Consider the following 124,880-nt stretch of genomic DNA (forward strand, 5'->3'; position numbering starts at 1 on the left):
CAGAGTGAATGTGGCTGCGCTCCCAGCACACAGCACCAGGGAAAATGGGACAACATTGCTACAGTGAGACTTCCCCTGCCAAGACAAAGCTGAATTGGGTCTCATGGGCCTCCTGCCCCTTCAAACACACTGCAAATTCAGCACATCTCTTATATGCCTCAGTTTGCAATGTACCAGTGCCCAGAAACATAACTGCCATATGCCTGCAACCTTCTCAGCCTTGGTATTGGGTCAACAACTATTCAGAGGTTTCCAGCACTGCAGGAGCCTCGCAGAAGCCTGAGAAAGAGAGAAGGGCCCTGCATGGATCTCTCCTTTCTGTGCAGCATGTGGGCCATACTCCAGCACACACCCTGTGGGCAGAAATAATGACTGACAATCAAAAATAGCCTGTGAGCCTGATTCCTGAGCCCCTTTCAACCCTTTTTGGTTAGTAACTGGGCTTCAGAAATGCTTCAAGTATTTCATCTGGTGCTTCCAGAAAAAGGCATCTTTAAGTGTTTGCTCCAAACCTTTCTCATCAAAAGGTTTCAATAACAACAGGGCAAAGGAAGAGTGTTTTTAATCAATTCCTTCTGAAGGTACTGAAGGGAACAAAATATTCCAGGGAGAAAAGACATGAACTTTTCCTTATTACAAACCCAATTCTAAACCCTGTATTGTAGCTCACCCTATTCCCTATGTGTTTGGACTGCACAGTGTCCCCAGGCCTGAGCAACACCTCAGCCTTGCTTGCAGAGATCAAGTCAAAAGGGCCAAGAAAATATCCACGTTCCCAAAGGAGAATCACCTTTGGGCTCAGGAGCTCATTTAGGGACTTCAGATGGATCCCCAGAGAAAGGTATCACCCTCCTGAATTATGATTTTCATCCTGTTGGAGCAGGAATTATTTGCACTTTCAGAAGTTTTCGGACACTTGAGTGAAGCACTCAGCAGCCAGGCACAGCCCAGCAAGTCTGCAAGTGCTTCATGTGATGCCTAAGATTTTTATCTTTTACATGTTTTTCATATATTTGTAGCTTTGTAGATTGCTAAAGCATGGCTGTAGCTTCTAGTATTTTTCCTATCTTTCTTCGATACATTTAGGAACAATAATATAACGTTAAAAACCTAAATATTGTGTAGTCTTACTCCAAGAAGAAAACCAACTACAAGGACATTCTGTTTTCCAACCAGAATCTGGATCAGATATAATAAAAGAGGGGCAAAAGAAAGCTCTGGACTGCTTCCAGTGGGCACCCCAGGAATTATTACCTAACCAACTAACCTTTTAATTGGACAGTATATGATAATTATACTAATTGACTAACCTTATAAAAATTGTGGAATTACTGTACCACGTGTGATTTTTGCCATATCGTGTACTTGAAAGCTTTCAGGTAAAGGTTTCATGTACCTTTATCCGCCTCCACCCCTTCCCTTCACCCAAGTACTAATTATTGTTGAACTACTCCTTTAATATTTAATTGCTACCTTGACTCCCCTTTTCATCTCCTCCCTTCCCAGGTGCCTCTGAGCCTTGTGCAGGCTGGTCCTTCCTGTGTTTGTCCTCCCAATCAGGTGCACACCTTGACCCTCCGCACAAGAAAAGCCAGTCTTCCTGCTGAGCCCAGTTGGAATCCATGCAGCACCTGGGTGAAGTGGCACCGCTGAACCCCACGGAGAGTCTTCAGTCCAGTTCAGACCCTGGAGCCAAGGTTGGTCTCTGGAGTTTGCTTTTGAGTTCTCCTGGCAAAGGGAAATGAGATAGTTTGTTAGGCTTTAGTGGAGTTTGGCTGGGATGAGAGGCACCGAATCTGCCACTTTTTTCTTCAAAGTGGGTCACTGCCATTTGTGTAGCTCCAAAGCAGCCATACATGGAATAATTTTGACTTTTTGGAGTTCACAAAGGGTATGTGATCATGTCAAGAGTAAGCTGGCTCCTGGCTGCTCATTGGCAGCTTGTGAGCCCAGGCCACTGGGCTGTCCGTGTCCTCCTAGATCTGGGCTGAAGCCATGGGGAACCTCCCTGGGTCTCTGCTGATGACAGGGCAAACAAGTTACTGTCTTCAGCATTCCATGCTTTCCCCAAGGACTATATTTCCATAAAAGATGAAAAAACCTGCCTGACTGGCTGTCCCGGCCACTTTCCACAGCCTCACACCCTTCCAAGGCTGGGTCCTGTGTCCTACATCTGAAGGCTGGGTAGTGAACAAGGTCAGCAAACCTGTATTTGTCCCTGCTGAGTGTGTATGTAAGTGGGAAAAACAAAGTGGACAGATTTGCTTGTCATTTGCTCAGCCTATGGCCACTTCAGGGGTCTTACACTGGAACGACAAGTTTTCAGGAGCAGAAAATATTGGGAGAGTTGACAAGATCATGGGTTTTTCAAGGTGCCATTAAACATGAGTATGCACAGAATTCACCCACAGGACTTGAGGCAGGACCCTGCAGGCTGGGATGATGCACAGGGAAGGGGAAAAGAGGGAATGTCTTGTTCCAAATGGGAAAAGGGCTGCTCTTCACATCCTGAGATGTTTCTGTGCTGTGCCATGATTGGTATCCCTGTGGGAAGTACCAACAAGCAGCTATGATCCTTACTGCTTTTAAGCAGGACCAAGCTGCCATTACATCCTTTAACTATCTTTGGTAGTTTTAATTTTAATTGTATATTGATCCATTTAAAACCAAATGTCTCAGCTGCACTTTGATCCCCATGAGTCTTTCCAGCTAAAGCCTGTTTAAGGTTGCCTGGTCCCTCCTCCCAGTCTAGGAAATATGCTGACCTTTCTCCTGGCTGGAAGAAACACCTCAACCCCTTTTTTATCCTGCAGTGCAGCTGCTTGAAGGACCAGAGCTGGGAGAGGCAAGGGAGGCAAGAGGAGTTGCCTCATCGTGGGGAAGTTTGCTCTGTGTTTGGTAGGAAGTATGCCTCCAGGCCCCCAGGAACTCTTTGATACACTGTGTTCCCATCCCTCCCTCTATCCAAGGCCTGGAGAAAGATTGCTGGTTCAGCTCAGGAGCCTCGGGCAGCACATTGCTGCACACAGCCGTGCCTGGAGACTCGGCCCTGTGCCTTATCTGCAGTCCTGACACATAATATAAAAACAGCCTCCCACAGCAGCCAGACTTCAGCTCCTTCAGTGGGCTTTTGGCAGCTGCCTCCCAGATCCTCCCAGTAGTTCCCGAGTGCCATCTGTTGACTCGATAGCGGTCATGCAAAAAATGGAGAGGAGCCAGGATAAAGCTGGGTGAAGTGCACTTGGGAAAAGTGGCAGCATGGGACTGAGTGGTTCTGGAGGAGTTTCACAGAGTGCAAAAAGAAAAGGAGGGTTCTAAGACAAAGCAGTTCTTGCTGGTGGAAGGGCTGATGCAGGAATGCTTCTTGAGGCAGTCAGGTTTGCATTTTTTGAAGAATCAGATTATTTCCTTCAGTCTTTGTGTAAGGCAGAGAGACAGAGTCTTATCAATAAAATATGGGACAAAACTTTGTTCCAGCTGCTGAGTGCTGTCCTGGAGCAGGGAGACAGCAGACTCCTGACAGGGATGGTTCTTTGTGCCAAAACTGAAAGGCTTGCTGCACACAATTAGGGAAAGGGACTATTTCACTGTCACAAGCACAAAATGGAGAGGTCATTGCCCTGCTTTCCTTCCTTGGCCCCAGAAAGTTCTCCAGCAAACTTTGCCCCGAGTGGAGAGTGAGGACTCCAAGTAGGCAGCTGGAGGTTGTGCTAAAGGACAGTCAGCTGAGCCTCTGTGCAGCACAGCCACAGCAGGGCAATGCAGCAAAACCTACTTTATATCCTCCTGATTCCTCCAGGCTTTCCTGAAGGAAGCTGCTGTCCACCCCAGGGACTGCTCCTTCAGGGGCAGCCCGAGGTTAACAAGAGCTGACAGATCCACGAAGCAGAAACCAGAGCCAACCTGTGTACACTCCCATGTGCCCACTGTGCTGAGCAGTTTCAGAGATGGTACCAGCCAGAGCACAAGAGAGCCCAGTATTAGACCATCCCACCTATGAAAGGTCTTCTGGGATTTTAAAGAATGAAGACATGGACTCTAGGTGTGGTGTACAAATTGCTGAGTGAGTACTGAGGCTGGTTTCTCCAGAAACTGATCCTGTCCTTCGTGTTGCACATGGATGCAGGATACACTCGCTGTCTGAAGTACTCTGTCAAGCTGCTGCATGTTGGAATCACTGCCACCAATGGCTGGAGAGAGCAGGATTGGTGTCCTGCAGCCACCAAGGTGGGGGTATTGGTGTGAACAGGATTCGGTGTGTCCTGAAGTCCTGCAGGACTCCCAAAATGTCATGCATCCAGCACATCCTGCTCACTAGATCAGGAAACTAGGAACCTTCTCTGGCTCCTCTCCTTCCCAAGAGCAAACCTCTGGGCATTGGAATCCCTCGTGCCTGGATGATGGTCCAGAAGGATTGCCCATAGCTTGATTGCTCATAGCTCATAGCTTGAGCCCACAGACCTCATGGGCAGGCAGTGCCAGTTTTGGGATTGACATTGCACTTTAGAGAAAATCAGGAATTTTGACAGTTTTTTACTGGGGACAGCTGTGGTGTTACTGCAGCCCTTCCTGGCCACAGTGCTGTGAATAATTAAATGTACTTGTGTATTCATAACCCCAAAAATCTTGGCACATTTATAGGGTTCTGTTTTCTCCTCTGACTGTTCCAAGGCACAAGCAGGTCCCCAAACCAGCCTGTTTTGCCCCACTGCTGCAGCTGCAGATGCTGTTCCCTTGGCTGGGCCCTTTTGCCCCTGGGTTTCTGTGTCTGCAGTGTTCATTGAGGGTTCCCACTGATCTCAGATGAGGATGCAGAAGTAAGTGCTTGTCATTTGTGCCACTCAGACATGGTAAAGGGCAGCTGAGACATGTCAGCTCTTTGCATTGAGGTCAGGAGCAGCCGACACTGCCCTGGAGGGAAATGCAGCTCTCCAGCGACATCAGCAAAGGCAAAAGTATTTTAGGGATCTTCACCCCTGTTCATGGCACTGCTCATTGCTGGAAGAGCTTGGCCAGGAATGGCAGGGACATAGGATGCCATGGCTGTGAGGTCTGGAGAAGTCTGGAGGAACTCCTTGTGAGCATGGCCTCGATGATTTGAGCGTGACATGGGCAGCACCAGTTGCACGTGGTGTTCACCCTCCACTGCACACAAAACCCGGCCTTGGAGTCTGGGGTAATGGTTTCTGTTTTAACCTGAACCTCGGCATCAACATAGTGTGCAGTCTCCTTGAGGCCAGAGACATGACCACCACACAAAGAGGATAATGCGCCAGTGCTGGACAAAGTGTTTCCATGAACACTGACTCTCTGACTCAACCCAGTCTCTGGGTGACCTTGTCCCTGTGGCCACCAGCGAAAAATGGGATATCACTCCACTCTCCCAAGACAGGGTGCCAGCTTGGAAAACCAAGGCAGCGCCATCCCAAAGTTCCCATGTGTTCCCAGGCCAAGGTAAAGCTCCACATGACTCTGCATCTCCTGCACACCTGTGTCCACCACAAACCTCTTGACAAGCACTTGGGCTTTAGCAAAGCTCTTGTGTCTTTTTCCCAATTTTCTGCCCACAGCTGAGTCTTCATTTCCTTCATCAAGCCTGAATTCAGAAGGACTGCCTTAGCAATGGTTTCAATTTCCTTTCATCATTGAGTAGCTACTAATTAATATAGGTCAGTCTGTCCCTCCAAGAGCTTTTTACTAAGCTGTGCTTCCAGCTCCTTAGTGCCTTTTCCGTGATGTCCAACAGCCCAAGTCATGCCCAGAGAAGGAACCAGATTCTGAGTTCTGCAAAGCCTTTGGCAGGTTTCCCTTAAACCACTCCGGATTTCAGGTCAGACTTCTTGGATTTTGTGAGGTGTTCACCTGCTGAAAGGCCTTAGAGTGGACAGTGGGAAGCAGTGGACTAGCTTTGTTTTTTTAACATATGAATGTAGCAAGGCCCACATTAAGGTTGGGCTGTGCACCAGTCCTTGGGCAACAAAATATTCCCTGGTGTGCTTCCATCTCCTGTTCGCCTCACACTTGATCTGTGTCTCTGGGGATAGAGGGAGAGGGTAGCCAGTCTGTGCTGAGAGAGAATGTAGCACATGGCCAGGACACATGGCTGAGGTTTGTTCAGCCTGGAGGAGACTCATCAGGGTCCACAGCTCCTCACAAGGGGCAGCAGGGGGACAGCTCCAATCTCTGATCTCTGTGACCAGGAACAGAAGCCGAGGAAACAGCTGGAGCTGTGTCATGGGATGGTTAGACTGGATATCAGGAAAAGGTTCTTTCCCCCAGAGGGTGGTGGTCATAGCCCCAAAGCTGCCAGAGCTAAAGGAAGGTTTGAATAATGCTCCTGAACAATGCACCCTGAACAACAGGGTGGGATTATTGTGGTGTCTGGGTAGGGCCAGGAGTTGGGCTGAATGATCCTGTGGGTTCCTTCCAACTCAGGATAGTCTATGGTGAGGTAAGGGCTCATGTGCTGACCCAAGACGCAGCAGCTGAATGCTGTTCCCCTCAAAGCCCTGCTGCTACTTGTGACACTTCTGAGGGTTCTTTTGGCAGCTTTCAGACTGGGACTTACAGGAGTCCCTCTGCTTCAGCTATGTGTTTCCTGCTAGTCCTGCTGCCTGCTGGTGATGCCCACCCCACAGCACTCTTCTGTTCCTTCCTGAAAGAAAGGCCCACTTTAAAAGTGGGGAAATCATTCCCAGAGAATACTGAAATTAAACAGAAAAAGGCAAATCTGAGCCATGTTTTCCCATGCAGGCTCATGCACACACTCACACTCACAAGACATCCAGGACCCCAGATATTTCCCGGCCCCGCCAGGCGTGGAGCCAGCCATGCATAACAAACAACACGACCCCGTGAATGGCCACGCAGCGAAGCCAAGCTGTTTGCCTGATCCATCCGTCATTGTTCACCCGGCTTTTCCCACTTTGAACGAGGGTTTGTGGCATCAGGAAGTTAAAAGGAGTCAGGAGGGGGGGAAAGGGGGAGTGTTTCTTTTAAAAAGAGAGTGAGATTGGAGAGGAGGACACAGGCACTCCAAACCCTGTCTGTGCTTGGTATATTAGGCAGCCAGTGCTCTTGGCTGGGAGCCCAGACGAGGCTTTTGTAATCAAAACATGATCTTGTATGCTGTGCAACCAGTGCTGAGAAAGGCCGTCTGATGGCTCTCCTCTTTTAGCTCTGCTCTGGAATCCGCCGGGCTCCGCCGCCGATGTCCAACATGCACCGAGCTGTGAGTGCTGCCTGTGCGGGCCCTGGGAGGGGCGGGGGCGCTGGGGTCCCTCACCCCAAAAGGCCACGCAAGGACTTGCACTCGCTTCCTTCAGGGTGGCCTTTCGGTGGCTGTCGCTTTGTTTTCTTGCCTCGCCTGGCTGCCAGCAGGCACGGGGAGCAAACAAGGCGTACCGCACCGCGGGGAGGGAGGCGGGGGGCGGGGAGGGGGCGCATTTTGGGTGCCGGGGTTTACATCCCTCTCCGGGGCAGGTTGTGGTGGCTGGCTCAGGACATGGTGCCTCCCGGGAGGCAGATAACGAACAGAAACGCAGGCAGTGCTGGATGGTGCCTATGCTGGTGAGGGCTTCAGCTGCAGCTGTCAAGGAAGAGGATATTTCTTAAAAAGAGCGGATACATTTGCTTACGCAGAAGAGCGTTAGTACGGGCCGCTCCTGTCTCCTTTCCCTCCCCCCACCTCCTGCCTTTCACACTTTCCCAACCCTGCTTCTCCGAGGTCTCGCTGCAGAAGCAGGCGATCGTAGAACTGTGCGGGAAAACTGTGCACGCAGAGTCTGGAGCAAGGTGTCCCTCCAGCCCCCACGGAGCTGCGTAGTCAGTGTGTGTGCCACTTAGGAGAGGGGCTGTGACACAACGGGATGTCGTCATTAACTGAAGCCTGAAGCCGATAGCTTTCCATTTTCTCCTTTTGTGACATTTTAATTTGCAATAGAATGAGGCCTCTCGTTCCGTGGCTATGCTCTGCTCTTGGGGAGGCTTTGGGTTCAGCTGATTGCTGATTCAAAGCCATCGCACGTTTGTTCTGCCAAAGCCATTTATAACTCTCTGTCGCGGTGACATACGGGCACCTTGGCTCCCCGGAAGAGCTTTACTCTGGGGAGGGCATGGTGGAGCCACTTTCCATCCTGAGCATCAGCTTCAGCACGGGCTGGGGCAGCGCATTCATTCCAGAAATGGAGGAGAGGGCACGGCCCCCTGTTATCGGCTGTCTCGGGGCAGCAGCTGACGAGCAAACGCTGACTGGGCTGAAGTGTACAATGGGTGAGCCCCTGGGAGCTGAGCGTGGGCTCCACACGCTGCCCAGCGCCTCGGCCGTGGGGCCCGGGCGTGCGGGCGAGTGACTGCCTCTCGTCCACAGCTCCCAGCATTTGCTGAAACAGGTTGTGCAGAGAGAAACACCATGATGGCTTCATTAATAAAGGGGAGGAGAAGTGCTGAACACCAGCAAACTTTCCTTCTAGTGACTTGTTTCCAGCTGGAAATGGAAGGACCCCCTCCCCCCGGCACCAGCCGTCTTGCAGCGTAGACAAAATGCTGACAAATGGGCAGAGGGAGAACAGCCTGACAGGCCTTTTCCATTCTTTGCTTTGAAAAGAGAAGAGCATAAATACAACCTCTACAGGAATTTTTAAAATTTTCTCAAGCCGGCAGCTCTGCCAGTTCTCCTTCAAAAGAATCTGAAGATGAAAGGGGTGTGTTTGAGGGCATGCACCACTTTGATCCCACCCTCAGCAGCCAACACCCCAGAGAGCTCGGTAAACAGCGAACCTGCCAATTTAGTGCTCCCAGAACAGCTTCTGTTCAGGTAAACACCGAATTTGGCTTTAATCAGCCTTGCAAAATGCCCATGGAACTGTATCCACCCACAAAGGCAATCTGCTCACCTGTCACATACCCGATGATGGATGGCAAAGGAAAAGCCATTTGTTTTCCCACAGATCTTGACAAAATCCTATTGTCCAGCAGAAGAATGTGTGGAGGTGGTTTAAATATTCCTGTTGTCCCACCTGGACACAGGTGTGTGCCTGTGTCCCTGTGTCCTGGCAGAGCAGCCCTTGGCAGGTGCTGTTAGATCAGACACCCCTCACTAGGGACACCAGTGGAGATGGGTTGGCACAGGAGCTGCGGTCTGTGCCATGAGCAGGTTCTGCTGCCTTTCCCTCACTGGTGTCTGACACCCAGCACACCTCCTCCATGCCTGGGAACCCACAAAAGTGAGGGTCATGTACTGCATGCAGATAAGCAGGGTGTTAACTCTGACAGCCATCAAAGTGGGGCAGCAGTGCTTTGCTCAAACTACCTCATTGCTGAACAAAAATTGTAGGAAAAGAAAAGGTCAATTCTGTCAGGAAAAAAATCAGGGAGAAGTTGTGGGGAAAGATTCTTTTACTTCCCACGCTGTCGAGACAGAAGGAGCAGGTTTCATCCTGTTGGTATGATGACAGAGAAGATCTTTGCTCCTTCTGTTTCCAGGATGCTGCTGTGGATGATGCTGTGTTAAGGAAGAAGGAGCAGAAAGATGTTGAACTTGATAAGAAAATCTTGGCTTTGCGGAAAAAGAACGAAGCGCTGATACGAAGGTACCAGGTGAGTCTGCAGGCCCTTACCTTACTCAGCTCTGATTTGGGGTCCTCAACTCACAGTATAAAGAAGATTGTCAGCACAGTCAGAATGACTATGTTATATAGATACCATGTTTATATTGGAAACACTTGGAGCAGGTGGGCAGAGCTCTGCCTTTAGCTTTGCCTTTAGCTTAGCCTTTAACTATAATTCTCTAGTTGCTTTGGAGAACAGACACTGACACTTGTCTCACTGTGCAGCATGTCCTTGCCCAGTGCTGCCTTCCTCTGTCTGGATCCCATAACTGAGACACAAGTTGGTCCACTCCCTCTTAGGGGCGGAGGTGGGTCCATTTAGCAGAACTAAACAGGAAAATTAACAACATCCAGGTACAAGCTTGTGATATGGGGAGATATCTATGTTTCAGGAAATAGAAGAGGACAAAAAGCGAGCGGAACAGGAGGGAATGGCTGTTACTTCCAGGAGGCCCAAACAGGATGGACTCACTATTACCATCACCAAAGCTCACAATGTAAGTGGTACCTCTCCTTCACCACAGGCCAGCTCTCACTCCAGTCCTGCTGCTGCAAAGTGACATTTCTGAGAGAGACCATCACAACAAAGTTCTTTGAGGCACAGGAAATAGCTCCTAAGACCTGAAAAGTGTGGATGAATTCTGCAAAGGTGTGTGATCAGAGTGATTTTAGGTGCTGCACATGTTTCCAGCCGTGCCCAGCCACCTCTACTCATGAACAGAGATAACAGGCAGATGATTGGGTGTATGAACAGGCACAATCAGCCCTGGAGAGGTCCCAGATGTCAGCATCACTGCAAATATGTAGGCAGAGGGTATCAGGTGTAGGTGTGTGTGTGTGTGTGTGTCTCACTGGAGGCGTCTGGAGTGCCTCTGAGAATGCCATAGCCTAGGAAAACTTGTGGTCTCCTTAGGCTTTGGGAGTGAGCAAAGCAAGTGGCTGTGGGCCAGAGGCTGTGAGTCCCAGGTTTCCTTCCTAACTGGATCAAATCTGATAAGCTCTGTCCACCCATCCTGGCAGCATGGGGCTTGGAAAGCCAGTCCTGCCTTAACCCCTTGGTGAACTTATCTGCCAGAGCTCATGCAGAGCCTGCTGAGCCAGCCCACCCTGCTTTCAGCACTGCGGGTTGTTGGATCCGGGCCAGTGTGTTGCTGCCTTCCCACCCTGGCCACGGCCCTCGCCTCTCTCGGGGTGCGCTCCTGCACACATTTTTCTCTCATACAGGACCTGAAAGATGCAATTACCCAGACTGAACACTATGGACAAGATAGCTCAACTCTCTCGATGGTGAGCACCACCCTCAGCCATGCACTTGGCTTCCAAGGCCACCTCCAGCAGGACTTAGGCTTTCCCAAGCTAACTCAGTGTGCTGCAGAAAGAGATGAGGATGACATTTCTTTCCCATAACTCTGGCATTTTAGTCTGAAATGTCAGATTTGTAAGTGCAAAGGATTTTTCAGCCTTGCTGTCTTTGTGAGTTTTGCTGCTGAGCAGACAACAAGCCCCTTGTTCCCCAGGAATGTCACAACAGCGTGCTGGGCACAGAGCACTTCCTGGGGGCAAGGGCCGTCTGCTCTGTAGCTGCCTCCCCGCTTGTGTGCAGGTGTGTTTGGGGAAGGGAGTCACATCCCTGAGTCAAGCGCCTGGATTTGCTAATTGAAGTGGTTTGTTTTCCAGGACAAAAGAGTGGTGAGTGAGAAATGGGGAAGCCCCTGTCCTACAAGCCCTGGGTTTGGCATTGGCAGTGAGGAAGAGGAAGAGGAGGAAGCAGATCATATGTTCACATTCAGGATGGGGAAGAGGATGCAGCTGGCAGTTACCATGGACAACAAAGCAAAGGTGAGTGGGGAAGAGGATTGCTCTTACACTGCAGCCTCTTGACTTACAAAGAGGCTTCTGTTCTGCCTCTCACTTGAGCTTTCTGTCCAGTGTGCCACATCCAAAGGGAATAGTTCCCTTACTGTTCATTCCCTCTCATTTCACAACTTCAGCACAACCTCAGAGCTACCACATGCTTCCCCCTCTATATCTGATTCCTAGGAATCAGCCCTCAGACCTTGCTAACCCCCTCAGCAACACCCTCCACCCAGCTGTGTTTTGCCAGTTCCCTTTCTGAGGGATCAGTCACTTTATTGCCCTCCTGGGCCACTCTGGTGTTAAACTGTTGCTGTGCCTGGAAAGAAGGGGCTTGCTCAGACACACTGGTGTGACTGAATGAGGCACCACCATCCTTCCTGTGACCACTGCAAGGTCCCAGCACCAGAGCTCTTCAGCTGTGCAGAAAACCACTCACATCCAATCCTCAATAGCCTAAATCAGTCAAGCCAACTGGAAAGTTGTACAGACTGGAAAGAAGTCCAGGGATTTCCTTTGTTCCCCTGTTCTTTTTCCTGGCACACTTCAGATGAATATTTTTAACATGCCTCTACAATCTAAGGTATGCCTCAGACATGAGATGGGCACGTCTCACCTTACAGTGTCTCTGTAAGGAGAGTGGTGTAGTTGTGACTAATCTAAAGGGCTGGTGCCAGAGTCCCAGATCTCTGTCAGGCAGGGAATGACCCAGGACAAGCCCTATGGGGGGGAGGAGTTGCCTCTGCTAGGCACTGTGGCTGTGACCCTGCTCTCTGTCCCTGTTGGCTCTGCGTGGGTGCTCTCCTCATATGACATCTCTCACTCTGGGAGCTGGGGCACCAAGGACCAGGATTTCCCAATGTGGTACAGGCAGGCTGGGAGATCACCCAGACTCTTAAAAAGGAAATGAGGAAAAAAGACACATGTCAGCAGACACATTGAGCAGAATGTGCCTTCAGGTGAGGCAGCTTAGCCAAGCAAAATGGGGAGGGAGGGAGGAAGGGAAGAAAGAAGGGAAGGAGTGGTAAAGGGAGGAAGGGCAAAGGGTATTACACAGAAAATCTGGTGGTCTCCCAGCCTGGTCTAGCTACCACAGCTCTGTTAAATAGCTGTTTCCTGTATTTTCTCTGAGTCTTCCTTGCCATCTGCTCAATAAATGCAGGGTTTAAAGGCTTTGCCAACACACCAACCTTCACACTGTGCCTTTTAACATCCAGTGGCCCAGGGATGATGTTGCCTCCCTGTAATCCAGTGATACTCTTTGAGGCTTCAGTTGTGCTCGAGGTGTTTGGGCATAAGGTTCTTTGTCTTGGCTCTCATGAGGGACTTTCTCAGACAGCAAGTGATGAAGTCACCTTCAAATACCCTCCCAGTGCCAGATCTCCCTGGCAAGAGGTGTCTGTGACCCTGTAATGTGTCTAAAGGATGAGCCATCAACACCTAAACACTGAAGAGCTCTAGGGAATAGCTGTTGACTTAAGATGAATAAATGTTTGATGTACGACTTGTGGATTAATAGCTTGCTGTTGCCTTCTAAAATATCTCTGGGCTTACTTTCTTAATAAAAAAATTATGTTAACTAGAATGCCAAACACCTCATATCAGTGCTCTGGGTAGGGCAGAGCCAGGCCAGTCTTCAGTTCAGGCTCTAACCTCAGCAGTACAGCCTAGAATTACTGAACCCAAAAGCAGAGCTAAAAATCCTCAAGGGAATATGCAACAAGGTTCCCACCATGTCCGTCCATCTGAGGCTGACAGGACAGGCAGAGCAGGGACCACTCCTCTCCCCTGCATCAGGCTGACTCAAGAACTATCTCTGCTGAAACAGCAGAATCACACAGATGTGAAAGATGAATAAACAAAGAGACCGAGGTTCTACTGCTGGAAATACTCCAGTGTCTCCTAAAACATTTATCATGTGCTAGGAAGCTCGATGACTGAGAAGCCATAAAAAAGGTCATGCTGACAGAGGCTGTGCACAGCAAGGCTCCCTCCATGCTAACATCTGCACTCCTGGCAGAGCTGAGGGAAAATGAGGTTAATGTGAGGCTTCTTGGTATCACATGTCATGGCAAAGGCCCTGATTGCAAGTCTTCCCTAAAAATCAGAGGTCTGTGTGTGCTTTTGGTTTCTAAAAACAATTTTGTAGCAACAAAGAATTCCCAAGTTTCACTGAAGTTTCCTTGGAGATTTTGAATACCTTTTCAGTCAAGACTCCAGTAAATGTGAAAGCTCAAGGTGAAAAACAGAGTAATATGCACCATCCTTTAGAGAGGGAAGTTGCTGAGGTTCCTTCATCCTTGGTGAAGTTGAGCAGACTTCATATGGATGAAGAGAAAAGAAAAAGATCAGAAATAATGATGGAGATGACTTATTAAGTCTCTTGTTTCCTTGTAAGGCAAAAATGAAAAGGCATATGACTGACCTGAAAGATGATACTTTTAAATGAGAAAAAATATGTCTTTTTGTACAAAAGATGTGCTCATTTTGTGGAATTGATGGCTGAGGGCACTGGCAGGACAGCAGCCAGCAACAAATCATTAACAAAATAAGAATCAGATGTAAATCCTTGTAGTGAAGTCATGACACTGATACAGACAGCTGTAAATAATATCTGAGAGGAATAAACTGCCCTTGCTCAAGGAGTTTGTATATCAGTTTTCTTAAGTATTCCACTGCTGAATAAATAATTCCAGAAATATGAACACACAATGACTATGAAATGATGAATTATCTAGTGCTAATACACTTCAGAGGAATAACTGCTATGTGGACAGTGTTGGAGAGAAAGAACCCCACTGTTCCTCTTCTCTTCCACCTTCTAGGCTTATGCTCCAAGGTAGCCTCCCATTTTATTGGGATGTGTTGTGTGGGGAGGGGCCAACCTCACATTTGTTTCAAAGACACAGATACAAGCTTAAAATAAAACCATCCCTCAGTGTTCATGCTGCCGATTATCTGAGCAGGGGAAATCCCACCATGCCGATATTGTGCTCAGCTAAAGACACCTCTGTAATATGACAGATCCCTTAGAGTGGGGTGACAGCTTTATAAGCCAAGGGAACTGGCTGTTTGGCTCATTTTCTGTTCTGCCAGCCCAAAATCCTTTGCAGTTTGGGATGGCCACTCTCCTAGGAGGGCTAATGGAGGTGTCCTTAACTCAGCCTGTGCCTTCCAGGGCAAGAGGATCGTCAGCGAGAAACGCGCCGAGAGCTTCCCTGGCCCAGGCCGAGTGCCAGACCTGAGCGAGGAGGAGATGGACCATTTGGTGGCTTTCCGACGGGGAAGGAGGATGCAGATTGCCATCACCATGGATAACAAGGAAAAGGTAAGTACAGTGCTAGTGATTGGCCTCTAATCTATCCATGGCATCTACTTCTGCTGACATGAGGAGGGCCCAGCCACAGGATCTTGGGAGACACTGTATATTAATACTGCAGCTTATCTCCATATCTCTGCCTTGCATCCCTGTGAAAGAAGAAAACCACAATATTTTCCCTCCCTTGTGATCCTAGCTAAAAGCCTCCTGAACATACTGGGTTCATAAACCTGTGATGCTGCTTTGGAAGGATTGATGAAAGCACTGCCAGATACGGGGCATGAGTCTCACCTCCTCTCTTACCAGCTTCTCTTTGGAGTCACACAGCAGGCTGGGACAGGAGCAGTGTCCTCCTGACTCACTGCACGACTTAAATGTTAACAGAGCTGGGCAATACAATATCTGCTTCTGAACCACATCGTGCTGTGCCTGGCCATCACCTGCTGAGTGAGCTGGCTGAGCTTTGTTAATCTTTGAAACATATTTCAAATAGTTCTTTACAAATACCTTTCTCTTTACACACACAGAGGCATGTGCTATTTTCCTCTTTGGGAGTTTTCACAGATAAGGAAAAATGCTTGCAGCAAACAGGGTCAGCAAAGACTGTGTAGGAAAACAACACTGGGAGTAGCTACCAAACACACCCAGGAATGCTGGAAGACATCTTTAGCCCCTCTCTGGAACAGTGCCTACCATTTGCTGCTACTACCCATGCTCATCTTCAGCTTCTCCTCCTCCCCAGGCCTTACATAGGCTCCAAGAACCCAGGTGTTCCTTTCTTATGGCTGCCAAGCAGTGTTTTGAATGCTATAAACATCAAATGAGCTGCCTGATTGAGCCCCTGGTAACCCCAAAAGTTCCCATGACAGACATTGCTCCTTCAGTCTAGGCATCACCAACACTCCTGGATATAATGGGGTTGACCTGACCATGCTGTTCCTGCCCTTGGGGTTGTCAAATGTACTTCTGTAATGTGCCGGGCAAGTGTCTTTTGCTCTCTGCTGGGGCTGTTTAAACACTTGTTTCTGAGGTCATCAAGGTTGGGACTGTACTAGGAGAGAGCAGCAGGAGGAGTGCCTGGATGTTGGCTTTAGCTCCTGTGCCCTCTTCTAAGTGTATGGACTCTCCTGGAAGGTCATCTCTCATCTGGTTTCATTATGGAATATGAAATTTGAGCATCCATATATGTGTTCCTGGAAATGCCTTGCTCATACTGGCCTCAAAGCATGTGGATTCAGAGTGTGTGTGAGGGCAGGCCTAAGGCTGCACTGGCTAAAGCCATAGAATCATTGAAGCTTAGAATCCCAGACTGGTTCAGGCTTGTTCCCTGACAGCTCCATTTGCTGTTCCTGCATCAGGGGAAGTAGTGAATAGATCATTCCCTGGTCACTTCCCGAAGCACAAATGATTTTATCGACCTGTTTCACATTTCCCTTCAGCTATCTCATGTAGCTTAAGAGATTGCCCCTATTTAGACTTGTCTGCTGAGGACTGTTCTTTATTTCTGATCATTTTCATTGTCCCCATTTGTGCTTTTGTTATTTTTACCATATTCTTTCAGTACAAGCAGACCAGAACTGCACATGGTATTCCAGCTGCGGGCTCTCCAGGATGTACTCAGTGACATAACAATGTTCTGGCTTGTTCTCTATTCTTCTCCCAGCAAGTTTGCATTTTCTCTGCCTTTTTTTTCCCTAAATAATTGAGCTAACATTTTCAGAGAACTAGTCACAGTAACACCAAAATTTCATTTCTGACTGTTAATCATAGTTCAGGACTCATTACTCTGTGTGTGTATACAAGAAGGGACATTTTTCTCTGTGTGAGTTATTTTGTATTACTGATATTGAATTTCAGCTGTAATTTTATGATGCAGGCATTCAATGTCAAGAGATCTTTCGCAGCTCTTTCCGGGCAAATTACATTCTTTGCCCTGGATGATTTAGTATCATCAGCAAACTGTCATCCCTCTCTTCAGCTCCTTTTCCAGACCATTTATGAGCATGTTGAGCAGCACATGTTGCAGTGGCACACTCATGCTAATCTTCTGCCATGGAAACCACCATTTTCTTGCCACTTTTTCTTTTCTATCCTTTAATCAGTTATTAAAAAAGAAACTTCAGTTTCATCCTCAAATGGATCTGCTGGAGAGTCTGGTGGTGTGTCAGTCGTGTCAGCTGGGTAGCTGTGTTAGGACCTGAGCTGGGACCCCCAATTCAAGGATTAACTTTCAGTCTCTCATTAACCCTAGCATGGTTCATCCTTTGGACTTTTTTACCTCGTGCCCCAACTGGTTCCCTGCTCTTTTGGGGTTCCCACAAAGGCCTAGGAGAAAGAATCACATCCATCACTCCCCCTCCAGTAGCCTGGCCACTGTCAAATTTGCTTCCTCCTCTGTGCTCTTGTCAGATTTATCCTATTAAAGTATTTGATGGGTGTCCTCATTACCACACATTTTCTCTATTTTTATTCATGATGAAATTCAATAAAGAACAAACGAACAGACAAACAAAACAAAAACCCAAAGAGGAAAACGATTCCCATTCTTGCTGCCCATGGTACTTCTGGCTAACTCCACGCTGTCAGTCCCAGACTGCAACACATCTGGGGAAGGAGCTGCCAAAGAGGAAATGCAAGGGAAAAAAAGATGCTTTCATGATCTTCTTTTCTGTCACAGCCCTGGTGCCATAAGTAGAAAGACTCTTTCACTCTCTGTTAGCCCACAGGGCTGAAGGGAGCAAATTATCCTGTCTCCTTGCAGAGCCCATTGCTCTGCTGGTGCAGCTTCACAACCTCCAGGGCTGCTACTGGCTTGGAAGAGCCACATCTGGGACCCATCTCTGCCTGGCTGCCCCTAAACCTGCCTCAGGGCTCTCCTGCATGTAGGGCTGGAGACAATCCTTGATTTTTAGCCCTAAAAAGCCACTCCATGCTTTGGCAGTGTTTCAGGCTCATTAGTACATTAGAGCTGGGAGCCAGCAGCCCAGGACCAGTGGAGCACAATGGTTAATTAACAGGTTACAAATCATCTTTTAAATGGGCAGTTGATAGAGCTTCAGGGCTTTTAAATTGTCCTTTTATTAACAGAGTTTCCCAGGATGGTGTATCAGAAATGACTGTAATCAAGAGATACAAAAGCTGCTTTCAGGGGCTAACACAGAGGAGTTGGACTTGGTGCTTGCAAAGGAGAGTAACCAAACCTGGGGCAGGAGAAACACTTGCTTTTACATTGCAGATGGGAGGGGAAAATAGGCAGAGAGGGTGGCTGAAAAGTCTTTAGCTCCCTTCAGGCAGCACAATTAAGGAGGCAGATTTTTCAAAAGAGTTATAAAAAAATCCTCTCATGTACTAGTTTCAAAAATCCTGCCCAGTGGGGAATCTGAGCACTAGAAAAACAGCTTTAAGCTCCTACAAAAATCTCCTCATTTCTTCAAGAAGAAATGCCAGTTGTGGTGCTGACATGTGCCTGGAGAAGTGGGTACCAAAAGGTTTGTTTAACCCATCTGATAGTCCTTATTTTTGAAAAAGAAGCCATTGAACTAGTCCAGAGATGTGGAAGCCTGTCAAAGCTTCTGGAGAACTGCTAGTACAAACCAGTGCTTGGCTGGATAATGGCATCGGTATTGTCACCACTGCACAATGACATTAGCTGGGAATATGTGTGCCAGGGAGTCAGAAAGACCCAGTGTCAGAAGGCATTTGGGATCCCAGGGCTGGTTCAGAGCAGGATCTGCCCCACCCTGGGCCCCACCCTGGGCCATTCTGTACTGAGAAACTGAGAAATCTTGGCAGAAACCTCAGGATAAACAATCGTAATCTTCCTTGACTGCTTCAGGCTTTTGTATCCTCCTCCCGCTCTGCAGGAACAGTTACACTAGCAATGATAATGTCCATGTCATTTTTCTTAATTTTGGGGGCAGAGAGGAAGAAGGAAAAGAAAAAACATTTTGCTCCCTCTTGGCCTGGGTGTGTGGTAACAGGAACAGCAGCTCTGGGGCAGCAGGACAACGGGAATTCTGCTCCTGAGCCAGTGCAAGAGCCAAGCTGACTGTTCTCTGCACAGCTCAGACCTGCTGTCCTGGTACAAAAGAACTACATTTTTGTGGTCTTCTCCATTTTCCACAATGCCGTCTGAGGAGCAAAAATAGAAGCAGACTAAGGCAAAAGGCAGCTGGCTTGCAGTGAGGGTGTAAAAGGATGGAGGGTTGTGCAGTGTCTCTGTGACCCAGGTTTGTGGTGGGCACTGAGGAGCGAGCCCATTCCAAATGGGACAGACACTAGGATGCAGAGCTCCAGGAGAGCAAAGTTTCCAGATTTCCGCTGTTTAATCTCTCTGTAAATGCTCAGTTCGGGACTGCAAAGACTCATTCATCTCTCACTACAGGGTTCTTCAAACAGGACTGCCAAAGCAGGTGACTTTGAGTCCAGAGGGAGCATTTTTTTAGGTTATATAAGTTTTCATGGCAGCATTTTGAAATAAATCCCGTGTCATCTTTCACCCTATCCCCTTTTGCAACAGGCAGGGTATGGTGAGGGGCAGTTTCTCTGAGCACAAACCCCTCTGCATTTTTTCCCAAATCTTTGCTGAGAAATCCCGGGGCAATATAGCTAACATTTTCTTTATTATTTCCAAGGATCTGTTGGAACAAACCTCAGTCTGTACTGGAGCTACTAGTCAGACCAGTGAAGCTATCATGCACCAAATGCAGTGACAGTCCATGAACTATATGGCCACACTTCCCACCTGCCTCAGACTTAGCATGTGTGGGTAATCCCCCAAAAAATGTGTCCCTAGCATCATTCCATGGGGTACATGAGAATAAGCTGCAGCAGTATGAGTTGCCTTGGAAGACTGGGCAGAGCTGCAGGTATCAAGACTGATATCCTGAGTTTCCCTGTAAAACTAAAGCTGTGTGTGGTGAATGCACAGAATAAAAGTCCTGTTTCCAGCCTGGGCTGGACCTCACCATGCGGCCACTTTCTGGAAGGGCTGAGCTGGCAGTTCGTGCTGCCACGTTCCTCTTTGTGTTTCAGTTCTGCTTGGCACTGCAAAATGGCAGCAGGACAAGCTCAGCCCCCCACAGCCCCAGCCCTGTAGCTGTCCAACCAGGCAGGAAGCCTTTCCTAAAAGATCTTTATGCTCTGAAGACTGCTTTGTTAAGACCCACTGCAATCCCACTCTGGCCTCTGACATGGCGCTGTGTCTATTATTTGAACCCCTGGCTCGGCCCATGTGTGGTGTCTGTAGCTCACTAAGAAACAGATGCTGATTGTCACCTCCTGCCAGGCAGGGGAATATCAACACCAAAGCAGAGCTTGCCAGTCTGGTGGCAGCATGGGTAAACCCCATGGGAGCAGGGATGGGCCCTAGTAGAAGGATGCCATGTTTGCCAGGGACAAAATTCACTCCTAGTTTGACCATGCTGGGTTGTAGCTGCATGCCAGACAGGCTCACAGATCTTGTACAGTGGAATCCTAAAATGGCCCAAATCTGTAAAAGTACCTGAAACTTGGTCTGCCTTGGAAAGAATCAGGACCATGCAGGACACCACTCTGCTTCTAGCTTGGGAGAAGGAGGGACCTGTGGGAATGCTTTTCTCATGCACCCCTTGCTTTCTGACTGCTTTTTTTTCTACATCAGTTTGATTTGGGCCCCAGAAACAATCCTACCTCTTTTGCTGATCTTTTCTGAGAAATCCTTACATGTCCTGGTCGGCATAGGTTCAGGTCCTGCCAGGAATCCTTGCTTAATCCTTGAAATAATTCCTGTATCTATTCTCTTGCAGGCAGAAGAGCGGAGAACAGCAGAGAAGAGGAGATCAGACAGTGACAGAGGCCCAGAGAGTGAGCACAGCCGGAAGGTGAGTGGGCCCAGGTCCCTTTGTGGGGACCCTTGTCTTGGAAGAGGAAACCAGTAGAATGTGACTCCCCACCATATTCCTAAAGGAAGATGACCTTTGAGGTCTCTTCAGACCCAAACCATCCTGTAACTCTGCGAAGCAGCATTGTGCTCTGAGGTGGCTCCGACTGTTCATCGCTCTCATCATCCAAAACTTTGCTGAGCAGCTGACACACCTGGAGCAAGCAGCACTGAAAAGGTGACAGGGACCTACCTGCCTCCACACTTGTCGTGGCTGCTTAAGCCCTTCACACAGCCATAGGGATGTTAGGAAGGGTAACACGCTCAACCCTGTGGCAGCACAGCTTTGGCTAGTTCCTCTCCCGAAACCATTTCCTTGTGGATTGAAAAGCTCAGGCTGTATTAGTTACAGCTTCTCACTTCAGCAGGAGCTGAGTAGGATGGAGGTAAATTAAAGCACAGACCTTCCCACTGACTGTTTAATGCAAAGCCTGGAGACATGCTGGCTCCCTCGAGCCTGCAGATGCTTTAATTAATGGAGCACAAATAGAATAACCCCACCTCAGTGTGATTCATTAGGAGGACACATATGGGCTCTTAGACACTAATTTCAGCTGAGCCCCTCAAAGCAGGAAGGGGGAGCACAATAGCCTGTCGTCCAGCTAACCACAGCTACATATAACTGAGGTGAGGGACTGGCTCCTCCTGCTCCATGGGCCCCCAGCCACTTCTGCTTCTCCCCACAAGAGAGCAGGGGCATCCACCTCAGTCCTTCCTTCACTTTTGGCTTTATGGATGCAGCAGGATCCATCCTGGCAGGACCCACTGTGCCTTACTGTGGGGCTGGAAGCAGTGGGGAGCATTCCCAGGCTGTGCCCCAGCTGAGGGACAGTGCTTGCCCTGACTTTACCTTGTTGTGCCTTGTCTTTCTCTGGACTTCATCTCTCCCTCCTTGGGGACATGGTGTCAGGTCCCCAGCTCCTGCCAGCTCCTGCCAGCTCCAGCCAGAGGAATGGAGGAGCAATTGGTGCCATCCCAGCTCTGGCCTACGCAGATGGGTCACCTTGGTAACAGGGCTTTCAGTTCCTTCTTCCTGCTGCTTTTCTTACCCGCAGTGCAAGGCTGAGGAGTTAATTCCTCTTTGGGGAAGGTGTGAGGGTGGCTGGCATGGAAGGACACGTGTATGAGGTGATGAATTACCCGCTGGTAATTAGCACCCCAGGACTCAGCTCTGCACTAAGCTATTCCCTACACACTGTTGCTTGACAACACACCACAGCCTGCCGGCTCCTGCTTCCACCTCATCCATTAACCTGACAGCTGGGCTACTTCCCCCCCACATGCTCCATCAGCTTGAACTGTCTTTCCATTAAGTTTTAAATTTTTGAGTAGTGTCAGCCCTTAACCAGTCTGTCATGAGGAGCGATAAGCTAAGAGCAGCCTGACAGCAGTGAAGGTAAAGAGCTCCTTTGCTCTGGGAATGCTGCTGTCAGGCACAGGGTTGGCCCCAGCTCTGTGATTGTGGGCTCCTGTGGATGCCTGGTGGTCAGAGAAGGCTGGCTTCCTTCGTCTTCTCACTGTGAAGGATTTCACAGGCATAACTTTATGTGTCCCTAAGTCTTCAGGTTGGGGGACTTATCATTCAAACCCTGTTGAGAGATGTTGCAATCACTCCAGGAACTGACTCTATGCCATAAATAAACCTTAGCAAAGGTTTCTGCCTCAGTTTTCCCTTCTGTAGAGCCAAACTGCCACGGTGTATTTAGGCTTTGGGTAAAGCAGAGTCCTGGTGTACACACGCTTCTTCAGAGAAAAGAGCTGACCTTGTCCCAAGTTGTTTTCAATATTCCTGAGCATTTGTGGTGGTGACAATACAATGTACCCTGAACGCAGCTCTTTCAGGCAGTTTTATTAACCAGAAGCTCTTTTTCCTCCACCAGGATGGTGGGAAGCCAGTCCAGAAGAGCCCCGGAGACCTGGGTTTGCCCATGACTGGCCGGGAGCGCTCGGAGTACATCCGCTGGAAGAGGGAGCGAGACCAGATTGATCTGGAGCGCCTGGCTCGTCACAAGAATGCCAAGGGCGAGTGGCGACGGGCTTGGGATGTGGAGAAGTCAGAGCACATGTAGGTCCTCCTCTGTCCCAGGGTGCTTTGCCTGCAGCAGGCTTAAAGCCGGTGGTGGGATCTTGTGCAGATAATTATCAATTCCATGCTGTCATGTGCCTGATCAGATCCACACTGCTGCCTCTTCCTCCCCAGACCATGCCCATAGGTGGGATCTGGTATCAAAGCGATTCTCATGTTTTTTTCATGATACGAGCTCTCCTGAGAGGGGATACCATGTGCTGACAAAAATTGCCTGCCTTTGGTCCAACCAGGATGTGGACTGTAGGAGGAAGGGGAGCATGAACCAAGGCTCAGTTCTGCATCTGGAGGATCCTCTCCATTCCCACACAAACAAATCCAATGGCAGGAGGGTACAGGTGCTCTTCCAGAAATGTGGATGGACAAACTTGCATTACTAGGCCACAGGTTCTCTCACTGCCTCCCGCTTGTTTGTCCTTTTCAAGCATAGGAGAGCCCAACATGCCTAAATCCTCCCCACCCCATAAACTGAGCCTGTTTGGGCACTCCAGGGCAAGGGGGTCACTTCAAAAGGCCACCCGTGTCATACAGGGACAATGCTGAGAACAGCAATGTAGGACAGCTGGGAATGGGGCCGGATACGTCCCTGCCTTAATCACTGTCCCTCTGACTGTGCTGGTTCAGCTGGGTCACACCAGCTAGAGAGCTTTGGAGGATGACCTGGCACCTGTAGCAGGATAAGCTTCTGGTAGGGTGTGGAGTTAGGGACTCTGACAAAGCTTTGGTGATACAACAGTTTGTACAGGACAGGTTGGTGGGGCAATCCTTTGGCTGAGGAATGGAATCAAACACATCAATTTTCAGTACTGAGACCCCAATAATTAGGGGTGAATTTACTTAAGTGGGTGCTTAGTGTTGATGGCAAGACAGCCCTGAGCCCTACTATTTTTCCAAAAATCCATTTTTAAGAGAAAAGCCATAATATAAACCAAGCAGGACTAGAAGCCAACCAAATGGTCTGATTTGAGATGACAAATCCTGAAGCTACTTCAGATTGTGTTTGGAAGCTTGGGAAGCTGCATATGAGTGTAGTAGAGCTACATCTGTAGGATGCTCATAAAATTTAATATATACATATGGGTACTGATGTAAACGTTTTAGAGGTTCTTCTTTGGGGTAGAACTACCTCATAGCCTCAGTTAGCACATGCAGCTTCAGCTGCTGCTGAGAAACCTGCATAGGTTTGCCTGTGGGCAGGTGCAGAAGGGCCAAAGGCTGGAGCTTGCGTTGTGCCAAGGGCTCCTGCCCATGCTTTGCACACTGGAGGAGGATGGTCAGGTCTGACAATGCCTGTTTTTAACCTGCAGGTTTGAAGAGGACTTTGTTAAGGATGGGCAGCCAGCCTTGGATAATCCCAGCAATAAGAAAGGTTGGCAAGGGACACCTAGACTCTGTCCTGACGCTAGTGAACGCTGATCGTGCGCATCCCAGTGCCGCAGCCGCTGCCGTGGCTGTCAGCTGTGAAGCTCTGCTTTCCTGGGCAAACACCTCTGAGCTGGGGGCTCAGCCCTCCCTGCTGGGCAGAGGGCTCGGGGGATGGGATTTGAGCAGCTGGGTGCTAGAGCTTTGTATCTTTCCAGAGAGAGCAGTGGCTTGTATAACCTGGTACAACACAGTGTGGAGGCTCAGCCCTGCCTCCTTTCCCACACACTCATTTAAGAGGCAATCCTATTCCAGAGCACATCATCTCTGATCCCTATGGCACATGCTGGCTTCTTTACTAGCATAAGTCCATCCTGACTCCTGTTTCTCAGGAGATGGACTGGCAAAACAAAGCTTTCCCTCGTGACACCCTATTTGAACATCAGACTTTTTGCTGCCCGTCTGTTAGAGACTCTCACTCACTTTGGTGCATCCTTTCTTGTGTCCTTGCAGGGGGAAGGAATGCAAGGAAATTCCAGCACAGGTCCTTTCCTGCAGATGGGAGAGGTGAGTAAACTACAGGATTGTGTTATGTTACCCTATTAAATGCCAGCACCTCTGATATCCCTCAGGGAGAGTGTTCTCTCCAGACACTTGCAGATTTGGAGAGCCTTTTAGAGCATACCACATGGTGCTCTCATAGCTGTGTGCAGGGGAGAAGTCTTCCAAGAACAGCACAAGTAAGACTGTATCTAAGGAATAAAATTTAAAGTTAAAATTGGAATTTGGAATAAAAAAACCATACAAGAAACCCCCTAAGTTCTTGATTTGTCTTTATTACTTTAAAAAATACATGTGCAGTGTGCACGTAACTTCAAGGGCTTTCCACCTCAGAGGTCCTTTCCAAGGTTACCAGGGTGTTGGCCTGTTCAGTGGTCCATCTGCTGCTTCTGCCTGCTTTTCCATGGCATTTCCAACCTGTTTTCTAGGTGGAGGACACCATGGAGTGAATGTGAGCGACCCTGGTCAGAAAGCATTGTCTGCTGTGAGCAGCCGAGCCAAGGGGAAGGACAGATTGACAGGCAGAGCCAGAAGGTGAGGAATTGGCAGCACTGCCATGGCGTGCACATCCACATCTCACTGTCTGCCTAACTATGAAGAGGCAACCCGTGCCAGGGCCTCACCACCCTCACATGGAAGCATATCTCACCTAACACTGCCCTCTGTCAGTGGGAAGCCATTGGCCTTTGTAAACAGTCTCTCTGACTTCCAAGCTACTTCAAAGTAATTTTAGCCTTCAGTATCTGCCTCTGTGTCTGCTGTTGTGGAGACCTGAGACACTTGGGCACTGTCAAGCAAGCAGGACCAGACTCTGGCAGGCATCAGCACAAGCAAACTCTGTCTTCTTAGTCTTACTCAACTGTCTGTTCTGACAGTTGGAGTTTATGTGTTCATTACAATTAGAATTACAACAACCAGTTCATAAAGATTTAGTGGTCTCAAATGAGTGTCTCTGGATAGGCCTGACAAGGGGCTCAGACAAGGAATACGTAGCCCTGGAAGGAATCCCTATCTGGGTGTCAGGCAAAGGACACTGGCTTTGTAAGAATTTCAAGGCCTAAATTCTGATTACTTTTTCTTGACAGATGGGATGCAAAAGAAGGCGAGGACATATCTCTTCTGAAGGATGACCTTGATGGCCAGGTGAGTTCCTGAGTTGCAGGCTGGCAGCTGAGTTTTCTCAACACATACACTGTCAGGAAAACTGGAATCCCATACCTATTCCAGAGCTGGGAGACCTCTGGTTTTGGGTAACTGTACTTGTCACTAACACTCTTCACATGGCCAGGTGTGACAGCAGCTTCACTGCTTACACTGACCCTCTGTCAACACAATCACCTCACCTATTTCTGATCCCTGAACACTTCTCTACCCACATCCTTTTACATCCTTGTTCCTCAGGTTTTCAGTACCATCACAGGCAAGAAATACAATATACAGGTGTTTTAATAAGCTGAACTCAATATGTCCTTTGTTTCTCAGAGGAGCCTTGGTATGGACAGGCAGAAGAGCAGAGGTGATGAGGGGGTGGAAGAGAACTGCACAGCTGAGCTGGAGGAAAATGGGAAACAGCCAAGCCTCCAGGATCACGGGGCCTCCTCCTCACAGTGGAGTGGGAAGGTCCAGCCTGCCCAGAACGGCCAGAAGGAGGAGCAGAGGGGAATGAGGGGCTGCAGCACAGAGGTGTCTGTGTCCAGCACCGGAGACTCAGAGCCAGGGCCCAAGCCAAGCAAGGAAAGTGTTGGGGAAGATGCCAACGGGAAGCCTGGCACTGCTGACATCTCCCAGGAGAAGGAGAGCGCTGACAGCACTGCTTCACAGAGCAGCCTTCAGAGCAGTGTGCAAGGCAGCAGGCCTGGCAGCAAGGAGACCTTGTCACTGCCCGTGGGAGCTAGTGTAGATGGAGCTGGATTGGAGAAAGAGCTAGCTTTGGAACAGGAGTCCTCTGAGAACTCTGCCAACAGCCACGAAGGAAAGCTCGACACAGCAGCAGGAGACAGACTGGATGCAGAGCAAGGACAGCTGGTGAGTGAAGGAGGGGAAGAAGTGACCCAAACCACAGCTCTTGAGGGACAGGCACCTGCACTGAAAGGAAGTGAAGATGCTGAAGGCACCGAACACCACGAGCCTTCATCCCCAGGGAAAGCCAGCTCTGACAAGACTGTTGTGCCTGAGCAGGACACGGCAAAATCCCAGTCTGGGGAAGGGGACCAGCCTGAGGACTGCAAGGACAAGGACAGTGGGGACACTCACAACTAGCAGATTGCACTGGCTTGCCTGAGACATAAGGTGAGTCATCTCATTAATGCTCTCAGCCACAGTAAGGGCCACAACTCCATTTTCTGTGGTACAATGTGGCATCATACCAGATAACTGTTCAGAAGCGTTCATTAGCAGTGCTGTGGATCTCTAAGGTAATTAAATCTGTGAATCCCAATAGCCCGGCCTGGAGTGGGTGGGGAAGGAATGGAAAGTCAGACAAAAATTTGGACAGAAAACTGGGCTGCTGAAGTTGGTTGATAACACACATTAGTTAGGGCACATACTGACCTATTCCTGGGAAACTATGACCTTAGAAAGGTTGGGAGGAATAACCTCAGTGGGATGAGTTAATTTCTGTCTCTCGGGTGATCACAACTTGAGGTTTGTGTGGTCCTTCCCCAAAACACTTGCAAAGCCACAGGGGCCCACCTTGTGGGCAGAGCTTGGGAGAAGGTTGATTGTATGTGGGATTCTCTTCTCAGCAGAAGGTCAGTGAGTGATACACTTTGAATTACAGATGGTAACACTAATGTGCAGGGCAGTGTGTAAATACACAGGGTAAGATGATTCCTGGTGCAAAAGCCCACAAACCAAACAGAAGGGAGAGAGAACAGAGCTGGTTATGTAGCAATGCTCCAAGTTTTACACAAACAAACAATTTTCTTCCATCAAGGCAAACACAAAGCCAGGAGAAGGAACAAAGGATGAGAAGCACAAAGTTAAGGTAGAAATTAGGAGGAAGGGGAAAGGAAAGAGGGGCTCTTTGCAAGGTGCGTTTTTTCCAGGCAATGTTCCACAGAGCAGGACATCACACTAAACAAAGATGAAGGTTTCCAGAACACAATCCAGCTTGCCTAACACGGGAATGGCTCTCAGGATACTCCTGCCTCTCTCCTTCACAGAGTCAGCAGCTCTGTTCCATAAGTAGGCACTTGTGGCAATGAGCTGCTCAGAGCCAGGCAGGCAGATCCCCCCACCAAATGCCTCTCCCGGAGTCCAGAAGCTTTTCTGCAGACCCTACACAGCAATGTGTCCCCCGGTGTTGCTCAGTATTCCTCCCAGAGGTGCAAATGAGCTTAGGGATGAAGTGGCTAAGCTGCTAACAAAGACTTTCCCTATAATCCAATCCATACAAAAGGCAAGGGAAAGTGCAAGCGTCATAGTGATTTAAAATAGACAAAACATCAAGAACCAGCAGGAGCTGGTTCTATGTTTGAACTAAAATTCCTTCAAGTGAGGGAAATTAATTCCAACAGCATGTAGGAGAATGTTATGAAACACCTGGATAGACATAGTGAGAGATTACTGTCCAGCCACGCCTCTCCAATCTACCAAAATTCCCACCAAATTAGAGGATGAAAGAATTAATGACTGCTTTGCTCACTCAGGATAACTTTAATTAGACACGAACTAAGAGGAAACAATAAATTAGAGTAGTCCATTTTCATCTCAGCAATGGAGATTCCCATGGTTTGGTAATAGGGCTCTAAGTCCACTTCAGAGCTCAGCAGGTATTTGTAACAGCTGGAGACATCTGTACTTAGTGATAACGATGTGCTGGCCCCTTGCCCTGCTTGGGGGCTCTGTGGGGCCCATGTCCTGCTCACATTAAATGCAGATCTCACATTCCTTCCTGCACTACTGCAGCCCTGTGCATCCACCACGTGGGTTCCACAACTCCCCCTCCCAACATCTATTTATGGCACTAAAAATCTCCAGCACCTTCAAATCAGTGGGAGATGCTGTGCAGAGAGTGTGGTGGGGCTTTCATCCTTCGCTTCAAATAACAAGGAATAAATATTTACTCGAAGTGCAGGACTGGAATCCCTGGAGATTGTCCAACAAGTCCCAGAGAAGTAAACGATACACAAAAACCACAGAAGCTTTTCCCTGAATTCTCTTGAGAAAATTAATCTTAACATCTTTAGAGAAAATGCAGCTGGGGGTAGATTTCCAGAGCAGCTCCAGGGATCTGACCTTGCAGCACTGGCTGACGTAAACAGGAGTGGGGCAGGCAGGGCCTGAGTGCTGCAGGACGGAGGGGGTCAGCAGAGGTCAGCTCTGATGCAAACCAGCGCCCAAGGTTGGTGCAGGAAACAGCACAAGCACAAACCAGCACTTCCCAAAACAATTGTGGAGCTGCGGAAGAACAACCAGCCTCCTTGAGGTTCAGGAGACAGGAAGATACCATCTGCTGGTATGTTTGGGGAGTTGGCCCAGGATTGGCAGGGTCAAGGGCTTGCCTTGAATAGCACTGGCTTCCCTGGTCCTTCCTGCAGCCCACACCACCCTCTGGAGCCCATCATCACGCCATGGGCATTTTAAATTCCCAGAGCGACTCTGAGTACCACCTAAGTGGAGAGCTTAGTCTTTATGCAGAGTCAGGGAGTGGGGCTTGACATAATTGTCTCCATATCTCTGGAGTGATGGCACAACATGGGAGCACAGTGTTAACATTGGAAAACACAGGGATTCTGTGAGAATGGTGCAGGAGACTACACAGGGAAGGCTCCAGGGCTTTTGAGGGAATGTTGTTTAGTCTAGGAAAATGAAGGCAGAAAGCAGTGGAATTGTGATCTCTGTAGATATGTGGGCGGGGAACACCAGCAAAGGGGAAGAAACATCCAAGCCAGAACACAGTGCTGGGGCAGGGACCAACGTATTGGAGAAGCCCAGGAATAAATATGGGAAAATTATGAAAAGATGGCCACCAGTGAGAGCACTTTCGAAGCTCTCCATGGCTGAATCCTCAGGGCCATTTTCTGGAGCTTAACACGTTTAAGCACAACTCAGGGCTCTGATGGGCGAGCTGCTGATATTCCAAACACGGAATGGAGCTGCTCTGGTATCCCACAGTTGTTCCTGCTATCCCAGACCTTCATCAGCTATGTGCAGCTGAAGCTTCAGGGAATTCTGCACATCCCCCCATCATGTGGGGCCTAACCAGTAGGTGCCACAAGGACCTGCTGTTGGCTTGGCTGTGAAAGCCTGCTCAGTGACATCCCCCAGTCAGTGGTGATCTGCAACAGGCCTCTTCTGTGACACTGACACACAGAGGGAATCCTGCCACCACAGAATTCCCACTCTGCTGGCAGAGCCCAGGCAGCATACGGGGCATTGCTGCCCTGAGCCCCAGCTCACAGCCAGCCCACAGCTGCTCCATCTCCCACTGACCCTGGAGCTACATATGGGAAAGAGGATACAGTGGGAAATGTGAGAAAGGCTAATCACTCTGGCTAATTACCAAGAGAAGTAATGACTTTAAAGCCCACCAGTGTCTTGGCTGTAAAGACTCACTCATGCATGGGAAGAAGGTGCCTGTATTGAAAGGATAATACTGCAAAACAGGAAAAGGAATTGTCTCCCAGCACAGTCAGAGCCTTCTGAAAGCATCAGTGATCAAATAGAGCCACAATAGGGAGAACTTGTGCAGGAGTCAGCTCAGACTCATAAACCAGATTACTTTACAATATCTGGACCACCAAGTGTGACTGACAGTTTGCTTCTGGCCCTTCCCAGTCTCATTAAATCCCACTGTGCTGCCACAGCACTCAGCAGCCCCTGGCAGCAGGACACAGCCAGCCTTCACTGCTACATACAGACAGGAGAAGGAATTAAGTCTCCAGCAACAATCTCATGTCAGCTGTACACAGCATCAGTTATGTCAGCACTTCAGGTCTGATTTCAGTGCAGCGCCTTATTAAATATCTGTGGCTGTGTCTTTAGATGATTCCTTGAGAAGCTTCTTTTTTATGCAAGCCAAGCTTCCTGTGGCCTCTTCTGCCTTTGCAGGATTTCATCTTTTTTTTTTAATATCCCCCTCCCTGACCTTTCTTGGCAACGTGGGTGCTGAAATCTGCATCAGCAAAAGGCAGATCTATGGATTTAAACATGGATGCAGGAAAATACCAGCTCAGCAATTCTGAGCAGCACCCAAGCATCTGGCAACTAGAAAAGTGTGGTTGTCGAGATGGCCACGACACTCAGAGTGCTTCAACAAAACTTCAGAAGGTTTTAAGTATCAGCACCTTGTTGTCTAAAAGTTTCTCATGCCTTCTCTCTGTTGCAATCCTACGGTCAGCTCCACACAGCTCTGGCTCTTTCTCTCCTCCTTCTCTCTTTCTTCTCCAGTTCTGACTCACTCCTTCCTGTCCCTAGCACAGCCACCTAACCTTGTCTGTCCTATGAACAGCATCTTACCCTTTTCTGTCCCTTGCACGACCTCCTGTCCCTTCCTCCTCACAGCACAGCCAGCAGACTCCATCTGACTCCCTTACAGCTACCTCACTCTTTATCACACCCACAGCTGTGAGGGCAAGGCTGTTCCCCTCTTGGATAGTTAACACAGCTGCAATATATCAAGGGCAAGATTGCTTTCAGCACCATCTCCAGTTGTCTACCCACAATGTGTCCCCACAGAAAAGACTTAAAAGTCTGCCTTTCCCAATTAAAATCAGCATGGCTGGGTCTGGAAGCCACTCTAGGACAGCAGGCTCTCCTCATAGAATAGTTTTTCATCAGGAAAAGCTGATTCAGCCTCTGCCCTTGGGGTTCACAAGTGCTGCACATCCAGGCCAGGTTCACCAGGAAGGATCACAAAGCCCTACCAGGAATCAGCCTCTTCTCTTGGTGGATTGTTGTTACTGAGATATAAGGAAAGAGTAAAGTTGATGTATCCATCCTAGGGGAGGACTGAGAGTGTTTAATCCAGACTGGTAGAGTCAGCTTGTCCCTTGGGCTGCAGAGCCTCCACCGCTCCTGTCGGATTTGGCAGCAGGTATCTGGGTTATGCCCCAGTGGTGCCTCCCAAGCAGCCCCAGCTGTGCAGGAAGGGCAGGGTGGAACTCAGCAGACATTTTAATTTACAGCTCAGCAGTTCCCTGGAGACTGATAATCCTGTGGCTGTCTCTGCTCTTGTTTCACAGGATAACATGCTGGAGGCGGTGGAGGAGAAGAGGAGCAGAATCTTGTCCTCACTCTTTTACCTTCAATGAAATCAGCCTTCAGCACCTGCCCAGTGCCCTTCAGCACCATTCACAACATGTGGGGTCCCCATCACCACCCCCACCCTTAGTTCTGGCATACCCCTTCCCTATCCGTGTGTTAAAGGACAGGGAAGGGTGCACACACTCCCACCCTACAGAGAAAACACTATCACTTATCTATTTATTTGGCATATATTGCAGCTGCGTGGCAAGCCAAGGAAATGTCTACTGGATGCACTTTATTTTATTTAATGACTAATTCTTTTTAAACTTACGGCTTGGGTTTCTGGGCACATCCCCTGTTTTTTCCCCAAAGGCTGGAGGCACGTGCCAGGGGCTGTGCCAGCAAGTGGAACAGCAGGAAGAGGTGACTGGCAAAGCAGAGGGGTGAGGTGTTAGGGTGTAGTTCAGTAGGTGGGTGAAGAAGTTGTATTCAGAGCTCTTGTACTAGAGGTTTGCACGTGGTTGAAGTGTTGGCAGAGGTGTATGGTAGTGGCAGGGGCTGTGGGGCATGAGCAGGATGGATGGATTGATGGATGGAGCGCTTCTGACAAGCACAGATCAACCCCAGCACCTCCTCCTTGAAGAGCCTCCAGCTCTCCTCCCCTTTTAGAGGCTGAGGAGCTCATCAGGACAGTGCTTTGTGCCAAGGAAGGTGGCTGCTCGGGTGGCCAGGGGTGTGCATAACTCAGCAAACTCTGTGCCCCCTTCCCAAGTGTAACTGGGCATCCCTGCAGCACAGCAAGGAGGGGGAGAGCACAGTAATCTTCCTCCTCCACCACACTGCCCAAAGCAGTTGGCAGCAGGACCCAGGCCAGACTGGAGCTGGAGGTTCAAGACTTCATATCAAACATTTTCACCTTCCTGGCTGTGCCTTCCATAGCCTTGTGTTTGAATAAAAAAGCAGGAATCCTCTTTAAGCTGCCCTGCAGACCTTCTGACCTGGCCTTAAAGATACCTTTCAAATGGAAGATCTGGAGGAGCTTTACAAGCACAAATATGCAGGAATTTCAGCTGCCTGGCTTTCCAGTTACAGCAAGCTAGGACCCAGCTGGAATACAGCTAACAGTTAAGGAAAAGGCACAAGGAATAACACAATGTAATTTCTGACTAATGAATGACAGGGCAGAGTGGGCATCTCCCTTACTTCATGTTGCTGCTCTAAAATTTGATGCCAGAGTAAGAATCCCTGGGATAGGTATGTGTGGAGACTGCCTGGAATGTCCTGCAGGATGTTGGCTGACCAGGTTGGCAGACTGCCCTGGAGATCAGGTTGGCACGTGTGGACTGAAATACTCTATGCTGCTTTAATAAACTAATATTTGCACAGACAAACATTTGTTTTTCCACGTGACTTAGACCCGTGACACCTATCATGAAGCACAAGCCTGGGAATTTCCTCCCTGTGCCAAAGTCAGGAGACTTTACTGGCATCACACCAGGTATTATCAAGAAACAGAGCGTGCAGCTTTTGTTTTATCAGTAGAAACATCTCCACCCCACCAAAGCCCAGACTGGGTTTATTTGGACTTATCCAACAGATAAAACAACAGATAAATAGAAGATTGTAAAACTGCTCCAGGTCCTGGAGCTTCTCCATCACTGTTAAAGGCTGATTTTCCTTATCTGACTGGCTCAAAAACCTGCTTGTAATTGTTTAGTTTTTTAATTTGTTATTATATTGTACATCAGGTCTCTGACCTGCCTATTGGTCCAGCCAGACTGAGTCATTACCAGCATTTCTCAGGAACCAGCTTGTCTCATGGTCCATGGAACACAGAGTCTCAGCTCAAGAGCTGATATGCCCCAGGAGCAACTGGACACATGGCCAGGCAGGAATTTTACATTGCCCTGGTCCAGTACTGTGTTGAAGAGATAAAATACCTTACTGCCCTAGACTCCATTCTGAAAGAAAAACTGTCACTGGTCCTCCATTCCCTCCTTTTTTTTCCCCTTTCTTCCAAGTGACTTTGCAGGTAATGATGCCCAGGAAAGACCGAGTCTGATCCAGGCCCCAGGGTCGGGACTGGACAGGTTGTGCCTGTTCTAAGTGTATTTTTTCCTGCTCATTAACACTTTGCTCAATGCACTTTGTTTGGTGCCTGGGTTGTGGTTTTTCAGACAACTGTGGCTTAGCTGTTTCTTCTTTATGGTGAGAGAAAAAACTGAAAAGTTGACAAATCTGATGTAGAGGGATTATTTATATGAAATAAAAGCTGGAATGAGGAAAACCCTCCTGTTTCTTACCGTTTCTCAGTTTCACATGTAGAGATTTCCAAATTGAATCAGTAATCTCTGCTTTTTAGAGCAACAGCTCCAGTTCAGTGCACTGATTCCTTTGGGAAGCACTGAACTCCTGGGCTAGCTCAGCTTCCTTACCAAAAAAGCTCCCTGCAGCAATGCCAGGAAGATGAGGATCACTTTTTCACTGAGGCACCAGAGCCACCACCTCATCACCACTGTACTTTTCTTGCAAGCAAACATAAGGGCAGCTCACAGAGTTCAGTCACCTGCCTGCACAGAACCCATTCTTCCCAGGAGTGCCTGGTAGCTCAGGGATTTGATGGAAGTTGTCCCAGCTTTTCCAGACACAAGGGAAGAAGCAGCACTCCCAGGCACAATGCTTTTTCCTTCAAACCAAAGGATCAGCTGGCCACTAGACACTATTCTTCTCCAAAAATTTGCAATCAATTTCAACATAGCAACTCTGTAGCTAAAACTATCAGAAGTGATCCCGGACTAGTGAGTCAACTCTTGCGTAAAGAAGTTAGTTTAAAAAACTTCAAGCCAAGGACAAAAATACATTTGAATAAAGTTGGAGATACTTCTTTCCAAAGCAATTACTGAAGGAGGCAATAATACAAAATTGTGACAGCAGTTCAGCTCTCCATTCCTACCCCAACAAGTCCAGTACCTGCAGCAGGAGCATACACACAGGCCACTAATCAGTAAAGCCCAATACAGAGTCCTTAGATATAAAAATAACAGACTATTTCACTGGTTTTCCACAACAATCTCCCTCCAGATAAACTGGTTGCAAGTGGCAGAGGGCACTGGCACTTAGCCATCAATTTTGTATTTTAAGTGCATAATACAGTAATTAGTGCTTTTCCAGTCAATGAGAGGCCCAGAGCAGCAGCAGGATACAGCACTGCTGGGAAGTTCAGGACATTGCCTGCTGCCTTCCCTGGAAGGGCTGTACAGCAATAGCTCAGCCAGCTCCCAGGCTCTGCAGCAGGGGCTGATTCCTGCTCACACCATCCCAGTGCAGTGACACAGCACCTGGCCAGCTTTCCCAAAACTGCCTCTGAACACCAGTGGAACACCCACAAGCCAAGCTTTGCCTCCTTAGCTTCGTGCTCCAGCTCGGCTCTGACGGTTTCTTACGCCGTTCCCTGCTCCGTGTGCTCCAGCAGCTCCAGGACTCAGAGCTGGCCATTGGTAACACCCCCGTGAGCAGCCCACCAAGATCAGCTTTGACTTCTCTGAGGGAAATCCGCGATGCCCACAAGCGGCCACTGACTTTGTTATCATCACACCACACAAGTGCTTTTCAGCTACGCTCAGGGATTAAGTCAAGATTCCCTGTCAGAAATACTGCACAGGAATCTGGGATTAAGATGACGTGTATTGCATCAGATGAGCCTGCAAGAGAAGGCGCATGGGGAAAAGAGAGCTTTTAGAGATGGAAACGTGAGCCAGCTGCTGGAGCAGATTACATGCTCCAGTAACTCTTTTTCCTGCTATTTCCCTTCCTTCTGGTCCCTCTGCACGTGAGTTACACTAGCTGTTCTCCTTGGACAAACTGGGCTCATTGGGACTAGACTAGTGTGCACAGGCAGAGGGCAGGTATTAGATGTCTATCACAAAAGGAAAAGGCTTTAAGGTATTTCACTCACATTTGAGTATCTCCTTCATCCAGCTGACTTCAAGACATTTCCCTTCCTCACTGACGTGCACACAGGGAATATGGCACTGCTGGCAGGTGACACACAGGACAGCAGTTGTGTGAAGGGAATAACCCTCCCCAGCAATTCCAAGGATTCAACATCTTGAATCACAAGGTTACAGTCATTTCTGCCCCAGAAGCAACACACAACCCTGTGCCTTGTCTTGCCTGATACAATCACAGTAACTGAACCTGAATTTTTTTTTTTTTTTGAGGAGCAATGAAGGGAAAGGGTGAACTGGAGCTGAAGTAACACAACAGACTACACAACCATCTGCCTTTTAAACCTCAGCTTTACCCCAGACTGGTGACTGCACCATTTTAGGACACTAAAGCAATTCTGTTGAGATGCAGATGACTGTCTCAGTACGATAATGGCAACATAATGCAAAAAATTCCCAGTCCAAGTATCTATTGCAGCCAATCTACTTCCCAAGAAATCCCTAGTGCCCTGAATTTTAAGTTAGCTTACACCTAGAAACCAGTCCAGATGAGCCATTTTTGTTACTAGAGTGTTTGCAAAGTACATTTAGTCACTGATTTCTTCGACAGTCTGTCATGATGAGAATAAGAAACACAGCAACGAGCTCATCACAGGCTGGCAACAGCATCCAAACGGGAACACATCTGCCTCTGGAGGGCTATGATTCCTGCCTAGGAAAAGGATGGGGAAAAAATTGTAGCTAAAGAATATGGGTCCAGATGATTTGGAAACCAGGCTGCTGAAATTACCAAAGCTCCCTGGCCATTAGGCTGGCAGCCCACAACCCTTTTGCATCTTCCCCAGGCAGCTTCCCCTCCCTCTCACACTCAGTACAACCGAAGTGAAGCCCCAGGATGCTCCAAAGCCAGTTGTACAGAAATAGCAGCATTTCACTGAAATCTGTTTGTCAGCAGAGGAGAAGATGCAAAAACACAGTCTGGGAACTCACCAAGCCTGCACTTTTCTACAGGAATGCAGACAGCCACAACCATCCTCATACTGGCTCATCAACTATTTTTAGCACCAGAAGGGGAGGCAGCCATCAGTGAAGGGCCTGTTCCCTTTGATCCAGCGGATCTGAGCACTGTCTCTGTCCCAGAGATCCTTTGCTACCAAGACCACAAACCAGGTAAAGAGCTTTAGGTTGTTCCTGCTCCCGAGTACAAGGCGTCTCTCAGCGGTTACACGACAGGTTGGAAGAGGGCCACGCAGCCCATTTAATTCCATTCACTTCCTCTCCCCTCTGCACCACGCAGCCAGGCTCTATTAGTCTTCTGAGAGCAATTGTAGTTAAAGTGAAGGATGCCAGGAGGCCCTGGGCACTCAGTGCACATTGGATGCACTGTTCAGAGCCGCGAGAGTCACCAGCTCCAAGCTGCAGGCTAGCAGCAGAGAAATCCCAGCATCCCTGTCACTGCACGCAGCTTTATTTATCTCCAAAGGTTTTACAAGTTAAACACAAGCTCCTTCTCAGAGACACTTCCCAACTGGTTCTGCATTTAGCACCCGAGCCGAGGAGCAGACTAAACTCAACTGGCACCACAATGAGCCTGGTTTCTCTGTCACTCACTCCTCCTTTGGGGAGCTGCGAGAACTTTCCCCAGAACCAGAGGTGGATCCCAAGGCCAGCAAATGGCACTGCTGCCACCAGGACCCAGAACTGCTGTGGGCACGAGCAGCCCCATGGAAAGGGATCAACACGCTGCAGGCAGAACCACCAAAGGATCACAATGCCCCACTCACAGAACAGACATCCATGGGGCCAGGAGCCAGCACTGCTCCGGGACCCTCAGCCTTCCCCGTGTGGATGAACAGTGAGAGCAGAGAAGCAGCTCGGAAGGTGACAGCTGCGGGGCACCCATCTGCTGACACAGTGCTTCCAGATCTTCCACCTGCCCCGCAGGAGGGTGGTGGTGAGCCCATGATTTTGGCCAAAGTGACTAAGCGGGATCGTTTTGTCCTTCCCACCAGCTTTTTGTTCCCACAACACAAAGCCTTCCCTGCATGCTCCCTCGAAAACTGGAAAAGGAGGGTGAAAAGAAGATCACAAACCACTCTCCTTCCACCTCATTTCTCCTTGCAAGCCCTCTGCTCCTGGTTCTACCTTTCACAGATGTTATAAAGGCAATGCCCAGCTGATGATGCAGCCTTAACAAACCACCACAGTCCCAAACTCTGATTTTGATATGAAACAGCTCTTTTCAAGCAGCTAAGTGCCGTATTTATGGTACGTTTGTGATCTGCACAACTGAAATACGTACGCCACGTTACAGCACATTTGCATCCCTCAGCAGAAGGAATATGAACTGCTGTGATTCTTTCATAGGGATACAGCACAGCCTGGCAGCCTCACAGATTCAGCTGAATCCATCCATCTGGAAAGCAGCAGCTTCGAACAACATGGCTCTTATGGTTTCCTAGATTATATCCCACATCCCAGAGTCATTAAAGGCCATTTTTTCACCCTGCTCATCAAAGAATAGAATATTTCTGAGAACCACAGGGCAGTAAACCACGGAGCTGGGAGGAGAGCCTTCCCAGGACACACCAGGAGCTGCCTGGCCCAGACCTACCCTGGTTCCACATGCCCCGGAGGCGCGGGGACGGTCTGTAAGCGCTGCCAGCCCTCCAGGCAGCAGCACGAGGTTATTACAACCGCGCTGCAGCTCAGAGCCCACCAGCACCCACCGCCACAGCTCCAGCTGCTCTGCCAGCACACATCAGACCTTTCCAGCACCACTGCTTCGTTTCCACAATTAGCCACGTACAGAGGTTTCTCCAGCCTCACCTACGGAGACCAATGACAAATGAATCAACATCACATACCAGAGTCGCCCATTGCAGTGGCCAAATTTTTGTTACTCAGACCCCTTCCAGTTCAGCATTCCTCCTCCCACCACCGAAGAGAACATACTTCGTTACAGAGACTTTCATATTGGGAAAATATTTTAATATAGTAAACAAGTCAATTTACCTTCCACATATTTTAAATAAGTTTATGCTCATCGTTAAACAAAACTGTTTTTACTTCAACAATGGATTACAGCCTCTAAATTCGTATTGTTCCCAGCTGATCCTGTAAATAGCGAGGAATTTTGGACACCGATATCCTTGTATAGGTAACAGACTGGCATAAACAGCGCAGGAATTCAATGCGGGTTCAAAGGGAGAAGCTAGCCCTGGTGAGGAAGAAAACGAAGCCACAAAATTCCCTTTTGAGGAACAACCGGGGGGAAAAGAAGATACCGCAGTTCCACCGAGTCCAAAGGGGGCCGAGTCAGTCTCCAGGTCAGTCTCCGGTCAGGCTCCACGGGCGCTGCGCGGTGCCGCAGGGACGGGCGAGCCGTCGGTCTCCATCCTGGGCCGAGCCCCGCGGCCGCATCCCCGGCGGCGCGGCCTCCCGCGGCCCGCCCGGCTCAGGGGCTGCCGGCGCCGGGCCCGCTCCTGGCCGCGGGCGGGGGGGACGCGGCGGGCGGGGCGGTGGCGGCGGGCCCGGGGCCGGGGCCGGTGCGCGGCGGCGCGGGCGGAGGCCCCGCCGTGGGTCCGGCGGGCGCGGCGCGGAGCTGCGCGGGGGTGGCGGCGGCGCCGGGGCCGGGGCTGGAGGAGCCGCCGCTGCCGCGCACCGGCTGCCAGATGAGGCTGTAGTAGACGGCGAGCACGATGGCGGCCAGCGAGACGGAGAGCACGTAGGCCAGCACGGTGGCCAGGCGCACCCACTTCTTGTTGGTCTTGGCCGCCATGCGCGCCTTCTTGTCCCCAGTGTAAGTGGCGGGCTTGCCCCGCTCCGCGCCCGCCTCCTTCTCCTTCATGGGGGCCCGGCCCTTGGCCCGCTGCTCCACCGAGCCCTCCGTGCTGGCTCCGGCCCGGATCGGCCGCCGCCGCCGCTCAGGACATGCCGGTACCGCCCGCGCTGCCGCCGGTGCCGCTGCCCGCGCTGCCCCGCCGGGGGCGAGGGGCGGAGCGTAGGGGGCAACCCCGCCCTGGGGGTGGGAACGGCGGGAGGGGAGGGGAGGGCAGGGGGAGGGGCCGGGCCATCTTTAAAACGCGCCCCCTGGAACATGTGGGTCCCCCCCTCACCCCCCCCTCGCTTTCCCGGCCCGGCGTGGGGGGAGCCCCGTGAGCGGTGCCTCGGAGCCATGGGCAGCACCCGCCGAGCCGCAGGAAGGCTCTGGCACGGCCTCATGGAAGATGCCCAGCGCTGCAGCAGGTCAGGAGTCTCCTCTCTGCCCTGGCTTCCCGACGGAGTCACTTCTTGGTGTCTCCCTGATGCAGGTATGTGCTGCCTGCACCTCTGTCAGGCGGCGAGGGTGCCCGAGCCAAGCGGCAATTTTTAGAGGGAAAGGTTGCCTTAGTTTTGTCCAAACTGGGCTCTTCCCAAGCCCGTTATTGATACAATCTAAACCTCCTCCTCCTCAGGTATGGCTTTACCTTACTCCACAGGTGTTACTTCCCTACAAAATTGTTCTATTGTCTTGTTCAAAAGACAACTGAAATGCTGTTTTGGAGTATAAATTAGCTTTGTTTTCTTTATGGTGTAAGAAAATTACTTTTGAGAATGATGTAGTTGCGCCTTCTACAATCATTTTCTCCCTTCCTCCAATCTGAGGTTAGTCAGGTGCAATGTTTGTACCAGAAATCTCTTCTAAACCACGACTTCTAGCTCTGGAGGAGGCTACAGCATCTGGAGAACTGCCTATTACCCAAAGAGGCTTCCTCAAGAAGATATGCTATGGAATAATTGGAGTAGCTGGAAAATAACTGTAATTTTTGGAAAGGGAGGATTGTGTTGACCAAAAGCTCCAGGTCTGCTGTCTGTATATGGAGGGGGCCATTGCCATGGTGGTCTGTGTGCAGTGAGTGGGCAGAGCAGGGAGCTCCAGCAGCAAAAGGAGTGCCCAGGAGGGGCTGTGAAGCCCCTCAAGCATGCACTGTGTGGCTGAGTGTTCTTACACAGGCAAAGCAGTTTCAGGGACAAACCCTGCCTGTTTGGGCCTGGGAGGGATGGACTAGATGATTTTTCAAGGTCTGTTCCAACCCAAATGATTTTGAACTGCATGCTGTGGCCTCTTGCAGTATTTAATGTTCATTAAATCTTGGTGCATGTCTGGGAGATGTTAGACAGTTTGGGGACTTCTTTGTGTTCCCTGGGTCTCTCTTGTGCTGATGGGTTATTCCTGATTGTATTGGTTACCACCTATAATCTCCTTAAAGTCAAATGGCTCACACCTGAACAGAATTAGCTGATGGTTCCCAGCTGGCAAAGCTTTCCTGGGTTATAGAATTGCCTCTTCTGTGGTTTTCTAGAGCTTATATACACAAAATTGCTTGAGCTGTATGTGTTTAAGTTTAATTGTACACATGAATTTATAGCAATTCCTACAAAATGGATTTTCTAGTAATTTTTCAATGTGTTTTCTCTCAATCATGGGTTTGCTCCAGCTCCTTCTCCTTTTTTAGTTCAGCAGGTGAATGATGATGAGTTACTACCTCCCACAAGTCCCTTTCCTATGTTCTTGCTTAATTCCAGTTAAGAGGCAGAGGATTGACATGTACAGGGAATGCCTCTGGGGCTTAGTGAGGTCTTGACAGTTTCTGCCTGGTGCTTGTCAGGTTGAAGTACTGAGGCTTGAACAACAGGCCCTGAGCCAAAGCTGACCTCTCAATGAACCTTCCAACCAAATGTTAAATGTATCCACTCATATCAACCAATACCCTTAGCAATACCATAGATGTATCTGTTTGTTGTCAAAACATGTATTCACCTTTCCCTATTTAGGAACCAGATAATGCCAGACCTGCAGGGGACTTGTTGGAACATTCCTAGCAAATGAATGTATTGAGTGATGGGCTTGTGATGCCCTCAGCCCAACAGCTTCACCTCCCTGTTGCAAATATTTGACTCATTCATGCTGCAGCGGAGACTTGCCCTTCCTAAAACACACAATTCCATGGTGTTATTCTAGAAATTTGGTGTTCTTAAGGCTCTCTTCTCCCTACATACCCTCTGCTCTCGGAGCTTTGAGTAAGACAAGGCTCGTGTTCATTAAATGTGAAGTCTTGGCTTTTGCCAAAGTCAAGTGAAAACTTTTCATTTTATTGTGGACAAATAACTGGGTATGAGCTTCTCTCCAGGCAGCTGTGAGCAGGTCTGTGTCTTCTTTCCCAAATGGAACTCCTTGCTAACAACCACCTCTAAAGGAGCTGCAGTAATGGTGTTTGCTTTGTCCTTGGGGTTCTAGCAAAAACACCAAGCTGTGCTCTGAGTGAACTCCTGTGGTGCAAAACTGGAGCTCTGGGGTCTTGAAAAATCAGTGACTGTATCTTGACACCAGACACAGCTTGCAAATTATCCCTCTCTGGGATTCTTCCTAAAGAGCACAAAAGAGATCACTTGCTGGAGACAGAGTCGGGGGTATGTGATGCACTCAGGGATTCCTGCCAAGGAAGGAGAGCTGCAGAGCCCCTGAACAGCCTTCCTTCCACCACTACAGAAACTGCTCTGCAGGCTCCTGTTCTTTATAAGCTCCTTTAATTTTGACTTCTCACATCTGAGGGTCTACTAGAAAGCTCGAATTCTGCTGCTACCTGTTGCAGTGGGATGTTTGTTTGCTCTCCAAGGGCTGCCGAAGGATGTAGCTAAATGAACCTGTGTTATTGATTTCCCATGATCACAGTCAGTGAGTAGCATCCCAGTGCTGCAGGATAGGGAAGACTTAATTAAGAGAAAATTGCTGGCTTGAGAGAGATTCTCTCCATGCAGACCCTGCTTCTGAGAGTAGCAGAATACTGGATGGGATACCTGGGACATCTCTCTCAGCTGTGCAAAGGCCTTTGCAGGGAGGAGGAGAATGATGTAGAATGAGGCTGGGTATGAAACCAGAAACGAGAGCTTTGGGCTAGCATGTGGAGTTTGTGGGAGGGCCAGGGAAGACCATGGCTGACACCTGTTCAGTTTCATGAACCGAGCAGGCAAACAACTAAAGTAAGCTGGGCTGGTGGAGTGGGAAGGAAATGTTGATGAGCTTAAGAGCAGAATGGGGCTTCCTCCCCCACCATCCTCATTTCCTGTGCAGTGTTTTGTACTGGGGGTGTGAATGCAGGAGGAACTGGCTGCATCCACCTCCAGGTGTGGTACAAGTTGCTTTCCTGTTCTTGTTAACTCTGCTACTGACGTGTACCATGAGATGGGCATGTTGTTTGTGTGCCACTGCTCCCCATGTTCTTCCTTTCCTGTTAGTGACCTGCCTTGGAAAGTCTTGTTCTTTTCCTAGCAGTCAGGAATGGCATGGTTCAGCCAGCCCTGGGCAGCAGTGACCTGGCACTGCAGAGATGTATGGGATGTTTAAATATGGTGTGATTCTGCTTGCAGCACTCACTGCGGTGTTTGGAAATACGCTGAAAGCTGTCAGTGCTGTGAACACAACACACTGTGCCCAGTGAGCAGCTAATTATAGGCCTAAGCATGTCTTGGTGGTTGGACAGATACTTTCTTGGGGTTTGAGGTTTTATTTTTTTGCACAAGACCGCTGCTTTTATGGTTTTGTGGCATCTGTGGCCATACCTCTGTGGCATAGTCCTCTGCCCTCTGACTTTTTCAGATCAAGCTGAAGAGTCATGCTGAGAGCTGTCAGGAGTCCTTGGCCCTGTGGTTTCTGCTCGAAGTGGGACACATGATATGTCCTTGTACACACACTCAGCAGTTCTGCCCTACAAGGTGGTGAGAAAATATTGGCTTTGTGGTCTTAATGGTATCGTTAATCCCTTCCGGATTGCCAGTGCTCTGAGGGCAGAGCAGCCACAGGAGCAGTGGGATGGGCTGGCATTTACAGAGCTGGGAGTTCATTGCTGATGTGCAGTGTCACAGCTCTTCACTAGAGGACAGCATTACACATGGCAAAGTAATTATCCTACAACAATGCTGGGAGAGATTTCTTACGGATTTTTTTGTGTGCCAGGAGTAAGCTGGGGTGGAGGTTACAGAGCAATTTGTTGGAAGTCAGGAGCCATCCTGTCAGGGAGGTTTCACAGTGTGACTTAAATCAGTGTCTGCAAACCCTGTCTCCTAAACCTTGTCTGAAGGGTGATGCTGCCTGCCTTGCTGCTGCATGCACCTTGGAGGAGGTACAGGCTGCTGGATAGGTAGCACAGGGAGAGGAGGAAGAATATTAAACAAAAAAAGGGGAAATGTCTGCATATGAAAACTGCTCTAGCAAGCGGTGAGTTGCCTGGCGGCGAAGGTATGGGAGGAAAGCAGGAAGACAGAGGGATGTGGGATGAGCGTGCACTGGGTGATGGGCCTTACAGGAGAGAGAAAATAAAGGATGGTTTGAATACACAAATACTGTTCGAGTGCTGCTGTTCCTGCCTGCTCTGATGTCGGAGCTCTCTGCAGAGGGCAGGGCTGCTGCTCTGTCCTATCGTGGCTCCATCAGCCATCTCTGCATGCAAGGGACAGAGGCTCCCACAGAGCAAGGAGTGTGAAGTGGAAGATAAGGAGGCTGGGTTGGGCAAGAGGAAGGGAACTGCAGCTTTTGTGACAACCTTTGTGCAAGTGAGGGTTTGGCCCTGGCTGTTGGGCATCACGTGGCCTTGCAGGGCAGCCACCAACTTGGGCACTGCTCTTCATGCTGCTTATGTTCATTGGATCTTAATTATGATTTCATTATTTATGAATTAAGGTTTTATTCCTTAGGGGAATCTGACCTTGAGCAACATGTGAGTTAAGCTGTGGCAGGATTCTTGCTTACTTTGTTTATTGATGAGGCAGAGAAAGCTGATGAATATCCAGGTGTGAGAAGGACAGAAGCAGCCTCTCAGTGAGGCCCTGGCAGGAAGCAGACTTGGTTCACAAAGCTGTGATAACTGATAGTACCAGTCAAGCCATGGGCTCCAGTAGCTGTGACTGATCTCACCTGCCCTTGGCAGCACCAGGTGGTAAAGCTCATCCCACCTCTTACTGCTTTGCAGCTGTGACCTCCAGGGCCTTCCTGCAGTGCTGTCAGTGTTCCAGAGGGTGGGAGGACTGCAGCACCTCTGAGCAAGATTGATGCTTTCTATTCTCTCCACTGCTGCTCCCTAATTTAAAGGGAAGCAGCTCTGAAGCTGCTCTGGCCTGGCAGAAGAGATCAGGCAAGTGTAGAGAACTTTCACTCCTCACTACACCCTTTATCATCCTCTGTTTTTCTGCTTGGGAATAACCACTTTCCCTGAGTGTGGGATTTAGGTGACATTGGCTTGGCTGGGCCTGGAATATCCCACTAACCCTAAGGAAAGAGAGCCAACAGCCTTCCATTAGATAGCCAATTCCTGTAAGTGCAAGATTGATAAGTGCAGAAAAGGCCATGGTAGCTGGAAATGTGGACGCTCTCTTATTCCCAGAGTTTTGGCAGTTAAACCCTTTGAAAGACAAAGGATGTTGGGTTTGCTCAGGGTTCTCTTTTCCTGCAGCAGCAGGGAGCTCTGATTCCTGCCTTTACTGTTCTACAGCTGGAGCACTTGCTAGGGTTCCACGTAATCTCTCCTGCCTCATGCTGCTAACACCTGAGAATGCCCTTAGGATTCCTTCAGTGACCATTCCCCAGCTGTCCAGGCTGCTCTGAAGTGCCAGACTTGCCACATCAGGGCTGGGAAGAAAGGAGGGAACTAAACATGCAGCTGGCTTCCCTTGCACAGTGGGAGGGTTTGTTCCCCCCTTCTTAGAGAGTCTGTGCTACTTTTGCCAGCAGGTCATCCCTCTTGAGCAATGGCAACCTTGGCTTTGATAGGAGATGAGGATGACATCCCACCATGTGCCTGGGAATCCGCAGTAATCATAGCACAGTTATTTCCACTTGTAGTTAGTTGTGAGGCTCTGCCTCTGGCTAAAATTGATCTTGCCCATGTCAGGGGGGCAAAAGCCTTTTCATAAGTGCTCTCCAGGTTAGCCAGTGGAGTTCCTTTCCTCTGCTGCCCACATGGAATTCCTTTGTTCCAAGGTCAGGAGCAGAGACTTGTTTCGGCCCAGTTTGCCTTTAACCTGTTCTGCTTTTGGTCACTTCCCTGCTGCCTTGTCACTATAATCCCCACCTTGCCCACCTCTCCTGTTCTGTGTCCCTCGTATCTGCTGCAGAGCCAAGTGAATCTGCAGAATAGCGCAGTTCCTTGGGACTCTGGGAATGTTTTATTTCATCTGGGGAATTTCCAGCTGCCCTGCTGGTCTATCTCACTTTGAGGCTGACATTCAGAAGAGCCCATAAGAGAAAGGAAAACTGTTTAAGACTGGACAGTGCAGTGAGTGGCCCCAGAAATGGAATCTGTCCAGAGCAAGGAATGAGCTTGTTTCCTGGGACATCTGGCCTATTGCAAGAACGGGGCAGTCTACTTGTAGCCAGAGTTGTGCTGCTCCGTAACCACAGCTGCTGAAGCAGTTGGAGCAATTTTGGCAGTAGCTGCAAGAGAGCATTTAAGGAAGTTCAGTTGTTGCGGAAGTTCACCGAGCCGGGTGCCTCACTAGCACAGCTCCAAGGAGTGGATCCCTCCCGGAGGGACAGTGGGCGTTTGAGCCCACGAGCGCACCCGCCATCGGCAGCCTTCCTCCGGGTGACCTTGGGCGAGGCTCTGCTTGCCTGGGGAGCTGTTGATTTACAATGCAGATTCATCGCTCCTCGCCTGCCTGTCCCTGCCCCTCCTAAATTGGGCTGGGATATAAGAGGCTGTTTGCTCTCCGATGCCAACGGTGGCCATGGCAGAACGCCCTGCCACGTGAGAGGCAGAGATAGAGGAGAGGGGCCTAAGGAGAAGTGAACTGTGCAGCTGCTCTTGCTTCTGGTAGCTGAGGAGCACATCAGCAGGACCATGTCCGTGCTGAACCCCGTCCTGAAGCCCACGGAGGTGAAGGAGTACCTGTGCAAGGGCGACCGCTTCATCAAATGGGATGATGTGAGTACTGGGCTGTTCTTTCCCTGGGCTGTGCCTGTGGTGGCAGGGAGACACGGGTTGGGTCACAGTTTGTGGGGAGGCTGGGAGCCTGTGTGGTATCCCACCTGACAGCAGAGGTCTCTGGACGGGGAGAGGGAACTGGGAAGAACAGGAAAGCTAGGGACTAAAATTGAGGGTGTGTGTAAGGGGTTGGGGATGTGATTTCTACACCTCTTGTAGTGGAGGATGGAAACAAATGGAGTGAGTGTGTACTGGGTCTGTGTGTGCAGCCCCTGGTGTAGGACCCAAGGACCAGCCCTCAGGAAGGTGGTCACTGCTGGGAATCTCTGTGGGGTGAGATGCAAATGCTGCATTTGGACTTTCTGGAGGAGCATGAGGGGTAGGATTTACTCCAGAGCAAAGAGCACTCACTGCACTTTGCAGATAGAGATGAAATCAGGCTCCAAGTTGCTTCCTCTTATGGCCCTGTTGCCTGAGTGGATCGGGGGAGCCATGGCCTCCCACGCCTGCCTGGCCGCTGGGTCTGGGAATGACCCAACAGCAAAGGGCCTGTGCTCTAACAGGGCTGGAGCCTCAGGGTGCTGCAGCAAGCTGCTGCTCTCTCCAGCTCATTGTCCTCTTTACCTTCAAAACAGCTGCTTTGCAGTCACTGCCTTTCTGTGTAAGGGGAAGAAAGTGTAGGGCGGCAGCAGTAGTACATTGGAATGTAAGGGCTCCCCTCCTCACTTTCTGAGGAGACAAAGGAGTGCTTACCCCAGCACCTACAAACCTGAGCAGGAGGAGAGCAGCTATCCATCTGTGCTGAGTGGAGATGGACTGTCTGCTGTTGAACACAAATACTGATAAAAAAGGGAGAGCCCAGATTATGGTCATTCACAGGGATCTGGGGAGATAGTTCATGTGGTGTTGAAATGAGACGATCAGAAGGAGCTTGCAGGAGCAGTGCAGAAGGGATTAGCACTTCTGTGGGTGTGAAGCTGGGATAGAGTGTTAAGTCCCAAAGGAGTGTGGGGGGGAGTGGATCACCTGTGCACACCATCAGTGGGGTGGTCCAGAGGCACTGAGAATGACAGCAGTGTACTGTGCAGCTAGCAGGAAGGATGGATGTGAGGAATATGAGTTGGAATATGGCTGCCAGTTCTCTGTTAGCAGTACATAAACAGGAGGATGAGACGGGTACTGTTAAAAACACAGCCTTCCTCTTTCCTGTGGGCTCACTGCCTGCAGACTGCACTTTGGGCTTCTTAGAATTTGAAATCTGCTTTCTCAGAATAACAGTAGCCAAACTTGTATAAAATTGCTGATGACCTCGTGTCAGTCCTTGGGGACTACTCTCCCAGGAATTGGAAGCTGTTAAGTACTTCACTGGGTATTCCTGGGATAGGTTCCCCTGAAACCCAAGGTGAGTCAAGTTGGGCTTCCAAGACCCACCAAGTGTTTATTTCCTGCTATAGCTGTTGATTAGTGAGCTCAATTCCTGTCTGGATCTTTCCTTAAAGTTTATGTATATATTTGTAAACATTTCTAAGAAGTCGCCTCAACTAAATAGTTTACAGGCTTGATCTCCACCAATAAAGAAAGGCTTCTCCATGAGTGGGCTGTTTTGGTCACATTGCTCCATTGCACTGGGCTTTCCCAATCCGTGGTTAGAACAGGCTGCAGAGGATGATGGTGAGAGCTCCAGATTGCAGGATTGCTGCGCTTTAGAATTCATGAGTGTTGTTTTTGTATCTCTTTCAATTGATCTGTACTGTTGGTAACAGTTTTGGCTCCTTCCAGGACAAGTGAGGCAAAGGAGTTAAGGAAGATCAGATTGGCCTCTTACATCATTGTTCAGCTTGGACTGAACTAGGGCCTTCCAGCAAAAAAGCAAACCCACACTTTTTCTACAGAGCCCTCACCTTACCCAGCTTTGATAAGGCACTGTCTAGAGGAGAGAGCAATGGATCCCTGACAGGCAGGACTGTTCTGACCTGTCCCACAGAGTCAGTAGCAGGACCTTGGGCTAAGGAGCAGCTCTGCAGTGCTTTGTTCAGCATCCAGCAAGCTGGGGCCCCTAGGCAGACTGAAGAGGTGAAGTCTTACTACATGGGGTGGTAGCTGAGTTAAAGAACCAGCTGAGAACCCTGTGAGAACCCCAGGCAGGGCACAAGGCAGTAGCTGACCTCTTGAGCAGGGCAGATGGTGTGGGTTTGGCTCTGTGCTGCCTCTGAGTCCTCATACTAGAGTCAAAACTGTTCCTATCTCTGAAAGATTATAGATTACAGGATTTTAGCAGACAGTGCTTGGTTTTTGGCCCACAGAGTGAGAAGCAGACATTTTGGCTACCAGACCATCTTCTGTGGGATTGCCCGTTTCCTTTGCTGGCAGGAGCTGCCCCACTGGAGAGGCTGCCTGCACCCTCAGGCAGGCCTGGGCCTGCCCAGGAGCCTGGCAGCAGCTTCCTTGCAGCCTCTGCTTGCCCTCCAGAAAGCTGCTTTGTGGGAGATAAGGGTAATCTAGAACATGGCACAATACTCTGTGGTGGTACCATGGGGCCTGTTCTGCTCTCCTTGGCCACGTGTGCAGGGAGCCAGCCAAGAGCTCTGGGAACATGGACATGGTGCTGGGCAGGCTGGTGCTGGCACAGCAGGAGGGAAGACAGGAGGCAGTAAAAGGATCACATACAATGTGCTGTGCAATGAACAGTTAACTGTAAATATTGTATATGGAAATGGAAGTCCCTGAAAATACAGATACACTCTAGAGTAAAGTATGAGTTGAGTAACAGACTGAAGAATCTGAGGCCAAGAGACAAGTACAACTTCCAGATTTCATTTCTGGTTTCCTATTAGCAGTGATGTGTTTCAGCTTCCTGAATTGAATTTAGAGCCTTCCCAGAAATGGTTGTGTGGGGTTCAGGATCAGCCCCAAATGATTTCATTGGATTACAGCCTCTGGTGTGCATGTCTGCATAGCTGCTTCTTTTGATGGTCAGTGTAGAGACAGTCTGTGGAGTTTCAGAATCCCCATCTAAAACAACATATTGATGCATCCCTTCCTTGAAGCCTTCCTGACTAGGAGCCCAGATAATCTGCATGAACACCTGGATGAGAGATGCCATGGATGAAAGCTTTCTCTGCTTGGCCTGGGTTACTCCTGAGCTTATAGAATAAAGAAGGCCAAAGAAGACTTTTCAAATGAAACAATTAATTGAATCTCCAGATACTTTGTTCTCTCAGTTCTTGTGTAGAAAGCTCCAAGAGAGTTGTTCTTGTTAAATGCACAGGTTAGGTGAGACTCAGGATTCAGCTTCCAGGGCCTCACAGGTGTCACTGGAGATGTCCTAAAATCCTTGGGTTAGTTCTCATAAATCCCAGAGGGTATTCACCTGTCTGGGTCTGTATTAGAACTGGGAACCTTGTGTCCCAGGATGTTTTCTCCAAGTCACCCAAGGTGCCAACATTCTTTCTTTTGTTGTTTTTTTTTGTCAGGAAACATCAAATGCTTCTCCCGTGATTCTCCGAGTGGATCCCCAGGGCTTTTACGTGTACTGGACCTATCAGAGCACGGTAAGTGCTGAGGCTGCTCAGCTCAGGCTCCAACCAGCCAGGCCAGGTTTGTGTGAGATGACAACACTGTGAGTACTCAAGTCCTGCACTTGGGAGCAAACTGCCACACTCATTCCTCTTAGCAGGGATACCCCACCAAGGAGTGGGAGCTGCTCAGTGCCAGGTTGGTCTTCACAGCACCAGGAAAGTGCAAGAACTGAAGGTGTGAGTGTGGCCTTTCTGTGCCTTTCATGCTTTCACCTTTTTTGACTCCTGCAAAGTTCATTACCTGTCCTTCAAAGGACTTAATGGAGAACAGTTGTGCTAATATCCGTGTCATCCAGCAAGATACAGGATTCTCCTAACCTGTGCACTGGAGCCATTAACTGACTCATTGGAGTTTTAGACATTTTAATTAGACAGTAATGACCTTAGTGAGGTAGGGCCTACATGACGTCTGGAGAGCAAGTTGTGCTCAGGGTGGTGTTTGCAGGCTGCCAGAGCAAAGCACAAGATGCCAGCTGCTGGAGGAGAGGGAGAGACAACACATGGAGGAAAGAGAATTCAGTTCCTCACTGATGAGTAGCATCAAGTGATGGAGAGGGAGGTGGAAGGCTGGGCTTACTTCTGCTTTCCAGAGCAGGCTGTGGTTCAGCTCTACTTCCTCTGCCTGACCTACATGCCATGGCAGAGTCAGACCGTCCTGCACAGGCCCCGCATCTGGTGGGGTTGGGTCAGCTCTGCCTTTCCAGAGATTGTGCCCAGTGCCAGCTGGGCCCAGGCACTGCCTCAGCCACATCCCCTGAGAATAGTGTCACAGTGCTGGGCGCTGCCACACCCCTGGATGTCTCTGTCCCTCTTGTTCTGCTTTCAAGGTCCACTCGGGCAGTAGAATTTCTGCTCTAAAGGTTCCAGCAGGAAGAAGTGGAGCACAAAGTGAGGCAAGGGGAGCTGGTGTCACCATGAAAAGGGAGATACTTCATTGGGATACCTGGGAAAGGGGCTGGGGGAAGGAAGCATAGCTGCCACAAAGAAACCCAGACTGGAAGGGGTCTTGCATTCCTGGAAAATGCTGTTGATTAGCAGCTAAAGTAAACTGAACTGCTTTTGCACTATGGACTCAGAAAGGAGTGGGATTAGGAGTAAAATTACTTCCTGCCAAACAATAAAATGAGGATACAGCCAGAAGACATGGCATCCACATTGTCCTGTACTGTGATCTTGGAAAATAATACTATCTGCTGCAATGAGTATAATTTGTTCTCCAGACCCATGGTGAGAAGAAAAATTAGTAACAGAGGAAGGAAATGCAGGTTGGATATTAAAATAACAAACAAGACAGCAAGCCAGGAGTGAGGACGTGGAGAGGCTGCCTGGGGAAGGCTGTGCAGTGTCCTCTGTGGGAATGGCTTCCCTCCCTGCCTTATTCCTGCTGGGAGAGCTCTTCCACAGGGAAAGACACTAAGCCAAACCTGACTTACAACTTCTGGGGGCTCTGTCATGGTATGATTTCCTTCCTCCTTTGTCTTTCCTCATTTTCCTTGTCCTTTTTCTGTTGTAGGAAAGGGAAATTCTGGATATCACCAGCATCCGAGACACCCGAGCAGGGCGATTTGCCAAGACGCCCAAGGTGAGTCCACAGCTTCTTTCTGTCCAGTGTTTCCATGGAAAAGCAGGGCTGCCTGTGGTTTTGGTGGGCTCAGGCAGTTTGTCCTGGATTTCTGTAGGAAGAAGGTAGAGAGGATCTCATCTCCTTACATCACAGCTATGTAAATACAGAAAAGCCATCTTGACTCTTGTCCCTGACCTCCCTCCCACGGAGGGGCCCTCTGTGCACCCAAAAGCAGCACTCCCAGACTGCAGTAGATGGGCTCATTGGAAGGAATGTCAGAAAGCCAGGAAAACCAATTCCCCTTCCAAGTGCCCTGCTGCACTGGCAAGTCCTGCTGGAGACACTGATACTCCTGAACTGAGTCACCAGAGCTGCTCTTGTGTAAGGATGCACAGGGTACCCACAAACCTGGAGTTAAAATCCCATTCCAACAGTGTATGCTGGGTTCTTTCCCTTTAAAGGGAAGAAAATGCATATTCAGAAAAACTACTTTCTTTTTTGATTGATTGGTTAATTGGTTTTTAATTTTTTGGTTTTTGTTTGTTTTTCTCCCAAATATTTTTGCATTTGCACATGATCAGGGCTTTATTCTTGATTTCAGTTATAATTGAAGCTTCTTGCAGCCCTTGTTAGGATCTTGTTTCTGGGACTCTTTTTTTGTTTGTTTGTTTTTAACTTTTCCATGTATGGAAAAGCCAAGCAGAAAACTGCAGTAAAGCTCAAAGGTGGAAAAGGGACCAAAGAAGTAAAGCTGATGGGTCATGTGGTGACATAGGTGATTCTCTAAGGCAAAGGGGAAAGGTTTTGCAATATCTCCTGAGCCTCAAGCAGCCTTTTGCATAAGTTGTGTGGCTGTTTTCTCAATCTGCTCTGAAAATGTCTATTCAGAGCTCCCTAAGACCAGTATTTCTCAAAATACCACAATATGGTGGGTGCTAAAGGTACAGCAGAGCTCAAGAACAGTACCCATCTTCTTAAAAATCATATTTCCTTCAGAGAAACTGCCTTTCTCCTTAGAAATTCACTAGAATGGAACATACTACAGTTTTCAATGAGCCTAAAACTTTGTCAGCAACTTGTTTTGTGGGAATTGTTCTTAAAAAATGCGGTCAGAGGTCAGATTTTCATTTGAGAGAATTAAATATTTGGGGGTGTTTGAGTGGGTGCTGCCCTCCAGATGGGACACTCTAAGGAAGAGGCTGACTTAAAGGGGAAGTATGAGATACTCTTTTCTAGGGTGTGAAACTTAGAGACAAATAACCAAAAACCTGTTGGCAAAATGAATTGATTTTTAATATAGACGATAAATTGCTGGGGGAAGTACTGAGGCTGAATGTCCTGGTGGTAACAGGAGGCTGGAGAAACATGTCCTCGATTTTAGGAATTAGTTAAGGAAGACTAATTGGAGAGTACCAGGAGAAGGCAGTTTGCCAATGGTACAGAATTATTTGGGGTAATAAAATCAGACTGGTTTGTCGGAAGACCTTGAATTGCTGATTTACTGCATGATCTAATGAGTGATATATTTTATACAGATAAAAATCAGACAATGCACACAGAAAAAAAAATCCCTCATCCTTCTGTAATAACAGCCCCTCAGTTGACTGTTGCTACTCAGAAAACATCGTGGGTGTATGGTAAAATATCAATGTAATGTTCAGCAGTATTTGCCCTCTAAAAGTAAATTGTATGTTAGGAATTATAAGGAAATCATTAGGAAGTCATGATATTGTGTACACCCCAAACGGATCCATATTTATGTGCAGTTCTAGTGTGCTCTCAAATTAGGTGAGAACTGGAAAAGGTAAGGAAGAGCAGCAGGATTAACAAAGGAATGAAGAGACTGCTGGGGGCAGAGCGTCTGAGTAGGAAGGACTGTGCTCTGGCAGAAGGAGTAGGGTGAATGGGATGTGGAGTGCTGTAATATCAGGAGCTGAATGGAGAAGGGGAGCACAAAGCACTTACTCAGGGTTTGAATCACTTACTCAGGGTTTGAAGCAGTTAGTCAGGGTTTCTTGCAGTGCAGGATCTCCATATAAGGTGGAATTTTCCAGAGGTAGGAGTGGTACAAGCAGGAGGTGCTGCTGCTGCTGTCCCACCTCACATCACCATGCCATGGGTGATGCTTCCTGCAGAGTCATGGAAATATGAGTATAAAATGTCAGTGCAAGAAGGAAATGCCCTTAGAGGGTTATTAAATGTGAGATAATGCCTCTGGGTTAGGAAGCTGCTGAATCCTAGATTGCTGGGAGCTGCAGGAATGTGTCAATGAAGTGCCAGTGCATTTACCCTGTTCCAGTACTTTTCCCTAGGCACCTGGATGGAGCTGCTCTGTTCTCTGTTGTAATAGGCCAGGGATGGAGTTTTAGAGTCCTGGGAATTGGCTGTAGCTCATTTTTGAAGAACAATGAAGCAAAGGTCAAGCACTGACTGATTTATTAAGTATTCTCGGTGGGCAGAAGTGATGCACTTGATGACAACCTTTGCTGTGAAAATCCCAAGTGCTTTTTGAACTCTGCATTTTACAGGGACTGATTTGAAATAAGCCCCCTTATTATTTCAGGGAGTTTTCTGAAATTCTGTGATAACATGTAGTAAAATGCACTAGACTGGCTCCTTATCCATCTCTTCCTTGTGAATCCTGGGAGGTCTTGTGTGGGCACTGAAGGGTTCAACATCTCGTTGAACCAAGATGTGCCATCTGGGTCTGGAGAATTCTTAGTTACACGTAGCTCTGCTGTCCTTGATGCCTCTGGCTTAAAGCCCTCAGGGTCATGTTCATTTGGCTCTCCTGAGAGCAGAAGTTCACAAAGGAATGCAGAAAGCAGGGAAAAACTCTTCACATGCACCACCATGTCACCACCATGGGGCGGCTATGTCTGGGGCGTTGTTACAAAAGGCATTAATATAAAAAACTGGTGTGTTGAAGCAAATAAAAATCTGTTTTGAGGTGGAAGAATGGACATGGTGCTGTTTTGCCCTGTTACAAAATAGTGGCTTGGAATAGTTGTGGAATAGAACTGTTAGAATTAATACTGTAAATAACGTATTTACTTGTTTCACTGCCTGAGGGTGGGAAAGGAGTGAGCCATGGGCCTTATTTAGGACAAGGATTAGGACAAGGAGAGCGGGATCACAGCTGTAGGAAGAGCTGTGAATGGCACCAGCAATAAAAAGGAGCATCCTTTGCCCTTGCCTGCAAGCGATGCACCGGTCAATCTGCAGCTGTTCTGAGGCAAAGCTTGTGGCCTGGTTTTCCTGCTGGACTGTGACTGAAGGAATTCCGGAGGAAGGAGAGTGCTGTATGGCAAGCATCTGTACCACTTCTTTCCACAGCAAGGGGGTGTGCAGGTTTGGGCTGTGGCTCAAGGATGTAACCTGCCCTGAGTTTTCCAGTCCCATAGCACCCCTTGGGGCAGGGGGGGTGGGTCACTGTGGGTGTTGGGGCTTCCCTACTTTCAGTAACACTTTCCCACCAGCCGAGCAGGAGGTTTGGGGTTTTTCTTTGTAACCTCTACACATAGCGAGAATAATAAAACCAAAGCAGCCACGCGGAAAACCACTTGAGAAGACACCTTGCTGCCGTGTGCACTGCCAGCACAGGTCACAGCTGGGACCCCATCCGTGCCTAGGGATGGATAGGGAGCAGGCAGTGCCCAGCACAGCGTGAAAAGGGACTCATTAAGGGCTGCCAGCCACAGGAGCCACCTCCAAATGCAAACAGCCCTCTGCCTTCCCCAGCCCTCTTCTCACCACAGAGCAGAATCCTCCCTGGCCCCTCCCCTCCTGTGCAGGGCTCCTCTGCTCACCCGCCCGTGTGAGTTTTTTTGAGAGCGGCTTCGGGTTTCTGCCGTGACTTTTCTTCGCGGAATTTTTTTTTTTTCTTTTTTTTTTTTCTTTTTTTTTTTTTTTTTTTTTTAAGATGGGGCAGAGAGAACTTGGCGTGTGTTCAAGAGAATAATAAAGATAAGAATGAGCAGCGCCTTTGAACAGCAAGGAGACAAGATTAAAAAGCTATTGACTGTAGTTCAGCAGTGTGCCGATACAGATCAGGCTGTTATTTACAATCAGGTCTGTGTTTTCATTTCAGTAATGAGGAACAATAAGGGCTGCTCCATTTGTGGCGCTTTTTGTGGTTTCTAAGGCACCGAGACCCCGGAATGCTGACAGAGAATCCAATAATAATAAAGGCCAAAATACACAATGTTTTAGGCCAGACACAGGCTGTTGGCTGTGTCTTGGGGTTTGTTTAGATGTTTCAGGAGGCATTGGCTTTGAGACAGGCGTATTTTTTTAATAGAAACAAAAGTTGTACTTTCTGATTGTCATGATTATAAACCAGCTTCATCCTCTGTCCACATTCTGTTGGTGTTGGACCTGGAGATGCAGCTTGCACTGCACATGTACAGAGAGAAAATGATACTGAGGCATTTCACTCATGTTTTGAGACGATAAAGTTGAAGCCAGTGGGAATGTTCAGGAACTGTGCAGGACTATCACAGTGCCCTCGGAGCTGAGCCGTGGCTGTGAGCCACAGGCTGTAAACACTGTGGGTGGTCTGTGGTTCTGCTGCAGCACAGGGGATGAGCAGCTCTGGCACTGGGATTCAGCAACTTGTGAGCCCAGGATGGAGCTGAACTAAGTCTAATTCCAGCCCTCCAACTGGAGAGCAATCATATGGAGCCATATGGAGACACCAGTCTGTGAGTGCAAGAGAGAGGCAGGTACAAGCCTGTGTCTGGCAAAGGATTTATAAATGGTGGAGCAGGAGCTGAGCAAGGAAATGGGCACATGAGAGTGATGGCCTTTGCCATGATAGGCCCTCCTGCTTCTGCCATCATTGTGCAGTGAGCTCTGGGGCCACACACTCCTCTGTCCCTGGCAGTGTGTCCCTGCTGAATGGCAGAACACCATGGGCTATTCTGTGCCTGGAAATCTGAGCTGCTTCATTTTCCAGTTGCTTTAGGTAAGACACTGAGAGCTGAGAGTGCTTCACTGTGGATTTTTGTCTGCCTGTGTCCCTGAGATGCTCGGCACAGGGCGAGGCTGTCCCTCCCCATTCCACAGGGATTATCTGCAGCGTGGACCAGCAAGGCTAACGGGGACAGGAGTGTTACTTCTGCAGTCAAAGGCATCAGAAGTATCTTGGGGCTTCCTTTTTCTCTTCTGGCAACAAGACAAGACCTCTCTTCTCCAAAAGAGAAGATTTGTTGTCCTAGTGCCACAGGACAGGGCTCTGTCAGGGCACAGTGACACAGTAGGTCCTGATGTCAGTTGGCTCTGCCCCCTTTCAAGCAGAGAAAGGACCATCCCTCTCTGTCTTGTGTCCATCTCTGACTGCTTATATTTGCATGAGAATTTGCTTCTCTCTGGACTATGGATCTCTACAGCGAGAATTTTAGGGAAATCAAGAGGGTGGGACATGAAACACCAGCTGACTCCATGTTTCAGCCACTCTGCTAGTAGGTTGTTTTCTGTTTGTCTGTGTTTTTTTTTTTAAGGGGATTTGCTAAGAGTGTTTCCTTTCTGATTTGCATGGCTAATATGCGTGTCCTGCTTTTCATGCAGCGATTCCTATTTTTCCTTTATGGCGACCTGCAAGGTGACAGTGAGTAATCCCAGAGTGGAGCTGTGGCACAAGGTGCTAAAGGAGTGCAGGTTGTGAAAGAGCTGTGATGTGGCATCAGGTTCAGAGCTCCTACACACAGTCTCTGGCCCTCTCTCCACATCTTCACTGGGTGTTGGATGCATCACTGCCTGATAAGGGCAAAAGTGCTCAGCTTGCTGGGGGACGTGGCCTGGACAGAGGGGTCTGGAGAGAACCAGGTGACAAATGTCTGCTAGAGAGCAGCGTGTGGAGAAGGAAGGGCTGGGAGGAGCCCCGGATAACAAATACAGGAAATGAGTTCAGCACAACCACAAGTTCACAATTGTTTGGGCCTCCTCTCCTGTACAGCCCTGGAGCTGAACAAATGCTGGTGCTTTTGCAAGATGAAGTTTGGAGTTAAAATCCCAACACTTTGCCGCTGGCACTGGAAAGTTGAGCTCCAACAAGGAGTTGCCATGAGTGTGGGAAGGAGATGTGGGTGTTTGGTGGTGCTCAGTTCTGCAAAGGAAAATGGCTCACAAGGCAAGAAGGAGCCATTTTAGAAATTCCCTTGTAGAAAATAGGCAACTCATATTCCTTTCCCTTCCCTCCCTCCAAATGCTCTGGGATTAAACAGGTTTCAGAGCTACCCCCTTAGAGAGATGCAGTCAGATGATCCTGAGTTACAATCCAGACCATCCTGTTTTTTCTTAAAGATGCCTGTTTGCTACAGATGTGTCAAAATTGCAAATGCTCCAGAAATAAGGAAAATTGAAGTAAAAAAATGCTGCAGTTCCTCATAAAATGTGTATACAGCTGTGTGTGTGACATGATGCAGACTGAAACCTGAAGGTGCACTCAGATTCCAGCTCCAGTTTAACTTCCAAGTCTGACCTGCTCTAACAATCCCAGATGGTGGATTTTGCCCTGTTTCTAAAAGAGCAGGTGCTCTGACAGCTCCCTGTTTGCTTGGACAGGGATTTATCCTGCACTTCAGATAATGGATTGCTGTGCTTTATTCTAGGAATGGAAATTTTATCTTCCCATTATAAATAGCACCATCAGTAAAACTCTGGGATACCTTGGATACCTTGGCTTAGTGACACCATGCATAGGAATGCAGAAAATACTGAATAATTTAAAGGATTCTTTAAATACTTTCATATGGTGCTGCAATCCAAGTACCACTAATCGGATGAGCCTTACACTTAGCAAAACAAGTCTCTGGTGAGCCACTGCCGTAGGATACTGGAATTGCTATGGAAAAAACCACTACTAGCAACTGACTGCAAGAGAAAATGGGGCTTGGAGGGGAGGATCCCAACTCTGGGGTGACAGGGGGTCCCAAAAAACATCTTTCTTGTGGAAGAAGGTTACATGTAAGGGTGTCACACTCATACACTTTTTAGTGTGTGTGTTTTGATAAAATGAACTGGTTACACATTTCTGGCACAAGCAGGCCAAACTCTCCCCTGCTTGCTTGCAAGTCCAGCCTGAAGTTTCAGAAAAAAATTCTTTAAGAGCAGCTTTGACTTTTTCGGACATGTGCAGGGGTGTTATTTATGGTGGTTTGTCCCATGGAGGATCCAGTAATGCAGACTCCAGAATAAAGATTAAAAAAAGGAAAGCCAAGGAAAGGAAGATTACACTAAGCAATTTTGCAGCCTTTGAGATGCCTTCTGTGAATTTGGGCCAATGTGTGTATTGGCGTCTGGGTTTTTTGGGTAGTTTTCCCTCATTCTCCACTTCCTCCCATCTGTTCTGTTTCTTTTGCAGTCCCTGAAGCTCCGAGAGGTTTTTAACTTGGATTACCCTTACAGCACCTTCCTGCTGAAGACCCTGACAATTGTATCTGGCCCTGATATGGTTGACCTCACTTTCCATAACTTTGTGTCCTACAAGGAGAATATTTGCCAGGTATTGGGGCCTGAGGTCATGGAAGTACTGGGAACCACAAAGGATTGCGGCATTTTTTGGGGAGCAGGAAAGGAGAAGGAGAGACAGCATTACTGAGCTCTTTCAGCATTACTGAGAAGATTATAAACAAGCAGGTTTATGTTCCAGTCAGGTGCAGTATCTCCATAGCTCTAGAAGCTTCTGGCCGGCATGGAGAAGGACCAGTAGAAGACTGGTTATTGTTGTCTTTCATGTGTTTTGTATGGATGAATGGGCACCTGAGAAGTGGAAAGTGTTTATAGGCAGGAGGAAGGTGATAGAGTAAAGCCCAGAACTATCAGACAGGATAAGGGATAACCGTTTGAAACTGGAAGAGGGTAGATTTTGATTGGGTGTGAGAAGAATTCCTTCCTTGTGGGGGTGGGGGTCCCTGGCACAGGTTGCCCACAGAAGCTGTGGCTGTCTCATCCCTAGAAGTGTTCAAGGTCAGGTTGGATGGGGCTTGGAGCAGCCTGGGATAGTGGAAGGTTTCCCTGCCTGTGGAAGGATGTGGGACTGGATGGGCTTTAAGGTCCCTTCCAACCCAAACCATTCCAGGGTTCTGTGCCCTTTCCATGTTTGCTGTGTCCTTCTTGGAGCAGTTCAGTAGTGCCCAACTGCCTCTGCCCTGTTTGTTCCAGGACTGGGCTGATGATATTATGGCCATTGCCCGGAATCCCCTCACGTACAACGCTCCCCGCTACACCTTCCTAGAGAAAATGTAAGTCCTTTCTGAGAAACCTTTTTCTTTGAAACCTCCATGTCCTGCTCTTTCTGACGGTACTGGGGAAAAATAATAATTTTAAAAAATAATTAAAAAAAGAAATATATATATATATTACTTCTAAGTATCCAGGTCCCTTGGCAGCCTCCAGACCGAGGGCTGGCTCATGCCAAGGTTAAGCTGATGGTCTGCAGGACTCTGATTTTCAGTTAATTGTTAAATGGTTTTCCTTTCTTCTCACTTAGTAGGATCTCTTAAGATTCTACAAATGCATTTTTTGTTATCTTGTTGGTTTGTTTATTTTTTTTTTCCACAGTTTAGTGAAGCTGAAGTTGCAACTGAATGAAGAGGGAAAGATTCCTGTCCGGAAGTGAGTGCGAATATTTGTTTCATTGTGTGTTCAGTCAGACTACAGGCAGAGCTACTGGTGAGAGGATGGTTGCTCAGTGGCTTCAGCTGTCCACTCTCCCTGCACCTAAGAGGCAGAGAACTTTCCCTCTGTGTGCAGGCCATGGAAGTTCTCCTGCTTCACTTAGGTGACATATAATTTGAGTCTGGAAAGGGGATTGTGGCCTTCATCTACAGCAATAAATGGCTTAAATAGCCACAAATATCACTTCCTTGTTGTTTGGGCCAAAAAAAAATCAACAAAACAAAGCAACTTTGGTAAAGTTCTGATCACAGATAATTTTGCAAAAACTGAGCTGAAAGGTGGGTGAGGTGTTGGGATTGTTTCCCTTTCCTGTAAGGAGTTCTCTATTTGGAGAGCTCTTTGCTGGACTCGCCAGCTCACCTGCAGCAGGGCTCTCTTGCTTTTCTTGTCTCCTTTCTCCACTTGTGACCACTCCAGTCCTTTCCCACTTCCTCTGTCCCTCAGCCTTTGCTCTGGGATGTGCATGAGAGGGAAGCAGCTTCTGGGCTAGTGTTAGTGCTGGTTTAGGAGCAGAAAAGATTTGTCCTTCCCTGTCCCCAGCTTGGCCTTGTGCATCAGGTAGGGCTCCCATTAGAATGGGAAGCAAAGCCCAGCCTGTCCCTTCTCCCCTGCACTATGTGGCATGAATCTGGAATTGATTTTGTGCCATTCAGTGTCTTCCCAAGTCAGATCGCTCCAGGGCTGGTCCTGTGGTTCCTCTGTGCTGATTTAGCTCATAGAATGACAAAAGGCAGCACTGCCATGTTGAATTCCCTTTTGGGTCCATAAATTACCTTTCGTCTTAAGAATTAGGAGCTGCAGACAGTGCATTTGGGAAGTTCTGAACCACTCTGCTCTAGGTCTGTGCTGTGTTACAGTTTCACAAGAGGTGAGCACTAATCACCCCAAATAAACACAGGCCACAGGGTGTGTTGTAAGGCAGAACTGTGCTGGATTAGGGCTGTGCTGACTAAATGGGCTCCTGGAGGGCTGAGCTTTATTCAACACTAAACAATTTTTGTTATTTGTTTTCTAAACTACCAACCAGCAGGATTTCATTGTCAGAAACCAGAATATTAATCAAAGGGCTGTTAAAAATGTGTAGGTCTGTAATGCATAACACACTAGGGAAAAGTGCTTTGAATTAATCTTTAAAATGCAAGCAAGGTAGCGTTGCTGCAGAGCTTATTCCTCTGAAACAAGCTAGAAAAAAGTATCTGATACAGATGTACCTCTCCTCAGTGCCCATTTCTTGCAGAATGGTAAAAATGCAGACCATGAAACAGTCCAGATTAAGAATAAGGTTTATAAAAATACTCAGTATCTCCAAGTGCAGGTAAATGTAAAGCTTTCAAAACTCCTGAAAATTGTGAAAATTCCATGAGCATTTGCCTTTCCTTTAAATATGTAAATCCCTTTGGAATCATACCAAGGCTGCTGCAGTTTTGCCTTGCAAAGGGCAGGGTTTGCATGAGTGGCTCCAGCCCCTGCCAGGCACTCCCAACCTGGCAACACCGGGCACTCCTTGTTCCCCTGTCTGCTGTGAACACCTGCGATTCCAGGAGCTTAACAGAACTGAGGCTGGATTTATTTGTGGAGGAGACTACGGTGCTGTTGACAGGGATATTTTAAAAGGAAGGAAAGTTCAGTTGTTTTTATTTCTCCACAGTACCATAGAAGCACCTCCAAGAGGGACAGAAAAGGACAGGAGAGGGATTTCAAATGACAGTGCTCTTACAGAGTCCATAGCAGAAATACAGAACTGCTGCTCTAAATCAGCAGTCAAAAAATCATGTGTAGGTTTATCACACTTGGTCCCTCAGTTCCTCCCCTGGAGAAACACTGTCTGTTTATGTTGGTTCGTGCTTACAGTTGTTTTGCCTGTCTCCCTTGCTGTGCATTTGGAGTGTCCTGCAGTGCCTGCAGCTCCAGCCCCTCGACCTCTCTCCTGCTCCATGGTGATGTTTGTTTGCCTGTCTGGTTAGTATTTTTCAGATGTTCCCTGCAGACAAGAAGAGGGTGGAACAAGCATTAAGTGCTTGTCATCTGCCAAATGGCAAGGTAAGGGTTTATTTTGGGTATCCAGAAGTCTCATGAGCTTGAGAAGGATCTTTTTCCCTGCCCCGACTGGGGTGCCCTTGGCTGTGAAAAACCATCAGCTGAGATGCTTGTAGTTGTTTACCTTACCCTACCACTGCCAGGCCTGAACTCTGGCCTGCTGGCATCAGTTCTTACTGTCTTCCAGTAACACTTGTGACTCCAGCACCTGCACTGTGTGGCACAAGGAGCAGCAACACCCTGCCAGATGTTCTAGTCACTTACTGGGGTTGTTACAGCCAAGTGCTGAGCTGTGGGTGTTCATGACAGGTAAAAGCTGTCACAGGTTTGTGGTCCTGACACGGCTTCATTGCATTCTCAGAATGATGCCATCAACCCTGAGGACTTCCCTGAGACAGTGTACAAGACATTCCTCATGAATCTGTGTCCACGACCCGAGATTGATGAGATATTTACCTCACAGTAAGTTTCCCTCAAGCCACAGCCCAGAACTTGGTCTCTTGTGGCAAAAGATAGAGAGGAAGGAGGGGATTTAATGTTGTGTGGTTTGTCTGGCCTTAAGCCTTAGAAAGGCAGGATCCCAGATCACTTAATGCCTTTACTCACAGCCTGAATAAAATGGATGAGACCTCACTGTGCTACAGGACCCTGAAATATATGGGCCCAGAGGGAGGATCAACCTCTCCTATGTGAAAAGATTTCTGGGGTAATTCCAAGGCCTTACCTCTGCCCCTCTGTGATTCTCTCACTGCAGCCATCTAAAAGCAAAGCCCTACATGACCAAAGAGCACCTGGCAAAGTTCATCAACAAGAAGCAGCGCGACACCCGCCTCAATGACATCCTCTTCCCGCCAGCCAAACCTGAGCAGGTGCAGAGCCTGATAGAGAAGTATGAGCCCAGCGGGTTTAACATCCAGAGAGGTGAGTTTTGTTCAGCCCAAAGCACTTGCTATAGAGGTGGGATGAAAGAGCAGAAGATCTCATGCCCTCTGCCATCCTGCTTCCCAGGGGAGCAGTCAGCCTGATTCCCACAATTCCCTGTTGTTCTCACAATTCTCTCTCCACTTCCAAAGAGGTGGCAGAGCTGTTCTATTTGGCATCTAAGGGTTCATTAACAGCTGTGTTTGCCATGCAGGGCAGCTCTCTCCGGAGGGGATGGTCTGGTTCCTCTGTGGCCCCGAGAACAACCTGATAGTGCTGGACAAGCTGATGCTGTACCAGGACATGACCCAGCCGCTCTCACACTACTACATCAATTCCTCACACAACACCTATCTGACAGGTAGGGCAGTGCTGGGGCAGGCACGCCCGGGGGCCAGGCAGATGTGTGTGTGCCCTGCGGGCTTTGAGGGCTGGGCTGACTCTAAATGCAGTGTCGCCCTGCAACTGAAAACATCTCATCAGTCTGCTGCATCCACCTGCTGAAGGCTGGCAGAGATTCCTGTTGACCCTGTGTGTGCAGGAGCTGTCCCGTGTGGGTAGTTAACACTGAGGCTCTCTCCTGCAGCTGGGCAGTTTTCTGGGACGTCCTCTCCTGAAATGTACCGCCAGACGCTGCTGGCCGGCTGCCGCTGCGTGGAGCTGGACTGCTGGAAAGGCCGGCCCCCGGACGAGGAGCCCATCATCACCCACGGCTTCACCATGACAACTGAGATCCTCTTCAAGGTAGGGAAGAGCTTTCTCCATGGATGCTTTTCCCTTGCCTGCTTCTAGACTGATTGCTGAGGGAGCCAGATGGCTGAGGACAAAGTTGTTTGAGAGGAAAAGATTGATGGCGAGGTGACAAGGGAATGAGTGTGTGGGTAGAAGGAAAAGTGAACAGATAAGCACTAGGCTGGAATTTGTACGTTTTCGGAATGGGAGGAGTAGCAGAGAGGTTGACAGCTGGATGAAGATGGATGGATGAGGGAAATGTGAGAAGTCAGGCAGAAGCCATGGAGAGATGGCTGAGCAGAGGTGTGTGCGTACACAGGGCTGTATCACGGGATGGATGCGCAGAACATGGCATGAGGCTGGTGGATTTATAGATAGCAGCACATCAGAGGAGCAAACAGGCTTTTAGAAAACACACAGTTAAAATGAGTTTATCTTCTGGTCTGCAGCAGGTTTCTATGGCTGACAGCCTCAAGTGGAGGCTTTTGGAAGAAGAGGGTTCAATTCCTTCCTAATGACCTGAGTGTTGGAATGTGTTTTGTGGAGCAGCTGGCTTCCCTGAGGATTCAGCTCCCAGGCTTCAGAAGTACAGCACAAAGCCAGGCAGTACAGGGCATTTATCCACAGCTTGCAAGTTACAAATAAAGGCATCATACTGACTTTTTTTCTGCACTCCTTTACACAGCTGCTGCCAACAGGTAGAGATGCTTTAGATGGTTTTTTTCAGCTCTTTATTTTTCTTCTATATCTTCCCCCCAATTCCCACACTTCACTATTAATAAAATATTTATGTGTGAGGGAGGGAAAAAAAAACAACAAACAAAACCAGTCCTTAAGGTCAGAGGTATTGTCATCCTCAGACTCAGTAATTTCCAAAGCCCTGTGGTATCACTGCTGCTTTTTGCACAGCAGTTCACTGCAGATAGAACAGAAATAATGGCATTTGTAGCTGCTGTAATTGCAGAGTTCTGCTGAAGCCTGGGACCATTCCTCAAGGAAATTATAACCTGCTAACACAGCATGTGCTGGGTTTTGGTTTTACATAACACATAGTCCTTTCTTCCACTACAATTCCTGTGGCCTTTTAGTAGCATTGTCTGAGGCTTCTCCTCAGTGCCTTGAGGCTTCTATGACAGATTCCAAGTGGTCCATGGAGGAGCAGCTGTGGAGCCTCCCTTTGTGCTGAGGTCATGGCTGATCCAGGATTTGGGATGATTAGGGGACTGTAATTGCAAAGGAGCAAATGGCACTTCTTTACCAATTAGTAGGACCAGAAAGGAAAATAATGGAAAGTTTGTGGCAGTTTAACAGGGGCTTGGGGAAAACGTTATTATTTTTTCTTACATCATTAATGCTGAGAAGGTTTCCATGGTATTTGCATTTGAAATGTCAGCACAGCTGGTGACTGAACACTCCAGCTCTCTCTGCTGCCAGGCAAAAGGATTTATAAGCAGCAGAAATGATAGAAAATTGGGCAGGTTCAGAGGTAAGTATGGATAGAGTTTGCAGTGGTTTAATCTGGTGCTGCACACATCTTTTTGTGCCAGTTCAAGGTGCTTGGGACAGAGGTTTGTCCCTCTGGCCAGGTGCTCTCATGTGCAGTGATGTGTACACTGACCTGTGCAGCAAAACCAAACACTCACCTTCTTGCATCTTCAACTTCATTTTGGCACAAGCTGTTGAGTTTAGCTCAGCATGGATCTTCTGGAGCCAGAAATCTGGGCAGTTGTGAAAAAAATGGCATTTTTCACCTTCTTACTGAGGGAAGTTTAGTAACTTTAAAAGGAGCTCCTGAGAGACAATTTTGGAGTCCATTCAGTGGGAGGTCAGCTGTGTGTCTGTTATTAATGAGTGCTGAGCTTCTCTCTGACCATGGCCTCTCCTTCAGGATGCCATCGAGGCCATTGCAGAAAGTGCTTTCAAAACATCTCCATACCCTGTGATCCTGTCCTTCGAGAACCATGTGGACTCGTGAGTATTTGGTGGTTGGGAGAATTGTCTGCTGTGTCCGGAGCAGAAAATTACACAGGCAAGGGCTGCTGGGTTTTAAGCGAGTGCTGAGCTGAAGGGAAGTATTAATTGAGGTTTCTGAAGCACCTGAAGGTGGGTCAGAGCCGAAAGGTGAGCCTTAACCTGCAGAGTGGGGTGATCACCCTTGTGCAGCCTTTTACCTTGGGGTTGCAGAGTATGGACGTGGGAGTTGGCTTGGGAATGGGACCTTAACATCTGCATAACTGAGATGGTTTTCTGGGTAGAGGACAGGGATTTCGATCTTTTGTTCATGCTAAACTCTGGATTTGGGCATTTGCTTTCCTCTTCACTCCTGCCTGGTCTCTCTTAGGCCCAAGCAGCAGGCAAAGATGGCCGAGTACTGCCGAACCATTTTTGGAGACATGCTGCTGACAGAGCCACTGGAGAAATACCCGGTACGAGGGAGCTGGGGCAGGAGGACACTGGGGGAGGCCTTTCTGGAAAATTTGGTCACTCCTGGTGCTGGGAGGTGTCACAACAGACACAATGGACATGGATCCTGGTTCATAGGCATGGGTGGAAGACTGTCACAGAGGTCTTCTTGTTTAGCACTCTGTCACCTGAGGGTAGCCAGGAGGTACTGAGGGTACCAGGTGTGTTCTGTGCACAGCACTGGTCCACCTCTGTCTGCCAGCACTTGGGAACCAGGAGCAAAGGCCTCATCCTGCTTCTAGGCTGGAAATATTCCCTTCCAGACAGGGGCGGGCAGGCCAGTGTCACATGCTTGGAATAACTGAGGGAAGTCCCCATCTGCCTGACCACAGTCTTCATCTTACCTGTACAACAGGTATTTCTGTGGGCCCAGGGACACCTTTGGTGCCACAACTGCCCTGCCAGGGGACATGGTTTTAAACATCTGAGCAGGACCTGTGTTCTGCAGGGTGTGAGGCAGGTCCTTGGGGTGCACAGAGAAGGGACAGGTGAAGCACCTGGCCCAAGCATCTGCTTGAAAGCACTGACACCCAAAAAAGAGCTGGGAAGAAGCAGTGAGCCAGCAGCAGCTTCCCACTGTCCAGCCCTATGTCCAGGCAATAGGAACAGAGATATAAGGGGGGGAAACAGTTCAAGAGATCAGCTAAGCTATTAACAGCCCTTTGCTGTCTGTGCAGTCTGTCACATATCCTTGTCTTGAGCCACCTCCTCTGGGATCTTTTTTAAATCTGCTGCAGGCAGTGTTTAAATCTGACCTGAGTACTGATGAGGGACTGAAGATCTGGGATATAATGAGAGAAGTAGGTGGAATGGGAAGGCAGAGGTATGTGGATGCCTTCAGGCCATGTAGGGGTTTTTTAGCAGATTTTTTAGCAGGATGGGTGGTAGGCAGCGCGGCAGAACCAGAGAGGTGCAGAATGCTGGTCTGAAACACAGGTGAAATCTTAGGAAAAAATCTACATTAATCTAGTGGGATATGCTGGCAGACAGAGGAGATTAGGAGTGTAGTGGGTGAGAGATGTCTGTGCACTGGCAATTGGCCAGGGGGACGGGAGAGGTGAGTGTTTGAATTCTGTGATGAAGTTTATCTGTTGCAGCTGAAGCCTGGAGTTCCTCTGCCAAGTCCTAAGGATCTCTTAAGGAAAATCTTGATTAAAAACAAAAAGAACCAATCTATGACTGGGAAGAGGGAGAACTCTTTGAAGAAAGGGAGGAATGTGGAACCAGAAACCAATGAACAGCCAAGCTCTGTGGATGCTGAAGATACTGGTATGTCTGAAGGGAAAGGGGATTAATAAAAGTGATGGGCAAAGCCCTCTAATACACCCAATATGAGCTTGGGGCAAGACAGCACTAGTCATTAAATCAGTTATCTGAAGCAGCAACAGAAAACTGGAAAGGAAATTAAATATTCAGAATACCTTGAACACTTAGTCTAACCAAAAGAGACAATCATTTACAACCTGCCCATCATCCCTTAGTGATCCACTGATACACTCTGGTTTTTGGGTTGAGGGAAGGGGAATTTATTTCTACTTGTAGCTCTCTGATAACCACAAATTCACCATAGTCTAGTTCTTTCACCATGAGGGTCTTGGAGGTTCATGAAACCTTCAGCCCTCTCTGCTCCCTCCTCCTGTCACCTCTGTGGTAGAACAGTCCCTGTCATGGTAAGAACACATGAAGTCATGTGAGGACAAGGTGAGCACCACTGCAGAACACCTGGAAATGGACATTTATTCCCACAAATATGTTTGACTTTAGAGGGGAAACGGCCTAGTGATTGTTATTCCTGGGTGTGAGGGGAGCCTGCAGCAGGAATGGTTTGATCTCTTGGGTGTGCTGGTCCTCAATGTACCAGTTCATATTTGGATTTGGCCAATAAAATTGTAGGATTCTTCCCCTCAGTGTTCCAGCATTACTTGGTGGTGAGGTTTGGCAGAGCCCTCCACTGCCAGCAGCCTGCAGGGTCCTGTCTGTGTCCTCCTGATCCATACCACTGACAAGGGCCTGTGTGCTTAGTCTGGGCAGGTGATGTGGCTGAAGAGGAGCCAGAGGAGGAGGATGAACAGCTCAGAAACCTGGATGAAGAGGAAATCAAAAAGATGCAGTCAGATGAGGTACTTTTACTGTTAGTTCTTTTTGTTTTCTGTTTGGACTTCTGCTGACTTCCATTTTTCTCTGGGGCCTCACCCTATTGAAGAGAAATGAACCTGAAGTGCAAAGGGAAATGAACCTGTCAGAGGCTTTCCATCCCCCACACAAGACTTTTGCAGGAGAAACTGAAGAAGAGAAATTTTGTTGCAAGCATAAAGAATGTGGCAGTGGAGTTACTGCTGACTCTGCATGATTTGGAGATAACTGTTTGCCTTGGGGGTGTTGGAGAGGCTTAGCCTTGGTCTGAGAAGTTGTTACTGAAAGTGCTGCCGCTGCTGAAGGGGGAGGGAGGAGATAAAAAGTCTATTGAATAAAAGGTCTATTTTCCATTTCCATCTCCCTGGTATCCTTTGGGGAGAAGGAAAAACAATATCCACAGCTTGTCCCAGACTCCATGTTCTGAGGGGTCAGAGAGGTCCTGGGCTTTGTACATCCTTTCTGGAACCTCTCCATGTGCCTTGAGTCCATTTTTGCCCAGCTGCCTGAAGATTCTGTGCCTCTGCCCAACATGGAGCTGTAGGACTGGGAAGCCAGAGAAACTGGAGCACTCTGGTCAGGGCAGCCACCAGAGCTCTTTGACTCTGACTGGGAGGCCCTGGTCAGTTTGTTTCATCTCCAGGGAAGGTCTGTTCACCTGTTTCCTTTTGGATTGTTTTCTGCTCAGGGCACAGCTGGCCTGGAAGTGACGGCTTATGAGGAGATGTCCAGCCTGGTTAACTACATACAGCCCATCAAATTCAACTCCTTCGAGGTCTCTGCCAGTAAGTCAGGCTCAGTCCCTTTGGAATCTGGCACAATTTGTGCTTCCTGGCTCTGTCTGTCCCCCATGCAGAACAGGGACTGGGTGTGCCTCGCTCCTAAATGCAATCTCCTGTTTCTAGAGAAGAACCGGAGTTACGTCATCTCTTCCTTCACCGAGATGAAGGCTTGTGATCTACTGAGCAAGTTCCCCATGCAGTTTGTAGAGTATCCTTTTGGCAGCCCTTTTCCAGTGCCACTGGGTGCTTGGGGTGTGAGGGAGATTCTTGACAGGATGCATCCTGCTGTAGCCAATGTCAAGGCTGCCAGATGCTTGTCCTTAAGTGAAAAGTGTATGGATAAGGACCTGAGCCTCTCTGGGGTCTTGTCTGGAAGGTTCTGAGCATTTGGTAGCAGAACTCCAACAGTTTTTCTAGTGGGAATATGTGGGCTGGCCCCAGGGCACAAGAGGAGCATTGTTTCCTATAGAGCCTGTAGATACAACAAGTGGCAGATGAGCCGCATTTACCCCAAAGGCACCCGGATGGACTCCTCCAATTACCAGCCCCAGATGTTTTGGAATGTTGGCTGTCAGATGGTGGCACTCAACTTCCAGACCATGGGTGAGTGTCGGGGTGTGCTCCAGCCTCTGAGCTGGTGAGGTCAGTAGCTGCTGGTCTCTGGGTGCTCCTGGTTCCCCGTCTCTTCCTTTTCTGCCATCTCCCTGGTCGTTATTCCATGTGCCTTTTCCCAAAGTGCTGTTCTTCTCTGATTTGATCCTCCACAGACCAAGAGCACTTTTCCATGCCCAGCACAGACCTGGCACACATACGTGGCCTGCTGTCACCCTGTGTCCAGGCACTGTCCCTGGCTGTCCTGTTCCATGATGTCACACTGAATCATATCCATGAGGGCACCTGCAGCTCCCATCCCCCAGGTTGCTACCTCTACAAGGCAGAGGCAGAGCTCCATCTGGCCACAGCACTAACCTGTCTGTGCCATTATTTCCAGGATTTTGACCTGACCAGGGAGGAAGGGCCTTTCCTTGCTGCACAACCAGCATAAGAAGGAAAGAAAAGCCATGAGAGAAAGCTGTACTTTACCCTTCTTCCTTCCTCAGAGTGCTGTGTTATGTATAGACCATAGGAGACAAAAGGGAGCGAGTGCCAGGTTGGTTCTGAAGAGGATGACAGTGCAAGCAGGTGCAGCAACCACCAGGCAGTGTCCTCAGAAGTGTCAGACAGATGATGGACTCAGAGGAGGCCCAAAATGAAAGGGAGAAGGAGCAGAAGGGCTTAGGCAGCTACTTATTCCCACCCAAAAAGGAGCACTTTAAGGTGCTCTTAAAGCAGGTTTTAATTTAGTTCTGCCCATGACTTAAGGTGCAAGTGCAAGCAAACCACTTCCCTTCCTTACAACAGCTGCTATAATTTTTTTCCCTGTAGGGCGCTGAGAGGCTTAATTAGTTTTCAAGATGGATTTAGGAGCCGTGGGCTGGCAGGGGCTGGAAACTTCCAGCAGCTTTCAGCTCCCTTGTAGCACATGGACTGCCTGTTCCCCCAGCCCTGTCTCACTGTGTTGCTCTGCTCTCAGATGTCCCCATGCAGCAGAACATGGCCCTGTTTGAGTTCAACGGGCAATGTGGGTACCTGCTCAAGCACGAGTTCATGCGGCGCCCCGACAAGCAGTTTGACCCCTTCTCTGTGGACCGCATCGACGGGCTGGTGGCCACTACTGTCTCTGTCACGGCAAGTACAGCCTGGGGACCCTGTCCTGTGTCACCCAGGGGGACTCTCAGTGCCACATGAACCCGTGGAGTCTGGGGGGAAGCGTTACTGTGGCAACTCCCAGGCTTGTTGCTATTTTAAATTAATCATAATCACATGAAAATGGAAAAAGAGCATCTGTTGTGCAGAGGCAGCCAAGGCTGTGCTACTGGGGAGAGAGGAAGTGCTGAAGCAAGAAACAGGGGTGGAGGTAAAAGAAGAGCTGGAGCAGAAACGCCGTTTTGGGGTGGGATAGTGACTTTGGAGTGAAGGAATGGCTGGGTGCCTCTGTTTAATTCTTCCCAGCAGTTGCTAACTCTGTCTGTGTGGTTCACAGGTACTCTCTGGTCAGTTCCTCTCGGACCGCAGTGTAAAGACCTATGTGGAAGTGGAGCTCCTTGGGCTGCCAAGGGATGCCAAACGCAAACACAGAACCAAACTGACCTCCACGGCCAACTCCATTAACCCTGTGTGGAAAGAGGAGGCTTTTGTTTTCGAAAAGGTGAGAATATTTGATAGTAATTTAGACAGAGAATCCTTAAAGCTCCTGATGGCCATGAGCAATCCCTTAGAAGAGATGTCAGTGCCAGCAGAAGGGACTCCCCTCTGGAGACCTCAGGCCCGGCTTTGGACACTCTCAGGTAATATCCACACATCAATATCCAAAACAACTCTGCACCAATATTTCCCAGAACGGACAAGGGATAGCTGGGAATGGTTCTGGAAATAACAGACATCCAAAGTCTTCCCTCTGTGATGGCCTCTTCAGGCTGATCAGTTTGGAAAACTTCCAGCACCAGAAAGGAAGTGAATTTCTGTGGTTAAACTGTCAATGAGAAACAAACTAGAGCAGTAATGGGACTAGTTCTCAGTTGTGCCAGAACATGGAAAGCTGCCCTGTCTCTCCTCAGGAATTCAGTGATCACCAATCCAGCTGCAGGGCACAGGGAAGTTAAGTCAAGTACACATTTTACAATTCATCTATCAGACACAGTATGACGCTACAAGATATTTTCAGCCTACTTGGCTGAAATATCCTTCTTTTGCTCTGAGGCTTCACTCCTGGCAGAATAATTTTGAGTTCACTTTATGGCACAAGAATACAGGGAAGGAGGGAGTCAAAAGCCTCTATTAGTAAGGTTACCATGTTTGCTAAATTATCCATCCCAGATCATTCCATTCTCCAGTGTGTTTTTCCTGGAAGCAGTGGTTTGGAGGGCTTGTTGCCCTATTTTTGTCTTAGGTAACCTGTGATCCTGGGCAGGCCGAGAAGCCTGAGTTTGATGGAGTTTCTGGGCATTCAGCTATGATGTCTATGATAAACTGGGCCCGTAAATTACAAGATGCAGAAATAGGCAGTGCCATCCTGGAAGAGATGGAATTGTTTGGTTGGAAGGAGTAGGATGCTATCAGGAGTTAGAGGTGAGGACACTGGTGCCTTACTCTGATTTTCCCTTAGATCATGATGCCTGAGTTGGCGTCTCTCAAAATTGTGGCTTGGGAAGAAGGAGGGAAGTTCATTGGCCAGCGTATCATTCCCATCATCGCAATGCACCCAGGTAAAACAGTGGAAATGCCTTCAGCTTTTGTGCCCTTGAGACCTGTCCAGTGGGAGTTGTAAAAACAATACAAACAGCTGCATACTTTGCTCCTTAATCTCCATGCCCACAGGCAGTGGAACCTTCAAAATCCATCTTGTTAAAGCCTTGGCTTTATCCCATGATATACTCACCATGCTCTCCTGTAAAGAGGGCCTTGGGCTGCTGGAGCAGGCACAGGGAGGGACAGGATGCTGCCAGCTCAGCTCCCTCCCCTCTCTGCCCCAGGCTACCACCACGTGTGCCTGCGCAGCGAGAGCAACATGCCGCTCACCATGCCCGCCCTCTTCGTGTTCCTGGAGATCAAGGACTACGTGCCGGATGCTTGGGCAGGTAGGGAGCACTGGAATGTGCAGGGAGTGCTTCTGGCCTCCTCCAAACTCTGATTCAGAAGCATTTTTCCAGCCTGGGAAGTGCTTTCCTGCTGCGCCCTCAATTCTTTGTCAGGGTGGGACTTGAGCACATGCCAGCATCCTGTCATGGCCTCGCTGCCTTGGGAAGAGCATGGAGGCTCCCACTGCAGCTGTGCCTGGTTCCCACCTGAGGTGCCGTGCAGGTGTACCAGGCTCCAGTGTGGAATGGCTCAGCCCTACTCTTGTTCAGAGGCAGAGAGAGGTTTCCTTGAGGGAATAGGTGACATCTCTCAGGGGCTGCAGAGAACGGAGGTTTTAGGAGTGATGCCCTTCCCTGTTGGAAGGGAGGTTCTTGCTGGTACTGAGATATGGGGACCTTCCTTTGATAAGGGTCAGAGCTGGATGTGACAGAAGCCTCACCAGAGGGATTAACAGTCATGACCAAACCCAGGGTGTAACAGCATCAGCCACAGAAGCTCTTGTGAATACTTATCATGTTTGCTCTCTCTTCCCCTGTGTTCATAAAAATGAACCCTATTCACTGGGGAAATCCTGAGAAATTTGGTTTATCACATTTTTATTAGAAAATATGAGATTTATACAACACTGGGCTGGCAGACAGCTGTGCAGGTGAGAAAAGTCTTAACCTGGCCCTGGCTCTTGAGAGCAGAGTTCCCAAAATCACAGAGCTGCCCTGAACATCAGTTGTGAGCCATGGCCCTGGGCAGGGACTGAGGTGAAGGAGGTTCCTTTCCTCTCTCCCTTTTGCTGTCAGGAACACTTTGGTTACAAGCAGAGAACACAAACTATTCCTTCTTCACAGTGTCCTGTACTGGGCAGGGAGTATGAGTCCATGAGTTGTTTGCTATCCAGGCCAAGCCCTGCTCTCTCTTTCCAGATCTCACTATTGCCCTCTCCAACCCCATCAAGTTCTTCCACCGTCAGGACAAGTGCTCGGTGAAGCTCAAGGACACCTCAGGGGAGGTGAGTTTTTCCAGGCTTTGTTATCTAGAGCACCTTGCATGAATTCAGCCTGAAATAATGGAGTTTTCATTTACCTCTGATCTTTGTTTTAGAGGCCTGGCATGCAGACAAACCTCTCATTTGCAGAGACTAATGGGGTGGCAGACTCCACTGGGAAACCCAGCATTCCTCCCTCTAATGGGTCCACAGGTAAGTTTCCAAGTATTTAAGCATATTGGCAGCTTAATTAATTCTTCTGTACTGACACCAACATCTTTCACACGAGCTGTGTTCTCGTGAGCTCTCTTCTGTCCATTTCCAACCTGCACATCCAAGATGGGACATTAACAAGAACTTCTTTTGGGATTTCAGGAGCAGCAGTGTTCGCCAAGGATGAAGCTGTGTTAGAATTAATGCAGATGTCAGGTAATTCCTCATGCTGGTCACCTGGGCTGAGACCCTGCTTGTCATCTTACATTTCCAAATTAAAAAGACATGTCCCAAACCTGCCTGGTGGAGCCAGCACTAAAGACAAATCCCAGGAATCTTGGAGCTCAAGGACAGGTTTCCTTCAGCACACCTGCACTCCCTGTGCAACATATTGTTCACCTGCTTCCAGGTACCTGAATGCAGTGTGATGCCAAGTCCTGCAAACACGGGGCCTAGCTGTGCCTCAAAACTGAACTGAAGGCACAAGAGGAAACCAGTTTCACTCAGGATATGTTGGCAAATAATTGTTATGCATATTGCTTTTTTAGAAGTTATTCCTAAAGAAAAGTGTTTGCCAGAACAGAGTATGTACCTGGGGAGAGGTATCCCAAGGTGTGGAGCAGAGGGGGCTCTGCTTTGGATATAGTGATTGTGGGACATGTGTTGGAGCTGTATGCTCCAGTTTCCCCACTCAAAGTCTTAGGAAGGGGCTGGCCCTGTTCAGCTTTTTTATTTTGTGTTTCAGAGCCTGAGACAATCACCCTTGCTGAGTTGCAGCAGAAAAAGCGCTTCCTGAAGCTGCTGAAGAGGCAGGAGAAGGAGCTGAGGGAGCTGGAGCGGAAGGGAAGCAAACAGAGGGAGGAGCTGCTGCAGAAATACTCCCCACTCTTTTCGGAGCTGGCCTGCCCTGGGGGCAAGAAAAGGACAATACGCACAAGGAAAACACAGAAGAAGAGGTAACCACAGCCTGGGGATCACCTTCCCAAGCCAAAACAAGGATCCTCAGGGAAACACGGGCTCCCCCACTTCTCTGCAGGAGGATGGAGAGCAGTGCAGGCATCTGCATGTCCCTGGGTTGTTCCCACTGAGGGCAGTTGGGAAGGTTGGGATTGTGTTGGCAAGGCAAGAAGCAGCACAGTCCCTGATTCTGTTCTGCAGGAGTGTGACCCCAAGTGATGCTGGTACCAGTGCAAATCCTGTAAAAACGGTAGAGAGCATCGATTGCCACTTGCTTGTGGAGCTGAGGGGGAGGCTGGAGATGGAGCTTATCCACCTTGGGGAGGAGCACCACAGTCGGATCCGAAGGAAGAAAGACCAGCACGCTACCGAGGTGAGGGCTGCGAGTGTCACCTGAAAATATATCCTGGGACAGCCCAAAAAATCCCATGTTACTCACTAAAACTGAGCTTGGGAATGTAGGCCCAGAACACACCTGACACTTGCATTGTCAAGTCCATGCCAGGTAACTGAGAATGAAGACATGAAGCTTATTTGTTTAGAAACCCTAAAACTCCCACAGAAACATTTTTATACAGCTGATGTTTTTTAAAAAATGAGTAGCATTGTCCTGGGGCACATCAGGCTCCATCTGCTCCAGTTTTTCTGATGCCTTAGTGTGGAGTTAATGTGGTGTTTAGTGGTTTCACACCTTGCCAGGTGCCACCTCTCCAGGAGCCTGGGAGCTGGGGTGACGTGGAGGTGGGCTGAGGGTTCACCAGTGGCACCATCAGAGCCTGTTCTGCTGTTTGACTTGGTGGAAGTCAGAGTCCAGGTGAGGGGAGTCCTGCAGGCTGAGCTCAGCCAAGGCCAGAAGGAGCCACGGTGGTGCCTGGGGACATAGTGCAGGCCATGGGATGGTGGTACTAAATCCAGCATATGCTATCTATTCCAGTGAAAGGGGAGTGATTCCAGGCTTGGGAGGCCTTTTCCCATGAGTGTTTTCTGAAGGAATTTGCACTGATACATCTTAAATCGTCAGTTCCCTGGTGCGCCTTAGGCTTGACACACCTCTTACAAGCTGTGTGCAACCCTAAGGGGAAAATAACACTTGGGCACTGGCTTACTTGGGAATCAGGTTTCTTACCTGGGAGAGGAGCCAGGGATGAAGCCTTCCTGTCTCACAAGTGTCAGTCCACTGGCACAGTGGGGCCTGTGTGCACAGCTGAGCTCACTCCTGTGCCAGCATCTGCACCAAGCCTCAGGGATTCAGAATTTGCTGCTCCTGGGATTCAATGCGGGGAGGTGTACAGCTGACTTGGGTGCAATTGGATACAGATGGGGTGCAGTGTCTCATCCTGCTTTGTTCCCTTTTGGTCTTGTGTTCATGAAACAGCAAGTTGCCAGGATCCTGGAGCTGGCCAAGGAGGAGCAGGCAGCTGAGCTGCGGGTGCTGAGGGACACGTCGGAAAGGTAAATCACAAATAATGCCCGATTCTGCTCCAGGGCAGCACTTTCTGTTGGATCTCAAAGCTCTGCTTTGTAGCCAGGGAGTGAGGATGGGGAAGAGAAGATTTTCTTTTCCTTGCGTGAGAAATTGAGGCAGGAGGATGTGACATGGGATTTCACATGGTGGTACGGGGGAAGATGCCTCTTGTGATCCCCAGAACAGTGTTCCTGCCAGGAGGTACCAAGCAGGATACAGTGTTCCATCTGCAGTGAGCAGCCTTGGAGCCACTGATGGAGAAGGATAGGAAATAGCACTGCTGGCCCTTGGCTGCCACCTCTATCTCTTGCAGTCAGAACCTCACAATAATCCATGCCAGGGATTGATCCACTCCATCTTATAAGTGAATCGAGCTTCTTGGCTCCAGTATTTAAACAAACTGTCAGGATCAATTGACCAGTTTCTAGCTAGACATCTGTCCATTTGTTCTTGCAAGAACTTTGTCCTGAAGCTAAAATCCTCACTCATTCCTCCTTCCCATTAAATCCTGTCTCAGTCTTTAGTTGCAAATTCAGATGAAACTCCCTCTTTTTGTGTCCTGTCCCAAGCCAGAGTCTCTTTACTCAGCTACTCAGGCAAGTCTAAAGAAATAAGTGAGTAGCCAGGTAATGGTTTGCTTGACAGTAGGATGTCATTAGTACAGTCACATCTCCCTGGCTGGGAGAAGCTCCAGAAAGATTTCAAGATCTGGAGGAACAGGCAATGAAATGACTGTTCAGTTCGGCAGGAATAAATATAAAATAACCTGAATGGAAAACCCTGGCCATAGCCCAGCTGTGCACTGGTGTTGGCACTCAGGTAAGAGATCTTCAGCTGCTGTGGATGCTCTTCATTCCCAGCTCTGCAGTGGCCAAAATGGCAAACAGGATTTTGGGAATTGTGCAGGGAAACAAAAAAAATGACTGAGTCAGCCTTGTGCCGCTGGATCCATTTGTGTAGAGCTGTCCCCTTCTCAATGTGCCCTCTCAAACAAAAAAAAGTCTTTTTAAGAGCAAGAAGAACAGCCTTCTTCTGAGGAGGAATTTGTGCACAAAAAGGAATTAAATGGGACAGCTAGGAGAACAGATGTTTGAGGGAATGTGACAGGAATGTGTAAATCATGAATGGTCTGGACAAAGGAAGTGATTGGTCACTGCTTCTCATTGGAAAGAAGGGTGGGACATCCAGTGAATGTCTCAGGTGCCTGTGTCACATTGTGTATAAATTAAGTATCGTTTCTCACATGGCAAAGTGCTGTGAAATCCAAAAGTAGAGGTAAACTCCAAAGTATGAGTGACATCACAGAACATGATACATGCATAGATACTGGAGGATAGACTGGAAACTGGGAAGGTGGAGGAGGGAAAATTTGCTGTACACTTGTTCTTTCTTGTAGTTTCCTTTAGCACGTGGTGCCTCCACTGCTGGGCCAGGACACATCCTGGCTCAGGACTTAAAACACCCTTAAGACTCCAGGCCTCCTCCTGCAGAGTCTCCCACATTTGGTGTTTCTGGACAGTGGAGCACTCCAGAGGGCTGTGGATGGAGGACTGCTCTGCTGTCTGGGGCTGGTAACCAGGCCTGTGTCTCCTCTCTTCTCTCCACAGTAACATTAAAGACATTAAGAGGCGGATGGAGGCAAAGAGGGTGGAGCGGGTCCAGGCCGTGCTGAAGAATACCAGTGACAAGGCTGCTCAAGAGAGGTGCGGGAGTGGATGTTCCTGGGCTCTGTCCATGCAGGAGGCAGGGTCTCCTGCTGACTTAGAAACTGAAAAACTAGAATTTTGCATGCAGTTATTTGCCTTATGGCTCAGCCAAATTTAAGTGGTGTTTTATTTGTCCTTCCTAAAATTACAGCAGCTTCTCCCTGTGGCAGGACAGTGTGGGAATGTAACACACCTGTTGACCAGTATGGCACTGATCAGTACTGACAAATGGATTTTATGGAAGGAGAACTGCTGGATTTTACAGGGTCTTATAATTTTCTTTAAAGGTTGAAGAAAGAAATTAACAACTCCCACATTCAAGAAGTGGTGCAGACAGTCAAACGGGTGAGTCCTGGGGAGTCAGGCTGTCCCAGCAGCTCTGGGTTCTGCAGGGAGATGGCCGGGGCATTTGTTCCCAAACCCATGGCTCAGGAACAACAGGAAAGCCTGGCAGGAGGAAAGACACCTCAAGGACCCCAGCTCTGCCCTTTGAAGACCCGGTGCCAGACAAAGCTTAGGTCCATGTCTGTCCATTTGTCAGTGTCCCTCAGTGAGTGTTGACATTTGAGTCCGTATGTCCATCTGTGTCCGTGTGTGTGTCTGAGTGGCCATGTGTCCAGCTGTGTCTGTGTGTGTCCCTGCCCCTGCAAGTGTATGTATGTTTGTCTGTGTCTGTCCACACCTCTGTGTGTTGAGCCTGCGTGTCTGTGTGTGTCCACGTTTGTTTCTGTGTTCATGTCTATGTGCCTCTGTGCATCTGTCTGTGTGTCTATCCCTTTGATTGTGTTGTTCTGTCTGTGTCCCTGTGTCTCCCTATCTGTCTGGGTATCTGAGTGCATGTGTCTGTGAGTGCAGGTATCTGTATGCCCTTGTGTGTTTGCATGCCCATCTGTGTGTGAGTGTGTTCATGTGTGCATTTCTGTGTCTCCATATGTCCCTGTGTCAAAGATCCTTTGCGTCTGTGTGTGTCCACACATTTCTGTATCTGTGTGTGTATATATCCACATATGTTTGTTCCTCTATGTCTGTGCCCCTGTGCCTATCTTTGTGTCAGCCTTTGTCCTTCTGTCTATGTGTCCGTGAGAGTGTCTACATGTCACTCTATTCCTGTGTGCATGTCCATGGAGCTGTCCATGTGTCAGTGTCCCTGTGCATGAGCCCATGTCTTTGTGAACCTTTGTGTCTATGTTTGTCTGTCCTTCTGTCCAGGAGTGCCTTTGTGTGCCCATGTCCCTGAATGTGGCTGTGGCTGTGCTGGAGGGCAGGAGTGTGTGTGTTCCTGTGTATATCTGTGTGTCCATCAATGTTTGTGTTTCCATATGTGAGTCTGTATGTGTCTGGGTGTCCATCTGTCTGTATCCATAGGTGGGTGTGTCTGTCCATGTCTGTGTCTGTGGGTGTTTGTGTGTCTGTGTCCATCTCTATCCATGTCCTTCTCTGAGTGTGTGTCCATGTGTCTGTGCCTAGGTGAGTCTGTATATTTATCTGTGTCCAGGTCTGTGTGTGTCTGTCTGTGTTCTGTGGGATTCTGTGTGTCCATGTGTTTGTCTGAGTGTCTTGTCTGTGTCCATCTGTGTGCATCCATATGTATTTCTACGTGCCTGTCCCTGAGTATGTTCACCTCTGTCATTGTGTCCGTGTCTCTATGTGTGTCCTTGTGGTGGTCCATGTATATCTATTTGTCTGTCCATGTCTGTGACCATGTGTCTCTGCCTGCATCCTCATGTCCAGGTGTGTGTATGTCTGCGTGTCCCTGTGCCTAGAAACGTGTGTCTGTGTGTCTGCCTGTGTCTCTCTCCCTGCCTGTGTCCACTTGTATCGGTCTGCATCTGTGTGTTTGCCTGTGTCTGCGTGATTACATTTGTGTGTGGGTCCATGTGTCTATGCCTGTCTGTCTGTGTGCATCCCTGTGTTTCTGCATCCATGTCTGTCTTTGTGTGTCTGTGTCCATCTGTCTGCCTGTGTCAGTGTGTGTGTCTGTTTGCCTCTGTCCGTGTGTCTGTCTGTATCAAACCTTGTGTCCGTCCATTTGTCTGCAAATCTGTGTCCTTGTCTGTATATGTGTCTCAGTCCATGTCCAGGGTCCATGTATCCGCCTATGTTCATAGGTGTCTGTGTCAATGTTTCGTGTGTGCATCTGTGCCTGTGTCCATGTGTCTGGCCATGTCTGTGTGTCAGTATATCTGCCCGTGTCCATGTGTCTGTATCCATGTCTCTCTGCCTGTGTCCATTTCCATGGGTGTCCACAGGTGTGCATCTGTGTCCATTTCTCTGTGTCTGTGTCCCTGTCTATGCATCTACATCCCTGTCCAAGTGAGCATGTCTGTGTCCTTGTCCCTGTGTCTGCCAGTGTCTGTGTGTCTGCCTTTGTCTGTGTCCATGCCTGTGTCTGTCTACCTCTGTGTGTTTGCCTGTGTCCATGTGTATGTCCACGTATTTCTGTATGTCCATGTGTGTTTATTCATGCCTGTGACCATGTGCCTGTGTCCCTATCTGACACATACCCATTGTCAGTTTGTATGTCTGTGTCCATATCTATCCCCATGTCTGTGCATCCTTGTATCTATGCCTGTGTCCATCTTTCCCTGTGTCTCCATCTGTCTGCCTCTGTGTCTGTGTCCGTCCATATGTCCCTGCCAGTGTCTGTCTGCCTGTGTGCTTGTGTCTGCATCCGTGTCCTTGTGTGTATCCATGTGCATCTGTGCGTCTATGTGTCTGCATCCATGCCTCTGTCCGTGTCTGCCTGTGTCCTTGTGTCTCCAAGCCTGTGTTCTGTGTGTCTGTCCATGGCCTCTGTTCCCACATGTCTGTGTGTGTCAGTGTCCCCATGTGTGTCTTGTGGTCCACGTTTCTGCCTGTGTGCATAGGTCTGTGTGTCAGTCTGTCTGCATGTCTCTCATGTGTCTCTCTGTCCATGCACATGTCCGTATGTTCACATCCAGGGGTGTCTGTGTCCTTGTCCATGTATCTGCTTGTGTCCATGTCCGTGCACATCAGTGTGTCTGTATCCCTGCATGTGTCCATGTTTGCCCCTCTCTGTGTCCGTTTGTGTGTCTGTGTCCCTTTGTGTGCATCCACATCCGTGTATCCATGCCTGTGTCCCTGTTTTCTGCATCCGTATCCATCCCTGTTTGTCTGTCTCTGTCCCTGCTTGTGTCTAAGCATGTGTCCATGTCACTTCCTGTCTATGCACCTGTGTCCATATGCCTGTCTGTGTCCCTCTGTCTGGGTGTGTCCATGGGTGTTTGTGTCCCTCTCCGTCAGTGTCCTTGTGACAGTGTGTACATCTGTACCTGTGTCCCTGGGTGTCCATGTATCCCTGTGTCTGCGTGCCTGTATGTGTCCAGGTGTCTGTCCTTACACAAGTCTGTGTATCCATGTATCTCTGTGTGTGTGTCTCAGTATGTCTGTGTCCCTGTCCCTGTGTCCAACGTGCCTGTGTGCACTAAGCTACCAGGTTCTTGTGTCCCTGAATCCAGGCTGCTGCTCCAGGCCTGCTGGACTGAGCTTGGGCTGTCCAAGGCCCTTGCTTAGAAAACTGGAACCTGACAGGGGGTAATTTACTCTTTTTAAAGATAACAGAGAAGACTGGCAGGTTCCAGCAGAAACTGGAGGAGAAGCAGGCAGCAAGTCTCCAGTCCATCAAGGAGAGAGAAAGCCAGGTAAGGACAACAATATTTAGGGTCAGGGCTTTTCCTTGGCACAAGAAGTCCAAAACCCCAGAGAATCAATACTGCCACCCTCAGCCCACCCATTGCCAGGAGGTGAGAAAGTGGATGAGGGGGCCCACACAGACCCCAGAAGGACCAATGGCTCATCCCAGAGCTCCCAGTCTCTGCTTGACTCCAGTGTGTGGGAATGACCTGACTTCTTCATTTGCAGCTCCAGCAGCAGGTACAGGTGGAATATGAGGAGAAGTTGAGAACTCTGAACATGGAGGTTCAGGAGATGGTGAAGAACTACACCAAAGCCAGCTTTCCTGGAGAGCCACAGACTGAGAAGGAAGCAGCTCATAGCATTCCTGAGGGAGAACAAAGCTTTACAGACCAACTGGAAGCAAATATCCCAGTGGCAGAGGTGTCCAGGCTTACACTGGCAATGACTGAGCCCTTGGGAGCTGGAATGGATGTGGAGATAGAAGAGAGCATATTCTGAGATGAGTCCCTTCCTTACTATTCATTGCAAGAAGGTGTATGGTGAAGTAACGACCAGCTTCACAAACTACTGCCATCCCTTTCCTTCTGGGGAGCTCCTGAAATCCTTCAGGAATGTAACTACATTATCCCAGATATCTGGAAGCAGTCTGGAGAGCTCATCCTTCAGAGCACTTCACCCTCAGTCTTCCTCAGCCTGAACTCTCTGAGATATTTCAGCAGTGGGAAAGGCCTCTGCCTGCAGACCAGCTCCCTGATGGCATCACAGCAGCAGCTACAGGAATATTTACTTTGCATTCAGACCAGTTTTTAGAGTCAGTTCCCTCATCATTCTTCACATGCATCCCTTCACATCAGTCCAACTCCTCTTAACATCTTCCACACGGTTCAATGAAATAGCAATAAACAAACCAAACAAAAACGCCTAAACACTGATACAAAGAGACACCACAGGGAGGGATGGGGGTGGGAAGTGGGCTCAATCACAGCAAACCACACCAGGCTCTGTGTCCTACAGGAAAATAGTTACACCTGAAGCTGCATTAATAAGCAATTACAAATGCTGCTATAAAACAAACCAAACCCCAGGTCAAGCAGGTATGAGACAGCACATTCCAAACCTAACACCCAACAAAAGTCCACATCTCCCCTGTGGTGTCACCTGAGTACTGGAATTATGGATTGTACATTTCTGAGTTATTTATTTTCTAAAAAAAATTAAAACATTGCTGTTCTTAACCAACTGAGTCACTTGTTACTTAGCTGCAGTTAGTGTGTGTGTCTCAATGTCTGTGTCCAGGTGCATGTGTAGCTGTATCTGGGTGTCTATATATCCAGATGTGTGTGTCATCCATGTCTCAGGGTGGGACTGTTTGTCTGTGTCCATCTGTATTTATTTGTGCCTGAGTGTGTGTCTTTATAGCCATGCATCTCTGTGTCCATGTCTGTCTGTCCATGTCTGTGATCATGTGCCTCCATGTCTGTGTGTCCATGTTTCCCTGTCTGTTCACGTGTCTGTCGCTGTGTCTCTGCATCTGTGTGTTCTTGTCTCCATCACAGTGTCTGTGTCCACATATGTTTGTCCACCCCTGTGGCTGCATCCACATGTCTGTCGTCATGTGCCTGTGTATCTCTGTTCTATAAATGTGTCTGTATGTCCAGGTCCCTGGAGGTCCACAGAGGTTATTTTAAAGGAAAATGTGTCCCATCACTCCCTGGCCAGAGCCCAGACACCAATGTCAGACCCGAATGTGGGCACAGGGTGGCCCCTTCTCCACACCCTGCCAAAGTTCCGGGGATTGGGTTTTTCCCTCAAACCCTCTCTGGAAATGAATCCCACAGAATAAATCTGAGTCAGAGGGGCACCCATGGAAAGCCAGGACACAACAGCAGGACCAGGGTTTGCAGGGGTTTTCCTTCCTCCAGTCCACACCCTAAAGAAGACAACCTGCACAGTGGCAGGTAGGACATGCTGTGTCCCTCCATGCAGCATCTGACAGGACAAACACTCCAAGTCAGGTTGGCCAGGTTCAATCTCACAGGCTGCTCCTACCAACAGCACCAGCACAAGCTGTGACATTGGACAACACCACTAGTCTCCTCCCCTCCAGCCTGCCACAATTCCCAAATAGCTTCACTTTCCAGCCTGGAGATATCTCATTCCTGCCTTGCATCAACTGCTCCCCGGGAGCCCTCTGAGAGCCAGCAGAACCCATTGCTCTGCCCTTCTCAAGCTGAGCTCCTCTGCCCCTTCCCCATGCAGAGCACCAGTGCCCCAACAGCTCCAAACAGCACAAACCCAGAGGCCAAAGCAAGGCCTGACACAGCACCAGAGCAAAATGTGCTCTGCAGGGGGCTTGAGGCATGGGCATTTCAAAATTGACCAGAGCTCAGCTGGACTATGACACAGGGCTAAGCACTTTGGGATTCACAGCATTAATGTTCACTGATGTTTGAAACCTGAGCAAGGAAACCCACCACAACTTGTGCCCTTACAACCCCATCACAGTTTCTGCTCTGCAACCCAACAGTGGCACAGGAGATTGATGCCAAATTTCATGAAAAACAGGTGCAATCTTTCACACATTCTTCTCAGTGCTAAAAAACACCTTTTAAATGTACCTTCCAGAGTGTACAGAGAAGCATCACCATAAGCAAAGCCAGGGCTCCCATGAAGCACAGACCACACTCTGCATCACCCCCTTTCTCCCCAGAGTGAAGTTCCTCCGTGTCTCTGAGCCCATGTGTGCCACAGTGCCTCCAACACCTCCCTGTCTGCACAAAATGTGAGAAAGTTCTGCAAGATGGGAAACGGACAAATAAATAAATAAGTAATAGTGAATAAAGGCACCAAACCAAACGTTACTGTGCAAGGGTTCCCAAGCACACCTTGAACCTAGCCATCCCTCCAGCAGCACACCAGGGCTTGGTTACTCACAGACTCCAGAGGAGAGAGGCCATCTGATTTTCCAGCACTATTTCTTCCCACGGGATTCAGACATCCTTGAGGATTCCTTCCTGTGCAGTCCTGCCTGTGTTTTCACTTACCTGGTGAGCACAGGGCAATGTGATACTTGGCCTATCATCAGGCCATTACACACACAACTCCAATTCAATGGCAATGGAACAATAACATCTAGTCAGACACCAAACACCAGCAGATTTCGGTACAGTCTCTTATCCTTTCCAAATTTTCATCTTTTAAGTGGCATATTCTAGATCTCATTCTCTGGCCCAAAATATTTAAGTGAGGCCAACCTCTGTATTATATAATTAAAAATTAGATAATGGGAATGTCTGAAGCAGAGAAGGACTCCAACCCAGGAAGGGACATAAACAGGAGACACTGTTTAGGTAAAACGACCTCAATCCTTTTTACCTCCATAACAGAGATACTGCTGATGTGCCTAAAGGCACTCAGAGAAGTGGCTGCACAGTAACTATTCCATTTTAGAGACACTCTCCCTGCCCCACGTGTATCCCACATCTCAAAATTCTCCAAGATTATCTACATTATTACTTGTTATCCCCATTTATACCCAGGGCACAGCCAGCAGCTCCCCGCAGTCTGCAAGGGAAGGGTGGGGTTTGTCTCAAACAATGTCTCAAAGCAAACTCAATGTCAAATTCAGGAGCCTCATTTGAACCAGGGTCCTTCTGTTGCCACTAGCTAAAAACAGGGGCCTCTAGACAAAGACTTGTTCTGTTCCAAAATAAATGGGATAATAAGCTGCTGCATCCAACATCAGAGGCCCGTTGGAGGAAGACAGACACCATTATAGATAAACCAATGCAATTGGGATGTGACAGCACTGACAGACTCCTTGTTTGATTCAGCAAATTGTTCATATAAATACCATGTGCCATCTTCAAAGGCTTCCTGGATGCTGATTGCCAGGGCTATGCCAGCAAGGAAAAGACTCCATACCAGCAAAGCTGACAGGAAGGAAAATAAAAGGGAAGGATTCAGGGAAAATATGACACAGAACAGCAGCAAACCCTGAGACATGAGTGCACCCTTGTAGAAAAGGAAAGATGCTCAGAGAAATCATCTCCAAGCATAATTACCCAGCCATGAGTAGGCTCTGAGCTCATCAGAGAAGAGGCTACACCTTGTTGTCACCAAGCATACGTGAAATCCCAACCTGAACACTACTGCAATACAAATTCCAAACCTGCACTGTATCCTCATTCTCCTGCCTGGCTGCCTGGTTCCTGGGGAAGGAGCTGTTGGCCCTGGAGACAGAGCTTCAATCTTTCAGCTAATCTAGGTTTATCTTAGGATTTATGTTTGATTCCACACTCATCTAAGTAATGGAGCAGTTAATTGGTGCTGTGCCGTGCATGAACTGCAAAGAGAGAAACATAAGAAGCAGGAATTAAATTCTACACTGCACAGGAAGATGGATCCTTTCTGCATTCCTCACAAATATGGTAATGAGATTTTAAAATTTTATAAGATACTTGAATGAATTTTTTCCAGGGCCTTTCCTCACTGTGTTTAGTCAGACTTGGGCTGAAGTATAAAATAGTGTTAAATGCTAAACCTGTCATTCCTGCCTCCAATAAACCTTTGTTCCAGGACTCAGGATGCCGGCTCCTGCCTCAGTCTCCTCTTGTTTTAGAAGCCATATAGCCACAGAAAAGGGAAGTTAGAGCAGACTCCAAGGTTCACACTCACATCTCTGAACTACAGACACATTTTTAAGCATCTCAACACTGTAACAGGTTTATGAATAAATCAAGAACTACTTTAATTTAAAACACAAGTGCAAAGGATTCACAACTAAAGACAAGCAGGACTGTTTGTTTCAAATTATAAATCTTTTCCAAGCCCTGCTTTTTTTGCATTAAAAAAAAAAAACAATATATCTGGAATACAGAAACATTTTACATCAAAATTTTTCCAGTGCAGCTAAGGAGGAGCTTAATGAATTAATTTCAACCAACTCCATCAGCCCCAAACTTAGACATCCAGTCTACAGAAACTCCCTATGACCTCTCTGCCTGCCATGAGTGAGAGTGATTTTGTCCTTCAGCAGGTGTCTGAACCAAGGGGATGAATCACCTCTGGAGCTGTTCCCCCAGGGTGTTCCTCTCCCCATGGGCTACAGAGCCAACCTACGCGCTCTGCAGACTGGGTGCCCAGCCTTTGATGGCTGGCAGCAGTGCAGATGAATTCCAGCCCAAATTACTTCAAGTAATCAACTGTGGCTTCAATTTTGAAGCAGGATCTGTAGCTGGAGCAAATAGCAGAGGACAGAGATTATGAACAGCTTCTGAAGAAAATGCAGTTCTGAGGTCAGTTTCTGAGACAGCAGGACTGTCCTGAGAATAACTGAAAGTCCAAAACCTTGGTATTCATTGTTTCAAAACAAGATCCTAGTTCCACATGTATGAATATATTCTTGAGACCTCACAACAACACACACCATATCACTGTACAATGTTAATCCCGACCTAGAGTCCAATTACCTTGAGGATCTCACTGATCAGAGAAGTGCAGCATACAAAATACCTAAAACTATGTTAAAATAACTAAAAGAGCTGTTTAGACAACCAGAAACCTTCCAGGTGTAAAGGGCTGATGGGGAAGGGCAGACCAATAGCCAGACAGCAGCACACAAACACAAAAATCAACCCTGGGATATGCAGGATAGCTCAAATATTTCCATTTGGTCTCCTACAGCATCCCCAAAATGCTACCCAATAACTGCCCTAGGGCAGCATTTCTCAGCCTCTCCTTGGAGAAAGGACTGGCAAAACAAGGTGCCTAGGAACCAGACATGGGAACACGCTGTTCACATTCCAACCAGCGCACAAGGTGTTGCAAATGGTGAATTTTCAACCGTAAGATCCTGGTGGTAAGAGCACGTGGTCTTCATAGAGTCCACTTTGAGGCCCATATCCAAGGGTTTCCCCCTTCAAAAGTTTAAAATCATGAAATGGATTCAAGATTGACCACTAAATCATACATATTCTGCAGCAAAAGAGAAGCATGTTGATGCAAGAGAGCCACTTAGAAACAAATATATACATATCACATCTGTTCCCTAAGGAAGTGTGTGCAAGTTTCTAGGTCCATGTTTAACCAAAGGAAATTAAAATCATCTGCGAAAAGTTCTCAGAGGAAAAAAAAAAAGTCTTTGTGCATTGAGAGTTTAAAGGTGTCTGTGCCCCAAAGTGAGTCAGCTCATGGCTCCAGTGTACAATGAAGGAGACAAAGATCACATTTCTAAGTGGGAAATATCGTTCCAGCTCAGTAGTCAGCAGCCAGGGTGTGCAGAAACCCACAGACATTCAGATACACAACTTCAGACTCCACTTCCAAACGCCATCCTTCAGCAGCAGTGATCCGCAAGCCATGGAATACCCGCTTTATCCTTGAGACAGACCTGGTCTCACTTAGACCTAGCCTGTATTGATTGTCTTCAGCAAAGGAGAAGCCACAGGAGGCTGAGGATGCACGGACAGGATTCACATTTGTCCTCCAAAACAATCACTGGCAAGTTCCAAGCACCATTCCACAGGTCAAGACCGCCTGGGCTCTTAATTTTTTCTATATATATTTTTATAAACATTCCTTTTCCCTACAGTTTCCCCTCATATAAAGTCAGCAGGTGGAGGTGCGCTTCCTGTACTGTTGGATAAGGGGTACCAAGCACTCTGGAAGTCCTGTCTGGAGCAAAAAGGGGTGATCCAGAAGTTCTTGTGCCGTTGCTCTTTCCAATGGATCCCGTGTCAACATCCTTTCCAAGAAGTCTCTCAGAACTGGGGAGGTCTGTGAAAAAGCAACCAACCAAGTCAACCCGACAAAGAGACCAGGCACAGCTCATGCAACACCAGGCTGCCAAGGTGGGTGTGGTTAAAGGGATCCTGCACATTCCCAGTCTGTATCCCTGTTTTTCCAGCATTGTGACACGGGTCACATGCTTTTTATGCTATGGACATAACTTTCTGTCACTGCTAGGCACAGCATCTAGGCTGTTTTCTTTTGAATAGGATACAGACAATTAAGATAAGACTGCCTGCCACATCCTTCCATTTGGGTTAATTCCCATTTTGTTACTTAAACTTTCCCGGATTTCAGCTCAAAAACCCAGCAGGATTCCTGCTACCTGGGCACATCACTTGGGTGGGAAGAGGGCATCAATCCATTCTTTTACTGGTTACAGATTATGGAAAGGTAGTTAAACAGAGCTCTCCAATGGGTTCTGAGAGCCTGAAAAACCTTCATGCTAACGGTACAAGAAGATGAAGAAGCTACAAAACAAGTACCAAAAAGCTGAAAGTACCCAGGTTTATCCTTTGGAAGAGGTGTAAATGCCTGGGAGTAGCCACCTCCAATCACCACTTCAAGACCCTGCACATCTCTGGCTGCAATCCTGGTTTAATCCTCTGCATCTTAAAATAAACTAAAAAAAAAAATTTTGGCATACATTTATTTATTTTAATGTTAATTATTACATCCAGTTAGACTGGGGGCATTTTCCCAGCTCTGGTTCACTTAGTAGATCCTGAAATACTGTTCACAGAGATATTGCTCATCTCAGGAGCATTTTGGATGACTTTGCTTGGGATTGCTGCAGAAGGCATCACACAGCTCAGGACGAGTGCCAGGATCCAGCTGGTATCCCTATCAGTAAGTCTGCCCATGCTTTAGCAATGCAGCAGGATTATCCTAGGTGGCATCCCTTTAACCTGCTGCCCCCAGTACTGCAGTCACTGACCACAGTGAGCCATGAACTGGCACCAGAACAGAGGGCTGGGTCCACAGCTGGAGCTGCACTCCAGCAGGACACTGGGGAGAATGCTCACTGGCCTGTAAATTGGAGGTCTGCTGGAAGCCATTTTTCTTCCCAGTACAATGTGGAGCAGGGCAAGACCATAACCAGCTCTGGCTGTCATAGCCTGTGGCAGGCCCATGTCACCAAACAAGGTATGACCCAGAACCAGGATGGCTTTACATCGCCCAAGGAGAGCAAGCACCAGGTCCAGAATGTGACCGTGAAATTTTAATTAGTGTTGCAAAGGCAAAAAGGAAAGAACAGCTGTTGATGTTGGAGTGTGTGCTGTTAGTTCAGCAGTCTACTCTCTTAAATAATTCAGTTTTAGCAGCTGCAGATGCTCTGATTAATTGGAAAGGCTGGGTAGCTCAGGATGCTGCAGAAGCTGTTTGATCTCAGAGGCTGGGCATGGAATGAAAGGAAGACTGCTTTATGCAGGCACTGAAAGGTGATCACTATTTCTTATGCCACTTCTCATTTTTACTAAGGAACCATGGAGTCAAGTTCATCTTCTGAGCTGCTGCAGTGTTTCCACGAGTTTGGATCTGTCCTAAGCTCTCCTGCTCTGACCATAATGCAGCCTTTGTAGTCCTGAAGGAGGAAACTCCCAGGAGCAGGGATCCTCCTGTTCCCTTCCCTGGAAGATAAGCTACTCAATCAACATCAGCAAGCTGGGAATTGCTGGGTCCACCTGAAGCAGATCTGACCTGCATTCTCCATTTATGCCAAGGTGCCCTCACACTGCCAGGGCTGTTTCCCAAAGCAGCCACCAGCTGTCAGCAGCAGCTCACAGCCACTAAGACCCCGAGGCCAAAGCTGTTCCCCAAGAAACATGTCCTAGCAAGACCATTGCCACAGCCAGCTGTACTGGGAACAGCTGATACAGATGTTTGCCCACGATAACCATCATTCTTACAAGTGTTTGGCAGCATGCTCACCCTGTGGAAGTTTTTCAGTTTGGGAGGAGGGCTGTCACGGAGTCTCTTCATTGCCTGGACTGGAGAATCACTGAAGTAGGGGGGTTCTCCATCTACCATCTCTATCACCATGATCCCCAGAGACCAGATATCCACCTGTGGGAGACAATGTCACATCAATACACGTGCTCCAGAGGAGCAGGTCCTAATTTTGTTGCTTTCACAAAGACCACAACACACCTCACCCATGACAAATGGCACCAAGAAAGTGACGCCCTTAATGGTTTTGGGCTCCTTACAGGAGTTTAACAAAGCCAATCTTGCACCCAGGACTGAGCCATGCTGGTGTTGCAACATGTAAAGGTGTGCAAGTAACTGCTTGTACCACACCTGGTTGGCTGGTAAACAAAACTAGTCAGTCTGCTGCCACCTGCCCAGAACTCCAGAGCTCCCAGGTCTGCCTTCCCTGACACGAGCCTCTCAGAGCTCACATCTCCCCCTCTTCCTTTATGGAATTAATTGACTGATCCCTATCATGTCACAGGCTGCTCCTTGCTCACATCTGTCCACAGCAGCTACAAGTCTAGGCCAAGCTTTAGGTGTAAGAATAGAACAAGTTGATGCCTTGTTCCTAGAAGCAGAACAATCTGGTTTTCTACTGATTTAGGAAATATTGATGTCATCACCATCAAAGCTGTAGTCATAGGTGGGTTTATTTTCTAAATAGAGTCTAGAGACTTCCTAGAAAAGTCAATAGTTATTCTCCTGTGACAGTTGAGAATATTACTTGCTCTCCTGCTATTGAGGAGGCAGTCCCTTACCTCAGTGGTGTATGGTATCCTTGCAATGACTTCTGGAGCCATCCAATAAGGAGTACCTACCAGGGATTTTCTTTTAGGTACATCTTTACTGATCTGAGCACAGAAGCCAAAATCAGAAAGTTTGACCTGTACAAAGATAAAAGAAACCAACCTTAAAAATAAGCCTTAAACAACACAGAGGGAAACACTACAAAGATGACAAAGAGAGTAAGAGGATGACAGGAAAACAAGGGATGGGGAACAGAAAGGAAATAAGAGACAGAGGCTGCAGCAGCAGAAGACAGGAAACAATTTGTCTGAGGAAACACACCCTGCCATCCAATGTCAGAAGAATGGAATCGCTCTTGATGTCTCGGTGAATGACCCCCTGAGAGTGGAGATAGGACAGAGCCTGCAGCACTGACTCACACACTGTGGCAATCTGCTCCTCGTTCAGCCTGCAATTAGAGACAGGGGACTTAAATTGGGCAGAGCACAGTGCTCCTTCACAGGGGCTCAGGGGGTTAAAGCACAGACACTTTGGTTCCCTATGACAATTACCATCTCACCTCTACCATTCTTCCATGTTTGTTACCGAGGAAAACATTTTTTATTTGACGGTTGACAACTTTAAGTTTTCATAGGTTTAATACAGAGAAATTGCACTTTGAATTCTGTACCTAAATTCATTCTGCAAGATGCTTTTTCAAGCAGCTCTGACAGGCAGCAGCACTGCTTGATGCCAAGGTGTTGCAGTAACTGGTGAGACAGCTTTTTTTTAAGGCAAATACAGTAAAGATGGTATTCACAAGGCTTATTGTGCAACTGTATCCACAAAATATCCAAATGCATCATTTGATAGCGAATATAGGGATCCTTTAGGTGTTTCCTGCAAACACTTGGGGTATATTCACACCTTACTAAAGGTAGCACAGGGAAGACAAGGAAGACAGTACTGATTTCTACCACTGTTAGCACATGGAATATGAGCCCCAAGAACCCCCTCTTTAGAAATTGTTGCTGTTTAGAATAGCAATACAAAAACCTTCACAATCGAGTGAAAGTGCTGAAAATGAAAATTCTCTCCTGTACCTGGAGACAGTGACAGCTCTGCATGTTTACACCGAGCAATGCTAGAAGTAAATTATTTCAAAAAAAATAGCTGAAGTACACAATCTGAGTACTGTGGATTCTCACTCTGTCTCTAGCAGTTGTTCTGAACAACCCCCCAGTTGAGGAGAGAGAAATGAAACATCCTCAAATTTGGGTCTGCAACTGAGCCTAAGGAGAAGAGAGCACTCAGAAGGCAGAACTGTGCAATGAACCAGCACTTTCTAAACCCATAACAATTTCTACACCATCAGCTGAGAAATCTACACTTGTGCTGCTTATTTGGCATCCCATACCTTACACTACCAAACCAGGACAGCTAAAAGGTTGTAGCTGCACTGTGCCACACTGATGGCAACTAAATCTGAAGAGTACCAGGGGGCTACTTCTGTGTTTATAATTTAACCTGAAAAGGGAGAGGGATAAAGGCTACCTGTGGGACTTCCCAGCATAGAACCCAGTGTTTTTAGGAGCAGTGCTTTTCATTTAATAGCGCCTGAGCTGATCCACCTGAAAGCCCTGTGGTTCCACAAGATCACAAGAGGTGCACTTTCACCCTGTCACGTATGGAATTTGGTTTCAGTCAATTGACTGCATAGTGCAAAACAGATTACTGGAGGATTACCTCACTCCTGGAGATGTAAATCACTTATCCCCCTCAGCAAAAGTTTAATGACTGCAAAGATGGTATTTTCCTTCCTGGGAAAAACTGATTAAGGTTTGCAGCTTACTTCTGATAAATGTTATGGTTACAACAGATCCTGCTTCCATCATGAGGAAAAAAAAGCATTCATTAACAGGTTCAAAGGAAGCTTCTTAAAACAAATCTAGGCTGAGGTCTCACTGGTGGATATAAATACAGACCCTTCATAAACTTCTTCATCACTTTTTATCTGTAATTCAGTACCAGCCAAGAGCTTCAAGAGTTTCACTGGCCCTGTAAACTGTAAGTCAGCACTCCTCAGGATTAAATGCTGGCCTGCAGACCCTGAGCTGCCTCTGAACTCAGTTCTGGAAGGGCCTACCCAGGTGTCTCCAGGACATTCCTTCCAGGTGGGATTGTGGAGGCTGCAAAGGACAATGTGGCTCTTGATGCCTGTCAAAATTGTCCTTCCAAAACACAAAACCCAATAGAGCAAGTTACGTGCCTCAAACCCACCACAGGACCTAGGCCAAACACGTATGTGAACTAAAGATATACTATAATTTTTAAAAAACTGAATACAATCAGTGCTAGCAATATTGCCTAACTGTAATCCAATTAAGATCCTGAATCTTCCAAAAAGAAACTCTCATCCTACAGACTTTCTTGGTCAGTCTTTCCACTGGCATTCCCTGCCCCAGTTTCCAGCCTCACAGGAGGAGGGTGCTCCAGAGTCATGGGTAAGATACAATCACCATAACTGCATCATCAGAACACCTTCTGAGAGGGACCAGAGGCCATCTGAGAACAACTTCTTTGCCCTACAGAAATGCTTTGGGAACTGTTGACTATGAAGCAGTATAGATAAGGAAACAAATTTAAGGAGAGTGTCCAGTAGTTGCTATCTTTAGGCAATGAAATTTGGGAAGGAGTCCAGCTCTCAAGGCTCTGCTGCACTTCTCCAGAGGAGTTAGTGAGGTTGAGTTTGTGGGTAAGGTTGCACCACTGAAAACTATTTCTGCATGCTCTTTAATACTTATTCAATGAAGTTCCTGGCCAGGATTCAACAGATATAATAAACAATACTTTTCATGGGTACTGTATTTTACAGGGAAGGTCATCAAGGAGATGACTAGTGGGTATCAAAAGGGATCAGTACTTTAAATTAGTCTCTTCTTCATCAGAAGTATTATCACATATTCAGAATGGATAACAGTTATAAACCGTAGTAGTTTCAGGGCACTGAAAACACAAGATCTCTGAGGGAACCTATTTGTCTCAGAAATCCCCACTCAGCTGTTCTTGCTCTCCCATACTGAAGTCTGGGATTTTGTTTGTACCTGATCTGAGACACGATGTCTGTGAGGGCTCCTCCCTGCAGGAACTCCATCAGCACCCAGAGCTCCTCTCCCACAAGGTAGCTCTTGTACATCTCCACGACGTTGACGTGTTGATAGTCCCTCATTATCACCACCTGTAAAACCACAGTGGACAAGTGACCACCACAAAATCTCTCACCACACTTCATCTTTTCCAACCGAGTACACACAGAGCCCTGCAACTACAGTGCATAGCCTCCATCCCCCCAGCAATAGTTGTTCTTGGTACGAGCATAATGCTACTAAAAGGAAGATAATCCTGCTTTCTCCTTCCTTCTGCCACACTGATTGTTCCAATGTGGACAGTAGAATACCCCTGTCTTCAGCACTCTCACCTCATTGAAGAGGAGCTCCCGTCGCTGCTGCTTCCTCAGATCCATCATTTTCACAGCCACCTGGCGCCCTGAGTGCTTCTCCCGAGCGATGCACACGATTCCCGTGGAGCCTTCCCCAATCTTGATGTAATTCTCCAGCAATGCCCTGGGATCTCCCTGGTCCACAACCATCCTGAGGGCTGCTTTGAACTGCTCGTGAGTCACAACCACAGGGTCCTCGCTGGTTGGCTGCCCCTTCCCAGCAGAGTCCTGGGGCAGGTGGAGGTTGCTGGAACTGGTCTGGGTCTGCCGGTTCCTGGGGGACCCTGCCGGGGAGGGCCGGCCTGGTGGCACTGCCACGGCTTTCTCTGCTGTTGGGGACTTCTGGGGGGTTCCAGCTTCAGAGATCATCCTGGGGAACTCAGAGGCAGGTTGGTCTGGGGGGAGAGACTGGGCTTTGGTGGCAGGGCTGTGGGGGGAACCCCACTGCTGGGGCTTGAAGAAAGCATTAGGCTTCAAGAAGAATAAAGAGGAAAATGAGAGAGAAAAAAAAAAAAAGTGATGGTTGGATTAACAAGCAGAGAGATGAGGAATCAGTTCTGTGTCATCCCACTCTGCCCTAGCACACCCTGGAGCAGACTGGAGTCAAGAGCTTCAGGCTCTTGTCTCCAGGTCTGCCCAACACATGGCTTCGATGAAGCTCTCCTTAGATGCAGATCTTCAAGAATCCCTTAGGGAATGGGTGCTACACTTCTGTGGCCTCCAAACTGAGGCAGTTTAAAGGGAATATGCTTTTAAAAAACCACCAAGACACAAAACCCACAGAAAAAAAAAAACCCAGCTGCTAAAAAGCATTCCAACCTTACCACCAAAACTCAGGGGCAACCTGTGCTGCAGAGAATTTGAAAATCCTTTATCCCTCTGTGCCTCTGATCTTCCTTTGTATAAAAGGAAAGGGGATTCATGCCAAGGCTGTAAATCACTTTGATGTCTTGGCCTAATTCCCTTTGGGTAATTACACTCTGCCTACTGAAAACACTCTCTGCACTTTCCACTGGTACCTGCAGAGCATTCCTGTCGATCAGGCACAGAATTAGTTCTTCACTTTGGGAAAAGCACCAGGCACCAGGACAGCTGGAGGCAGCCAACATGAGACTCCAGCTACACAGAGCCACTTGCCACCTCGCTGGCTTCAAACTGACCTACAGTGATTTTGGATTAGCAATGCTCAAGGTTTTTCAAGACCTCCCACTCAAATGACAAGCAGGCCCAACCCTACTTAGTGTAGGAGATGTAGTAAGATCACTGCCTGTGGGAATGTGGCTTCGGGATATGCATTCCCATGCCAGGAAGGATAAATATTGTCACACTAATACTCACCCTGGAAATGCAGATTAATTAAAATTCAATAACATTTAGCAGGTGAGGTACAAAATAAATTACTTACCTACAAAATAAATTATTTACCTACATATGTATATGTAAAATATACACATTACATGCATATAAATATATGCAAAGTAATAGTAGATCTGTCAAAGAAGCAACTTCAGAAAGAGCAAACCCATCATTTGTATTACAGGGCAAAATAGAAACTTCAAAGCAAAAAAGCTTTTTCTCTCTCACAATTCAGAGAGAGATTATTAATAAAGTTAATAATATGGGCATGGGAACTGAAAACTGCCAATCGAGAATTTTTTACAAGAGCACTCATTTTCCCTGTCTGAGACAGGGAATAATTGTGTAGGATTTAATTCTATGCACTTTGGGTTTTAATCAAGGATTTTTGTCAAGAGCAGAATCTGCATAAGCCTCACACACAGAGAGGGCCTGGAAAACACAATTTAGCAGCATCAGGGCACAGCACAAACACAACTGCCTGTCAGGAGTTCCTTCCTCCCCATACATCAGCTCCACCCCTGCAGTCCTGTGCTGACATGCTCACAGCAACACAGAATTTATTTCCCAAATCTTGTTTTGTCTCAGGAGAGAGAAAAAAAAACGTTTTACATAACCCAGAGCATGCAGAAGGGCACACAACACGCATGCAAGCTCACACAGGTTTGCTTAACCACGTGTAAGTCCTATTTCCTATCCTGTAATCTGACAGTCCCCATGAACATGTTTTCTGTCTTGGGACATTCTGAGGTGTCGCTGGCTCTCCCACTCCTTCCTTTCATAATGAAGATGCACTCAAATTTCCAATGGTGCTTTTCAAGGCACCACCTTCCCATTTCAGTTAGCAACTCAGCCTGAGTATCTCCATTCCAGAGGTGGATGCTCCATCTCTGGAAGCATTCAAGACCAGGCTGGAACAGCCCGGTCTAGTGGAAGGTGTGGAACCACCTTCCGTGGCAGGGGGTGGAACCTGATGGACACCGAAGCCTCTACCAACCCAAACCAGTCTGGGATTCCATGATTCAGTTATATCCCTGCTCCCTTCATCTGCAATTACACATTTCTTACACATCATCAGCTCCATCAGAGCAGGAGACCCAGGTTTTCATCATCAGAGGCTGCTAAAAACATCTTAGATAACCAAATACCAGGGATGGCACAGACCCCTCACTGGAGTAGGGAGATAAATTAGTCTTCCAGGTCTTCCCTACTCCTCTCCTCTGACAAACAGCTGGAGTTCAAACACTCCCAAGCACATCCACTTGGCTGGTAACTTCTGGTCCTGCTCCTGGAAGTGCTGAGCACAGCACAGATACTCTGTCTGGGGAAAGACAGAAGTGGCCAGTACTAGGTTTTCATCATCAGAGAAAACCTAGTTTTTCTAGGGGACAGGCCTCAAAGCAGTGTAGATCAGCCCAGAGTAACTGAGACAGCAATAAGCACAGTTTGTGTTACACAAGGACTGCGTTCCTTCAAAATCCTCTCCCTTGGAAAGGAAACTCACTGTGCCCAAAGCCTTGAGCCTGGATCCTTATGCAAACTGCAAGAAGCTGGATTGGAGACATCCCATCCCTACAACACCCTTCAGAGCAGTCAGGTAGGTTTAGACACTGGGTCCTGTCATTGTCCTCCCAGTTCAGGCACTTCACAGCTGTTGGGAATCAATCTCACCCATCACCAGCTTTGAAGCCACCAGACAAGCCATGCAAATGGAAAAGAAGCCCAAAATGGAAAAGAAGCAAAGGCTGCATTTCCTATCAAGTACCAGGAACCAGAGATTTTCTCCAGTTTAACAAGAAATGAGTCATTCATTCAGGATGGCTTTCCTGGGGGAGCTGTAGCTATGAGCTGTCCCACCCTTTCCAAACTCCAACAGGCTGATTTCCTGTGTGACAGCACCGTGGGCGCTCATGCAAACCCTGTTGCTGTAGTGGCCTGGCAGATACAGCTATAACCAACACCACTCTCCCGAGGTAGTTCTGGTTTGCACAGGCAGAAGAATACAGTGCTAATGCAAATCGTGGCAATTTCTCAAATGGCAAAGGCTCTTTGGTGCCAGCAGAATGGCATTGCAGTTATGCCTTTACCTCACAGAAGGTAATGACTAAGACACCTCTTCCTTCCCAGCCCACGCTCCAGCAGCTCCGCCAAACCTTCTGCTGGAGATCTGGCTGCCATCCTGAGCTGTGCCTTGCAGCATCTCATGAAGCTCAGGCGGACCACACACTTCCCCTGCCCAGGACTATTTCGATTCCAACATTAATCATAACAAGAACAGATGGTTGCCCAATGTTTGCAATTAAATTGACTGCATATGTAACCTCTGGAACTGTAAAGTCAACACTGCAGTCCAGTGAATAACACCTACCTTGATCTGCAGGGGAGGGCCTGGCTTGTTCGAGGTGCTGGAGGAGGGGAACACGCTGCGCAAGAGCCTCCTCTTGAGGCTGTTCTCCCGTGATTTGGAGTTGGGGCTGCCCTCCCCCGAGGGCCGGGCGTTGGGCTGTCGCTGAAGCCAGCCCTCGTCCGGGCTCTTCATGGTCTCGCTCTCCCCCGGCACAGCGGACACGTGCTGCAGCCCAGAGATGCGTTGCAGGCAGCTGCCATCGGTGCCCTGGAACTCTGACGGCCCCAAGGACTGGGCTTTTGTCACCATCCCGTTGGGATGAGATTGCCCTTCCAGGCGGGATTTGTAATCCGGCCACATGGTCTGCCTCCGGGCCACCTTGGACCCACCATTGCAGTTGAGGTAGTTCCCATACTTGTCTGCCCAATCTCCTTCAGGACTCTGAAGGTACATGTCCGGGGGTCTCTCGTCTCCCAGGAGCCCAAGGGACTGGGCTCTCCTCCTGCTGGTGGGGCTCCTGCCTCTCAGAGTGTTCGAGCTGATGGCAGAAAGCTTCTGGATGTCATTGAGCAACCCAGAGATGTAGCCTTCCACTTCCACGGTGCTGCCCCGCACCACAGTCTGGGAAACACAGGGAAGGTGAGAAACAAGTCAGAGTTGTAAGAATCGAGGCTTAATTTATCTTGCCAAAGGTTAGATTGTGTACATATGGCCAAAGACAACTCAAGGAATTCAGGAAAAATTACCAATTTTTGTCTCTTTTTTCATTGTCCTTTACTGAGGGGAAAAAAGAGTCCTTGGGTTACATCCTGCTGTCAGAGCAGCCGTGCTGTCAGCCAGAACAGTCAATTCTGCTGTTGTGCTCACATTCTAAGACAATATTAGAGCAAAATTGGGATATTTCAACACTCCTGGCTTTCTTGTGCTAAAACCATGTGACACTACATCAGTAATGCACTCACCAAGCTCCTGAAATATTAGTTCTCAGAAGTTCCAGCATGCTGCAAGCTCCATTTACAAAACTCACCTTTGCTGTGCCAACACAAGGTTCATCTCTCCCTGAAGCACTCTTAATAGCATTGCAATCAGCGTCCCTCAGTCTGCTTCTCTACAATTTCTGCTAATACACCCCAGTCCTGACCAGTGCAGACCGTGCTGTTCCAACTCTGCCTCCCTGCTCTGCCAAGCTATTATAATTAAAAATGATGAACAAAGGGTCACAGCAGCTCACAACTGCCTTGTAAGCAAACGCTGAAGAACAAGGCTTCCATCCAAACAGGCACCAGCTCTGTACAAGTAGGACACTTGAAGCTGTTGGTATATTATGTAGTGTTCTACCTTGGTTTTTTTTTCTGGAACTGAAAAGCTTACAGAAGCTTTTCTAGTGCTGCAAACCAAAATGTTTTTCATTTCTCCACAGAAATTTGCAGCACAGGATCACTCCTACACTTTCATGAACCTCTGCCTGAGGAAAGTCCTTCCCTGGAGTGACAGCAATCTCCTGTTTGCTAACTGAGCTCCAGGGATCTTCTAAACATACTGAATTAATTACACTGAGACTAATACTTAGCTGGTGCAACACAGTAGCTCCAGTAATTTCAACAGAACACCACCACAGTGCACAAACGAGCACCTGGTTTGCTCAGCGTCTGAGAATGAAAGGCAGAACAGAAGATTTTTGTTCAACAAGGTGAAGAAAGGACAACTCAGCTCACTCCATGGCACACACACCAGCTTCAGCTGGAAATTCTGGTCTTCACTCCTACTCCCTCACCACACACACAGCCTTTCCTCCACAGCCCAGCTACTGCCATGGAACAATGTGCTGGGGACATGAACTTTATGTCCAAAATAGACAAAAGTCATTCCAGAAAGATGTGGGTATTCTCAAAATAAGAAGTCTCCAACAACACACTCTGGCTTCTCCAGAAAATCTACTGCATCCTCCTGGCTAAAACTCCCTAGAAGCAGTCTCAGGTCACACCCATGAAGTCAGACCTAGTCCCAGCAGACAGAGAAGATGGGAGTTAATCTTGCTTTGCTGCTGAGTTTAAGGACTGCATCAGATTAGTGAGGAAACATCCAAATTTGAGCCAAATCTATATGGAGTGCTCTTACGTAACTCATGCCTTACTGACCAAAACTGAGAAATCATAACAAGAAAAACACCTTTTTATAAGCCACACACAAGCCCAGGAACTACTCTGACAATTGAATCCAGGACTATATACGAGGGCTTGGCCAACTAGCACTTGGAAAAAAAAAAACAACCCAAAACCCCAACTGATTGGTATCATTGAACAGTAATTAATTCAAATGGAGTTTACCAGAAACAGTCAACTTTGTTATGCAGTCTATCAGAGTGTTTGCATTTGGAATTACTGGGAAAAAGAGTGTTAGTTTAAGATGATTCTTTAGTTTTTCAAGTCTGTTGGGTATTCTGTCCTTGTTCTCTTAAGGATTTGCACCTCCTTTCAGCTTTTACCACCCTTGGGTTTAGTAAGTCAGACATGAAAGTCCTGGCCAGCATTAGGCTCAGGGCAAACTCCAGGAAGTCTCTTCACACGTTTCTGTTTCAACAGTGATGCCTCAACATTATTTTTTGAGCATCCATTGCCTAATACTTGAGGAAACTTGGTTTGCTCTGGAAAGGCCATCAGTGCAGTGTCCAGAACCTCACTGAAGTCAAGATACAGGGGAGTGCTATCACTTCTCCCTGGCCCAAAGCCCCTCACCCTGTGATTAATGAAAATTGGGTTGCTTGATGTGATTATTTTCTTGATAAATCCATACTGGCTGCCAGCTATTACCCTGCTATCTCCTTGGAAGTGGCTGCAAATAGATTACTTGCTTATTTGTTCCAGTCTCTTTCTGGGGATAGAAATTATTCTGACTGATCTGCAATTCCTTGAATTTCATTAGGCCCAGCTGACTTGAAAATATGCAACTTCTTAGCTAAGTCTCATTTCTGTTCCTGTTCATTTCTTATTCTGGCCTGCATTCTCATTCCTTCATGCTCATGCTAATTGTCAGCCCACTGATCACACTTAATGAAGACCAGAGAAAAATCATTAAACACTTAGGAATTCTCAGTGTCATCTGTTAACTTTCTTCCAAAACCAGCAGTGAACAAATTCTTTCCTTCATCCTCCTCCTCCTCAGTGCACTCATGATGTGTCCTTAGTGCCCTTTATGTTCTTTGAGAATAACATCTCTTTTTGTGCCTTGGCCTTCCAGTTTTGCTCCTGCATGAATTTCTTTTCTTTTTGCCCTTTATAACTTGACCTAGTTTCCACCCTTCTGAGCAATCCTCCTGCAGTTTAAGCTCATTACAGAGCTCCTGATCTAACCAAGTTGGTCTCTTATTACACATTTTATCTCTTCTCTGGATTGCGCTCCTATCCTCTACTACATTTTGAACCTCAAAGCACATTCAGGACACCAGGAAATACCTTCTGCCTTTTTTTTTAACCTATTCTTCCTAAGCAAGTTATTCTTTTATAAACCAGCATTCTTCTCAAAGATCCTGGTGAGCCATTTCATTTGCAGGTTTGATTATGTACTGAAGCTTACATTAAATCAAATATAGTCCCCTTTTGTCCACATGTTTTAAGCACCTGTACACAAAAAGCAAAATATATTCATCAGATAGCCAAATCTTTTTTATATCCCTCCTAAAACTCAAGTATCAACATCTCTGTTTTACAATGCACCTTTCAGTTTTTAGGCCCCTGAAGGTTTGTTTTTTTTAACTGGGAACAAAAACTTCCCCCAAGCAAGCAAGACTTTATTTCTGTCACCATCACAATATTTCTGTCACCATCTTTCATTTCCTTTCCTGAGAGGTCACCACAAAGTTGCCTTTTCCCACAGCATGTTTCTGCTGTCACTTACAGAGTCTCCAGAAACTAGTACCAGCAACCATCTAAACCCACCCATCTACAGGAATCACTTGTTTTTCCTTACTGAAGGACATTGTCCCATTACTATGTCCCACTTTCCACTAAAATGCTGGTTTATCAACCATTTTAGCTCAGACCATAGTTTAGTCCTTATTGTCCCCATTTGTCCATGAACAGCAAAGCAGTGCTACACGGCTCTCTCTCCCACTTAGGCTTCCCTGGCAACTTAATTACCAGCCAAATTTGCTCACCCATGAGAATGACAAACCTGCTAAAACAGGTCTCTCAACAAATTCTTCTCTTGGCTTTCCTGTACAACAGCTGAATGCATCCTGGGTCCTGTCAGCTACCACAGGAGCTTTCACAGGTCTCTGTCACTGTGACAGGCAGCCAGCTGGTTATTTCAACAGTGACAGCAACAGGTCAGGGTCCTACTGTCCTTATTCCCGATGAAGTTACTATCACTTTGGGCTATCAAAGCCTGCTACCCACATATACCATATTCCATACATATACCACCCTTAGTCCCATTTATGGGGCACCAGAAACAGTGCCTCAATTTGGAGGCAACTCCTTGAGGAACAGGAAAGAACTGTCTCCCTCCCTCACCTTCATAGGCTGGAGCTGCATCCTTGTGATCCTCGAAGGGTCCACCACTGGCTTGGGGCGCCTCAGTGTGTCCAGAATATTCTGCCATTGAGGTGGCAGGCCCACAAATTTGCCCTCCTTTGGGTCAAAGGAGGTGTGGACACGGTGCTCAAAGTTCTGCGGGGCCGAGATCTCCGGGCGTTTCTTCTTCTTCTTACGGAACATGGTGCCTGAAGGGGAGAAGGCAACACCATCAGTGCCTGTCTAGGGCTGAAGTACCCAAGCAGTAAAATCAGATATCTAATCAGAATCTATCAATTCTACAGGTTAATTATGTTGTATTGAGAATATTTTCCAGTGAAAAGCACTTTTATCAGGAGTTGATCACCTGCTCTTACAGATGAGGCCCCAAGAGAGCAATGATTTTGCCAAAGGCCACCTTGCAGGTTCATGGCTCAGATGGGATTTCTAGTGACTTTTTTTTATTTCTACAAGTTCATATTGGCTGATAAAACGATTTATAAAGTAATCAAGAGACACATATTTATATTTTACCTGCTTGTACCTACATTAAATGGCTTTGGAGTCCAGCCAGTTAGACAGAATTGATTCCACTGCAAGCCTGAAATTTAAGATGGCTATGAACAGGGCTCAGGCTGTCTTCTCCCTGCTTACTCCAAGTAAGTAATACCCACTTGGTTCCCATTTAAAGACAGCAGAGCTGTTGCCAAAGGAAGAGCTGCCTGAGACTGACTCTGGATCTCAGTTTTTCTTGCTTAGACAGAGGACTCAGGAGGGAGAGAGGAGGTGGTAGGTGGAAATCAAACTCTGTCAGCAGGTAGCTGAAGAAGCTAAAATTAAAAACTAAGATTCTTTTCCCTTGGGGGCTGAGAGAGACAGCTTGTGTGAACAGCCAGTGCAAGTGCAACAAACCAGAAGCACCTAACACTGAAATATACCCAAACACAGAAGACTTCAAAATCTGAATTTCAAAATCTGAAAAAAAAAAAAAAAAAATACTTAGATAGAAAGCTAAGAGATTGGACCTTTCTGAAATCAGGAAGATATGAAGGAAAAGGAAGAACCAGAGTTCTCCATGCAGTCAAGAAGTGGGAAAGCTGGAGGACTCCAGTGGATTGACACAACCTCTTCACAAAAACCAGGGAAGACAGGGTGAGGTAGGGAGATTTTCTGTGGAGAGCCAGGTTTTTCACAGTGGGGAGTGGTGGGAGTGAGAGACAGGCATAAATCAAAACAGGAGTGGTCCCAACAACATAGAAGGAAAAGCTTTCCTGTGACCAGGAGAGTCCAACACTGGAGCAGCCTGCCCAGACAGGCTAGGCAGGCTCCATCCTCCAGGGTTTGTTCTCAAAGCCAAAGCCCTGAGTAATCCAGCCTGACCCTCCAAGCTGACCCTGCCTTGAGCTGGGGGGTTGGGCTGCACCTCTCAAGGCCCTTCTACCCTGAAACGTTCTATGACTATAGATGAAATGATATATTCATGAAAATATATATTCATGAAAAACTTGCACAGGTATTTTAAAGCAATTGACATCCACCAATAAATAAAAATAACAACATTTATATACTCTTCCATTTCCACAGACAATGTCACTACTGGCACTTGCATCTCAGTAACACTGCTCACAGCCATGAATGCCATCTCTTCCCTGACATCAAGCAGAGGATTTTTGCCACTTAATCTTCAACTTTGTAGCAGTCACTCTTCCCCTGTTCAGGACCTCAGCCTCCAACTATTTGTGCTGAATAAATATTTACAAGGGTCAGAGAGACAGACCGCATAGAGAGATAACCCGCTGCGGTGTAGACATGAACACACTTCTAGAGGACACCAGTCTCCAAAATCAGCACATCACAGTGAAATCTATGTCAAACATTTTCCAGGTTGTCCCACTCTAAACTTGTTTAAGGAGCAAAGTGCAGCCACCAGCTGAACAATGACTTTGCTCCCTGATGCTAGACTGGGGTCTTGAAAAGCCAATACACAGTGGCTTCCAGTTTGGTTACCGAGATTCTGCAGTGACAGGGATAGGAAGTGTTTGTGTGGCAGAGAAGGACCTTTGCTCCATCTAACCCCCAGTCACGCAATCCATCCCTGATGAAACACCAATTTCACACGCACTGCCCATTGTGACAGCCTACTAGAGATATCCCACAGGTGAAAAAGAAAACAAAAGGCTAGGAAACAAACAAACAAACAACTCCACCCAAACAAACAACAAACCCCAACCGAACAAAAAAGCACTTAGAAAACAGGCTGGAAGCAACTGCTCTGCCTAGAAGAGATTTTACAGCCAGAATAATCTTTGCTTAGAACAAACTCCAATGAAAACCCAAATACATCCTAATGGAGAGCTTATGAGAAGGGTGTCTGTGCTCCTAGTTTGTATTGCAGCTCCTCAAACACAGTGATTCATTCCTCAGGCCCCTTAGGTGGTGCTTATTAACTAATAACCAAGACTAAAGTCAGAGGGCAATTCTTTATGGGGGGAAAAAAAAAAGTGCAGACAATCCCAGAAAGAAAAGATACTCTAATAGCTCATGGTGTTAGTAGTGCTCAAACCAACAGCTGGAGCTGCTGAGGAGCTTGAAAGCCTCCAAGGAAAGCAGGGAGTATCTCTGTAGCATTACAGCAAGTGGTTCAGTTCTGAATCCCTGACTACATGTGAGTTATGATAGCTCCTTGATCCACCTTGACCCAGCCACAGCAATCCCAGTGATCTTACTGTTTCAACCAGTACCTCTTCTTCTGCTCCTACTCTCACAAGCTTCATAACGAGAGGATACCTAGGGCATAGCAGACAGTCTCAAGTTTGCTCTTTTAAGTGCTTCATGTGGCAAAGGGTCCTGTAAAACAGGGTATTGCAAATGCCACAATGATTAGCACCTGTAGTAGCATCGATGGTTTTCTGAACACAGCAGGTATTTCTCCATAAGGAGAATTATTCTGGCTTAAGTGCTTCAAAATGCAAAATTTTAAAGCCCAGGTGATATTTTGGCCCCAACCAGAAAGGTGGCTATATTTCACCATCTCAGTTTGCAGAAGCACAACACTACATTCGTATATTTACATAAAATCCCTATCCCTGACAATCAACACGTGGACTACACCTGGATCCCATAGCCAAAAGCATGCTTCCAAAACCCAGAAAGGAGCACCTACTGAGTTCATGGTCAGTTTTAAGTGACTGGTTGGCATGGTATCTACCTTATTGGCTTAAAACAAACAGCTTAAAAACAACAAAATGTAATCAGCTCCAAATACAACACACCCCTGAGCATCCAATAGCATTTGCTTTATATGGTCAGCATCAATCCCTGATTATAAAGAGATCAGACAGGTGGTTTAAAGGTAAACTGCATTAGGATCAAATGAAATACATACACTAAAAATAGTTATTTGAAATTCAATGAATTCTAATAATCTTGGTAGGTTTTGCATCTCATTGAGGAGGTCTGTATTTAACCAGTCTCCTTTCACTTTGTGGTTTTCATGCAAGACCTATTTACTTGTATCTCCAATACCCAGCTAAAGAATGTTTATTGTTAAATAAAACACATAAAACAGGCCTTTTCTAAGTCAGTGAGAAATTCATAAGAACATTTTAAGCATATAAGATTTTGTAAATCAAGCCAAACCTGTATTTAAACATAGACAGCATCCCTTTAATATAACAACACAAATACTCTGACACTGATTTTATAATAATCTACTAGACTTTAGTCTTTCATTCAGTGCTGACAACTGTACTGTAAGAAATGTCACAAACATAAATAATAAAAGTCACTACCACAAGACAAAAGCAGTCGGAGATTGAAATTCTCTCAGCGATCCATTCCTGCTGCCTGGGAAACCACGTTAGGTTTTTCAACTCCAGATATAGCTGTTCCTAGATGATACAGTTCCAAAAGCTGTCACATCTGCCAGTGAGCACGAGAAAAAAATCCCACAGCCAGCAGATCCAGAGCAGGGGGAGGGATCAACTGGGAAGGAGGGGCAAGAAGAGAGAGGGGTCAGCCTTAGATGAGAGGAAGGGGTGGGAAGATTAAGGATGGAAGGGGGATGAGAGTTAGTAGGGAGAAGAGGAATGGGTGAGAGACCCGCAGCCCGAGGAGGAGGGCACAGAAAAGAAGCAACATCACCCAGAGGAAAAAAAAAAAAAAAAAAAAAAAAAAAAGTAGATAAATGTTATCAGGAGTGGCTCGTTCCAACGCCCAGACAAAGGCAGCAGCGTGCACTGCCTTTTCACCCGACCTGCCTCCACCCTGCTCACGTCCAGCCACACGTTCCACTAGGACGCCGCGCCGCACGGACCCATGCTCATACCCTCCCTCACTCACACATGCACTTGATGATAGCACGGCAGCACAGAGCTACTTCAGTCTCACTTGTGCAGTTTCCAGTTAAAAATAAGCTCTCCCTCCCCCTCCTTGCTGCAGCGCTGAACTCGCTCATCAGCTCATTGCGTCGCTATCGCAGATCTGGACGCAGCTCCCTACATTCCTGCTGCCCCGGACGAGAGATAACGCTTGGTCCCTGGGCTCAAGAAAGCCATTCCCATCATTTCCAAGTCCTCCCACAGCTGATCTGCCAAACTGCTCTGGCCAGCTCCAAGAGGAGAGGGAGAGGAGGAGAACTCTTCCTACCGGACCTGAGGAACTGCAATATGCAGATTGAGTTTGCAGTAGGAAGATGAAGATCCCAGAGAACCTGCCAATTAAAAGGAAAAATGTATTTCCATACTCTGCTACTCAGGTCACTGTCATGTGCTGCATTTGAAATGGATTACAGGTTAACTAGGCCATTATCTATGCATGTCATATGCATGTGTTCACATAAATGTATGTGTGAATATGCACACATGGAATTTCACTGCATCCCATACCTTCTAAAATACTCATATTGGCCTTCCTGAGGTTTCCAACACTCTTATTATTTATAACAAGCCATAAATGATCACAGCAGTTTGCAAACAAAGGCAAATGACAGGTTAGGTCCCTGAAGAGCTGACAAGCCCAAATGTGACTTCACACAGCAAGGAATGGCAACAAGGGTCAGTGAAAGGGAAAAAGAAAAGCCAAACGGTCCAAAATCCAAAACGGGATTTAAGAGCACTGCCCTGACACCTTCCACATTTGTCTGCAATTCTAGTTTTAGAAATACTGGTTGAAGTACTTTTTTTTTCCTCCTAAAGGAAGAGTGGATATTTTTTTGCTGTGCTATCCCTTTCCTCATTTCAAGTCCTTTCCTTCTATTCCTTTCTCCCTCACCAGCCCCCCATGGCAAAGCTGCATGTTGGAGCAAAGCAACAGCACAGCAAACTGATGTGATGCTCTAAATCCTGCCCAAACACACATGAGAGCACAGATTAATATTACATTAGAAATAAGCTTAGAGAGAGACATATTTGTTATATTGGAGGGTTTATTTCTGAGGAATGAGAAGAGCAGCACAACTGGCTTGACATTTTTTGCCTGCCTCCACTGAGCAGGGTTTGAAGGCTTCTGAAGGCTACGGTGCTGCCTCTCTCTCCCCTGCTCCATTTCCTTGCTCATAAATTAGGACTAAAACCCAAAACCCAGTGAACGCCTATTTGCTCAGCTTGTTTGGGACGCTGCTGGGTTACATACTTTTAGATGTGTTTTAGCTATACCATACCAGATTCATTCTGGCACACATATAAAAGCACTTCCAAAGAAAAGACCTCTTGAACTTTCCAAAACCAGCACAGGCGTGTCCCAAATGCTAATGGGCTTTATCCTTTAACAAATAACAAAGTTTTCCATTATTTACGGTCCCCTAGAAATCCCAGTTGAAGTCACTAACTCATTGTGTCTGTCTCTGAAGTCAGGCCTCACCCTCTAGAGGTCTCATCTAAACACACGAAAGGTGAGGAAAGGGAATTATTATCCTCATTTGCAAATGAGACAGAAAAAAAAATTACTAGCCCTGTTTCTTCCCACCTATGTCTAGATTAGCAGATCTACAACATCTCCCAGCTATGTCTCCTGGCTGCTTTTTAACTTTCTATCAAGGCCAGATCCAGGCCAAACACACCCTGGCTTCCACAGAGAGAAAATATGGGTGCAGGGCCCCAGCAAAGGCCAAGACACGCTCTGACCACAGGTCTGATCTGGACACCAGCATGTAGGTCCAGAAGCCTTGACAGAACTCAACAGCAGAGACAGAAATCACACCCAAACCTCAGCTGCACTCCAGTGCCTTCCTTACAAGACCAGTCTTTCCCACCTGGGCTTGGTGTGTGAGAGGGCACAGCCACCAAACGCTGCTGCAGCACCAGGGAAGGTGGCTCACTCATCATGTCCTTGGCACACAGACCCAGCAGGACATGTGCTGCAGGTCACCAAGCTGAGACCAAAGCCACATCAACTCTAGCCCTTTTTCCCCACCTTTTATGTGATTCATGTGGCTTGTGTCCTGTTCTGGCTATTCCAAACCACGCTGTGCTACGCTTCTGACACTTACCTCACACCTACACCCCTCCCTGATCCCTGTCCAAAAAGCAGCTGCATCATTCCACATGGATTTCCTGACATTATTTTGTCATGAAGGATGCATCAGGTTTAAAAACAAATTGCTGTATTTTGCTGTTAATCCAAAGCACCACAGAGACTCAAGAGCTTGACAGATTCAGGGCTTCACTCTCCACTGTCTTCTGTGACAGATCCATTCAAAATCAGCATAAAAGTACTATCAAGATTAGAATAAGAACATTTAAGGTCCTGTCTCCAAAAATTCACATGAATAGCAATGTCTTACATATCAGACAAGAGGTTACATTGGGACAAGCCAAGGGGCCACATCTGGCATGTGGGGTCACATGGCAGGGGAAGGAGCCAAGGCATTGGGCTGCAACACTGGGCACCACATCCTGCGGCTCCATGTGAGCCCTGGAACTTGAGCGGGCTCTTGCACGGCTCACAGGTCCAGCTGCCTCTGGCACACGGGGTTACAGGAGGGAAGATGCAGCTCCGTGCTGCAATGGGCACAGCAGAGATTTTACTGTATTCAGGAAATCACAGAGTCAGGGAGCAGGGCAGAATTCTCATTAGCAGACCTGTCCCAGCAGAGGCAGTGGTGACCACCGTCCTGGATCACCATACTCACTCCAGCAGCAGAGCAAAGGGCTGACAGAGACACCCCAGCAGTTCCCCAGATCACCCAAGTCTAGAGATGCAAGAGTTAAACTTCCTTCCAGCCAGCACTAGACAATCTCAGCCCCTAGTTAAGCTCATCATGTTCTCCCAAAGAGAGATACAAATATATTTAATTGCTGTCAGCAGCCTGCAAGGCAGTTTGCTTGTGTTATCCCTGCAGGATAACTGATGGGAAAACTGCAGCCCAGGCAGTGCCCCCCAAAACATGGACAGACAGATTTGCTTAAACCCCACAACCTGCCTGACTCTCAGTGCCTTCCTGGCTCACTGCTGCCAACACTGAGATGCAAATTTAAATCACAACAGACAAGTCTTCTCCCAGGGAATATCGGTTATCCTGCTCTGTTTGCCACGACTGAGTGTTCACACAGCCCTCTGTATGTTAAAACCTGAGGTGCACTCCTAACATGAGATAAATGACTGCTATTGGATACAGCTACGTTCCGTTCATCAATTAATTACAAAATAATCTAATTACTAACACTACAAGTTAAATGGCTGAGCCCTAGGGAAAGTGTAATTTTCCTGAGATATTTTTGAGGGAAATAGCTTTCAGCTTTTAGTCTATGGGTACCCACCCTCCATTCCCACTGTTCTCTTTTGCCAGAGAAATGGAAGGTCAGTCTCAGAACAACAGTGTCATTGCTAAGACTGAATGGCAGTGCATTAGTCCTCGAACCACATGTTAATCCTGCAGCTTTAGAAACCATAATGAGGAATTCCTTAAAAACAAGACCTGTAGCAGCCAAGTGCTGATTTTGTGCTCTACTGCACTAAGTATATGCCATTATAACTCAAAGTCAGTGAGACTGGTACAGGAGCACTGCTGGTGCCACAGACAAGGAAGCTGCTCCCCAGTCCAGAACCCACCCTAATGAGGTGTCAGAATTTGCTGTGCTCTCTGCAGCCCTCAGTGCTGAGCAGCACAACTCCTGGTGAGCCTTCAGCTACTCCTGCTCACCTGTGCCCTGTCCAGGTACAGAGCTCATGTGGTGCTCTGAATAGGATAGAACTTCAGCAGGGTAACCCTGTGGGTACTCAAAAAACCCTCAAGTGTAATACAGAGCTCAGAGCCTGGCTGAGTGTTTTTACTTGCAGTTGGACTAAGCTAGTCCAAGTTGCTTTAAGCAATTTTGTTTAAAGCAATTTACACAAATATTTAACTCTTTTCTCTACTTGTGAATTTCCCTAAGCATATTACAGAAGTAGGTAAAAAGAGCTCTTTTTTCCTGATTGAAGGCAGGACAGCCAAACTTTAAAGAATTTCCTTAATTTCATTCCCCTTGGGAATGAAAACCATTTTGTGACCAAGCAAGGGTTGTTTCTCACTTTGCAAGCCTTGAGAGCAGGACCCAGGGTGGCCTTCCCAGGTACATCTATACTCACACCCATCTAGACAGAAACAACCCCTATACACAGAGCAGGCTTTCCATCTGGGAGCACAGTTACTAATCCAGCAAGCTATTTGCTGATAGCTCTTTGCACTATTTGATCAGCTTTGTTTCTAGATTCGTAAATCATTGTTCACATAGCGTGCAGGATGTACATACCAAGACAGCACTGAATGCTAAAAGCAATATAAAGCTTTACCATACCACCAGGAATGATACTTTTCCATGGGACAGGGCTGGAGAGAGCACAAGGCAGCAGTTTCCCTTACCCAGCAGCTGTGTTAGGGGCTGACTCAGATTGTACTCAAACAGAGAACTCAGAGAAGCAGACAAAGAATGGGCAAAGGTCTCTTACTCTCTGTACACCCCCCAGCCTCACCTGAGAGCTCACACTCACCAGATACAAATTGCTCTTCTGTTTTTTCAGTGCTCTGTCCCCAAATACATTAAAGCATTAATGTCCTGGCAAAGAAGAAAGCAAATATTAACAGACAAGACTGTTTTCTGTCACTGCAAATACCTGCCTGTATGCACTGATTACCTGACAAAAATAATTAAGTACAAATGCCCAATAAAACCGTATATTGTAACTTAAATAGGACGAGATTAGGCAGCTTTCAGCCAGTCAAAACACACACACCCAACCCCACACGAGTACTCCAGCATAGCTTCAGGAGGTGTTCTGAAAGGATCCTGGCCAGCACAGCCACCAGAAGGTTGGGAATACACATCGGAAGGATTTAACTAGACCTCTCTGTAAGGTATAGGAGGGTCCTTGCAGATACAAGATACTTGAGAGCAGATATTGCTCTGTCTCCTGTAAAGGCGATGAGTATGCATGTTCCTGACATGCTGTCTGCTCTCTCAAGCATCATCCAGAGTAATTTTTAACCCCTTCTTCACCCCAAGGTTTTAAGAGCATCACCCTGCGAGATTCAACAAGGCATTTTCTCTCCACATTCCCCATCCTCTTGAGTGTCAGTTGGCTGAACTGCCAGACCTCAGCCCCACATGTTGTCCCATCTCTTAAGACCCTGGAAAGTAAAAACCACAAGATCTTACTGGCAGTCCTGCTGCAACAATGCCGGTGGTGGACAGTTCCAAGGGAGAGGAGAAAGAAGGGTCTGGAGGTAAACTCTCCCACTGTCATGCAGCAAAGCCGATTGGAGGACGGTGTTGCTGGGCTATAGGAGTAAAGATGAAGCAAACTCCTTCCCAAAAGAATCCAGCTCCCAGTTTTTCTTCCCTTCCAGAAGCATCCCTTGAGAGAAAAAAACTGTATGACCCCCCGAACTATTGCACTCTCACTTCACCCCAGGCTGGCACTGCCAACACACGTGTGATCATTACGCTAATCCTTGGCAGTGGCACGGCTCAGCCCCGAAGGGAAGGGGTTAAGCCGAGGCAGCACCGCCACTGGGAAGTGGAGACTTAGTTTAAACTGACAAACCCAGTCCTCCGTAAACACAGGGAACAAATCCCACGAAACAGCGGCCATTAGGACGGTTGTTCCGGCTTTAAAGCAAGCAAGCAAGCAAGCAAATCAATGTTGATCCCCAAATCGGCAGGAGGGCGCTTACCCCTGACTCCTCATTGCTCCGTGTCCAGAGGTGAAGTGAGAATGTTCTGCCACCGGAATTCGCTGACACGTCGATAGACTTGAGAAAGAAAGACGGCAGGAGAAAGCGGGAGAAGAAAAAGGGGTGGAGGCAAGTCTGACATGTTTGTACAGTGTCTGGTTCACCTAAGCTGCCGAGTTTGATTTCAGGGTGTGGTAGCAGATGGGACACAGGAGCGCTCAGCGTGGAGAAGCCTCAGATTCCTGTTCCACGGAAAACGACAGATGCCAACAGCAGAGCCTCTTGGGACCATCTCACCTTCTTCTCACCGTCTCCTCTCTTGGTCCCTAGAGGGAATGAGAGAGAGAAAGAGCTCAGAGTTACACCTGGGCACCCCGATGTGCCAGGTCTCAGGCAAGAACCTTGGGGAGATCACCTCCCATTCCCCTCCGCCCACTTTCACACCCCACTTCACTGTGACTTATTAAAGCTCCACTCGTCAGCTCTTCTCTCTCGGCTCCACAGCCTCAGGGCCGGGAGCTGCTGAAGCTTCTAACAAGCCCGACATCTCCGCCTGTGTAGCCTGGCTGCAGATTTCAGGACCTGCCACCAATCCCTTGTCATTCCAGGAAGGAAAGCTTTGATAGCTTGCTTTATGGCTCGCTGTAGAAGAATTCACCCCATTTATTTGCATTGCAGATGAGCAGCACATGACCCGGTGCTTTTACTTTTCCCCTGTCCTCGCCATGAGTCAGTGCTGCAGATCTGGAGTCTGGGATCACCCTCTAATCCAGTTGCGCTGCCTGTGCCTCAGGGTTTACTGACTCCTGGAAACAAACTTTCCACAAGCAGCAGGATACCAGCTCCGGCAGTGCCGGCTGGGCTCGGTGACTGGGCCACCATCAGAGGACACTGGGGATTACAGCCTGGAGCGGTCAGAGTTCATGGCACCAAACCCATCAGCTGCCCTTGCTCCATTGCAAACAAAGAGGATTCTTGGCCTCTCCAAACCACTGACAATGCTGGCTTAACCCTCAGATATTTTTAGGTCCAAAGAGCAGAAATATAAACCATAAAAACCCACCCCCATGACTTTTTAGGTGGTTGTTTGGTTGTTTTGGTGTGGTTGTTTTTTTTTTTTTTTTTTACAGCATTGGTTTTGTTGAATCACCCTTAAATAAATGAGTGACAGGCTGCAAATAATCATTAGATGGTCATTATTATTGCTGGGAGTGGCTTGTCCTGCAGAGATAGGACTGCCCAGTGACCTTTTAGCCATGTTCCCCCATTCCCATTTTCCTCCCTAGTGGTTCATTCCAACTAAAAGAGCTGCAGTATCTTTGTACAAGCACCAGAGTCTCAGCTGTAATTGCAATTCATGAGCTCTACACTACTATCATGGAGAATGTACAGAACCAAGGTTCATAGAGAGAACCTTTTGGACCTGATGATCTGAGGTTCCAAATCCTCATTTCCCAACCTGCTAGTTAAGTTGTGGAAGGCTTCTTCCTGAACACACAGCCACTGCTTCTACATTACACTGCAGGTCCCTGCCTGCCACAGTGACCCAGGTTTCCTACCTGTTCCCTCCCCAGGGTATAGGAACTAGAGCTAGCCAGGTTCCTTTCAGTCTGGATTAGCTTCTCTCTCCTATGGGGCGGGCACCATACGCAGGTGTAATCAAAAGAAGGAAAGTTCCTTTTAATAGTAAAAAATCATAGTAAATAACAGAGAGGGACAGCATTCTTTCCCAAAGCACTGAAACTCACAAGGCAGAGTAGCGTGGTGGAGGATCAGAGATGAGGAAGCAGAGGGTAAACCTGGTAGGTGTGTATGGCAAACCATCCCTGTCATCTGTGCACCTGGGCTTTGCTGCTGTGCCAGGCAGCGAGGAGTCATTGCACAACCACGGCGTAGGGAGCGTCACGCACAAATGGCTTCTACAGTCTACAAGGAGTCATCCAGCCTTGGAGCTGGCTCCACATTTGCATGAGTATTGTATTTCCTGAGTTACATGCTAGCACAGTCTTCTAGAACAAGACTTGAGTTCGTTATAAATGGCAGATCCTGATTTTACTTGTCAAGGCATAAGGTTAGATGAAACCAAGGCAGTTCTGAGTCAGTGTGAACCTCTGCTGCCTACAATCTTAATGAAAAATTAGGACATTTTCCAGTCTTTATATTCACAAGTTTGGTCCCAGCAGTCCTGCACACTTTGAAGAAAAATTTCCCAGTAAAAGCGACACGTCTCTAATTTTCCCCTTCAGCAACTATCCCTTCATTATACATTTTACTGCTCCTTGTCTGCCTACTGCTCCCTTCTTGCCTAGAGAATTGCACAAGACAATATAAATAATTATACTGGCACATTTATATAAACATGCGATACACACCCCACTCCTCCTACGGCTGCTCTCTCAGGTCCTGTCAGTCCCCGGGACAGCCATTCCTGGCAGCAACAAGTGCTGCAGGGTACGTTGACTAAATGTCTGCATTGCAGCCTGCCTGATTTATCTTCCCAGCAAAGGCCGTTCCATATTCCTTGTCCCCTCCCCAGACACAAAGCAAAGCAAATTTTAGATCCAAAGTGCTGATCTCACCTTGTTCCTCACCCTGCCCAGCCACATCACTGTGCTAGGAGAGCTCCAGGATCTCACATCCTGCACTGCTGCTGCAATAGGTTCCATTAAATCCCATTTAATTGCCACTGGAGGAGGATTTTGTGATGAAAACCCCACTATTCAATGTTTTCACATTCCAATAGGCAACACTGGGGATTTTTAACTTAAAAAATAAAAGGTCAGAGACACCCAGGCCAACTGTACCATGTACAATGTCTGTCTTCTACCTCAGCCAGGAGAAACATACCTGCCCACCTGTCTGAAACTTGTAGGAACTGGGCAAACTGCTAAGGAAAATGGATCTGTATTCAACAGAGCTTCCAGGAAAAGCATAACACCAAAGCACAGAAAATCAGATCCATTCAGGAAATCCCAGTAAGAACTACAGCAATTCTACCTATGAAGTCAGGCTGTGGCTTAGGACCAGACTTTCCATCAAGTCTTCTCTGTGCTCAGGGATCAGATAGGAAGCAGAAATGCTCTTCCACACAGACGCTCTTCCTTCTCTATCATGGTTCTGTAAATCTAGAGAAGCTGGCCAGGGAAGTGAAAGAATACGCTTAAGGATTGGGACAAAAGGGTCACTAGGAGAAAGGGTGTGTTGCAAATTTGCACATCAGCACCAACCAGTGGGAGGAAGCACGAGATAGGAATCAACCATGGGAGTCTCATAATCAACAAATGACGTGAAGCCAGGACTGGAGATAAGGAGGGAGCAATCCAGAGGCAGTTTCACTTTAAATAAGTGCTTATAGTTAAGCCGCCTTTCCTCATGGGTATCCCATTCTGAGGTGGGCAGAACATTCCAGGAGAGCATTAACTTGGATAGCCAGCTCCAGGGTTTGGGTTATCCTCCTGCTTACTATGCATTACTGCCATTATCCAGGTAGTATCCCGAGAGCCAGCAGGACAAAGCCCTGCTTTGCACTCCAGCTGCATGAGCTCAAACCTTTATCCAAGGTTTGCAGTCTGAATGAACCAGGGGAGTTTTTTTCTGATTCAAAACAAAAAACAAACACTTGAGAGCTGAAGAACTGGAAGTTCGTCGAGCAAGTCCATTTCCTCTGCTAGAGCTCTGGGTGCTGTTGAAGATCTGGACACATCCCCACACTCCTATGTGGCAGGGCAGTGGGGAGCTCAGAGTCCCTCTTTACCCTGTGCCAAACAATGCAGACTGGGGCACATGGAAGAATGGAATTTGTCCTGCTTCAGGCTCGCATTGGGTTACAGCCGGGTTCTCCTGGGTCAAACAAGTCCTGTGGTGGAGCAAAGCATGGCCAGCAAGGAAACAGCACACGGACCTGCAAATTCTACCAAACTGAGAATGCCAGAGGCAAGAAGCACAGAATCATTAAGGTTGGAAAAGACCTCTAAGATCATCAAGTCCAACCTTTGACCCATCACCACCTGGTCAAGCAGACCAGAGGACCAAGTGCCACATCCAGTCCCTTCCTTGAACACCTCCCAGGATGGTGACTCCACCACTGCCTGGTGCAGTGCCCCAGTGCCTGACAACTGTTTCAGTGAAGAAAGCAGGTTAAACTTAGAGAGAGTAAGAAAACATCATACTCTCTGAAAATTTCAACTCCCACTCTGATGAGAAATTGAAGTTAAAGCTCAAGATCACCTGAACACAGCACATGCTATTTTGCTACTGGTTAAATTCCTGTGGCTTGGTAGACATTCTCTACAGATAATATCAATACAGCTTGGAACACAGCCACCTCACACTTCTTCCAGATCTTTTACTTGCAAAAATTCACAGAGTTATTTGGTTATAACAGAAGTAACGTCGTGGTCCTCCACACAAGTCTGTGCCACCCTATACAAAAGGTGCATCTTCTGCTTCCCACAAAAGTCACGATGATCAGTCCTGCAATGGCGACATCACAGCAGAAAGCCAACATTGCCTACAGATTCCCAGGTCACCTTGGGAAAGGCGTTCTGCACGCTGGTAAAATGACTGTGACAATGCTCAACTCCCCCAGAACAGAGGCGGCTTAATCTGTTGTTTTTCCAAGCATGCTGCGATCCTTAAGGATGCTATAGAAATGCAGATTGAAATCCCTCGCTGGCACCAGAGGAATACAGACCGCAGCCTCTGCTCTGAATAACTAGGTCAGTCAGCTATCGCTGAAGTATTAGCCAGAATCCAGCGAATTCCTAGTGGCTAAAATAGCGGCTGCAAAAGTCTAACACCATTTGCTGTCATTAGTCACTCTACCTCTGGGTACATTCAAACCCAACTCTCAAGAGCTTAGAATAATTTGAGGGTTGGAGCCTATGCTTGTCAAAATCCAGGCACGTGTCTCTGTGCAGCACAGGTTTCCCATCCCACTTGCAGCTTTGTGGAGGCAGGGAACAACTGTCCTCGCAGCCAACTCAGCCGTACCCTGAAAGCATTCAGGCCAGGAAAATCAGGGAGATGCACTGCTAATCCCGTGCCAGGGAATGGGCGTCACCTCCCAGCAGCAGCTTCCCTACAGCAAGTACAGGAGAGGGCTTTGACCTATGGTGGGTGAGTGGGTAACATTTAAGGGGCGAGGAAGCTGATAGAGACAGAGCAGCTATGCCTCTTTATGGAAGGAAAGAGGGGAAGGGCTGACAATTGCAATGGGAACAAGAACCCAAATTTTATTTCAACCCCCTCGAGCTGCTGAGGCTGGATCAAGCATTTGGTTTCCTCTCCCTGGAAATAGAAGGCAGTTAAAGGGTTAAACCTGGTTTGGGGGAGTTTTGGGTGGGGTGTTTTTAGTTGTGTTTTTGGTGGGTTTTTTTTTTTTTTTGTTTGTTTGTTTTCTTTTTTTGTTTGTTTGGTTGGTTGGTTGGTTTTGTTTGGTTTTTTGGGGGTTTTTTTGGGGGGCGGGGGGGGCGGTTCTTTTTACTATTATTTAATTTATTTTTCAAGCTGTGGTTGTCTCAGGAGCCTGGCCTACAGTTCAGCCACACAAAGTCATGCCACAACACAGCAGCCACAAGCTGCAATGCAGGAACTGGACCTTCTTGTTCTGCCACTGAGAGCAGCGTGTCACAATACTCTACCCTCGGTTTCCCTTATCTCCACAAGCAGTGAATGCTCTGGAGTCCACAGAAGGGGTTGCAAAGGATTAAATTATTATAGTTCCCACTCAGAGATTTATTGATATAGCACAGAAAAATGGTAGCTGAGACATCCTTGTCTTGCACTCTAACTGCTATGATGGAGGAACAAGTTAATTCCTACCTCTCCTAAGAGTGAGTTTTGGTCTTTCCTGATAGTTGATATAGAAGTCTCGTACTTTACTTATCCTCAGCCTTCATTTAGGCTGGAATTTTTAATAGCCTGAATACTGCCCAAGCCAGGAGGTGGTGCTGGTTTTTCTGAGGTACCAGTTTCAGCACAACACAGACTAGTGGGCAAACAGTAAAGTTCCAACTACCATTTGTCTCTACTAAAAACAAGTTTCCAAACTACCCAAAACATCTGTGCAACTGCTGAGGCTGTCAGATTCCCCAATAAGGAACTAAAGCATTCACACAGTCAGGCAATGCACATTAGAGAGGACTGGAACAAGCTGGCCATGTCTGGTACTGTAGGGACATTTTTCTACCACAGCCCTACCCTGCAATTAAGGGAGGCCAAACTGAGCACAGTCACAGCCTACCTGAGCACATGGACCTGCTGGCACTTGGCAGAGCAAATGCCCGTCCTTTGGAAGGAGTCTAGATCCTGCTGGCTGCTGAGAGAGGGAAACCATGGTGGAACAACTCAACCAGAATCCTCTTCAACGTGACACCAGAAACTAGTCCACTGATATACACCTGTGTGTGTATATATATCCAAAGATAAAAGAAAATTCCATCATCATCCTTAAAGAAGAAAAGAGCAACATAAGACATAGCCATTTAAGCTGCAAATAAGATGCAATGTTTCCTAATCTGCACATTTAGAGATTCTGAGGCTAGCATTGTAAAAATAACTGAAAAACTTCAATTAATCTTCTCTTTAATCACCATTCCTCAAACTACTAATTCAAAAAACCTCTTTTCTTGTTCATGTGCTTTCTGAGTTGACAAATAAATTCTGTAAATAAATGAATTTTTAAAAAATCATTCCAATACAAAATATAGTTAATTTAAAAAATAAAAGTTCATTAACTAGTTCATTTCCACATGTGACTTTTGGGGGAAATAAAAAAAGCGCTTGTTAACACTTAAAATGACCATTTTTTAATTTAGTTCTTCAGAATTTTAATGAAAACTGAAAGCCTGGATAACAGTTGTGCCCAAAGATGCCCTACAGAAATACTTGAGTATTTATCTGGAAAATTCCTTCATTTTCTTCTTTCCACAGTTAGCAGTCCCAGTCTAAGCACAGCCACAGATCACTGAAGATGATCCCAGACCATGGGTATAGAAGTAGCCAGAAAATTCAGGTGAACTCAAGTTCTAAGAGACTCTTTTAAAAACATGTCTTTAAATAAATAAAAGGTAATATTCCCTAAATAAGTTATTGGCTCAGCTTTATGTCACCCAGGCCGGTGTTTCAGGATGCTTTGGGAGAACATATTTAGAACTTGGAAGAGAACACAAAAGCCCAAAGAGCTTTGCAAATTTCTGCTTTGGGAGCAAGCAGAATTAGTATTTTTCCCTTTAACATCAAACAGTATTCTAGAAGAAAGAGGCAGAAATCAGGAGGTTTTCTAAGCAGCAGTCACAGACAGGAGCATCTTGTCTACTGACATCATCTCATGGTTGATGAGGTGGCACAACATTCTAAGCTATTTGTGCCATTAGTTAATACATGTAGGTTTCTAATGAAATAAACACAAGCAGGCATTTTTCCTTTTAGGGCCCAGTTATTCCATCCCAGCACTGGGTCTGCAGTCTGACTTTCCCCCTTTCCCTGCACACTCAGGAGCTCTGATGGTTGTGGATTGTGAGTGTCCCCAAAGTGCTGCTTGCTGCAGCATGACCAGCTCAGAGACTACTTGCCCAGAGAGACTTTTTCCCAAAGTCAGCTGTAACATCTGTTCTTCGGACGCAATCCAAAATCCCTTGAAACCAGAGCTTTTTCACTGACTCCCACAAGTGCTAGAAAGATTCTCATGCTAAGCTGGATGTTACAGGAAAGAAGTTAATTTCTAGCATTATTATATGCAGTGATGTACTTTCTTGGCCAAGGCCCAAAGTATTCATTATGAAGTGTAACACCCTGCTTAATTCTTCCAGAAGCCAATCATAAGGCTACTATGAATTTTAATGAGCACTGAATCAAGACCCAGATGGTTTTTTAAGCCAAATTATCCTGTTCTTGGTTATTTTAAGATCTGTGTAGTGCCTTCTGGCCACTACATGTTAACTCCTCTGTTTCTGGCCTAGATTAAGGACAGACTTGCACCTTTCTTCTGTCCCCTCTAAGCACAGCTCTCCAGCTGTGCTGTGAAGACCCTCAGCTGCTTCTGTGCCTTGAAAAGTCACAGATTTAGAAGACTCATAGGTTGACACAGGTAGGGTAAAAAGGCACTTGGCAGGGAAGACTCACAACACTTGGCAGGGAAGAAAGAATACTAGAAGGCCACCAATAAGGTAACACTACTCTGCAGACAGTCCTATTTAACCAGTTCTCAGGGACAAACAATTGAGCTCAGAGCCACCAAGTTGACATTATCAATTTATTGAGTCACTGTCTCTGCTGAAGTTGCTGAGTATATTTGCTTTCTAGTTTGCAATGCCATGTTTCACTTTAACAACTACACCATCTTGTCTCTACAGTCTCTCTATGCCATATCAGCAGGTCACCTGCCCCTGGCCAGGGCATGCTGCTGCAGTGCCTCAGCTGGGTCTACACCAAAAATGACACTGCTCAAAGCCACAGTTTGACTACATTGATTCTTCAGAGCAGGTTACAAATTACCTTCCACATCTATCACAAACCATCATCTTACTCTTTCCTTTGGCTAAACTTGGGGGTTCTGGGGGGGAGCTGTGGGTGGTTAGTTGGTTGTTTTCACAGATGTGACAAGAGGGGGAGGAAAGGAAAAAGAACACAAAAGAAAAAAGATTCTACTGCCTGCTTTCATGGTCCCCTAAGTATCCAGGATCTTCCCGCACTGCAACAGCAGTTCTCATTCCAGTGTCCCCAATGCCTCTATTCTTAATTAAATCCCCTTTATATACTAATAGAATCACAGAAATCACAGAATAGTTTGGGTTGGAAGAGACCTTAAAGATCATTCAGTTCCAACCCCCTTCCATGCGCAGGAAACCTTTCAATAGACCAGGCTCCTCCAAGCCCCATCCAGCCTCACTTGTATGGGTTTTTCTTTTTGTATCCTGGGATTATTTCCACCCTCTAACCCCCTCAAGCCTTGTCTGGTAAACAGAGGGATGTCACAGAAAAGCATGAAATGGAAAGAGTAACCAAAACTGAAGTGCAGCATTTTACAAGGCAGCTATGGAGAAGAAACAATGTTATGTCACTGGCTGTTACTCAGTCAAGAGTGGTTAATGAGTTGACGCTATTTAACCACCTCCTCAGAATGGGCATCACAGCTTGAGGAATGCACATAGAACTGTAGGATGATTGAAAATGAAGAGTGGGAGGGAAATAAGGAAGCAAAAGCTGGTTTAATGTGCTTTTTTGCCTTCAGTTGCATGACACATGGCACAGTTGTCCTAAGTCTGGGTGTGAAATATTTAATTTTAATTCACTGAAAACATCCTGACCGAGCAGCAGGAGTGACACACAGAACTTGCCATCATTTGCTAAAGCAGAGAAGGAGCTTGGTCTCTGTACTGAGATTGCCAAGTCCAGCAAGTACATCCAGCTCAGGAACTCAGACAGCTCTGCCTTTAGAAGTGGCCCGAGGAGTGTGTTCTTTAAGCAGCACCGGTCCCTTTGAACCACATTTGAACTTCCTAGCAGTGAAAAATCATTGTGCCCTACTCCTATTCCTCTGAGCAATTGCACACAGGCCCCTCTTATTACTACATTAGTGTAATTTTGTCTCCGACATTCCCCCTGAGAGGAATTACTCATGTCCTGCTATTATTTATTTTACTGCTAAGAGCCTGTGTTTTAGGAGTAGTTTTAATTAAATACCAATCCTCCTCCTCCTCAATTAGGATCACCTTTATCTAGGTTGCTGTGCTTTGCATTCTCCAGCAGCAACCCTTGTTTCGTCTATTTCTCCCTCCTTTCATGGTTCTCTCTGGAACTCAAGAAAGCCCTCTTTTACCACCAAATTGTATCAACCAAAATACAAGGTTTTACCAGATGTAAAGATCTATCCCATGGAAGATGACCTGACATTTAACACTAGTTATGCAGAATTCCAGTTTAAAATTATGTCAAGGAGCACTGCCAAAAGTGGCAGCAGCAGCTTCCACAACCTCCCAAGGCCACAGGCTGCTGTGCTGACCTGTCCACCAATCCGCAGCATGTGGCTACTACTGTCCCTTTCCAGTTTCACTGCTCCTCTGGGGCCTTGCTTGCACTTCCTTTGCTCCCTGCTACCCTCTTATGTTGTGGTTTTCTTTGGGAGTTTGAAGTGCGGCATGGCCACCCCCTGGGTAAACACCTCTTCAGTCTTTGCTGTCCCTGGATAATGAATCAGGTCACAATGTATTCCAGACTTGGGTACACAGGATTCTTGGAAGCTGCCCTAGCTTAATGACTTAAGAGTTATTCATTCATGCTCCCCAAGTGACAGAGGCAGAACTGATGACTCCTGACTGGGAAGTTGGCAGGAATATCCTCAACTATTTCTACAGAGTGGAATCAAGCTGCAGCAACTACATCCAAGTGCATGAGCTGATCCAGCGCCTGGCAGCGCCAGCTGCAGAGACAGCACAACATTACACAACCACTGCTGGCACCAAGGCTCTCCTGGCCACCAGCCCCTGCCTCAACACTGGGCACAGGTGCCCTTCCCCAGGCAACCTCACCCAGCCACTCTGCAGCCTGCCCAGAGCACAATTTCCCTCCAGCCACTGCTCGGTTCCCACCTTCCCTTGGGAAGAGACAACCAAGTATTTTGATTTCACTCTTCACAGACTTGACAAGGCTTTTTTCCAAAAGTTTACTGACTAGTTACTCCCCTAACTGATTACAGTTACTTCCCTAACCAGAAGGTGGTTTTGTTTTATAAGCACATATTACTCCTTTTCCAAGAGCAAAATGGAACTGCATTCAAGCATTAGCACCACTAGCGCGCAAAGAGAAAGCGTGGATGCTCTGCCCTGCACTTCCAGGCTCAGCAAGTGCCTTCCCTCCACGGCTCCAGCAGCTCTGCCAAATCCATACAGCTCTGCTGTACTCCCATCAAGGACTGTAATTTATACCCCACAACCTAAGCACACATTTCTCAGGCTGGAAGGTTCCCAGCTAGGAAAAAATTCAGTATAAGGAAGGGATGCTGATGATCAAACATTTTTTTTTGGGTGTTACCAGTTTTTTTCAGAGCCATCTCTGTACATTCAAGGTATTTTTTCCTACCTTTAACAAGCTTTTCCTGCAGCTAGGACAAGCTCTACTACTTTCTGGCCTCTCAACCAGTATTTTTCAACAGCAATAAACTGGTTGTTCAGGTGTCAT

General features: G+C 47.7%; 4 protein-coding genes and 1 long non-coding RNA gene across 14 annotated transcripts; 2 read left to right on the forward strand and 3 right to left on the reverse strand.

Annotated features, from left to right (window-relative positions):
* Positions 1-6,860: 6,860 nt before the first annotated feature.
* On the forward strand, positions 6,861-34,177 carry CCDC9B (coiled-coil domain containing 9B). Of its 2 annotated transcripts, XM_083864038.1 has the most exons (14): positions 6,861-7,231; positions 9,484-9,597; positions 10,001-10,105; positions 10,833-10,895; positions 11,286-11,447; positions 14,641-14,790; positions 20,568-20,642; positions 22,582-22,766; positions 24,095-24,156; positions 24,663-24,716; positions 25,139-25,244; positions 25,796-25,853; positions 26,193-26,999; positions 31,898-34,177. In XM_083864038.1, the coding sequence occupies exons 1-13, from the start codon at positions 7,211-7,213 to the stop codon at positions 26,967-26,969; spliced, it is 1,932 nt and encodes a 643-aa protein (XP_083720164.1). In that variant the 5' UTR covers positions 6,861-7,210; the 3' UTR covers positions 26,970-26,999; positions 31,898-34,177. The 2 variants fall into 2 exon arrangements, with proteins under 2 accessions (XP_083720164.1, XP_083720165.1); XM_083864039.1 differs by lacking the exon at positions 10,833-10,895.
* A 5,128-nt stretch (positions 34,178-39,305) lies between these two features.
* INAFM2 (InaF motif containing 2) lies at positions 39,306-39,739 on the reverse strand (the record flags this gene model as incomplete). Its single annotated transcript, XM_083864441.1, has 1 exon — positions 39,306-39,739. Exon 1 carries the CDS (start codon positions 39,696-39,698, stop codon positions 39,306-39,308), a length of 393 nt encoding a protein of 130 aa, XP_083720567.1. The 5' UTR covers positions 39,699-39,739.
* A 6,659-nt stretch (positions 39,740-46,398) lies between these two features.
* PLCB2 (phospholipase C beta 2) lies at positions 46,399-83,570 on the forward strand. 5 transcript variants are annotated; one of them, XM_083864126.1, is made up of 32 exons: positions 46,399-46,806; positions 50,280-50,357; positions 51,898-51,966; positions 59,312-59,452; positions 60,112-60,191; positions 60,511-60,564; positions 62,592-62,667; positions 63,026-63,126; positions 63,419-63,585; positions 63,800-63,946; positions 64,172-64,329; positions 66,206-66,288; positions 66,659-66,743; positions 67,878-68,049; positions 68,803-68,900; positions 69,602-69,698; positions 69,819-69,903; positions 70,174-70,298; positions 71,269-71,423; positions 71,779-71,943; positions 72,901-73,000; positions 73,268-73,372; positions 74,291-74,376; positions 74,469-74,565; positions 74,728-74,781; positions 75,311-75,521; positions 75,724-75,895; positions 76,898-76,974; positions 78,595-78,690; positions 78,981-79,041; positions 82,272-82,355; positions 82,576-83,570. In XM_083864126.1, the coding sequence occupies exons 1-32, from the start codon at positions 46,723-46,725 to the stop codon at positions 82,846-82,848; spliced, it is 3,636 nt and encodes a 1,211-aa protein (XP_083720252.1). In that variant the 5' UTR covers positions 46,399-46,722; the 3' UTR covers positions 82,849-83,570. The 5 variants fall into 5 exon arrangements, 4 of the variants coding, with proteins under 4 accessions (XP_083720252.1, XP_083720251.1, XP_083720253.1 ...); XM_083864125.1 differs by having other exon boundaries at positions 78,981-79,038; positions 82,269-82,355; XM_083864127.1 differs by lacking the exon at positions 73,268-73,372.
* Positions 83,571-87,110: 3,540 nt separating this feature from the next.
* Positions 87,111-113,231, reverse strand: PAK6 (p21 (RAC1) activated kinase 6). Of its 4 annotated transcripts, XM_083862767.1 has the most exons (10): positions 113,185-113,231; positions 112,520-112,584; positions 103,553-103,761; positions 99,063-99,662; positions 95,318-95,809; positions 94,944-95,077; positions 92,182-92,308; positions 91,872-91,997; positions 91,072-91,206; positions 87,111-89,127 (listed from the first exon to the last, which is right to left on the reverse strand). In XM_083862767.1, exons 3-10 carry the CDS (start codon positions 103,754-103,756, stop codon positions 88,960-88,962), a joined length of 1,986 nt encoding a protein of 661 aa, XP_083718893.1. In that variant the 5' UTR covers positions 103,757-103,761; positions 112,520-112,584; positions 113,185-113,231; the 3' UTR covers positions 87,111-88,959. The 4 variants fall into 4 exon arrangements, with proteins under 4 accessions (XP_083718893.1, XP_083718896.1, XP_083718895.1 ...); XM_083862770.1 differs by lacking the exon at positions 113,185-113,231 and having other exon boundaries at positions 112,502-112,561; XM_083862769.1 differs by lacking the exons at positions 112,520-112,584; positions 113,185-113,231 and adding an exon at positions 107,347-107,974.
* Positions 113,232-113,279: 48 nt separating this feature from the next.
* On the reverse strand, positions 113,280-114,354 carry LOC310910276. 2 transcript variants are annotated; one of them, XR_014590271.1, is made up of 3 exons: positions 114,157-114,354; positions 113,703-114,028; positions 113,280-113,383 (listed from the first exon to the last, which is right to left on the reverse strand). It is a non-coding gene; the product is annotated as an uncharacterized lncRNA (long non-coding RNA). The 2 variants fall into 2 exon arrangements; XR_014590272.1 differs by having other exon boundaries at positions 114,147-114,354.
* Between the last annotated feature and the right edge of the window lie 10,526 nt (positions 114,355-124,880).

Source organism: Zosterops lateralis (genome assembly GCF_965231275.1).
Source record: "Zosterops lateralis genome assembly, chromosome: 6".
In the NCBI taxonomy this organism is placed as follows: domain Eukaryota; kingdom Metazoa; phylum Chordata; class Aves; order Passeriformes; family Zosteropidae; genus Zosterops; species Zosterops lateralis.

Bases quoted from the DNA above. Each gene is read 5' to 3' on its own strand.
- CCDC9B (XM_083864038.1), top strand. From the start codon at position 7,211: ATGTCCAACATGCACCGAGCT. The intron at 14,791-20,567 runs GTAAGTACAGTG...ATTCTCTTGCAG, and splicing joins CCATGGATAACAAGGAAAAG to GCAGAAGAGCGGAGAACAGC. The intron at 24,157-24,662 runs GTTGGCAAGGGA...GTGTCCTTGCAG, and splicing joins TAATCCCAGCAATAAGAAAG to GGGGAAGGAATGCAAGGAAA.
- PLCB2 (XM_083864126.1), top strand. From the start codon at position 46,723: ATGTCCGTGCTGAACCCCGTCCTGAAGCCCACGGAGGTGAAGGAGTAC. The intron at 76,975-78,594 runs GTAAATCACAAA...TTCTCTCCACAG, and splicing joins CTGAGGGACACGTCGGAAAG to TAACATTAAAGACATTAAGA. The intron at 82,356-82,575 runs GTAAGGACAACA...CTTCATTTGCAG, and splicing joins TCAAGGAGAGAGAAAGCCAG to CTCCAGCAGCAGGTACAGGT.
- PAK6 (XM_083862767.1), bottom strand. From the start codon at position 103,756: ATGTTCCGTAAGAAGAAGAAGAAACGCCCGGAGATCTCGGCCCCGCAG. The intron at 91,207-91,871 runs GTAAGGGACTGC...TGTCTCCCACAG, and splicing joins GGATACCATACACCACTGAG to GTGGATATCTGGTCTCTGGG. The intron at 89,128-91,071 runs GTGAGCATGCTG...GCTTTTTCACAG, and splicing joins AACTGAAAAACTTCCACAGG to ACCTCCCCAGTTCTGAGAGA.